General features: G+C 34.0%; 1 protein-coding gene across 3 annotated transcripts; it reads left to right on the plus strand.

Moving 5' to 3' along the window:
- The first annotated feature begins 8,933 nt into the window (after positions 1-8,933).
- Positions 8,934-106,534, plus strand: PCDH17 (protocadherin 17). Of its 3 annotated transcripts, XM_025364763.1 has the most exons (5): positions 8,934-13,944; positions 44,626-44,684; positions 44,819-44,991; positions 86,427-86,510; positions 101,835-106,534. In XM_025364763.1, exons 1-5 carry the CDS (start codon positions 11,380-11,382, stop codon positions 102,515-102,517), a joined length of 3,564 nt encoding a protein of 1,187 aa, XP_025220548.1. In that variant the 5' UTR covers positions 8,934-11,379; the 3' UTR covers positions 102,518-106,534. The 3 variants fall into 3 exon arrangements, with proteins under 3 accessions (XP_025220548.1, XP_025220549.1, XP_025220550.1); XM_025364764.1 differs by lacking the exon at positions 86,427-86,510 and having other exon boundaries at positions 101,835-105,745; XM_025364765.1 differs by lacking the exon at positions 86,427-86,510 and having other exon boundaries at positions 44,819-44,995; positions 101,835-101,978.
- Positions 106,535-144,179: the final 37,645 nt, after the last annotated feature.

Here is a 144,179-nt window from a genome sequence, read left to right on the forward strand (position 1 = left end):
ACCCCTTAATAGTAATTTTCTCATCATCCTTGAATTTCACATGTCAGGGGAATATGTCTATGTTTGTTCTTACGTTTTGTTGGTATTCAATGAGCTGGTCTAATTTATAAACCTCGGCCTTTTCAAACTTTTCTCCTCATATTTTTATGGTTATAGATTTTCCTCAGTTTCCCCATTTTATTTTGTTTTCTTCTTTTAAAATTTCTGTCATTTATTACTATATTCTGGTAATAGCCTGTACTTGTCACTATATTTATTTGTCTCTGATTTTATTTATTTCTTCATCCACCCCATTGCACTGAGTTATTGAAAAATATCTGAACTTTCTCTTGCATTTCTCTGTTTTCTGCAATATTCTCTCTGCTATTGACGGCACTTACTGTAGTTTTTCACTTTACAGTCATGATATTTTATTTTAAGATGGAGTCTAACTCTTGTTGCCCAGGCTGGAGTGCAATGGTATGATCTCAGCTCACTGCAACCTCCACCTCCCAGGTTCAAGTGATTCTCCTGCTTCAGCCTCCCAAGTAACTGGGATTACAGGCACCCACCACCACGTCCACCTAATTTTTGTATTTTTAGTAGAGACGGGATTTCGCCATGTTGGCCAGGCTGGTCTCGAACTCCTAATCTCAGGTGATCCACGACCTAGGCCTCCCAAAGTACTGGGATTACAGGTGAGCCACCGCGTCTCAGTCATGAAATTTAAATATTGTCACTTTTTCTTCATGATCACCTATTCAAGTTTCATGGATTCACTGTTTCCAAAAATCTTTTTGAGACCATGATGTAGAATTTTTACAAAGACTCTCTTCTGTTTCTGCATTAATTCCACTTTGTTAGAGAATGTATACTTTGATTCCTTAATGTGATCCTGAAACTCTAACTTATAGTACTATTTTTCATAATGACACACTTCCCTTGTTCATCTTCACAGAGAGATCCTTGAGGGTTAAGACAGGTTCCCTGAGAGACTGCAGATTTTTATCAAATCCAGACAAAAGTGAGGGCTGAAACTTCTGATTCACTTCCTATAACTACTGATAAAATTTGCAACCACTACTTTCCACAGCCTACTATTTGTGCTTCTTCTCTTCACAGACATGATATTTACATTCTTCCAGGGTCTCTTCCTCTTACTCCCAGAGAAGTGACTGTGGGGAGTTAAGACTTGAGAAATGCCCTTCAATGTAGTCCCATCTCACCTGTATCTATAAATCACTCTTAGTTATTCAAATATGTCACTGTTGTTCTTTCTATTGTCATGTACAATTTTGTTTGTATTCATTTATTTTCTAGTGATATTTTAAATGACAATTTAGCAAGATTTGAGGCAAAGGAGTAATACGTGACAACCGCACATGCCACTAACTCAATTTAAAATTAGGACAAGGTTTTAAACTGTGTTTAATCTTAGGTAGTTCTTAGGTGCTTAAATTTCTTGTAATCTGGAGTCCGTGGATCATAAGCAATTTCGTAGCTTGCTTCTTCATAAATAACTTTTTTAAAGTATATAATATTTGAAATATAATGTTTTTATATGCAAATATATTGGAAATATATTTGAAATTCAAATGCATTCAGCAGATTCTTGGAAGGGTGAATGACTTAAAAATCTAGTTACCACTTTTAGAATATTGTTAATTTATATTTGTTGAAAAGACTGAGCCATAAAATAAACTTTTAAATCTTCACCATTTTCATGCCCTTCTCTTACAGCTCTTGCCTGTTCACATCAGAAGTGCCCTTTACCTCTAACTAGATAGACTTATAACATCCATCTTTCACCAGTCAGAGTGAGGAAGATCTCTACATCTCAATGGATTTGTTGCTGCTAAGCCTAAATAGTAAAGTGAAAAGACCGCACCCTGGACAATCTTTTCATTCTCTCCTGGTTGTGAGATGCACTAGAACCACAATAGTTACAAGCTTCCAATTGTAAATGAAGTTTCTGGTCATAAGCTCAGGAAGCTGTTTTTATAAACAGATTTTTCAATTATTAAAATACGATCATATTGTGAAATGTATTACACAAATTCATCTCACTTTTCTTAAAATTTTAATATTAGCAGATTAAAGCTAATTCCTGAAAATTTTTGAAACTGAGCTACTTCAGTGTTTGTAAACACTGAGTATGCTAGTCAACTATATACAATTCCTACAAGTGTTCATGAAAATATTTGTGTAAATTGAATTTATAGATCACCATCAAATTTATTGAAAAGAGGTTTTGTAGCATTCTTGAATGGATCTTTGTAACAAAGGAGTTTAATTAGCAGTATTCTTTATTGATATACTTTCAGAATATTGTTAATTTATATTTGTGTAAATAGCTGAACAGTACAATACATTTTAAACTAATCTGCTTTTATGACTTTCTTCGAGTCTTATGCCCTGAGTATATGATTTGGAGGGGAAAATGGATCACCCTGACTCATATAATTATTATACCAATATGTTTCTGAATTTGATCTGTATTTTTCTGAGAAAAGATGGCCAATATTTAAATAAGTACTTGAGAATCTAAATTCCTTTTTTCTAATACTACATTTATGATTATCACATATCAAACATATATTGCAATAAACATTTTTGGTAAGAAATTAAGATGTCTCACTTATTTACTACCAAAGTTCTACTTAAATCTTTCAATGTTTAATTAAAATATTATATAAATCATTCTATTTCTGTTTTAGTATTGTCGATTTATAAATGATTATGGCCTTTTTCTGACATATTCTTCTTATCTTTTCTCTTATCACTGGGAAAAAAGTGACACTGACTCAGAAAGCTACAAATACTCTTTAAAAATCTGAGTATACAGATAGATTACATTTCAGTAGCTCCAAAAATCAATTCAGTCATGGTAATTTTCAAGAAGTTTCATTCCAGTGGTTCCTTTTATTTAATATCTAACATCATTTCAAAAACTTCACTCAAGTAAGAACAGAAATTATTTTATCAGATGTATATTTGTTTATGAATATTTTGGGGGAAAAAAAAACGAAACAAAGGTGCTTTACCTAAAACAAGAGTGTGCTGTTTTGAGGGTGACAGACAATAGCTGTTTAACAGCCCTTGGTTTTCTACTGAAATGCTCCGAATTTTAAAAGATAAGAGAAAGTAATATGCTTAGCTCGCTGAAAAGAGGAATTTACATAAGCAGAACGTAATTATCCAAGTAAGACCTTGTCGCTGAAACTTGGGAGGGTTAATGATTATGATGATAATTAAAATGCAGGGATTTGTAGAGCACTTATTTGCTTTCTGAAGAGCTCAGCGTACTTCTATATTTTTCTCATTGATCTCTGGGCAAGAGCTATACAATAGGCTGTTTAAATACCTCAGAATTATAGAAAGAAACATATGGCTTGTTATATCCATAAGTTATTGTAAGCTTTTGGTTTTTGCCTCACCTGAAAGGCAGGACCTCCTGTGACACAGCTTTTTGAAACATCATTTTAGGTCATTGTTGCTAAACTGACTCTGAGGAAAGAGTGCCACCTACTGAATCAAATTTCCCGGGTTCCCTCCAAGGGCTGGTCTCCAGCTTTAGAATTGTCCTAACATGCTTAACTATAAGAAATAACGGGATTGCTGCACCATGCATGAAATCATCTTTGTTTCCAGCTTTAACCACTTTATTTTAACAATCCACAGGTTACATCTATAAATTAACTATTTAATTCATAAGCTTTTCATTTGTTTTTTAAAAGTAGTATACAAAGATTAAACAAACCTAATTTTCCTAAGAAGTAAATTTCCCTAATGCCTGAATCTCTCTCTCTATTGTCAAAGTGACCACAAGGGGGAGCTAGCATGTAACTTCTTATGGGGCAGGAGCATTGACGTTGTGTAATGAATTGATTTTACTTCTGGCTGACAAATCAGGAAAGAATGGAAATATGCCACTTGAAACTCACGAAGCTCAAGACAGTTTTTCTCTGAATTACATCTTGCACAACGTAATCTAACTCCCCTTCTTAATATGTACTAGCTAATACATCAGATAGAGTGTAACATGTTTTTTGGTCAGACAATTCTTTTTTATCCAGGGTCAAGTCTATCTATACATACACAATTTATTTTGACCTTACTAAATGACGTTCAATTTTAAAACTTAAATATTTTTAAATATTAAAGTCTTAAAATATTTAAAGTCTTAAAATAATTTTAAATGTCTCAGTACTTCAGAATATATGCCCTGAAATATGTGTCATTATTCAAGAGTCATTGGTTACTAATTTATATTTACTTCTGACTTACAAACTTAAAATTATACATAAAGTACATAAATACAAGTTGTAAATTTAGGTCATTTATTGCAGAAATTACAAATTAATCTCATGCTATGTAACTTCCCTGTCTTTGTAGGGTTAATCCTACAAAGTGACTTTGAGTGTTCATTGGCAACACACTTCCTATACTAGCAAGGAGAACTCATATTAACAGGTACGTAAATCTCATCATATAATTACATATTATAACATAGACATAATGTTGAAGAAAATTAAAATACATTTCCTGATCTAAATATTTTTTCTAATAGCAACATTTCACAATTGTAATAAAAACAGAAAAAGTTCCATATTAAATTTAAAATGCTGTCTGTTTACAGAAATATTTTATACTTTTTCTTATTGTGTTGTTCTGTAGGCAAGATTGAGTTTTCACAAAATTTAACAATAAATAATAATTAAAATTTTTAAAAATTATAAACAAAGTATTAATTTTTTTCCAGAATTTTAAAAATTCTTGTTAAATTACATTGCTTTTATACAGTCCATGTTTATCATCAAGGAGAAAGATACGTTTTAGCAATTGTCCTGTTAGTAGTGTGGATTTCTCATTTGTTAAAAGGTAAACCTTTTATTAAAAAGTCAGAAAATGGGCCAGGCACGATGGCTTGCGCCTGTAATCCCAGCACTTTGGGAGGCCGAGGCAGGCGGATCACGTGAGGTCAGGAGTTCGAGATCAGTCTGACCAACATGGAGAAACTCCATCTCTACTAAAAATACAAAATTAGCCAGGCATGGTGGCGCGTGCCTGTAATCCCAGCCTACTGGGGAGGCTAAGGCAGAAGAATCTCTCCAACCTGGGAGGCAGAGGTTGCAGTGAGCTGAGATCTCCCCACTGTGCTCCAGCCTGGGTGACAGAGTGAGACTCCATCTCAAAAAACAAAACAAAACAAAACAAGTTATAAAATGGTTGATGGCTGTGTATTAGAGGTGAACGACATATATCTCTAAAAGAGAAGAGCAGCTAGGGGAACTAGCTATGAAGGAACTTCTATCATTAATTTGATAATTTAAATATGACATGGAAATATTTGATACATATTATATTTAAAACAGTTCAGCTATTAAATTTACTTTTGAAAATTTTCCATTAATGAAGAAAAATATATGAAACCAGGCAGTGAAATGATGGTAAAAATGATACAGAAAGAGAAAATAATTGTGGAGAGAATGGCTTTTTATTCATATAAAGAATGACTGCATTGAAAACATCAGCATCAAAAATGTCTCTTAAGAACTGTATTTTACTGAACTCAAGAACACAGCAAGTAGGACAAGTGGCTGAAGAATGTTAAAACTGATGCTATTATGACTGCATGCATAAATTCTCATAACTACAACTACAACTAATAAATATATATCTTAAGGAGTCTTTCTGAGGCAAAATTAAATAAGTTATATTACATAAAAGTCCATAAATTGTATTTTAACACTATTCTTTAATAATAGTGTTATTAATTCAATTATTGGAATACTATAGCAGTACTAATCATTTTTATCAGTCTATAAAAATGTTTTAATAGTTGTCTTTTTGAAGCTATTTCACCATAACAATCAATTTACCTTTAAAACTCACCTAGATTAGCATATTTTATTAATTAGACACGTTATATATATATATATATATATATATATATATATATATATGTCTTTCCAAATACTTTTCTCAATGAGTATGCACACATACATAGCTTGAATGACTCACAGATCTTTAGATGTTTAATGTGTGTGTATTAAAAGATATAATGTCTGTTTAAGGTTAAGACTATCATTTGTAATTATAAATAACAACTATCAATCAGTCTCTTCTTGAGAAATGTGAGAATGAAGGTATCTTTAGTTATTTACACACAATATACAGTCTTCTAGATTCCTCAGTTTGGGGTTCTATGTCTATAGCCTTCTATGGGGTTAAAAAAATATTTCTGAACGATTTAGCAGTGTTTATACTGTCTCTCTTTTTAAAATTAAGTTTAATACTTTAAACACAGTGAAGAATACATTCCTCAATAACTATATTGTAGACAAAAAAACTATTTGAGGGAAAAATACAAGTCTTAAGAGATGGTTAAAAATTAAGAGTGGTTATTGTGGTTAAAGGAAAGCCAAACCATTGGAAATGAGATATCAGTTAATTTCCCGCCCTTTGACCATAAACTAGGTATGGGACATAAGGAAAAAACTTAAATGCTTTGGGTATACGTCAGTATTCAGCAATAAAATTGAATTATACAGGTTAAATACAACATAAATATGTGATACATTTCTGTCAGATACCCTGTGGTATTCACCTAAAGCATGGTAGTTCTTTTTATATACACGAGGGGGCGATGTGACATAATTACTCTGGAGGGGTCATAAGCAAATTTATGAGGATGTATTTTCATATCACTGGGTCTCTTGGACACTGCATTTCTAACAACTCTCGGTTGCCTGCCAGTACATCTCATTAAGGCTAATTGATAAATCATAATACCCTTTCCTTGGAATTTTTCCCATTCTCTTGTTTTTGCTTTGTGGCAAACAAACCTCAAGGATATTTTATTACTTTCTTTGAATTAGTGTGTAATGCAAAAAAGACATAGATTTGCTGTATTTAAAAATTAATGATTAATAAATGAACGTGCAGTCACTATTCTTTATTTAAGTTAGCTGCTGTTTTTAAAGCCTTAAAGCCTCTGATTTTCAGTTTCCAAAATACGTGCCTTGGAACAGAGGTATTAACCCCAAAGAGACATAAAACGGGCATTTCCCAAGGCAGTATGGTTAAGTACTCACTCAGGAAAACAATCTAGATCCCTACAAAGCTCTAGTTCTACCATTCAACAGTAGTATATGCGTGACAAACTACCTGTTCAGAAAATACAAAGACACTTTAGGATTTAAAAGTCTGGCTGTAAATAGCTTCTCTTTGAAATTTTAAACTGTTAGAGTCTCTTAAGGGAGTGACGAATTTTGGATACAGATCAGACCGCAAATTTAGACTACAGGTTATCTCATTGAATACTCCAGGAAATAAATAGCTCCTATACCTGAATCTTTAAGTAATTATCCCAACAACAGTCTTCAGAACTTTCTTGTAATTGGTTTGGATTTGATTTCCTTTGAAGGCTGAATGATTCATGTTACATACTTGTATGTTAGTCATTCACAATTTATAAATGGCAACTTAACTTCAGTATTTATGAATTGCGATCAATACTCTAGCAATCAAAACACTCACCTTTTCTATTTCAATACTTCAATTTTCTTTTTTGTTCTTAACTCTTTCTCAGAACGGCTGGATCACGAGCAAACCAGGCTCCAGTTGCAGATGTTTATGATAATAGTTAGGGAAGAAACCGTCTGTGAGATTAGTAAATGAATAAATAGATGAATCAGAAGTCGGTATGTGTATGTGTGTTTGTGTATATTGTATGTGGTGGTGTTGTGGTGTATGTGTGTATATATGTGTGTGTTATGGCTTACAAAACAGGAATCTTAGATATCCTAATGATTGGCCTTCATGTTTTATACTTTTGTTTTCATGGAGCTTTGGCAAATGCGGTTATCAATGGCTATTTGATCTTAAGGAGAAACAATCAAATTGCAATGTGACACTTTAATAACAAGAATGGAGGTGAACAAAACACCACAACTAGTGTGTGTGTGTGTGTGTGTGTGTGTGTCGGGGGTAGGGGGGTGGGTATCCACTTTACCTTGAACCTCGGCTGAGATGGTTGGGAAGAATGACCAAAAAGGGTAGAACCATAAGTAGTATTCGGCCAGATTTGAGTTTACAAAGCTTGTATTGACAGTGAGCCTTTCTCCTTAAAGGAGAGGCTCTATTCCTCTTAAGAGACATAGGTTCTCTTTCAATGGGCGTCTGCTTTTCTTCTGAAACACTTTCATAATTAAGTGACTTTCCTTGCATGGGTGCCTGGGGACAGCTGATTTTTCTCAGAGGATGAAGGAAGTTACATATTGATTGCTGTTGCTCGCGGCATGTTCGTACCAGTGCGGGCAGAAACGGGCTCACGAGCGCCCTCGAATTCACACACACTCACAGAAATACACATCTCAGCCCGTGGAAACGCGCTCACACACACCCACTTACACGCCTCCGCACCTCATTCACATGGGTCCACGCGGAGTCAAGGCTGCGCTTCCCTTGGCATGGGCGTATGTGCGGCGAGGGCGTGTGTGCGTGCGTGTGTGAGAGTGTGTGTAGAGAAACCCACTAGGCAGACCGCAGCTACCGTATTCTACAAGCATGCTGCGATTCCCGATCACGTGTATGTAGAACCACAAAAAAACTAAATCGCTGTTAAACTTTTTTTTATAAATTCTCTTTTCCGAAGGAAGGTGGTGGAAGAGCTACTCCCGGTAGTTAAAGGTGCCGGAGACCTGCCGGCGAATCCTGGGGCGCGTCCGCCTCGGCGGAGCGCTGGGCTCAGCCAGCCGGACTGGTTCCCCATCTAACTGATCTAATCAATGACTCCTAAGAGCTGGGGCTCCTGGCCCCGCCCCCGCCATCCTCTTCTCCGCCTCCCATTGGACGCGGGCCGAGAAGGCAGGGCCTTGCTCCTCGCTCGGATTGGCTGGCAGGGAATCAGTATCAATGTTTAAGCGGCGGCGTGAGGTGAATAGAGTCAGTCAGCAAGAGACGCTGGGGAGAGAGCCGGAATCGCAAACCTGGCGGATGCGGCAGCAGCGGAGGGCGGCTGGGGAGACGCTACTCCAACTGTTGAATTGAATTTTCACCTTTCCTTTCATCCGCTGCTGTGCTTGCGGAGATGGATTTATTTGCTTTGAAATCCGCACATCTTTCTCAGACTGTGGGGTGATCCCGACACCAGACTGAAAGAGACCACCCGTGACAGAAAAGGAGGAATTAAAAAAAAAAAAAAAAAAAAAAAAAAAAACCCTCCACAACAGACTGCATAATTAACTAGACACACGGATGTTGGACTTTTGTGAATAGAGAAAATTGAGAGGAAAATCTTGAACTATGATGCGAGGCTAAGCTGGGAACAATTACTGGAAACCCGATTTTGTTTTTCCTTTTCCAAGACTGAAAAATTTCGGGGTGCCTCTCGCCTAACCAAGAGGAAAGGTTTTAAAAAAATAAACAAAATAAATAAACCAATACACCTAGCAAAGCAGACGCCTTGTTTTCCAGAACCTCGGACTCCGGCAGAAAGAGGTAGAGTAAAAGTGCTGCTAGATTCAGCTTCACCTTCCTCCCTCCATCCCTTTCTCTTGCATTTTCTTTTCCCCCAAAACATGAATCTGGTTTTTCTTTCTATAGACTGAGTCAGAAAAAGCGTTAGAAGAAGCTGCAACTAATGTCTGTGAAGGGAGGACCGTGAGTCGAGAGTGAATACGATTCGTTCCGCTGCTTCTGACTCATCCGGCAGATCGGAACACCTGCATTTCTGGATGTGTCATTCCCGTATGTCGAGGCGCCTCCAGAACCCGAAATAATGTATAGACAGACCTGTGTCTAACAACCCCTCAGAGGGACCTCCCCGGGGTAGGCGCCCCTGGCTGGACCGCCGCGGCCGCAGCTCTGCACCCCCTGCCCTCCCTGAGTCGCCCAGAAAGACTGAGAGCGAGACTGCAGAATGCATCACGCCAAACCTTGATGTGTTGCTTTCATCCAGCCCACTCCTCCTACTATAAGAGAAAATTGAAGGGGGAAAAAAACCCGTACTTTATTTGCTTCAAATATTCATCACTTTTATTCCTCGCCAAGGTTTTCTTTTCTAGATGAAGAGGACTGGGAGGCAGGGCTATTGGAAGGAGATGCTGAATAGAAAGAAAAGAGAGGCACTTGACAGCCCAGCCCTGTGAATGCAGAGACTGTTTCCCTTCTAGCGAGAGACAGGGAGAGTGTGTGTGCGAGGACTGGGAGGGAGGCTCCCCTTTCCTTTTTATTCGGCCTCCCCCTCCCCCTTTGAATCTGCACGTCCAACCATGAGTTGCCTGTTGATTTCCCTTCGCCTGGGAAGAAAAGCAAACTGGAATTAAACTGCTTGGAGAGAAGTCTTTGCTCGAGGGGAGAGGAGGGGATGGTAGCGGAGGCTACTGGCTTGGCGTAGAGAAATCAGAGAGTGTGTTCTACGAACAGAGGAGAAGATTTATCTCTCTATTTCCCCCCTCCCAATAGACACACACAGCAATTGCTGATCAGGCTGTGGCTTTCTTGATTTCGGGGGAGAGCCTTTTCCGAGGAAGAGAGGGAGGAGCCTGGTGGGGAGAGGAAACTACAAATCGGGACACTAGTTCTTTACGCTGCATTTCCTCCCCTCCCTTTGGCTGCTCGGAAAGGAGAGAGAGGAAAAAAAAAATACGCTTGGCTGGGAGATGCAGTCCGCCGCCGCCGCTGCCTTAGCCAGCAATGCAAGATTAGATCTCTAAATGCAGCAAAACACTGCCTGAAAACAGACCAGCCCGCGCAGCAAGCAGACATTCCACGGTGCGCTGGGGAAGCTTCAAAATATATCTGTGACTCTGTCTTCGTTGCTCTTCATCCCTATCAATTTCATCAAGGGAAGCGAGCAGCAAGTAAGAATTTCACTTTCGGATCTGCCTAGAGACACACCTCCCTGCTCCCACCCCCACTCAATGTGAAGAGTATTCCGGAGGCTCCGGGCGGGAGTAGATTTGCAGCACCCTAGCGGGAGCGAGGAAAACCTACTGATTCTTTAGCTCATTATCATCTCTCCCAGACGAGATTTCCTTCTTATCGCCTGCCTCATCGCTCAAGTTTGAGCCTCCCGAAGTCCAGGCGGGAGAGACGAAACCCCTGGCTCGCCCCCAGCCGCAGGAAGCCGCCGCCTTGCTCCAAGCCCCTGCAGCTCTGCTGCACCGCAGCTTCTCACCCAGTGCGGATGCTGTAGATCAACAGGTTCAGGGAACTTGAGCGGAATAAGGAGAGACCACCGGGTGCCGCAGCTCCGGTGCAGAGGGAAAAAAGGACCCATAGACTTGTGGCTCGCGTCGCGCGCGCACGCTGCGCCAGGGCCCCAGGCTGGCGCGCACTGCCTCGCTGGCCCCTCCAGTCCGGCTGCTCCTGCCCCCACCTTACAGGTCTGGGATGTACCTTTCCATCTGTTGCTGCTTTCTTCTATGGGCCCCTGCCCTCACTCTCAAGAACCTCAACTACTCCGTGCCGGAGGAGCAAGGGGCCGGCACGGTGATCGGGAACATCGGCAGGGATGCTCGACTGCAGTCTGGGCTTCCGCCGGCAGAGCGCGGCGGCGGAGGGCGCAGCAAGTCGGGTAGCTACCGGGTGCTGGAGAACTCGGCACCGCACCTGCTGGACGTGGACGCAGACAGCGGGCTCCTCTACACCAAGCAGCGCATCGACCGCGAGTCCCTGTGCCGCCACAATGCCAAGTGCCAGCTGTCCCTCGAGGTGTTCGCTAACGACAAGGAGATCTGCATGATCAAGGTAGAGATCCAGGACATCAACGACAACGCGCCCTCCTTCTCCTCGGACCAGATCGAAATGGACATCTCGGAGAACGCTGCTCCAGGCACCCGCTTCCCCCTCACCAGCGCACATGACCCTGACGCCGGCGAAAATGGGCTCCGCACCTACCTGCTTACGCGCGATGACCACGGCCTCTTTGGACTGGACGTTAAGTCCCGCGGCGACGGCACCAAGTTCCCAGAGCTGGTCATCCAGAAGGCTCTGGACCGAGAGCAACAGACTCACCATACGCTCGTGCTGACTGCTCTGGACGGTGGCGAGCCTCCACGTTCCGCCACCATACAGATTAACGTGAAGGTGATTGACTCCAACGACAACAGCCCGGTCTTCGAGGCGCCCTCCTACTTGGTGGAACTGCCCGAGAACGCTCCGCTGGGCACCGTAGTCATCGATCTGAACGCCACAGACGCGGATGAGGGTCCAAATGGCGAAGTGCTCTACTCTTTCAGCAGCTACGTGCCCGACCGCGTGCGGGAGCTCTTCTCCATCGACCCCAAGACCGGCCTAATCCGTGTGAAGGGCAACCTGGACTATGAGGAAAACGGGATGCTGGAGATTGACGTGCAGGCCCGAGACCTGGGGCCTAACCCTATCCCAGCCCACTGCAAAGTCACGGTCAAGCTCATCGACCGCAACGACAACGCGCCGTCCATCGGTTTCGTCTCCGTGCGCCAGGGGGCGCTGAGCGAGGCCGCCCCTCCCGGTACCGTCATCGCCCTGGTGCGGGTCACTGACCGGGACTCCGGCAAGAACGGGCAGCTGCAGTGTCGTGTCCTGGGCGGAGGAGGGACGGGCGGCGGCGGGGGCCTGGGCGGGCCCGGGGGTTCTGTCCCCTTCAAGCTCGAGGAGAACTACGACAACTTCTACACGGTGGTGACTGACCGCCCGCTGGACCGCGAGACACAAGACGAGTACAACGTGACCATCGTGGCGCGGGACGGGGGCTCTCCTCCCCTCAACTCCACCAAGTCGTTCGCGGTCAAGATTCTAGACGAGAACGACAACCCGCCTCGGTTCACCAAAGGACTCTACGTGCTTCAGGTGCATGAAAACAACATCCCGGGAGAGTACCTGGGCTCTGTGCTAGCCCAGGACCCCGATCTGGGCCAGAATGGCACCGTATCCTACTCTATCCTGCCCTCGCACATCGGCGACGTGTCTATCTACACCTATGTGTCTGTGAATCCCACAAACGGGGCCATCTACGCCCTGCGCTCCTTCAACTTCGAGCAGACCAAGGCTTTTGAGTTCAAGGTGCTTGCTAAGGACTCCGGGGCGCCCGCGCACTTGGAGAGCAACGCCACGGTGAGGGTGACAGTGCTAGACGTGAATGACAACGCGCCAGTGATCGTGCTCCCCACGCTGCAGAATGACACCGCGGAGCTGCAGGTGCCGCGCAACGCTGGCCTGGGCTATCTAGTGAGCACCGTGCGCGCCCTAGACAGCGACTTCGGTGAGAGCGGGCGCCTCACCTACGAGATCGTGGACGGCAACGACGACCACCTGTTTGAGATTGACCCGTCCAGCGGCGAGATCCGCACGCTGCACCCCTTCTGGGAGGACGTGACGCCTGTGGTGGAGCTGGTGGTGAAGGTGACCGATCACGGCAAGCCCACCCTGTCTGCAGTGGCCAAGCTCATCATCCGCTCGGTGAGCGGATCTCTTCCCGAGGGGGTGCCACGGGTGAATGGCGAGCAGCACCACTGGGACATGTCGCTGCCGCTCATCGTGACTCTGAGCACTATCTCCATCATCCTCCTAGCGGCCATGATCACCATCGCCGTCAAGTGCAAGCGCGAGAACAAGGAGATCCGCACTTACAACTGCCGCATCGCGGAGTACAGCCACCCGCAGCTGGGCGGGGGCAAGGGCAAGAAGAAGAAGATCAACAAAAACGATATCATGCTGGTGCAGAGTGAAGTGGAGGAGAGGAACGCCATGAACGTCATGAACGTGGTGAGCAGCCCCTCCCTGGCCACCTCCCCCATGTACTTCGACTACCAGACCCGCCTGCCCCTCAGCTCGCCCCGGTCGGAGGTGATGTATCTCAAACCGGCCTCCAACAACCTGACTGTCCCTCAGGGGCACGCGGGCTGCCACACCAGCTTCACCGGACAAGGGAATAATGCAAGCGAGACCCCTGCCACTCGGATGTCCATAATTCAGGTAGGAGACTTTTAGCATAACTGGGAGTTAACTTTTTTTGGGGGGGGGGGGAGCTGTCCTGAAACCTTTGGAACAGGGCAAGCCACTCTACCAGCAGCAGTGAGAGGGGAAAAAAAATTAAATGAAAACGGTTTACACTTTTGACACTGTGTATATATCACACTCTACACACATAACCCCTCCCATGTAAAGAGTCTAAACTCTGCAAAATGTAAATGTCTTACTCCTATTTCATTTTAAAATTTGTTTTTATAGGTTTAAAAATGTTAGCAATGTTCAATAATAATAGATTATTTTACTTATTTTTATTTGTTGGTTTATATTTCTTTTCATAAAAAAGAACTCCCAGAGCGGAAAAAAGTTTTAGTTAATTATCTTGAAAATATTTTAATGCTGTTTTTGTAAATGATGCCAAAAATGAAAGAAACTTATATCCAAATATTAAGAAGTTAACATCTGTAAGTACAGAATAACAACCAGTGAGAATTTCAGAGTTCATTCAATTTGAGCTAACTTTTCACCCCTTAAAAAGTCAGTTTTCTATTTTAAAGGTACTTTAAAGAATATGAATCTCACTTACTCTTCATCGTTCCATTATGCTAAAAACTACAGCATAATGCATTAATACAGCTTAAGCTTTTGAAATGTGAGTTATACTCTGAAGCACTTTGAAAAGTTTGAAAACATGCAGACTCTACATAATGACTAGTAACTATCTATGAAAAGTTTGTATTTGTTTTGTCCTGTGGTTTTCGTGATCTGTTTCTTGGAGTCACTGAGGAATGAAAGGAATATAGCAGAGGACCAGAGGCTCATTTTGTGCTACGGTAAAAAGGAGGCAAAGTTACACTGAAGGCACTTGATGTGCCAAAATAAATTCAGGGTGCATTTAGTTTGCATAGTGTGTATTTGATATATCTAAGTGATATTTAATATATATATATATATATATATATTAGATAGTATGATTCAAAGTTATTGATAATATCACAAAACTAAATGACTGACCCAGCCTGGACATAGATTCTAACAGCAGCAGGTGACTATACTATGTCTAGTCATTGTCTTGTTTCTTTCACCCACTATTGAGTTGTGTCACAGAAAAATTTAATTCTCGCTTATTGTAATTGTATATTGCAACAAATTACTCTGGATGAGCAGTATGTGGAACTCAAAATTGAGCTTAACTGAAAGTGACACCTCGAGAGGAAGATTAGTTTGGGGCAAGTGAAAATAATTTGTTCATAAGTTTATGCTTTGAAAAGCAAATAACTTTTGATGACACTTGACTCAATAATGTTTTTATTCTTAAAATGGAGCAGTAAAATTTCATAATCTTATTCTTTCTAACATAATAGGTATACCAAATACTAATACTTAGCAAAATATATTTTTCTGTAATCGTATAATGTCCTTGTAAAACAATCTCACACTTGACACTATTAAATATTAAAATATCAATTATAGTATTTAATCTTACTTCTAATAGTGTTTACTGTACATCAGTAATCATAATTTTTAAGGTCTATATAAAACTGAAAAAGAAAGTATCCACTTAAAAAATGTGGTTTCTATAAAAGTCTTTCTGTGACTGTGTAAAACTGGTATTTCTGACAGTCAATATGTATTTGGAAGGAGATGTTAAAACACGTATTTACAGATTTGCTACAGTCATTTTATAAATACACATATGTTAAACACCTTTCAATTACAATTTTACCATTGGCAATTACAAAGATGTCACAGAGGGTTAATGCTTAGTCTTCCATTTAAAGTACTGTGAGTTGAATTTTCATTTAGTTTCCAGTAAAAACGAAGGTGGTGCAGAATTTTCAACAAGCCTGATTCCTTGGTTAGACTAGTGAGAAACAATCTTGGATTGAAATATCCAGTGGTTCTGAGAGATAGTGATACCTGTAGTATATTGCACCATGCTGTTCTTGAAGTTGGTCATTGCTTAAGGAGGAATAAGATAATTATTCCTCTCATTGACAGTAAATCTCAAGTCAAAGCAAATACACATGTGCGCGCACACACACAGAATGCAAAGGGAAAACTTTTTTTTTTTACATTGCCTTTCCTCTAGATTCTTAATTCATGCCATAAAGAAACAAACTATGTTTTTGTTTTAAGTCCTTGAAATGTTTTCACAATAGCTCATTTTCCCATATTGCTTCTGCCCTAGGAATATCCTCAACATGCATTGTTTAAACGATTTTTTTTCTATTCAATCTTTGTAATCCTCTAAAGGATGCTTTGTAAGTTCTTAATATGTTAATTCTCTTTCAAATATATCAGGTTTATCTCAGTATTAATTATGGAGAGCAGAGTAAATTAACTGCAGGAACTGTCTTTTTTTTTTTTTTTTTTTTTTTTTAACTGGAGTGTCACAAACACACTGTGCTAAAGTGACATGCTTAAATTAAAGCATTTAGGTATCCCATAATCTTGTTTCAGGTGCTTTTATTAGTGTGTATATGTAATACAGCTTCCTAAGGAAACACACTATTAATCTCATGTGTATTTCTGAAGGTAGAATTTTAATCCACAGAGTGTACTTGGCCTAACTGCTGCTAGGTGTCTGGTTCATCTTTATTTTATAGCATTTGTGTTCTGTTTGGAAGTATAATGTATTCTATTGATGGAATAAAAATAATTTCATAATTGTGTTGAGATACACTGGTACAGTGTGGTGACATGAAATTTAGGAACTTTATGATTTATGAGGCTCACATTATAGCTAAAATTAAGATTTAAGTATCAAAGCATTTTGTGTGAGTCAAAGGCCCTAAAATGTTAAGGTTAATGCCTGTAGGTTCTCCTTGGGCATAGGAGTACTTTTACTGAGTATGGATGCTAAGCATTCATATAAGTTGATACAGAAACAGTGGTACTTGTGAGAAGAGATTTGATTTCAGGTGTTTTTCAAGTTCCTCAGAAAAATTAAAGTATAAAGTGTTTAAACAATAGATTAGCAACTAAACAACCACAATAGTGTGAATCATAATAAAACACAGTCATAATTAAATATTCAATTCTTTTTAAACGTATAAAACTGATTTTGAAGAATAGGAGCACAGGTTTTGTAGTACATAAAGCAAATAGACTGTTACATAAATTTATAAGGGGCCTTTTTATAGGAGCAATTTTCATGTGAATTATTTTATGTGTTAATATGAAATCTAAAGTCAAGTAAAGAGATTACTAGTTCTTAAGAATAACTGCTTATCGTGATTTATCAAGAATTAAGTGCTAAGTCTCAGGGTGACTTCTCAACAGGTGTTTTCAACGAAGGCCTTGTTGGAAAGAGAGGAGGAGTCTGGGGACTTGTCACTGATGGGCGACTTCCCAGTTTTGTTTGAACATCTGTGTTTTCACATTTTTTGTAGCACTACTACAAGTCATTTTAATATGCTCCCATAGAAGGAAATATATTGAGCCAGCAGAATAAGATCTACTAAAATAAATTTTGAAAGGGAATACATTCTTACTCAGTGTTTTACAAATCAATTTCAAACGATTCACATTTGGGTTGACTTTAAAGTCTTTATGCTAGGAAGATAAAATCCTCTTGATAGATGTACATGGCCTTTTCAATAACAGGGAATTAAGCATATGGTAAATACCTAGAGCCAATCCAAATATATAAAAATGATATTGAAGTATAGAGGACTAACATATCATAATGTAAACAATAAACTCAATATTGCAGAATCAAAAGGTGAAAGGAGAATCCATCTTTAATAGCAACATTATCCACTGTATGCCTTTATTCCCACTTCGCTCTAGTACAAGATCTTCACTACGGGGACTTATTCATATAAGTTCCCAAAATTATGATCTTCAAAATTTCATATTCTAGCCTATTAATGATTTCAGTAACAAATACAAAGTGTGTGAACAATTTATTTTGGCATTTATAATTTTGGAGCTATCTTACTATGATTTTTATTCTAAGACAGCTGTTCAATTAGCATATGCATTAGTTTCCATAAACTATATATACATCTCTACTTATAGGTATTCTGGTATCTTGAGTAGGAAAGAAGTGTCCCTTTCTTACTGTGTGCCTTCTGGATTGTTTAGTTCACTCATCCTTTTTCTTAAATATTTTGAAAAGGTAGAATGAGTAATTCCTACTTGAGAGTACACAATAGTTACATATTTTTTTCTGTTTTATTAGGCATTAAAAGTAGTGTAAATAAAGTAAATAAACTTAACTTAAAATATAATCAGATATTCAGTGTTTAGAGTTTTCTTTTGGGGGAAGAAGAGTTTAAAACCCCTAAAAATCCAAAAGTTGTTATCATCATTCTTATTATGTTACTTTTATTTTTATATGCATCTATGAAAATTTTAGCTCCAATTTTAATGTGGCATTTCTCTATTTTCCAATAAATGAAAACACACAGAAAGTATAAAGTTTAACAATATGAGCTAGAAACCAGAGAGTCTTGTTTTCAATATTAACTAATATAACTCTTTGTAAGGTATTAACTTCTTGATTCCATTAACTTTTGGTTTTCAATAAAATTTTCAAAATGCAAACTAGGTAATATTTTATCATTCCTGTATTGAGATTATAATCCTTCAGTCTTTTGAAAATGTTGGGAGTAAGATAATTTTTAATCTTACTTGAGTTGTATGAGTTCTATAATTTCAATAAATATTACCATATGTAAGTATATGCCAAAAAAATTGGAATCTTAATCTTGGCATCTTCATGTTATTTAAGGCTGTGTGTAATCATGGAAAGATCGGCATAGAAAAGTATGCCCTAAAATTGTTATCTCAACTATTTGAATATACTATTTTAGTCAAGTAAAAATTTACATTACCGCCTTTGACTATATTATTCAACATACAAAACACATACAAAATCACCCAATTTTCCAGAATGTTTTCTCCATAAAGTTGAAGCTATAAAGGTTCACATGCATTTATTGCAGTGAAATTTGACTAGGCTATATTTATAAAAATATACAAATAATTTTTTGGTTACATTAAGTATGTGTATAAATGTATATGTTCATATTTTCAATATAGTGTATGTAAGTGCTTGCTCAAGCCCAAATAGTAGTCCAATTTTATACATTTTAATTCAAAAGTATTTCTTCTCTAAGGAAGAGCTCAAGCTTTTATTTTTCTTTGAAAATATGTTGAAACTTTATTTTACTGTTTTAAAGTTTCAAACAATTTGAAGTTCCATAAAATAGAGCTAGTGACCCTAGAGGGGGCAACTTAAGAACACGTGGCCTTCAGCAGGCAACAGGTTGAAGCCTATGTAGACGAAGAGAAATAAAACTCTCACCCAAGTTCCTGATTCTTTTGAGAAGATGGCAGCAGAGCTGGAAGCATGTGAGAATGTATGCTGTGAGCCTGATGATGAAACAGCAACAGGAGAAAGAAGAAGCCACTATAACTGGGCCCATTCCAGTTAGGAAGTAAAACTTAACTCCCTAATGCGGAGAAGTCTTGCAATACACTCAATAGTGGGTAAATTCTTACAAATGCACCCGCTAATTACAGTATTAGTCATTGCACTAGAATGTATTCCCCTCAGTGATACTTCTGTTTAATAAATCCCATAGGGCATTATCTTAAGGTTGTATTTTAGTAAAGCCATTAGGGAAGGATTTTTTTGTGTGTGTATTAAATTCCTTCAATCAATGACTGTATATTAGTTAGAGAATAGCATAAAGTTCCTTTTGCCTATCATTTTGAAGATAATATGACTTCTGCCACCCACTTACAAAACACTTTTAAAGTTCGTCAGACCTACACTAACCTATTGTCAACCTACTTTAGTAAAGGAGGCTTTGACAAGATTTTCTTCAATGACACACAGCATTTTACAGTTAGTCATAAGCTTTCACCACTAACTTTGACAATGATATATTGCTATCTTTGGTCTTCTGAAATAAGTTATCTACAATAAAGAAGTCTTTAATGACATCAACATCCCTACTGTGATTAAGCAGAATCATGCTTCTGCTTCCTTGCTACTGCCGAAATACTAAGATCAATATATTTAAGGTAAAGAAAAAGAAAAAAAAAAAAAAAACACAAAAAAACCCATAACAAAATACAGACGGAAAATTGTGGCTCTGTAGGTGGCATCCTTTGCTTGTATGCACCAAGTTCTTCCGGGGATAGACTCTAAAATTGGCTTCAGACAGTCTTTGAGAGAAAAAAAAAATATGTGTGTATATATGTATATGTGTATATATATGAGACATATTTCTATTTGTCTGTTCTGGTCCTAGTGACATTCTGATTACCGGTATTTGTAGGCCTTGCCCTGGATCTATTCCAAGCAGTTTTATTGTAGTGAAATGGTTCTTACAGTTCATTGAGCATCCAGCATAACTGTGCTGAATATGATTGGCGCATTTGCATATATTTATTCAAAAAAAATAAGACAGTTAAACAGCATAATTATGGGAAAACGAATCATAACAATAAAAGACCATTTAAGTTAACAAGCTTTGTGATCAAAGGATAAATACAGGTTGGATAAATGACACTTTAGATGTAAGTAATCTACATAAATAGACTTTGGTCTGATTAGAGGAGTGGAATATATTAAAATAACTTAATGGTATTAGAAATTCATTTATTTCAGTTATCTTGAAATGTTTAACGATCTGTATTATCTTATTTTCTTTATGTTTCTATTTAATACAATAGTGATACACCACATTTAAGTGGTATGAAAAATGCCAAGGTAAAGATAAATATAATTTTGTAAACTTCTATTTGGTTCTAAAATATACACAGTCTGAATAATATTTAATACTTTTTAAACTTTTAATGTTTTTGATTGATTTTTAATTAGTGGAACACATTAAAGGGACTATTTAAAGGAGCATTTCTTGTTTACTCTATCAGCTAAAAGCAGCCTTTGTAGAGTTTGAAAGCTAGAGCATGAAAATCAATTTGAAATTTCAAAGCTATACATTCATAATTGTTTTGTAGATATATACTCTTTAAAAAAAATTGGTTACATATTTGTAAATTATATTGATACATAGACAATGACTTGATATTCTGAAAGATTCTGATGCTATTTTGATAGCATCTATGCTTTACAATTACAGATTTAACTTACAACTTCCCTAAACAAGTAATTTCTCTGCAACAACTTGGTGCTTTAAATATATTTTATTCATCTGTCTTTGACAATAACTTAAAAATATAATGTAAGCACTGAGTCATGAATTGTTATATTTCATTATCTAGGATTTCCACCTAAATACTTAATAGTTAGTGCTAAACAATGATTTGGTTTTTTGTGTGCCTAAAATTTTCATGGTCTCCAATTCAGAAGAAAAGCTCAAATTAAAATATATACATGAGATAATTAGGTCATATTCGAAATTCCAATAATTTGCTTTTATCAAATGAAAATGCAACAGGTATTTATTGTAGGTAGAAATGGTTATGGGGGTCAAAATAGCTTTCTTATTGTTATAATACAATTTCAGACTATCCATGTCTCATATAAATTCTTAAATTTGAATTTGCAGTACAAACATGTGCATCAGTTTTGAACATCTAAAAGTAGTTTTCACCCTTAATCTACAACATTCTTTAAAAAATCATAGTCCCCAATACAAATACCTTTGATAAAGGTAGTTCATTTTATTTTTCACACAACATATTTTAACAGCATATACTGAGATTATTTTAACTGAGTACTTGATATATTTTTGCTGTTTTTTCACAGCGACAGAGAAATTGCATATGCATTACTGAATTTATAAAGCAATTCACCTTTGATTATCATGAAAAGAATTAGCTACCCACATGTGACTGTGTGAAATTTTTACTGATGTCTTTATTTTATCAGTAGATGAAATGAAATTAAGACATTAGAATGTTTGAGAAATAATATGCTTAAAATTTTAGCAAAGTATAGTAAGAAAAAAGTTATAATTTTAGTATCTTGGAAAAGGGAATTAGTTTAAAAGAAAATATTTTTCAGTTTAAACTTGAATAAGTGCTTAATGATACATTTTATATAAATATTCATCATAAAAACTTCCTAAACAATGTTTAAAATAGCTGCTTCAATTTCCATAGTTCTGTCAGCAAAACAAAAATGAAACAGAGTATCATCTAAATATTGGTGAATTCTATTATAATAGTGTCTTCTTGAGTCCCAGAATTCATGCCTTCTATTTTGCTCTTACAGTTTTGCATCTATTTTAAAATACTATATCCCAAGTCCTTTTACTGAATTAAGAATGTGAATAAGAGCAGTTATAAGTCATACAAAAAAGATAAATCAATAGTCCCTTGTTATTATCACGTTCATTGTGGTAGAATTAAAGATTCCATACAAACTTACCTTCCCGTAGTTTCACGGCAAGACACTTGATTGTTTTAATTACTGTTTGAAACTTTGTGTGGCCCTGTGTTAACGATTTTTTTTTTTTTTTTTTTTTTTTGTGCTAAGCCAATGCCTTGCCTCATATTGTAACCTTGGTTGATTAAATCAGAAATTCCTGATTTAAAGAAGTAAGTTTATAGATATACTTTGACTGTTATTTGGCATGATATGCATAGAATGCATTTATCATTTTAGAAAACAATACAAATATTTTGGTGCTGTGTCATGAACCAAAGTATAGAGTAAGATGCAGGATTATTGAAAGCAGATATATCAGAAAAACAGTAACTATTTTAATATCAATGCATACCTTGAAAAAATATTCATAACCTTCCACTTTTTGGTGTTGGCAGATGCACGGATAGTAATTATTAGCTAAGTTTCCAGGTTCTGACCTTCTTAGAAAAGCTGCTATTTATCCCTAGATTGTAATAAGGATGGAAATAAGAGAACCATCCTATTAAACAAATCCCACTCACAGGACATTTTAAGGATCCTTGGCAGAAGTCTATTCTATGGTGTGGCTCTGATATCAGATGTGCCAATACCAACAAATGAAGCACTATGCCTGAGTGGAGAGAAACTAGAAAAGACAAAGAATACATTTATAGAGACTTTTTTTCTCCTTCTGATTTTGAGCAATAGACTTTCCACGATTTTTTATAATCAAGACAATTACATAGTAATTTGGGTTAGAATGCATGCCCAGTTCCCCATCTCAAAACCCAATTTGTTACCACCTGTGGCTATTTCTATTAAAAAAAAGAAACATAATTACTATGAGTCTCAGCAGTCTTAGAGTAAATTTTTGCAATTACAATACCTCCCTTGGGCAGATGTGTGAAAATGGCAGATTAATTCCTGCCAGGATCTTTCTGTTCCTTGTGCATTTTTAGGTTTGGTGTTGCCTGCTTATTAGAGTGCCTGTTTTGCCCTGGTTAAAGGTCATGTCAGTGTTTCCATAGTAAATCTCTAGAAATAAAGTTCCACAAATCAGCCATTAAATTTTGCCTTAGGTGAAAAGTTGACATGTAATGTCTCAGGAAAGGAGTAGATAATATTTTCTATCACTCTCCTCGGTTGCCTGGTTAAGTTTGAAGTAAAACGGAATAAGACCATTTGGCAACGTTGAGAAAGCAGGACTTAGCCTAGGAGGTAATAAGAAAAGTGTGATAAAATAATATCGAATCCAGTAGAAGCCATGGAAGTGATCCCAAAGCTACCTGATGCCTAGGGATTTTAAAGTGCAATAAAAAATATATTAATACTGGATGGATAACAGGAAATTTAACACCCAACTCATTTCCATTCATTTCTTCTTGTAGTTGTTGTGTGTACTCTTTTCTTAATAAAGATCTAACTGATCTACACACAAAACAATGAATGATATTAAGTCTGTAAAATGTTAAACCTCTGAATCAGGATTTTAACTCTCTATGAGTAAGATTAAGTTATTTTTTTCTCAAAGCAGTCTAGATAGTAGAATACTTGAAACCAGGAGCCACATCCATCTTGATTGTCACTGTAGTTGAGATAATATAGCAGTTTCTGATACGTAGTACACACTTTTAAAAATATGAATTTTTTGTGAAGAAAATGAGACTTCTACAGTTAAGTCATTTTCGACAATCACCCATCAGATATATGCTGTAATGTGGATTCAAATCTAGATGTGACTAGGGCTAAAGTCTAAGATATTAATACAAATATGCTAAAATATTGATCTGCTGGTAAATAATTTATTTGATTGTGGCATATTTTGATATTTTTTAAATTTATAGTTACCACTTTTGTAATTATTACTATAAAAATGTGTTTCTAATTTTATTAATAATATTACAACTTCATGGAGAAAGGTGATCAAGTTTCACAATTATGAGCATCAAACTCACAGTATTTGTTTATATTATATATCATATCATGATATATGATATATAATATATACACACAAACACACTTATATAAATGGTATATCAAGAGGAAATTGTGTTGTTTGTTGCATGTCTTTCTATCTTTTCTCCCACTTCTTGGTCTGATTTATATGGTATTAGAGTGATGCACTTCTGATATTAGGTCTATTTTTTAAGACTTTAAGGATTACCCAACCCCAGGAAGTTTTTAAGAAACTAATACGATCATTTAGTCTATATATTAATTAATTTTTAAGCTGGTTTTATTTGTGGAAATGCTCCATAAAGTATAAATATTTATTTTCTGTATGATAATTTAAGTAAAATGATATTATATCTAAACCATAAACAGTTATTTGGGGATTACATTTAATTTTATTTTTTGATATATAATTTTACTATTTAATCACTTGGGCACAGATCATCTACCATGTGATAATCAGAAAATAAAATTATAGTTGGAAATTGTTGATTGTATGTAATAAGCCAACTTACAATATTTTTCTCAAAATTTCAGAATCTGTCATATGTATGTGGTAATGAAATTTTTATGCAAATATTGAGTAAATGCAAGCTAAGCCTTCATATAAACAGTATGTTGTCCATTTCAGTATTGTTATTAAAAAGACATCCACAACGTTCAGAGCTGTTTAATCTATAATTATTAATTCAATGAATAAATCATGAAATAATTATAAAAGCTATTAATTGAAATGATTTACTGGTTTTTCATTTTTTTATTTCTGCAAATTTATGGGGTACATATGAAGTTGTATTATTTAGTACTTGTAAGCTATACTGAGAGTTAGTTACTGTTTGTCTGAATTTTACATTTTAAAATTCATATTAGACCATAAGGAGGTTTTATAGAATAAAGATTTTAGGCAGAATGAGTTTTCAAACATATTAAAAATTCAGTTATCCCCATTAGTCAGAGTAGGTGAAATAAAAAGTGAAGGAAAAATAGAAGGAAGCATAGAAATGTAATTTTAAAATGTTTAGAATTCATTTTCAACCTTCGTAGATGAGAGAATTTTTCCGAAAGATTAAACTCACAGTATTAAATATCATATAAGATTATCCCACAAATAAGAAGTTCTCAAAGCAGAATTTATATCCACATTTGTCTAAGCATTATATTAAGAGTTCAAGTCCACCTGTTAGTTCTCCCTGAAATATTTGGCATTTTTGAAAATAAGGCACATCAGCAACCAGTGCTACTCAATCCTGATGGAGGGGGATATCAAAATAAGTCTTGGTTACATGTTACTACAAGAAACCCTGTGTGTCAGGAACAGGTTTTCTTTTAGACACTATCAACCAGAAACTTCCCCTGTAATATTCCATAATCTGTTTGCATTTTACTGTTTCTGTGAATTTCTCTTAAACTATCATACGTTCATACAGGCTTTCTTTTAAAATATGCAACTTGGACATCTACTGGCAATGCAACTTCCAAATAATGTTGGTAAAAATCTGAACGTTTCATAAATACACCAGTTGGCAAGCAGTTTTTAGTCTTCATATCAAACCTTATAATCTAAAAACATATGTCATGTGTTTAAAAGACTTTGAAAAGTCACTTAAACATTTTAAAAGTATTGTCCAAAATACATGATTTTGAGTGAAAGAAAAGGAAATAAATTATTATTTATGTCTTATGCTGACCTATTCTAATTATATTATTTTTATCCTTGCCTCTGGTCTCTTTTCTGTGACATCTCAGAAGAAAATATGCTTATCACAGGGATACTTTAATACCTGTATATTTACATCTAGTGTACTTTTTAAAAATATTCAAATAAATATGTTGATAAGGCATGGTGGTATTTATCACCAGATTAATATTTAACCACATGTACATTTGGGCCTGGGCTCTGTATAGTTGACTTTACATAGTACATATATACAGGGGTGGATTGGGTTGAGTAATAGTATGTTTCTCATTTTAAAAATGCATTTAATAGACAAGAAACTTTTGTTTATTAGCTAAAATAAAAGGCTTCTTCAATTTCCTTTAATTTAGGCTTGAGTATATATTTTAAGATGTAAAATGTTGATTTTCTTTTATATAAAAGCAATAAAATAAACTTCTCTGCATGATTTCCTCTTGTGGTTCTTCAGGCAAGAGTGTGCTCTAATAAGATGTAGTTGAGATAAAACTCTCCATCTGCTACTCCTGGAGAATAGAATGTTAATTTTTTTAACCTCTTGGTAAACCTTCTTTCTATACTTACGACTATGCAAGTCAGCTTAAGCTAATGTATCAGTTCATCATATAAGGAAAGAAACTTTATAGTTAAATTTAGTCAACACATTTCTTAAATTTTTTTTTATTTGAAATTTTCCATTGAGTCTCCGTGAACTTAAACTTGACATTTATGTTAAATACCCATTATTTAACTAGAGAAATCACATCGCCAAGGAGACATCTGTTATTTAATGATATTATGGTTTGGATTTTTTTGGTTAAAAGTGTGGGATGGTGATAGAAAGGCTCTAGGGGTGACGGAAGGAAAGGAGCTGTGGTTCAATATCCCCAGGTAATACAAATAATTGGAAAGTGGAGATACCTTTTCAGTTGGTTAATTGTAATAAACCTATTATCTTGTTACAGCATTAAGGTAGAATCAACATGTTGGAAAACAGATAAAAGGTGCATGAAAGCATTTAAAATTCAATCATTAGGTTTCATTGCACCCATCTGCTCCCAGGAAATATAATTGGAAATTTTATTCATTGACCTTTAACTGCCGTTGTGGACAACAGCCTCAAAGTCTGTATTTTCAAGTTGGACATTTGAAGTTAATTAGATAAGAGTCATACTCAGTGCATTTTTAAAGCCCATTTATTTGTTGGAACAAAATTTGAAAAAATAAAGACAGGCTTAATGGGCAAGTGTATATTTGACAAAGAGTCAACACAGTTATTTAATCTTGGATCTGGTTAAAAGCAACCAATGTTCAACTTCATTAACATTTCTGTTAACTAGAGGGACTGTTCAAGTTTTTATTGTTATTTTATATGCAAATTCCTACCTCTCATTAATTATTTTCAGGATCCATATTACCTTAGAGTTATACTTACAACGTTCAATTACACTAAAATCACATACCATGATATAAGGAAAAAAAAATCAATGAAACTATTTAGTATTTCAGGTGGTTATCTCAAGTTTTAAAATGTTGGGCACCCCCAATTCATTTTGCCAATATAAGTATAATACCACATAATCTTTCTAGAATATTTTTATGTCTCTACTCAGAAGGATGATGTATGATAAAACTGTGTGTCTAATATAGGAAGTACATTATGTAAATTGATCAAGATTTCTTGCCAGCATTTGTGTATTGCTCTGCTTACTGAAGTTCATGTACCTTGGAAAAGAGTCATGATTAAACAGGTGTTTCTTCATCCTATGAGATCAAATTTCTGAAATATTTATATAGTGATGAGCCAGATGTACACAGCTTAACCTTGTAATCCCATTTCATAGCTTTCCCAAATACTTGGAAACTTGTTAAGTATGAAGCTGATTATTTTGGCAGCATATCTCCATTAATAAGATTCAGATATTACTTATTTACAAGCCAGTGCTGTTAATATAATCTAGTATATTAAATCAACAAGGCAAAGGAAAAAAGATAATCCATCCAAGGGCAAACTGACTTGGAAGCTTTTCCTAAAGCTTTTTAATTTGTTTTTTATTGACTCCATAATATCAGAAAACACATAGCACATGTGAATAATGTACATGTTTTGGATACCAGGCTACAGCCATCTTGGTGTGAAGTAGTTAGTACTCAGATTCCTTGTACTTCTGTCATAACCTTGATATAAGCCATATAAGACCATGCATCTCTGCTCTTTACAAATATCTCTTTCAGCATCATCTCAATGGCAAAGCTTACTGTCATTTGACATAAAATTATCTTAAATGCACTCATCTGTTTTTTAAATGAACAGAAGCAATACAGAATAATGTAATAATGTGTCATGATTTTCATTATGCTTATTTATTGGTTCTGCAATAATAGAAGGAGAGCATATTGTTATGCTTTCAGCTTGAGCTACTTATGCCCTGTGCTACTGGATGCACCATTTTATATTTGTGATATTTTGCCCTTCCAAGAAAACGGGTATCAAGATCCTTAAATCAAATTAGACTAGGGGAAGAGTTTCATACTTTGTCTTTTTTATATTAAGTATATAGCTTGTATAAATTACCTGACTCTACTTGAATAAACTTACACACCTTCAGAGAGAGGAATACTCTATTTTCGAAGCTGTATGTGACAACCTGATTTACGTGATTTGAAAAGAAGGAAGGGGAAAACAGCCTATCAGGAAAGAGAACAACTCTTTTGCTTTTTTTATCTGTTGGAGAAAATTACGTACTTTGTTGTTTATATTTCTACAAATGTTTCTAACACGCCAATAAGAAGGTGACATAACTTTTTCAGTTATGTTACAAAACAAAACAAAACAAAACAAAACATAGAATTAAATAACTTGTAAAAAAAAAAAAAGAGTTCTTTAAGCCCAGATGAGATGTAAACATTTGAGATTTCTGGACCCTTGATTGTGTGTGTGTGTGTGTGTGTGTGTGTGTGTGTGTGTGTGTGCAATGACAGATATTCCAGAGATGGAGCTGCTCCACTGAGACAATGTGCCTGTAGGCCTGTGTAGTTGAGATTCAGGCACTGCTGGTCTAGTGACTTTGGATTTCAACTAGTCTATCATTGAACTGGAATCTGTAGTGACCCTCCAGGGATGAATTGCTTACATTTGACTGCAGGGCCAGTTACTCCTCTCCTGTTTGATTTTTAGCAAGTCAGTAGTTTCCCTACAAAAAGATACTTTACTCCTGGGAAAAACAACAAATATTACAAACTCCTGATGTTCAGATATCCATGTTTTTATATTAAAATAATTTCAAATTGTTTTAAAAAAATGTTATGTGTCTTTGAGTTTAATTTTCACTCTTCTCAAAATTATGACTATATTTTTCCCAATTTTAAGAAAAATTCTTATTTATTGCAAACATTGTACTAAAATAAATATCTAAAACAGTGTCTAGTGTATTGTAAGAAGTCATTACATAATTGTGGACTGAAAATAGAGAAGTTGCATTTTAGAGTTAAATTGCCTATAATTTACTACTTAGAACTATTGTTAATTTTTTGTTGAGTAAATCTCCATGTCTTCCTTTCCGATTCTAAAATTCAAAAGACTCACGCCTGAACTGATTTAACATTACTTATAGTCTTTATTTATTCTACCTAGTGTGAATATCAACATTTTTCACTGCAGAAGTATCGGTATGTTTAATATTGAGGTGTTCCACTAGTCCCTACTGGAATGGATAATACATGACATATACATCAAAATACCATTCTAAAATATGAAAGAGGATGGGCCTACAAAATGAAAAAAAGGATTATGAACCTGTATCTCTTTCTACTTCTTCATGCCTGTGCACATGTACGCAAACAGACAACTATATATTTTATAAAAAGTTGTATATACTAAACACAGCATCGTAAACTACATTTTCCTTAAAATTATATAATATTTGAAGAAAAATTATATGCTATTTCATTTTTTCATGTCGATAATTTAGTTTCATATTATCTTAATAATGGAATTCTAGGCCAGTCAATGGATGTATTAAAATTCAGTTACTCTCTGATAGATAGGTTGTTTACTTGAGAATTTTTTTTTTCAAGACTGAGTCTCACTTTGTAACCCTGGCAGGAGTGCAGTGGCATGATCTCGGCTCATTGCAATCCTTTCACGTCAGCCTCCCAAGTAGCTATGACTACAGGCATGTGCCACCAGGCTTGCCTAACTTTTGTATTTTTTTTAGAACTGGGGTCCTTCCAGATTGCCCAGGCTGGTCTCAAACTCCAGGGCTCAAGTGAACCAACCGCCTCAGTCTCTCAAAGTTCTGGGATTACAGGTGTGAGCCACAATGCCTGGGATTCTATTTTCAAAATTCCTGACTTAAAAAAATATATATTAGCTATGCAGTCCAGGGGAAGTTGCTTAATCTTTTTAAATTTCATTTATTTTGTTTCTACTTTCTTATAATCATAATATTTACTATCTACAGGGCCATTGTAAGAATTAAAGATAAAATGTAATTATTTGTATAAAGAATATGATAAATACTAAATATATATTAACATATATTATTGTTGTTGTTAAAAGCAAATTACATAAAACATTCTGATGCAGTTAAATTTTAGGGTACTGACATGCAGACATGTTATCTACAAAAACAATATTTCACTTGGCCTAAATATAAGCAGTTGAATAAAAATAGAGTTTTATTCAAGAACACTTATGATTATAAAAAAATAATTTTCCTGAAATACTAATTAATTTTATTACAAATTTCATTTTGCCCCTTCTTAACCAGGCTTGGTCACTTTTGGTTAATTTTTGTTAGATGATTTTTAAAGTGACAAACTTTTAGTAGAGGATTTTCCAAAATCTGTTTCTAGATATTTTAAACTTCTTAAAATAACAAAGTAAACTCTAAAGTAGAAAAATGTTAAGTCTTCTGTATAAATTGTGATTTATTTTTTATGGAGGGAGGCCTCGTAGGAAGGAAAGCTCATACCAGGGAGAAAATGAAGAGAAGTTTCTGCAAAAGAACTGTTGTAGGATAGTGAATATTAGAAATTTGGATGCGTACAATTGCTTCTGATTCCATTTATACTTATTTTCTTACAAGAAAATTGAAATACAGAGATTTCATTCATGTATTTACAGCCAGCTAGGAATACAGAACTAATGTCATCTGATTCAAAGTTTAGGGTTCTTGCTCTTACACCACTTGGGATCTCATGACTGGCATGCATTTATCATATTGAGGTATCTACAGAGTTTGAGAAACTTATGTAGTTTAAGTAACTGCTGCTATAAAGTACTGCAACTTGGTTCCTAGATTGCAGGTCACTTTGGGGGAGAATTCTTTAAGGCTTCTGCACATTAAACATTAAAAATTATGCTGTGACCTATGTATAACACATTGCCACAGGGTCTTTCAAATAGGAACCTGGCGGTAGTTTCAAGAGGTTCTCTAGCTTTGTCCTGTGTAGTAAAAGTATTCACAAATTTTGGATACTATAGAGCAGCCCAGGATTCTTATAGATTTAATCTCAGATTTAATGTTAAATGTATTTAATTTTATTAAATTTATTTAGTTAAATCAATTCTCAGATTTAATCATAGAACTGATTCTGATTATTATTTTATTCTAGTCAAAATACTCCAGTAGATCTCATTGCTTTTATTTGTGTTTAATCTCATTCAGACCTGAATAGTTAGGAAGAAAGCCATTCCAGGGGGTATGACCTCGTATTAGAAACTGTGAGGAGTGTAAATTAGAATGAGAATAATAAGTCTGTAAAATAGATGTGACAATGATAAATAGAATAGAATAGAAAGCACAATACACACAAAAGCTAGATGAATCATATAGTACTTGAAAGAGTACAAAATCTGAGTCAAAAGAAACTTGTTCATATTACTGACTCATACTGAAACCTCTACTAGCCTTTCATAAATGCCACAGGACTTAGTTTCCCCATCCACAAAAGAGAAATAATTATAATGGACCTATAGAGATGAGGTTAAAAGGAAAGAGATTTGAAGGTGTTGTAATATAGTGGTGAGATCATCCTATAAAATAGGTGAGGAAGTATGCGATACAAAGGAATAAGTTCTGGGTATAAGGGTGAGTTATTTGAAGTAACCAAGAGCTGAAGAGCGATGTTGCTGGAAAGAACCAGTATTTACTCTTATCCTAAGTACACTCTAGAGGAATTTACAATGTGCTTCAGGAAGCTTCATGGGTTGAAGTGCATTTTGTTTTCAGGTGTTCCCGTGGTGGTACTGTTTCCGCAGTTTTAAGTAGTTTGGAATTGAATATAAACATGCTGCAAATAACCTAACACTGAAATCCACTTAAAAGAAATGTGGACAGTTTTTCAATCAGTTGCTTTCCATATGTACATCCTGTAAGGGAGGTCTGCGTCCTATAGAGAAAGAAAACGATTTGTGTTTTTTCTAAACTATGACCTAATTAAGCATTGTGCATGCATAAAAATTCATCTTTAATATTTTATCTACAGGAATGTGCAGAGTAAAAATTTTAATTATATGGTTAAGAACCTATACCTAGATTTTCTAAGTAAGGAGTCAACAACTTTTTCTGTTAAGGGCCAGATAGTAAATATTTTAAAGTTTGTGGTTCATGAAAGTCTCTGTCACAAATACTTTACTCTGCCATTGAAGAAGAAAGGCAGCCATAGAAAACATGCAAATGAATGGGACATGGCTGAGTTCCAATAAAACTTTATTTTCAAAAACAGATGATGGGCCATGAGACAACCATTGTTGTAAAGCACGACTGTTATCAATATTTCTTAAGTTTTTTTTTTCATTTATGTGTGTGTGCCTGTAAAAATTGCACCATGTGGATTATAAAAGGATTCTAACAAAACCAAAAGGATTGTTACTTTAAAACTAGATATAGAAGAATGCAGACATATTGTCTCATGAACTGATTGTCATTAAGTAAGATTGCTTGTTTCACTAGAGGAGAAAATTATTGAAATTAAAATCTTTAAGCAAAGAACAAATTGGAGATTCTTGAATTCGATATTATGTGACAGTCTGATAAAGAGTACAGAGATTTCACTTCATTTTGTGCTAATGGTTAATTAAAAGTATGTTGACACTAGTAAAGACACTTTATTTTAATTTGAGGTATAAATGCCTACCTAAAGTAGACTATTTCCATTGTGTCGTACATTTTAAATGTGGTATATATTCTTAAATTTCAGAGAGAAAATGATAAATATCGTAGAAATCTAATACTGATTAATTTGATTAATAATTATTTTTCTCTTCAAATTTGGGAATATCTTTTCCTATGTAATGATCATGTCAGAGGTTGTCTTTCATTATGTTTTTGGATGCCATTGGTAAATTATCTTTGAAGCCTATGTAGAAGGTTGGTGATTTCAAAATTTACCCAAACTATTTATTAATTATTATAAAATATATTGGTTGATTAGCTACTGGACTGACTTGTTTATAGTTACAAAAAAGTAAATTTTTTTAATGCCTATCAAGAGTTAAAAGAAAAACATTAGGCATTGTGTCAGTCCTTTTCATCTTGAACTTCTTTTGTTTTATTTTGTGTTTTCTTTTAGGAGTTAAAATGCACCTACAAAGGTGATAGTTTGAAAGAATGATGCAAAGCAATCAGAAAGCTAAATTTGTTGATATTTTTTATTTCATTTGTCAAAGGTAACATTATCTAAATAATAATTGATTTATCTTCTAATTGATGATTTAATATTTTGAGGTGTGAGAAAGGTGAATTTTGTTTACCAAAATTATTGTATTCATAAAGTTTCCTATTTTAGTGTATTGTGAAAAATTAAATTGATGGAAATATGTAACAGACTTGTAGTCTGTTATATGTTTGGATCAACTTTTAAATTAGTTTTTTTTTTTTTTTTGGTCTGGGAATTTTACATAATGATTGAATAAGTGTAACATATTAAATTTATTTTGCATTTTAAAAGGTAGGTATTTATAGGTGCCTAGTTTGACAATTTATATAAATATAATGATGGTAAGTAGTCATATGATTAAACCTACTGCATGCATTAGAGTATTTGATAATAAATGGCCATGATTGCCTTTTAATGTTATTGATCTAAGAAAAATATAGTTATCAGAGTTATATATAAAGTTCAGCACATTAAAACAATAACATGAGAAATGTAGAAGCACAGATTCTTTCAAAGAACCATCTTGGTATTAAGGGTAATAGCAGTTCTAGTTTTATTTATTATGTAACAGTAATAGTAAAAAAATATTTTCAAGGAAAGTTACATTAATTTCTCATTAATTTATTTCCAAAAATATTGGAATGGTTCATTATTTTTCTCCATTATCTCAGAGAGGCAGTACAGCAACCGACTGGCGCTGGCAGGCTCTGGCAAGTGTCGTTGTTCTATAATAAATTGGGTATATGATGGACAAATCTATGAAAGTCACTTAGCTGCAGTTTCTTTGTTTGAAAAAAGAATGCAAACAATGCCACCACTTTATCTCCTAAGGCAATTGAGAAGAATGAATAATAAACATCACTACAGTAATACTGTTTTCTAGATCCTAATACAAGACACTATACTCCAAATCTCCCAGTGCAGAATTTAACTAGTGACATTATAAACATGCATTTAGACTCAGTGCATTATCGTTTCCAAGCATGCCCGTAGTAGTTAAATAGATTAGACTAAAAACCAGCTTGATCATAAAAATTTAATTTGTAAAAATTTATTTTTGCTTGTTAGCAGGTTTCTTAAATTTAATTACATCTAACTTTAAGAAAATTTATCTACCAAAAGACTCAGAATTCTTAGCGATAATAAGTAGTATCACCAATTTATCTTCCTTTCTTTATTCTCTTCCTTTGTCTTTATATGCCGAGAATATTAGAAGAAGCTATTTCAGAAATGTAATGAATTTTCACTGGCCACATATAACTTTTGAATTCTTAGTCCTGGAGACCCAATTGCAGAGAACCCAGTTTTAGATATTTCTTTCAGTGGGAAAAATCTTCAGTATTCTTAATAGAGATGGAAAAAGAGCACGGGAGGAAGAAAGCAGAAGAATGTCTCCAGAGATAAGTCTGGCTGAGAGATAGCAAAAAACAGAAAAGAAAAGAACTTCAAATTTACTCCTACACTGCCACTGGAATAAAAAGGGAAGACAAAGTTTTGAATAGGGCTGAGATGAAGAGCCTGACAACACTGAAGAGAATGGGTGATTTGAGGATGTTGGAGTTAGCAGTCTTTAAGTATGTTTTAATTTCTGCCCTCATGGCACATCCAGCATTTAGTGGCATCTCAATTGGCCCTGGGATTCACAATGCAGCAAATATATAAAGGGAATGTATGGCAGTGTCTATTTTATGTGCTTTCACAGATAACAAATAGGGCTCATCTTACCTTTTGATAATCTCAGTTTTCTTTGTTCTTGTCAAAGATAACTTTTTTCAAGATTCATAAATTACATAATTAAATGCTGGCACATCAGTTATTATTAAAGTTATCAATGTCATTTCAAAGAGTTAGCATTTGCGAGAGATCTTAATATATACACAGATTACTTTAAGAAAAAATATCTAAGTCATCCTCATTGAGCAGCAGACTTAAAATTCTTGCTTACAGGATGTGGCTGTTCCTGTCCTCTCATTTTTAATTTAAAGGAATGCTGGTTTTTGCTCAATATTGTAAGAATACCCTATGTTTTTATTATGCCTTTAGTAGCAAAACACAAATGTCAACCACACTATACTTGTATAAAATGTATTATTTTGAAAACCACTGATAAATACAGTTATTGCCATACTTCATGCACTTTAAAAATTCCACAGCCATAGGTGCTGTCAGATAACTTTATAAGTGGTGGCTTAAAATGCTGTTGCCTACTTCAGCAATGTAGAAAGAACCACACCATATATTCTGTGGAAGGCAAAGCTATCAGAAGCAATGTCGGTATGAAAAGGCTTACAGTGAATTATTCACCTCTTAACACTCCCTTGTGTTCAGTCTACTGCAAACAGAATGCTTGTTATCAGTGTGAAAAGCAGTGGCTTTGAATTAAGGCAAAAACTTGTTTTGTTTGGTTTTCAATGCAATGGTATCAAGGTAGACAAACAAACTCTGTCCCTAATTCAAAGAGATTTTTCAAAATTTTATGTCTCTGTACTCCTGGATTAGGAAAACACTGAAAATATAAATTTTTCTGAATTTATAATTATACAATTGAACGCTATATCTAGAACCATTTATTTTTAGACAAAATGTTGTTCTGTTCACTACACATCCAACCCCAAATTAGATGTTAAGAGATGAGTTGCTCTCTTAATGACTTCAAAAAGTCAAAGACCTACTTACATTTATTCTAGATTAATACATCTAGAATTAAAAATGTCTTCATGTTTATATTTCATACAGTGGAAGATCACTTTGTTTTTTTTTGTCTTTATAGTATATTTAAAATGTATAAAAATAATGTTACACAAACATATAAAACTTATACAGATAATGCAAAACAATAAGTATTATCTATTTAGATTATTGAGGCAAATGTTTCTATAACTTGCTGAACAAATGCTACATCTTTTCTTCCTTAGTCTTTATCTGCTGTCAGTCCCATCCAGTGTATTTTTACGTTAAAATACTACAGCTTTTATTTTTAGACGTTTCTTATGAATCTTTTTTATATCTTCTATTTCTCTCCTTCAGGATCAAAATTAACATGAGGCAAGGGAGGTAGTTAAGGCACAAGATTTAAGGAGACACTCTCCATGTCCTGCTTTTACATTCCTGAACATATTTTTAATATTTCTGATAGATTTTTAAGGTCCTATTAGTTAATCCCATCATCTCTCATCCCTGGGTCTGTTTTTATTGATTTTTCTCCCAGGTCTAGGTTATATTTTCCCGGTTTATTGCATGCCCTGTAATTCCTGATTGAATATCAGATATCGTGAATTTTACATTGTTGATGCTGGATTTGGTACTGCCTATGTTCTGAGCTAAATGTACATCTGTGAAATGAATGCATCCACTGGGCTGAGTAGTAGACTCTGACTTAAAGGTCTCCAGTTTGGTGAAGAAATAGAGAAACCCAAGAGGACTTCAAGAATGCTAGCAAGGGTTTTTTGTTTGTTTGTTTTGTTTTGTTTTGAGATGGATTCTTGCTCTGTCACCCAGGCTGGAGTGCAATGGTGCAATCTCTGCTCACCTCACCCTCCGCCTCCTGGGTGCAAGTGATTCTCCTGCCTCAGCTTCCACCTCTACTGAAAGTACAAAAGAATGCTAGCACTTTATAATCCATTGCCTCCTATGTCCCCGCACCAATCATTCTGGAAGTGTCAGAGTTCTATGGTGTGTCAGAATTGTTCCCTTCATAGGAAATTTCCTGAATATCTCATGACTCTATCTATAATGGGTGTGTGTATACACACACACACACACACACACACACCCATGTATAATTATTAGAGTATGTAAATTAATCTCAGATTGAATTCTAGCAGCATTTGCTTAAATGGTATATTTGATGGTGAAAAACTGATCGTAGAATAGTTCCCTGCTGCTCACATTATTCTTCTCTTCCTTTTGCAGGGATACATTTGAAGACTAGTATTCTGATATTTTTCTTAGAAATTCACTAGAAATTAGACTCAAAATGATGAGGTCTTTATTTTTCTCATCCCACAGGTGTCTAACTTTATAGAAATCCAAGTGTTGTATTAAAATTTACCATATACTCATCCAGTTACCATTATTTCATATCATTACAGTGCTGCACAATTTAAAAATTAAAAACTTATAATGAGAATTGTATTATAAACTTGAAATTTGCATACATTGTCTCATATAAACTTAAAATCCCATATTTTGGATACTCTTATATTATCTTAATTTTGCTGCCAAAATTGTAAATTATTTTGACAATATTTTGCATATATTTTGCTACATTTCAGAGGCTAATCATTTTGTATTACATGTCTTTTGAGTTTTTACAAAGTATGGTATTAACTTACTTCTAAAGGTAGAAACAGTTTTATGAGCCATTTTGAAAATTAAAAGAATTTACCAGTTTTGAAGACAGAGCCCAGTCCTCCATGATCTAGCCATGTTTCTTTTCTGTGTTCAAAAGAGAAGCTACTACTTTGCAACAAGTTCAGTTTGAAGTTTTTATATAAAGTATTTTATGGCTGGGTAAATCAGAGATGCACATAAGAAAAAAAATTCTTTGGAGGAAATAAAATTTGAAGGCTGGGTTCAGTGGCTTATGCCTGTAATCTTAGCACTTTGGAAGGCCGAGTCGGGTGGATCTTTTGAGCTGATGAGTTCGAGTTCGAGACCAGGGCAACTTGGCAAAACCCTGTCTCTACTGAAAAAAAAAAAAAAAAAAAAGCTGGCATGTTGGCGCACCCCTGTAGTTCCAGTGACTTGCGTGGCTGAGGCAGGAAGATCGTTTGAACCTGGGAGGTCCAGGCTGCAGTGAGCCACGATCACGCCACTGCACTCCAGCCTGATGACAAAGTGAGACTCTGTCTCAAAAAATAAAATTGAATAAAATTTGAGCTATGGATCTGTTGCTTGGATTTGCTGGTGTGATTAAGTAGATATTTATATCCAAATTCATTTGTATTCTGTCCAAATAAATATTAAATTTTTACATAGGTTTTACAAATTGACTCGGTATCATTTTAAAAGACAAGTTCAGAAACTCTCTTTGTTGAGAATATTCAAAAAAATAACTTGTATTATAATTATTTTCTCAGACAGAAGAATCCTCAGCATATATGTGATGCAGAAAGCACATTAGGTATATTTTGGTATTACCATTTGCTTTTAAAATTAGTTACAGTACTGTGAACTTTTTTTGAGGTGTATAGTTCTATGAATGTTCATACATGTGTAGTTTCATGAAACAAGCAAGATACTGAACAGTTCAATCACTTTAAAAGCTTCCTTATGCTCTCTCTCTCTCTATCATACCTTCCCTCACCTTTAACCCCTAGCAACCACGGATTTGTTCTGTGGCATAATAGCTTTGCTTTTTTTTTAATGACTAGTCTTATAAATTGAATGATACAGTAGGCAATTTTTAAAGATTGACTTTTTTTCACTCAACATAAAGGTTTTGAGATTCATTTGGGTTGTTCCAACAGTAGTCCATTTTTTCATTGCTAAATGGTATTTTAACATACATATGTATGAATATGTATGATGGTCTGTCTGTTCACCTTTTGAAAGATACCTAGGCTGATTCCAGTTTGGGGCAAACATACAGAATTTTGTGTGAACATAGTTTTCATTTTTTTAGGGTATGTCCCTAGAAGTAGGATTGCTGGGTCGTATGATAGATTTATGTTTGACATAAGAAATGGCCAGGTTGTTTTCCAGGGTAGCTGTACCACTTTGCATTTTCATCTAAATGTATGAGAATTCCAGTTGTTCCACATCTTCATCAGCATTAGTATTGTTAAGTTTTAAAATTTCATGTAATATAATAAATATATAATGTCATTTTATTATAATTGTGATTTTTTCATTTTCCTAATTGCAGGTTATAGTAAATATCTCTTCATGTGCTTTTGTGCCATCAATATATTCCATATGATTAGTGTTAAGCCTTTCAAGTGTTTTCTTTTTCTTAGTTTAGTTTTGACTGTTCTTTATACAGTCTGCATACAACATTACAGATGTTCTCTCAAGGGTTGTAGCTTATTTTTAAATTCTCTTAACATTGTCTTTGCAAAACCAACATTTCTAATTTCATAAAGTCCAACTTTTTCTTCTGTGGGTCATGCTTTGATATTGTCTAACAACTGTACAGTGCCCTGTCACAAAGATTTTCTGCTAAGTTTTCTACTAAATATTTTTAGTTTTACTACTTGCATTTAGGTCTATGTTCCGTGTCTGAAGGAGAGAAAGAGAGAGAAAGAAAAAAAGAAAGAGAGAGAGAGAGAGAGAGTGTGTGTGTGTGTGTGTGTCTAATGTGTAAGGTATAGATCAAGGTTTATTTCTACTGAAATATATATTGAATTGTCTTTTCAACTTTGTCAAAAAGCAACTCTTCATATTTGTGTGGGTCTGCTTCTGGACAGTTTTCTGTTCCATTGTTGTGTGTATTCATTCGTTTGGCAATGCTGCAGTCTTCATAAGTGTGGCTTCGATAGTAAGTGTTTTTGTTGTTGTTGTTTTGGAGGTAGAGTCTCACTCTGTTGCTCAATCTGGAGTGCAGTGGTGAGATCTCAGCTCTTGCAATCTCCGCCTCCTGGATCCAAGCGATTCTCATGCCTCCGCCACCAAAGTAGCTGGGATTACAGGCATGCGCCTTGAAACCCAGCTAATTTTTGTATTTTTCTTTAGTAGACAAAGGGTTTTTCACCATGTTGACCCGGCTGGTCTCGAACTCCTGGCCTCAAGTGATCCACCCACCTTGACCTCCCAAAGTACTAGGATTACAGGCATGAGCCACCATGCTGGGCCCAACAGTAAGTCTTGAAAGGGAGTAGTGTAATTTCCTCAGAAATTGATTTATCTTTTAAAAAATTGTTTTGGGTATTATAGTTCATCTCCTGTCATATATTAATTGAAGAATCATCTTGTTTAAGTACACAGAAAATTTTGCTGAGAATTGCATGAAATTATGTTACATGCATACATTATTTGGGGATCCAAATTGCCTTCCAATCCATAAACATATATCTCTCCATTTATTTAGGTCCTTTAAATTTATTTCATTTTTTAATAATGTTCAGCATACAGATCCTATACATTTTTAAAAAAATTTGTTAAATAATTAATTGATAGGAGCTATTGTAAGTGTATTGCTTTTACTCCTCTCAGATGAACTTAAGGACATGCCATATCAAAATAACCTACTTCCATAAATAGAGAGCTTTCCTAGTTTCAGCCAGTATGACTCAGTTTCACTACATACTGTCTTTTGACCTTTTTCAGACAAGATTTTTTTAAAATTACAATAATTTCTTTCAGAATTTGGATCAGATAGCAAGTTGTAGAAGATTGCATATGCTTAGGAATAGTTTGTTACTGAATACTGCTGATAAAAATGTTGATTTTTAATATCATTTATAAATGTACCACAGTTCGCTGATTGCTAGTAAAGAAAAAAGACAAATAATCAAAGAATTCATATTCTGCAAACTTTATCCAACTTAAGTGTTTGCTTGCTTGCTCACTTGTTTATTTTCTTGTTTAATTTCTGCACAAAGGAAAGTAAAGAATATCTAAATTTTTATTAACTTTAACATACACAAAAAAAGAAAATAAAAAAATAAGAGGGTACATTCAGTATGTTAGTTCACATCGGTTTTGTTATGAGCAAATAATCACTTTTTTTTAAGAAGATAACTTTTGTCTCATTTATTATTGATTTTTGTAGATTTTTAAATAGATTAACATAAAGTTTTAAAAATATCTACTTGAAAACATTTATGTAACTACCCACCAATTGTAGGTACATGTGATACTTTTAATGATAAACAAATTATCATGTTTATATGTTTATCATATAAAAGTCACTGTGTTCAAGTTGAGTTTGAAGAGAAAAAAATAGTGATTAGCTTGCATGAAAGATAAGGTTTTCAAGCATTGTAGATATTCATGTAATTACTTTACTGAGCCCTAAATGTACAAATGTCTGACCTCAAATTCTACCCCCTTCCAAGACTTAAAATTTATGAATTATAAATGGAAAAGGTAAAACTCAATTTTTAGAGCATAGTGTTGTAAAATGTCTGAATGCTTTTATACGTCTAATTAAATGATGCCATCATACACATGGTTTTTTCTATATTTTTCATTTTTATATGTAAATACTGTTATTTGATATTCAGATTATTTTAAATGAATTTTCAAACACCTTTGGAGTCTAGATAATGAAAATGTAGTGAATTAGTTATATGTTTGTTAAAGGCCAAATGGCTATTACATTATGATAATAATACACACACACAATCTCTCATGTTCCTATCTACTTTAATCGTTGAGTTCAGACATTATTAGTAAACTTCTGATACTTTACTAGTGATTGAATTGCAAACTTTTAAAACTGTACTTTGTGAAATTCTATAATTAGAAACCAACTTCTTTTTTCTACATTTCTTTTCACTCCTCTCACCCTGCTTCCTCCTCCATGTATCTTTTCGTTTCTCTCTCCCACTTTCTTTCTCTGTACTTTTCTCTTGCTGTTCCTCAGATTTCTGTTTGTTTATTTTTGTTTTTGAGATAGGTTGCCCAGGCTGGAGTGCAGTGATACTGTTACAGCTCACTGTAGCCTCGACATCCTGGGCTCAAGTGATTCTCCATCTCAGCCTCCTGAGCAGCTGGGACTACATGTGGGCACCACCACACCTGGCTAATTTTCTTATTATTTTTATCGAGATGGGGTCTCAATACGTTGACAGGGCTGGTCTCGAACTCCTGAACTCAAGTGATCCTCCTGCCTCAACCTCCCAAAGTACTGTGATTACTGGTGTGAGACACCCCACCTGGCCTTTCTTTGACTTTCCATTTTCTTTTGTTCTCCCCCAAACACCCTTCTTTTCTCCCTTCCTCTTGTTTTTTTATCTTCATCAGACCAATATTTGGCAGCAGTACCATTGCCCAGAGTTCATCAAATTCTCATGCATGAATACATGTGTGTGTACATGTAATTTTAATAGTTCTTCATTCAATTGAAATATGATTTCATTTCTTAGCTTAAGTTTCTTATTTAATTAGAAACTTTTAGAACTTTAATAATATGCAAACATTTCTAGATACTGTTCCTATCAGGACAGTATCTAGAGAAAAGAAAGTTTCCCCAGACTATTTCCTTGTGTCTAAACGAATAGGTATCCACATGCTATGAGGTTCCACTTAATTAAAACCATTAAAATCACAAGACTACTTATAATAGTGCTTATAACTAGAGTTTCTGATTTCACATTATGTTTTATTGTCTCTTTAATAACCTGGATTTTGTTGTCTTGAAGTGTTCTAAAACACTAATATTTAGTTTTCAACTGACAGTAATAGTGGATTAGATACATGTGTTTGATCAATTCAAAGGACGAACTAGTTTTTATTAAGTTAAAAATGTGAAGTGACTAATATAGTTTAAAAATTTTTCAAAATATTTTTGCAAACATTTTTGCCACTGGTGTTGACTACTGCTAGTAACTTTGCTAGAAAAACAAGTTATCCTTAAAAACTGATATTTTGTCATTATGGAAACAAGAAGTAAGGTGCTTCACTGAATCTAGAAATTAATACAATACATTAACGGAAAGTGTCTGCTACCAACTGCTAGTAAAAGATGGTTAGGAGTGAGCAATGAATCCACCCTTTTCACTTCATCTTTGCATGTACTTCGAGATGCCAGTGAGTGAAGTCTTCCAATACTTCACTTCATCTTTGCATGTACTTTGATAAAGGTCATTTGGGCAAACCAAACAAGGTTATATATTAAGAAATTTGGGAGGTGGGGGTTCTGTCCCCAAACTTGACAATGAAACTCACATAATACTTTAAACTATCATTCTTTAATGATATCAATACCTTATACTACTTACCAATACTTTAAACTATCATTCTTAACATGTCTTTTTCTTTTTTCAGTAATTGCTCACAAAGCCAAATACTTTATATTATTATATGTGAAGAATAAAAAAAAAAAAAAGAGTATCTTATTTTAAATTAGCCTTATTCATAAGGAAAGCACATATTGTACTACATTAAGTCTTACCTTGGGCCCTCTGCTTCATTATTTGTATGATCCCCATGTCACTGATACTTGTATGCTGGATGATCTTGTAGGAACCCATAGCTGCTTCAGAGTATAATATGAGGTGATGCAGAAAACAGGAGAAGCTTTGTCACTAAGTCAGCTGCAAGAAGAAGTAATGTGTATGAATGTACAGTATAGGGAAATCTATGAAAGATCCAGTCTCTTTCTCCCAAAAGACTCTGTTCCATGATACAAGGAGAATTCAGTTCTTTTTGGCAGACCTCCATGTCAGTTTGGAAGCAGTAAAAACAACCGCAAAAGCAAGCCTGCTTTCTCAATGTCTTTACGTTTTAAGTAACAATTTTTTCTCTCTTATTTTTGTTTTGTTTTGTTTTTGATAACTAGGAAGTAAAATAGAAATCCATTTTCACTGGATTGTTTGCATATAATTTCCATAGTTGGGTTGTAGCTGAGAATGAATTATAGCTATGAGTTCAACCATATGTGATATGCTTGTATCCATTACTGGCAAAATTTGAAGGAAAGTCCCTGCATCTCTTAATTGAGGAGTGAATGACTTTAAATGATATTACATCAAGAAAGGCATAGAATCCCAGCAGATGATGTAATTATGTTTAAAAATGAGTATTATTAAATAATTCACACTTTTAATATGGAGAAATTAGGTCATTTTCCCACTCCTCCCACAAATATTCTATCTTAATATCTAAGTAATGAAACAACACAGACAGTGTTATCCATCCTGGTACTGAAAGAGAATGCCAGTTATGACAGGCTCATTGTTTACTTTACCAGGTAATTTGTGGACCGGAATCATTTAATTGTTCTGAGTACATAATTACATGTCAGCAATTTCCAATTTAATTAAAATGTACAAATCTGAAGATTAAGGGAATTTTTGAATTATTAATCATTTTTCCACTAGGAAATCTTGTTGCTCTGCAGGAGATTTGTCCAGTGTACAACTATACGTATTTTTTTCCTTCTCTTTCACAGACAGACAATTTTCCCGCAGAGCCCAATTACATGGGCAGCAGGCAGCAGTTTGTTCAAAGGTAAGGCCTATTAAATAACTTTTCTCAGCTTCCCCATTTGCATTCGTGTCAAAATTGCTTTGCAAGAGACTACACTTCAGATTCAAACTAGTAGAGACAACACTTTCTCTTCTTTTTCTTTATATGTATTTCAGTAGCTCCACGTTTAAGGACCCAGAAAGAGCCAGCCTGAGAGACAGTGGGCACGGGGACAGTGATCAGGCTGACAGTGACCAAGACACTAACAAAGGCTCCTGCTGTGACATGTCTGTTAGGGAGGCACTCAAGATGAAAACTACTTCAACTAAAAGCCAACCACTTGAACAAGGTGAGTGAAGTCTTCCAATGCTTACAAAGTGTAAAGCCTAAGCAGTCATTATAAACCTGTTAGATCTAGAGTTGCAGTTTATCACAGTGGAATAGACCATTGATAATATAGCAAAGAAACAGCAAAACTTGAGGTTGCCCCAGACAAAAAGTAACCATTGAATAACATAGTCAAAAATGAAAAAGGAGGGCCCTGGGTATCATTCATTAATCCTAAAATAAGAACTTGACCAAAGTCATTTGATTGTTCTTATTTCATAGACATTTCCTACCCTTTCCTATTTGGAGTTATACTAACAGGGAAAATATGGCGTTTATTAGCTAGATATGTATATTTATGAATTTACAGTATAAAAATTAGTAAATTCCACACTTTTTAGGTAAAATGAAATCACTGGAATTTTATAGCTCTTAGCAGTGTTTGTTGATTTATTTTTTGTTTGGATTTTAGCTTCAAAATAGTTTTTCAAGAGTCGTAGGTAAACTAGAGTTTTGCCTTTCTTTTAATTTACATCTAAGGCTTCATGGATATGAAATGGATAATAAAACAATGTGTCTTAATAAATGCATATATTTTTGTAAAATTTTATCTCTAATTTATTGGTCTCATATCACTTTTTATTAATTTTAATGCTTTTGTTGTTTTAAATACAATAAAATGTTTGCTAATGATTCATCCAAAGTAAATTAAGCTACTCTTATGTGTAAGACTAAAAACTGTGAATAGGTTTTTTATGTCCTATTGTGAAAATGAGAAGAACTGTAGTATAAATTAGATTTTACAATTACAAGTGCACTAGACTAGTTGATATAGTAATAGTCTTCATAATATTAGTAGAATTTAAATATATTTACACATATTATTTCAGTTGCTTTGAATGAGAAACTACCTTTAAAATATGTGAACCTAACCTCTAAGTCATTTATTGATTAATTATTTATAGAAAGTAAATTTTTGCCTGTAGGGCAGCCTGTTCTATCATATATACCTCAACAGATACCGTGTTAAGTTTTCTAGTCATATTAAAATGTTTAATGCAAATATTAATATACCATATATATAAGTATATACATATATGTTTATATATACATATATATTTAAAACAAAATATATATTCAGTTTAAATATATATTAATATTTTTGGACTAAATATAATTATGATGAATTTATTTTAAGGTTGACCTCAGAAAAAGGTGTTTTCAAAATAATAGTTTCTAGACTGATTACTTTTTTCATGATCTTTTACCATAGCAACTTTCTGTGTTAATAGTGCAATATTGTTTTAAAAATATTTTTAACAAAAGCAATGCGAATCCTTATTTATTATTCCCATTTTCTGAAAATTTGTATGTTTACTCGACGTGACTTAAATGGTCATGATGGGTTATAGCTCTGTGATTTTATAAAATATATGAATCTTTGAGATACATTTTCAATAATGGGTTGTTGAAACTTGATATGTAAATACACAGCATGAAATAGACCCATCTATGTGCATGACACATAAAATGATTGATAGATAATTGATTGGCTACTACTTATGAAAATGCCTAAAGTAAGTAAACAGTTTATTGTATCTTTATGAGAAACTCTGTTAACTTTTTAAAAAATGAGCAAACCAACAAAAAAAGCAACAACAAAAAACTGCTGTTCACATTAACTGTTTAATTCCTTGCCAACCACTAACTTAGAAATGTATTTGATGGGAGTGAATTTTGTGTATATTCTCTCATAGAGAAAGGAAGCAGTCTTGTTTATTATGTATGAAAACGCAATTTATACTAAAAAGCTCTTTTTTCAATTTTGATATTGAAAATTGAAGTCTAGGGAAGGTGGCTATTATTATTAAAAGAATGCCAAAAATGGCATAAATTTTAATTAATATTGCACAGGAAATAATTGCTAGTCTAAGAGTAAGAATGCCTATTAGAAATATCTCTTGTAAAGTAAGAAGCTTCCATACATTCCTATTAGTAAATACAGGAAAATTATTATGAATCTAGAAGATACACTTAAATAATCTATTTGAATTATGTGTAAAAGACTGGCTTTGACTTTAAAGCATGATATTTAAAGTTAGTTAAAATAATATTTCACAAATAATATTTGATCCATTGATTTGATTTATTCATTCATTTAATAAATATCTATTAAGTGCTTTGAATATGAAAGGAAACTTTAGATTATTCAGAAATGTCAAAACTGAATTTTACTTAGAGTCTGCCTTTAAGTAATCATATGTAACTAATTACAGATGGGCGATCACTCTCTCTCTTTCTCCCCTTCTCCCTCTTCATATTCCCCTCCTTTGCTTTCTCTCCTCTCATCTTTCTGTGTCCTCTATCCTCCTATATTTCTCTACTTCTTATCTGTATATCTCTTTATCTATCTTCATTGTCTATGTCAACTATTTTATCCGTCAGTCTGTCTGTCTTTCAAGTATCTATGCTTGTATCTGTTCATCTAGATTTAGAGGAGGGGACTGCAATCTATTGAGTTCTTACCACTTACCATAAAGAGTGCAAATAATTTCAACATTAGGTTGTTTAACCTACAAACTCTAAAAAGTTTTTATTTTTATCTTACATATAAAAATAAGCTAACTTGAAGTTTATTAACTGGAACAGCAGGTTGGAATTTAATCCTAGGTTTGCATATGGCTCTAACTTTTCTATTTTCTACACAACCTTGTCTCCAAATGGGAGAGTTTGCTCAAATAACCATTTTGACTCATTGCTATAAGAAGATATTGAATAAACATCAAACAGTAAGTAAAAACTTGAGTTAATGTGTGCAAACCAAGGGGGAGAAGATCAAAATCTCTCATATGCATTGATTGAACTACTGTATTTTGCTCAGTACCTGAAACATATTACCCACCCAATTTAATTTTCATGGCATTTATAGATAGGAAAATACTGTTACTCTCACATTCAGTAGATATGAAGTAACTGTTTTTTAATGTTCTATAGTTATAAGTAGTGAAGGCAGTATAGAAATTTAAAAAAATATATTCAAAGCCTGCTCTTTCAAACAATGTTTTATACTATTCATGTAATGAGTAGTTTACTCAGAAATAATGTTAAAATGTTAAAGAAGCAAGCAGCTATTGTCTTGATCAATATATTTAGTTATTCTATTTGAACAACATCATGAGAGACAATTCCACAAGTAAGTCAAGCACACATATAAATAACTTTATTTATAGATGACAGATGATGGCAGCCATATGCAAATCATTATGTCATGTAGATTTCAAATATTAAACCCTAATTTTAATAGTTTCAAAATTATCCAAAAAGCAAAAGTAAATTTTCTCTTACGAGAAAAAACTAGAGCCAAATGAAAGGAGACGTGTTTATCAGTCATTTTCTCTTACTAAAAATGTGTAGCAGTGCATTACACAGATTTCAATTAAAATTCAGTAGTATATTATGTTTTATATTTTTGTGTGAGATTATTTTCCAACTAAAATGATCTCATTTTAGAAAAATAATGTTTTATATTTAAATTGAAATATTTCTTTAATTTAGAAATGAAAATCAATTTCAAAAATAATCTTTACATTTTCAATACTTTCTTTGTTAATAATGGTTTTCCTTTGGAAATGACTTAGGCCTTTTGAGATTTTCTTTTATTAGCTCAAATATTACTTTGTTTCTCATCTTTTGTGCAGTGAAATTTTTTCTATTTGTTCCATTCCTGATATTTGTGTATTTTTGTTACCATTAGTTTAATTACAAATGCATACCAAAGGTAATGTATTGCCCACTCTTTTGGCAAGATAATTTAAAAGAATTCAGCAGCTAATTGAAGGTGTGATATACTGTACTAGAGCTGAAGACAGCTTTAAGGATGTAATGTTAATAAACCCTTTAGTAGAAAGAGGTTATTTTTTCTTTTAGTGTGATGGAAAAAAATTCAAAGAATGTACCTAATTTCCATTTTATTGCATCTTTGTGCCCTAGTTTTCTATTAGTTAATTAGATTTTCTCCATGCCCCCCCTTCGTCCTTTATAAAATACAGTAGGTAGGTAGATTAAAAAATTCCAAATGTTTTGGAAGTTGTATAGTACCATAATAGCATATTACTTAATAAAAAAGGTAAATATGTATTTTTACCTAATAAATTATTGTTTATTTTAAAAATGGGAAAAGAAAACCATGGACTATTGAGAAAAATATATTTGATATTTTTTAACTGATTTTATATTTTGGAAGAAGATAAACTGATTTATACCAAAACCTAATGAAAATAAATATAGTATTAGTTCTGTAAAGAAGAGCCACATATAGTTTTATAAATAATACAACTCTTTTAAGAATTTATGAAGCTAATGTTTTCTTAAGCCTCGGAATATTATTCACATTTTAGCTTCTTTAAGTAAGTACTATTCCTATGAATTTCTATCCATTAGAAGCCCTGTAAATTATTTTGATTGTTAGCAATAACATTTTCTTCATGAAAAGATTTAATAAGCATTTTCTAAAATTTAGTAGTCTCCATTGATTTCAAATAATAAATGTAAAGTCCTTATAAATGCTTACCAGCAATTTCTCTGAGCTCCTTAATGATGGCTAAGTGATAGTTCCCAATTTTCCAAGGATGATCAGCCTTCTGCTATCTTTATAGTTGACTGAAACCAACTCCTTGAAGCCTGAAGCTAGTGGAATAGAATTGTGCATGATAATTCTGTTGACAATCTGTGTGCCAACCAATTCTAAAATCACCCTTTTGGGTGACCGGCTGTTGGTCCCTTCCCCTGTGACTGGATTCAAGGACTTCTCTGCTTCCCAGGAATTGCCATTCGAATTCTTTCTCATTTTTTTCATTTTATTTAATTGCCTTGTAATTTCTAGTTTTCTATTTAATCCTATGGCTTCCTTCTCCTGCCTCTACTGTTAGAAAATCTGTCTTCTCAAATTACATTGAGTTAAAAAATTGCATAATGAAATTCCCGATTCAAATCCAATTTTTAAAATCCATGAAAAGTTGACGGTAATAGGAATATCAAATATCTTTGGTTTGCTTTAGTGAATTCCAGTTTTAAGACTAAATTTCTTTCTTAAGGATGACTTTTTTTTCTTCCTAGAGAACATTCTAGAAAATCACAGAAAGTAAAGCTAATAAATATTTTTTTGTTTCTTTAAGTTAGTACTTGTATTTTGCTTGGGGCCACCTTAATCAAAATAGGCTTAGGCTAGTTTAAATGAGAGCAGTGTTTGTTATGTAATTTCACAGTTGCCTAGAGGTGGAGGTGGGGGAGGCTCTGAGTTTCACTCCCTCAACTCTCCCTTTCTAATTCACCATATAACAACTGAAATTTCATCATATTTCGAATTATGTTTGGAAATGAAACCGATTAAAAAACTTTCCACAACCTGTATTTTACCATGAAGGAACTATTTAAGAAAGCTATAGCAAGGAAATAGAAGTCGAGGCTCATGTCCACCTGGGGATGAATGTGTAGAAACACACATTCAGATTGTGTGAAGTTAGTGAGCTAGAGGTATAAGGTGTTGAACATAAACCACTTACTTTACAATCTTCCTTATAACTGACACTAAATAAAAAAGTAGTAGAACTGTTTCTTTCTGTGTTCTAGTCTGTGGAATGGTTACTGCAGTTCTGACTCTTCCAATTAATGAGTCGAGGCCTTTCCCAGACTTTCCCATAACAGACAACAGCCAAACTTTTCCCAGGCCAAAGAGAGGGTCGAGACGCTTATTCTTGTGGCCCAACAGCAAGATGCAGACGAACTGGGAAAGAAGAGAGTTTATTTCGTAACCGGGTACAGGGAAAAGGCTGAGAAAATATCACCAGACTAAGTCAAAATCACAAAGTTTTCCAGAGCTTATAAACCTTCAAAGCTTATGCCTATGTGTAAGTGTGCATTTGTTCAAAGACATAAGCGATTAACTTCTTCTAATCTATAACTAAGGTCAGAGTCCTAAAGACCTTCCTCTGGAGTCTCAGTAAATTTACTTAATCTAGATGGGTCCGGGTGCCAGGGGTGATTACCCTCATCTTGTCTCCTGCTAAATCATGGAGGTTTGGGAAGTTCCTTTAGACATCCGAATAAAATTTGTTTGTGGAGGTCTGATAAGTTTCTTCAGACCCCCAATAAAACCTGTTTAATCAAACTTGTCCTGTTAAGAATTCCTTTGTTATCTTGTTATGTTCTAAGGCCCAGGAAAGGCCTACTCAAGACTCTTGATGGACTTTTGTTACATTCCAGCCTTTGTTTAGGGGCACTGGCTCTTTCAGTTTTTAATATTTAACCTAACCATTCAATCCGTGCTGAGACCATTGTCACAGAGACCTGCTGTTCACCTGTTAGTGAGACCTGGCTTGCCACAAAACCACTTCCGCTTAACCAAGAACATGAAGGTGATGACTGTGTCCCTCCTTGTAGTGGCCACCTGCCGGTCTCTGAAAACAATTTTTAAAAGAAATGCTGCTGTAAGCTTATTAATAGTAAATTTGTCTTAGGAAGGAAATAGAAAATTACTATCACATATGGGGGACAGGAAGAAACTATTGAATGTTTAATACCAGGAAAAAAAATACTTAGAAATGTTTAAGGACACTGTTGCTTTGTAATTCACATAGGTGGCATGTAAGAAACTGCACTATTTGCCAGGACTTCCAATTATTTTCAATCCCTGTAAGGTTTTACTAGAATGCATTCATCTAATAACATCTCAGTGTCAACTTTTGCACCCTCCTGTGCTGTCTTTCAAGACTTTGAAAATTCATCTCTGTTTATGTTTTCTGGATAAAGTGTTTTTCCCAAATTGTATGCAGCTTCAGTTTACTTTTGCTTACCAAAGTTTGCAATTGCCCCATGGTTTACCTAACTTTAAAAGTTTCAATATATTTTTCACATGTGCAAACATCTGCTTCTAGAATCCAGCAGCTGGTATCATGAAAATAGAGAGATTTTATGATCCTCATATTTGTTGCTCATTGTAAAGACTCCTAACAAGTGTTGTATGATTTACCATGAGTGATATTATCAAAATCACTCATGTGATTTTGATAATATCTTGCTTTTGCTAAAATTAGGGAATAAAATTAGGGAATGCTGGGACCGTGTTTCCAAAAGTCCTAAAAGCCCTCTCCTGCCTTATAATTATTGTATTTTTCAAGTAAATATCTCAACATATCAGAGGATTTTCCTTTTTAGATTTTATTATAATGACAATATTTTGTTTTATTTTTTTATTTCATTCTATTTCTTTCTAGAAACAGGATCTCGTTCTGTTGCCCATGCTGGAGTGCAATATTGCAATCACAGCTCATTGCAGCCTTGATCTCCTGGCCTCAAGTGATCCTCCTACCTCAGCCTTCAAAGTCGCTAGGACTACAGACACACACCACCACACCTGGCTAATTTTTCAAATTTATTTGTAGGTACGGGGTCTTGTTTCATTGGCCAGGCTGCTCTTGAACTCCTGGCTTCAACTAATCTTTCTGCCTCAGCCTCCCAAAGTGCTGGGATTACAAGCTAGAGCCACTGTGCCTACCTGTTTTATTTTTTATTAAGACAAATCATGTACTATTATTAAGTACACTTTTATGAAACTAGGAGTGTGCCCATACACTATTAAAATTCAGACAAGTTATCAGCATCAGTTAATTAAGAACTTAAGGAAATAATTTTGTTGCTTTAATAGGTCCAAAACATTCCCCAGAAATTTTCTCTTACTTCACTTTGAGAGCATGTTCCAATATTAGAAGTTCTCTGTTCTTTTAAAAACCATATTACAAAACATTATGGTGAGAAGAAAACTTGAAGTATAATGCCTCCATTTTATAAGTAAGAAAACAGTTTCCATTGAGTCTTCATGTTAGTGGCAAAGGCAATACTAGTTCCGCGTTTGTAGTTTTCCACTTTAGGACTCTTTCCATCCTACCAAGCCATTTCCATAACACACAATAGAGACTTCAAAGTCTCCAAATAGGCACATCAAACCTGTAGCAGCACCATTTATTTCCTTACCTGGAGGAAATCTGAAGATGTAAGTGGTCATTTTTGAGAGCTTCATTCTTGATCCTTTAACATATATTGAATGAAAGCTCAGATGTACCCACTGACACTACTGCATTATCACCAAACACTAGGATGTATATATTTTGTCAGTCTGTGAACAATATCTCCATTTCTCTTACCTGTTGCTCAATGATTCTTTCCTTAGTGTTGTAAGGAATCATGGAAACCGGAAAGCTTTTAACTCATTCATTTATTCATTCACTGTTTTAAAATAAACAGCTATACCATGGAATACAAAGATGAGCTGAGGCACAGACTGGGTTTTCAGGGAGCGCACACTGTCATAAGAGAATCTGAAGAGAATCTGACATATAAACTATGAGGTCAGTGCAGTGAGACATATGTCCACAAAATTCATGTAGAATGAAAACCCAGCCCAGATTTAAGGAATCAAAGAGATTTTGTGGAGTAAGAAACATTTGAGCAGACCCTTCTGCACACTTGGCAGAGTAGTCAGACGAGGGAGGATGACAGGAAACACTCAGAAGCACAGATGAAGTGAACCAGTGTATGGCAAGTTGCTGTGAGGTGCAGATGAGTAGCGATGTGTGAGACTAGGAATGGCAGATACTAGACTAGGGAGGTGGCTGGAAGCCCAGTGATGCAAAGCCTGATAGAGAGCCATTAGGGGTGCTCAGGAGGTAACATTGCAAACTTGTATTTTAAAGAGATGATGTTTCTGGAAATATGTCAAGAGAGAGGAATAAATTAGGAAGCTTGGGAGGTAGTCCAAGGCAAGAGAAAATGAAGTCCAGAGTAGTGAAGAGGTAGGAGGAATGAACAAAGTAAATGATTAAAAACTTGTTTTGATATATACCCCTACTTTTATAATGATAACGGATTGCTTAGCATTCTATTTGAAATTAGCTTTTGGGATAAGAAATTCTAAAGGAAAAAAATGACTTAATGTCTCACTAAATGGAATACTAATTGAATTATTTATTGCCTTAATTAAGTTTTTAACGTTATGTATGTGTTAATTATCTCTTAATGTCCAATGATTATATGTTTATTAAAATTGACTCCGTAATGTGGAACATTTGAAATTTTTTTCCAGGGATGCTAGGAAAAACAAAAAATAACAACAAAAAAAAACAACCAGATCTTTGAGAAAACCTTCAGAAAACAATCAGGTAGTATAAAACTTGATGTGTTGTTGTATTTTAGAATTGTGACTTAAGTAGCTTCCTAAACAATAGTCCAGTTTAGTAAGGTGGTGAAGACAGGGTGAGGTCACTGCAGGAACAACATTTGGGCTTTATAAAGAAGAGTTTAGATTTAGACATGTTAATTAGAAATGTCTGAGGCACCCATATGGAAGTATCAGGAAAGGCAGCTGGCAATCACAGTTTGGCAATCAGAGAGGTCAGGAGATATAAACTTGCAAGTTATTGGCATAGAACCATACTTAAATCCAAGTAAATTAATGAGAAAGAATATTGGGAGAAAAGATAATAGGGTAAAGATAATAGGGTTCATAACGTAATCCCACAGAACACAACACTAAGAAGCTAGGAAGAAGAAGAGGTCAGTAATAGTTCAGCCTGCCAAGAAAAATACTCAGTATGTTCTGTGGAAATCCAAAATCTAGAGACCCCCAGATGAGATATTTCACTGAAACTTACAGTTTTTAGATTTCATTTCCGGCCAAGTATAATTGAGAGCCAAATTACGTCAATATATTAGCTGAATAATGCTGTGTCTGTTTAGAATAAAATATGCTGAGCTGGTTGTATTTTATGATTCACAAACTAGTTCAGAGAGCAGTCCCAAATATGTGATTATATGTGACTAGCATAAATATATAACTTTTCAAACTCACTATTTTGAAAGAAGAAGCATTTACTTGAAAAAATATGTTTTGAATTTTTAACTAACTTGTTGTCTCGTGCCCACTATGCATATAGGACTGTCTTAGTTGTCATGTTGAATGTTTGTTCAACAAATGTATATTGCACTTCTGGCATGTGACAGATACTGTTTCAAGTGTTAAAGATTGAGTAGTAAGTGAAACAAACATTCCTGCTCACATAGAGCTTACATTCCAGTGAAGATTCCTAGCAAATTCCCTAGGCTCTCTTGGGATTTATGAAAACTATTTCAAAGAATTTACAATCTAGTAATGAAAATGAAATATATATTGAAAATATAGTAAAATGTAGAAAATAATGTATTGTTGTTTAGGTATAAATGAAAAACTCTGGGGCTTTTAAAGAGGAGGGATAGAATACTAATACTTAGTGAAGATTTCATGTAAGAGTTAAAATTTGAGCTAGGACTTAGGAGATGAACAGAATTTTACTTTGAGAGATAAGGAGAAACTTACACAGCATAAACAAGCATGATATATAGAAGATATATATACAATGTTTTAATGAATTGTTTGATGTGTTCAGAGGAGAATGGACAGAGACAGAAGAGTTATCAGCAAGAAGAGGAAAGCCATAGTCAGTAAGGAAGGAAAGGGGTAGGAAGCTACATAGTCACAGTGGCCGAAGCTAGGCAAAAACACACAATGTCGATTCATTAGAGAAATCTAACACAATGAAGTTCACAAAACAACTATACAATCTGACAACTGACAGGTCACTCCTGATTTCCGTGAGAGGAGTTAAGATGTTAAAGATAAGAGATTTCAAAAGGATATATCCTGGCACAGAAACTCAAATACTGCATGATCTCACTCACGTGGAATCCAAAAAAAGCTGATCTCACAGGAGTAGAGAGTCAAATGATGGTTACCAGAGGCCGAAGTGGTTGAGAGGCTGGGCTAGAGGATTAGAGAGATGTAAGTCAAAGGATATGTAATTACCGTTAGAAGAAATAAGTTCAAGAGATCTTTTGTACAGCATGGTGACTATGGTTAAAGATGATACATTGTTTTCTTGAAGAATGCAGAGACTGTGGATGTTAAGTGTTCTCCCTACATACATAATAACTATGTGAAGTAATACATTTTTTAATTAGCCAGATTTAATTATTTCACAATGTGTGAATATATATATACATACACACACACACACATATATATATACACACACACATACACACACACTCCTCAAAACATCATATTGTATATGATACATAGGTTTTTTTTGAAGAGGGATATGCCAAGGAATTATGGTCAGAGATTGGAGACGGAAAGTTTCCTCCTGTTTCAAAGAAAACATAGCAAGTAATGGAGAGGGAGCTGGGGTAGCTAAGGAAGATAGTGCTATGAATGAAAAAAGGTTTTACTATTCAATAAAATTGAGTGTCAATATACTAAAGCAGCTGATCCAATTAGGAGGAAATATTGAAGGATTGGACTAGAAAAAGGATATTAACTGAAGCATGATGGGGAGGCTAGCTTTAAAGTAAAGATAAACTCTTCTCCTGTAAAGAAAGGAATGAAGAAATAAATTTGAAAACATAAACATAGATGTGGAAGAAAAGGGTAAACAGTTACTGGTAGTTTATAATAGGTGGCTCTAATGTTTTCTATAAAGTGCAGGGCAAAGTCCATGAATCTCTTATTTCACATAAACACTTATACAAATGACACTCAGATACGTAAAAATTCAGAGAAGCTAAGAAAATTACCAAGATATTCTACCACAAGGTGCACATGTGTCAAAAACACATGTGGCCATTATTTCATATTTATAATTGCTAAAAAAAAAAAAAAAAAAGATTTAGGGGCATGGAATATATCAAACCAAATATTTTAACATGTTAAAATTAATTTTTTCTTTACTTTTCAGTCTCATAGTTCTCATGGATTTTTGAAAATTGATGTTATGATATTTAGGCCTATAATCATTGAAACTCTGTGCTTTCCAGAGTTAAGAATTTTTCTGATCTTAGAAAGGTGCTATAGTGCATATACATACATTATGTATCATTTCCACTGGATTCTGTGGCAGTATCCATAATCAAACACATTAACACTGTGTAGTGAGAAATCTGAATAGTCTCACTAAATGGAGTAAATTCCTAATATAAGTAACCTATGCCAGTTCAAGTCAGTTTTATTCACCAAAAAAGTAACAAAGTTACTTCGAGATGTGGATTTTTTTATTTTAAAATTATGAATAATGAATATGCAGTCTTATATTTAAGTTGCATGTTACAGCTTTTCCTTTTTAAAATTCTTGACAAGTTATATTGATGATGATTTAAGCAGTTGTATAATGAAAAAAATTTATCTACTACCAAGATACATTATTTAATCCAATATTCTATGAAATTGTAATAGAATTGTGCAGTTAGAAATCTTTGGACTGGATACAAAAAAAAAAAAAAAGAGTATAAGTGATGATGGACTATTTCGTCTAGCCAAAGTAAATATAGCCAAAGTAAATATAATAAATATTTACTTTGGGAAGCTAAAAAGTAATCTAGGCACATGGTAATGTATAATCACAGCATAGGATCATTTTGAATAGCACTTTTAGGATTTGCAGACCAATAATAAATACACCTTTACCTCTGACACTGGGTTTATTTTTAAAACAAAATATATATTTCATGGAAATTGATTTGTCTGCCCTAGATTTTATTTTCTTTGAGGATTTGAGAATTCATATAGAAAGATGAAATTGTTTTTTGTTCAGAGTCATTTTCTTTCTAATTTGAATTACTGTGTTCATTACATAATATTCTTTATACAGATATCTGACCTTTTACCTTTACAAGCTAACAGTATTTGTAGTATTTAATGGGAGATGGCAAGAAAAGCTGAGAAAATTTTAATGCATACAGAATAACTTCATGATGTATGCAATCATTACTCCACTCTGTTAGAAAAAAATAGACAATAGATTACATCTTAAGTAAATATAAATCTGAGAATATTTCCTTTACTCATGGGGTTATGTTTTGATGTTTGTTCAGAGCTGGATCTCATTATCATTAATTAATATATGGATAAGGTAATTCGGTAAATATTACTTCAACACTCATGTATATGACACTGTTTGCCTTTGAAGTGCTTTGTCTTTGAGGATATCAACTCTCTATTATTGATCTGTAATTCCATTAGGTAAATGTTATATCTACTTTTATATATATATATGTATGTGTGTATGTATATATAATTAATTTTGTTAGAGAAGCAAATAAGGAATGACTTCACAAATTACACGAGCTTGTAATAGGGTCTTGAAAGTGGACTCTCTGTCAGATGAAAATATAAAAATTACAAAAATCAACAGTAATTTAAAAAGTGAATTGATTGTTTAAAGATGGGATACTAACATCATCAAAGAACTGGAGATGTAGCAAGCCATAGCATAATTTAGAAGTGGTAAATAAATCAAAATATTTTTATTGGAGTGTAGGGTTTTAATGGAGATAAATTGGACCAAAAGAATGTGTTGGGGTCAGATTATGAAGGACTTTGAATGCCATACTAACGAGTTTAAATCTTATTTTACAGACAGCAAAAAAAACTTTATTTTCAGTGTGGTTACCTAGTCAGGTTGTTGCCTTAGAATGACTATGTAATGATACACCTGAGGAGGGTTGGAAATGCAAATAACTTGATGGCCATCATTCATCAAGTTTCCAAAGGACAGTGGCATGTTTAAAACTCTCTAAACTTTCTATATTATAATATCATGTCATTTAATTGCTGTGCCCAAGACTTTTATTGAAATTATTCTGAACAATAAGCATAACTCAGAAGAAATATTGTGCAATATTGATTTCTATTTGTTGATAATAATCAAAGTTGATTTTTCCCACTCATTTTTACAGCAGAGCTGACACTCCTATGTTAAATATAATTCCTACTGAAATTCTTAAAAAAGGATAAATATATGACAAACCATATGAAGTTATTCAATCAGATAACAAAGATCAGTTAGTAATAATTGGTAATTTAAAGAAAAATATTAATAAACATCTACTATGTGTCAAGCATTGCAGCAAGTGCTTTTAAACACATCTCTCAAGTTGATAATATTGCTGTTACCACCTTTAAGAGATGAAAACCTGAGTATCAGAGAACTGAGGTAACTTGCCCATTTTGATGCCTTTAGCAGTGCAGCAGTTGTCTGTCTTATGCTATGTCTGTACTCTTTCCACTATCATCCGTTTTACTTATTTACAGTCTTAGATAATGATGTCCAAAGGAGAGTTTGCAGAACAGTTATATCAATATTTCTTTTTTTTTTTTTGAGACGGAGTCTCGCTCTGTCACCCAGGCTGGAGTGCAGCCTCCCGGGTTTACGCCATTCTCCGGCCTCAGCCTCCCGAGTAGCTGGGACTACAGGCGCCCGCCACCTCGCCCGGCTAGTTTTTTGTATTTCTTAATAGAGACGGGGTTTCACCGTGTTAGCCAGGATGGTCTCGATCTCCTGACCTCGTGATCCGCCCGTCTCGGCCTCCCAAAGTGCTGGGATTACAGGCTTGAGCCACCGCGCCCGGCCATCAATATTTCTAAGTTGGAATTAAGATATGTTACTTTTAAAAGGTGAGTTGAACCTGATTCTTTATAACTAAGTTCAAAGATTTATGGAGAGTACTTCAGCACCACCTTTAGTCAACTGATTAATTGTGATTATTTATTAGTATTATTCTTTTGATTTACCTTGCTTAGCATTTACTCCTGAGACTCATATCTGGTTTTCTTTTTTTTTTTTTTTTTTTTGGTTTTGTGTTGGTGCTTATATAGATGACTTGCCTTTACCCAGAACAATCTCTAGTTTATTGCTACAGATTCTGCAGTTAACCTTGGTCAGTCTTACTGAAAATAGATAGAAGACACAAAAAGCTCTGTGTTAACACATTAATACCATTTAAAAATAATTTAATTTCTATATACCCCTAAAACCACCCTTATATATGAAGCTTAGCTTATTAATATGTAACCAATGGTGAAAGCAAGGTGTAATAAGACAATTCTAAATGTAGGGTCTATCTCCCAATTCAGTGCCTCTCAGTGCCAAATGGTACTTCTGCTAATTTTGAACAATAAATAAGATCACTTTTTATTTTTTAAATGCTGTATTTATTAAGTGCTAGCGTGGGTGTTATGTTTAGAACGATCTCAGACTCTTCCAGGATATCTGTATTATACACACAAATTTAATTCCCCTTCAATGAGACTCTACAATGTGCAGAACACTGTAGTCCATCTGTATTCATAAGACATTTCACAGTTCTCTAGGTACCTAATCAAAGTTTTTGCACAGTTAAAATAGAGCAGCAACAACAACAACAAAACCCACATACTTGGTTAAATTCCATTTTGTTTTCTCCATCCCAAACCTGGCAGGATTTTATCTTCACTTTTATCCCAAGCCCTCCCCAGCCATCTTCCTTCTTATAATCCTACCATTTACCTAGTCACTCCAGTTAGGAACAAAGGAATTACTATATCCTTTCTCTTCCTCATGCTAACATCTGTCATTAAGTCATATTGTTACCATCCCCCAGTTCTACTTGAAATTTCTTCAGTTCACTCACCCCCGGCGTATCTCCCTACCCAGGCTACCCTCTTTTCTTGAAATACCCTCTCAGTTTGTCATATGTTTTCTTTGTTGTCCTGCTACTTACTCACCAACAATTAGCAAGAAAGTGATCTACTTGCGATATAAATTAGGTCATTTCACTCTTCCGATTACAATGCACAACACTTCCAAAACAATGTAAACTTTTAACCTTGGCCAAAAAATCCTCTCTGTCACGCCTGCTAGCTCACTCTACAACCAGCCATTGAGGCATTTTCTTCTTTTCTTTCTTAGGAAAGAAGCATCTAGTGCTGAGACTGTTTTGTTGTTGTTGTTGTTGTTGTTGTTGTTGTAGTTGTAGTTGTTGCACCAACTTGTCTCCACCAGTAGTCTGCAGGTTTTGTGTGGGAAGAAAATATTTCTGTTAACCTCCAATGTATTCCCAGTGATTAGTTTAAAAGAAAAATAGATTGATCAAGGATTAAGACCACGGGTTAAGCAGAAGAATTTAGAGAACCTGAAGTCGACAGTGGGTAAATGTTAAAGGATCTTGATCTGGTAAATGACATGATATCAAACTATTAATAATTTTTAAGCCTTAGGGCAGTTCTGTTGAAGTCAGAAGCAGATACAACATTTAATGACTATTCAAAGAACAGAATTATGTACACTTGTCTAACTTATCTCAGGGAACATACAAAAATTTCAACAGTTTCATGAGACAGGCATATTTATTTTCATTTCGAATAGAGGAAGTAACCATTCTAAGGTTACTAGAACTTTTGCGTGACTTAGCCAAAATTTTAGCTTAGGATGTCTAATTCTAATCTCATAAGTATTTTTTATTATTTCACAGTGGCCATAGCCCATGTGAGAAATAATGAAGTTCTAACCAGCCTAGGTGGTAGTTAAGAGGGAGTCAGGGGGATGATTGTAATTGGAGAATAAAGGCCTTAACGTCTTGATAGGGAGTTGGAAATCCTTGATAGAATGATCATGTTTTTCAGTATTAAGAACTTCCATCAGATTTTAACAATACAGTTGGGCTGTTAAGTAGTATTGGCTGGCAAAAACAATGTGCAGAGGAAACAAATGATTAAATAGAAAGGGTGGAAAGAGAATCGGGACATTGCAAAGAATGAGCGCAATCCATTTTGAGATGTATGACTCTTTTACTTGAAATAAGAGACTGCAGATGCTCAGAACATAATGTAGTCTTGAGAGAAAGATAGAAAAACTTAGGTTAGCTTTTGATTGTCTATAACTGATAGTGTACTATAAAGTATATACAAAAATTTTGGTAAGCTGACATCTTCAGGAAAATAGTGAATCAAATCGACACCGTGAAGCACAAGAGACAAATCAGCAAAATAACAACCTATCCTGTGAGTAAATATAATAAGGACCTCAGGTGAGGCTGGTAAAGATTCCTCAAGATGCAGAAACCGCCTTTTCTGTTACCGTACCCAGAAGACACATTTCTAATTAAATAATTCGATTTGAATACCCAGATAGTAGTGGGCATTTATTTGTGAAATGCTGATTCAGTTAGCCATATATATATGCATTGATTTAAAAACCATCAATTTAGGTAAGTTCATCTAAATTTATTGAGATGTGTAGAAAGTAATGATAGAAATGAAAGATTTGCTAAAAGCAATAAGAAGACATCACCAAGAAAAGGAATAGCAGCAAAGTACTCACATATTAAATAGTTTCTAAAGAGAGGGGTAATGTGCCTCTGAGGCATGAGGTGAGATCCCCTTAAATTTAAACTTATAGGAGAACCCATATTTAAAATAATAAAAGTTAAGGGAACGAATCTTCAGAGGCCAGAGTTTTCCAGGTTTCTTTCTTTCGTTTTTACTGAGGAAAACAACACTATGTTTCTGCTCACACTTTCCTTCTGTAATGTACTGAGATTTTTAAAAACTAGGCTACATAGAATCCCAGATGTTAGAAATAAATCTCCTCCTAGATTTGTTCTTATAAGATGCAATTGTGACTTTCTATATTTCATTACTAAATATATGTTCTGTTTTATAACCACACATTCACATATATATAAACATACATTATTTTATTTAAACACATATATTTATATTTAAAGTTTAAGGGCATAAGCTTTTTAAAATTTTAGGAATTACACGTAGCCTACATCTACCAGAATATTATTAACTTCTCAAATGTACTGTAATTGTGCCTGGAAATTATACCAGGTTGCTAGGAACTTGTCCTTAAAATTCCAAAACGCATAAACCATAGTTAATAATGCATTTTCACATAGATTTGTTAGCACACAAGTGTTCAAAACCCATTATTTATCAACCTAATTATTTCTGTGCTCATATGACAATATTTCATTACCATCATTTTTTAAATGTTGAATGTTGAAAAGAATGAAAGAAACAGCTTTTTAAAGCCACGGGGCAAGTTATTGGTTTTACATTATGAGTATTATGCTTTTATGAATAGAGGATAAGTATTTTACTTAATTGGTTTTAGAACTATGGTGTTATGAATATAAATATGTACATTCATTTCACAACATTTGTTACTTAGGTATCACCAGTTCATTTGAATATGCTTGATACATGTGTTAGTGCTATCAATGTTTAAGTGATATGCTATCATTTTCTTCTAACATAACCAAATTTTTCTGATATCAGTTCAAAAATGCCAAACTACTCAAATTCACTTAATAATACAGTATAATAATTAATTCTGCCTTGGGGGAATCTATCTGCATTATGAATCACTTTAAAAAGAAGTCAGATTTTTTATTTGCTTTGGTTCAACATCATACTGAAATTGAAGTTAAGTCAATAGTGTGTTGCCATATAAATTCTTATTAAAATCTTCAAAGATAAATAGATGTGATAGATAGTAATTAGTATGTTATCTATAATTTTCTTCTAATTTACTTGAGGGAGACTAAAACTAGCTTGGTCCCTTAGTACTATAAGTAAATTCTTATAATTGTCTTTATGCTCTTAATATGTAATACCTATTAAAAATATTGGACAAGGTAAAATCTATATAGCAATAATAATACTGACATATGAAGCATTACTGATTCTTCAAAATGGTATACATTCTTTTCTTTTTTTAATGTTTCTTTTTTTATATACTTTAAGTTCTAGGGTACATGTGCACAATGTGTGGGTTTGTCACATATGTGGTGTACATTCTTTTCTATCTTCTCAAATATAGTTTGCATTAAGTGAGTCAACAGCTATTTGTGCCACTATATAAGGAACGAAGATGTGAAATTATGTACAAACAAGCCTAAAGCCTAATTCCTGATCTCTTAAATCTTACTTTCCCTCAGTGAATGTATGTGTTTTTCAAAGCTTTTGGAAAAATATGTAGTTTGATATTGTGCTAGTTATGAATACCAGTCTAAAATAGTTTTAAATCTACTATATGAATATCAAGTAATGGATGGAAGTTGAGTATAAAAGTTTGTTGGAATGAAAATTTATCTTACTTGTGGGTGTGTCATTTGTGTAATGAAATTTTAATCAATTTTATATAGAATAAAAAGTTGTGGAGTCAGATGGTGGATGGGATCCTAGAACACAAAAAGGACATATGGTAATAACTAAGGAAATCACAATAAAGGATGGACTTTAGGCCAGGAATAGTGGCTCGCGCCTGTAAACCCAGCCCTTTGGGAGGCCAAGGCAGGAGCATCTCCTAAAGGCAAGAGTTCAAGACCAACCTGGGCAACTAAGTGAGATCCCCGTCTCTATGGAAAAATTTTCTAAACTAGCTAGGCATAGTGGCATGCACCTGTAGTCCCAACAACTCAGGAGGTTGATGCAGGAGGATCGCTTGAGCCCACGATTTGAAGTTGCAGTGAGTCACGATGTTGCCACTGCACTCTGGCCTGAGCAACACATGGAGATCTCATCTCTGAAAAACAAAAAAAACAAAAAGTGTTGAATTTAGCTAGTAATAATGTTAGTAATAATTAATTAATATTTGTTCATCAATTGTGACAAATGTACCATACCGATATAAGATGTCAGTAATAGAGCCAACTAGTCGTGCAGTAGTTGGAACTTTCTGTGGTAACTAATTTTTTCTATAAATCTAAAACAATTCAAAAATTTTAAATTTATCTTAAAAGTTACTAACGTTAGCAGAAAAGGACTGAGACCAAATTGTGCAGAACCTTGGATGTCAACCTGAGAATTTGAACATTTTTAATGATCAGTAGGAAACCATCAAAAATATAAGGGAGAAGCATAATATAATTAATGCAATCATTTAGGAAAGCTTTTTCAATGACTCCACAGACAAATTGTAAGAGAGAAAAGATGATGTCAAAGGGGTCAGTCTGGGTCTATTTCCCATATAAAATGATATGGACCAGAATTTATGTGGTGGTCTGTATGAGTGGAAATATGAAGATTTGAGATAGTTTGCAAATAAGTAACAGCATTTGGCAATTGGATGGATATGACATCTGTAGGAGAAACAAAGTCTAGGTAATTTAGAGAAGAGATATAATATAAAAAACTAGATTTGGAAATATGAAAATAATGTAAACTTCAGACTTTAAAACTACCATTGCTAATGGTGTTAAACTAGATAGTGGAAAATAACATATATTTGAATTCTCAAGGCAAAGTGAAAGTTTATTTCCTTGAAATATGGCCTATGATTAAAAACTTTGAAAACTTCTTGAACACTCAAGAAGGGATACTTAAAATTTTTCAGCCTAGAATGCACTGTGGTCTGTTTCACAAATCTTTTTGTTATGACTATTGTGTTTTATTTGAAATTCCAGCATTTTTTCTTAAGAACATAGTGAACCCCATCCTTTAAATGCATAACTAAGTGTTAGAAGCAAAATAGAAAGTTTCCCAACTGCCAGACCATCACTAAATGAGTAATCTCTAATATGTATTCAGAATAGTTAAATAATGGTTATAATAGAAGTCTAAAAATGGCACATCGTGCAATTCCAAATTCAGTTGATAAAATGCAATTTTAGGTAGTTTATTTTATTCTCATTTACATTTCTACTTTTCATTATTAAAACAACTTTATGTTCTGTATTTCAAAGTGGAAAGTAAATTACTTCTGAAACATTTAAAGAAGGTTAAATGATTGGAATTAAGGAATTTGAAAGTGACCAAGAAAACATCAGCAATTACTTGAGAAAGAGAGTGAGGAGAAAGGGAAATAAAACTTATTCCCAGGTGTGTGAAACAAGCTGTTTTCTTTCAATAGAGGTTCTTAGAATGTTTTTGTTGGTATTTTGATGTGTGCAAATTAGAAGTAGCTAGCTATTAGATTAAACACAATCTCAATCTCAATTAGATTTACATTTGCATTATATAGATTTGAATGGCCCTTGAGGTTCATTCTGTAATAATGAAACTAACTCACTTTTTTAAAAATCTAAAATTACATTATCAAAGAGTAGCTATGAAGGAGTTCACTTGAAAAAAATTTAAAAAGAAGGTTTGCATTCATTATTAACCTGTACAGTGCCTTTCATTTGTATTTAGCAATTTAAAATATTATGATTAAAATATATAAAATAACTAAATATTAAACACTCAATTTGACCATGAATACCTGAAAAGAATAATGAAAGTTTTGTCCACACAAAAGGATGAATATCACAAATTTTTCTATAATGATGTGTCCTCTTGTTCCCCTCTGTCACTACTGTCCAAGGCTGAAGTTGTGGAGGGAGCTCCCCCAGTGGAGCTAAGTCCTCACACATAACAGATTGTCCTCCACCTTCATCAGGTGCAAACATATGTCTTAAAATAAGATCTCTAATTATTTTCTTCAGAAGTGACACTAAAAGCGAAATTATTGTTTTAAAAGATATGAATAGTTTTAAAGGTTCTTGATGAAAACAATAACTGCATAGGAAGTTAAAGTAAAATTAATAGGCTATAGATTCTTCAGAGTCTTTACATAACCAGGCCAGTTTCCAAAAAGAAAATACTCTTAAGAAGGAAATATACTTAGATTTTTATATATCATATTTAGGTTTTAAAAATCATGTATGAAAAATAATTATTTTAATATTTAGACTAGCATCCTATCCATATTAATGCTGGATTTTTACTGTATTGTTGGCATTATTTGGGCACAAGTGTTTTTACAAATTAGTAAAAACATATGCTTTTCATATCCTTTTATTGGAACACATCTCTAAAAGTGGCAACACAAAAATAAGCAGTATCAGGTAAACTAATAGAATCTAGAATAACTTTTAAGAATTACTATAATATCATCTTACTGTAGTAAAGAGTGTAGGAGATTATATTCAAAGGTTCTTCATCTAATTAGAATGTAAGCAGACCATTTAATGACATGTAAGGGAGTTCAAGTTTTAGATAAAACAGTTTAGAAAACCTAAAATTATTGCCATAATACTCAAGAGTCATATACCTTTTTTAAAAACAAATTATGCGACTGAAACTAAATAGGAAAGGTGAAAACAAGTAAAATCATGAATTTCTTCAGGTGAAATATATATGTAATGTATATTTATAATGAAAGAGTATGACATCTCAATAAAACTGAAAATTTTTGTGAGTAGAAAAATTTGATACAATGCATAATCCATAAATATAAGTCCTTTTTAGTATCATTTAGTATAAGTCCCATTTAGTATCATGAAATCTTTATCTTGTGCCAGGTATAGTTTTTATGATAATCTAAGCACAGCATGTTCACTAATTGCATTACTCTAACTAGCTGTATTGTATGCCCTTCATTTGACAGTATAACTGTATAACCTTTGAAAATGGTATCCCTTGTGGTTTTTAAATGCAGTATCAACATTTTGGCAGAATCATTTTACAGACATTTAAATTACATGCATTTGAGTTAAAAATTACAGCCTCAGAATAGTGTCTGCAATATGTATATTTTTTCTTTAACTCTTGCTCATTGGAAGTATAATAAATTAATAATTCTTTGGTAACTACCAATTCATTAGTCAAAAGTGTTTACCAAAATTAAATATGAAGTAATTATGAAGAAATATTTAATTATTTCAGCTAAAATTCTGTTATTAAGTGAAAGAAGTAGAAAAAATGAAGCAAACTTTTTGTTCATTTAAAATGAACTTAATTCACTCAATACATGACCATTTTTATAGTTTATAGCACATAGTGAAAATATTTAGTAGGATGATCATATAATTTATTATTCAAAATGGCTAATTTTTGAGGATGAAAGGGACACTTTTAAGTCTTTCACTGGGACAAAGAGTTCGGGACAAATAGTTCAGGACAAATCTGAACTTATGACCAACCTAATAATAGATAATTTTTTTTAATGATGAAATAAAAGGTAATCATGGAGAAAACCAAAAACATAAGAACCATGGAGAGATAAAAAGTGGGGAGTAAACCAAGTATTACTCTATTTGTCTCTTTTGAGATTATTTTTTAATGTTAAAGCTTTTAACATTTACATTTTAATTTTTAAAAAGAATGTAAGCTATTTTTGGTACTCATAGATGTAGTAAGTGTACACATCAATTAAAAGCTTAAAAGCTTTACAAATAGCTTTACACATCTCCCTTGTGTATTTAGAAGTAGAAATGGGTAAGTTGAAAGGGAATCCATGAGAAAGAAAATTATTTAAATTTTAATTCATGGAGACAGTGGCCTATCTAGGATAATTTTAGTTGCTGCCAGTATGAATGTATAGTTTCCTTACATATTTTGCCTTTGCCTAATTAATAAACACATTATTGTTATGATGACTAATATAGGTACTTTATTTTTGAATTGAAGGCAAACCTATTGAATGCATATCAGACTGTCTTTCTGTTTTGAAATTATACTAGAGCTTATTAAATTTTAATACAAGTAAACCAATTTAAGGTGACTTATGGTTTAATAAATGCCAGTGAGAACAGGAAGTTAAAATGCTTATAAAATCAGGAAGATAATTTCAACTTGATAATGTTTCATGGTGCAGGCTGATAACATTTTCTCTTACTATTTCTTTTCATCCTCTATTTTCTGGTAACCAGACACTGATATTTAGCATTTCATGCCTTGAGTAACAGTTCTATGCTTATTATTAAATTGTCTGCAATTTTATGGATAAATAAATGAGAGAGTCTCAATTTCTTACCCATGCCCAGGAAGCATACTGACAATTTTTATTTCCATACATCCATTGAATGTTACATTAACTAACTGCTCTCTTGGTTTATCAACAGTTAATTATATCTGTAGTAATTTGAAGTTTTACTTTTTAAACATTGTAATATGTTTGAAGTTAACTAGGCTGGCATTTAGGGATTGTATTCACAATGAAATAAGACTTTTAGAACTTTCATACTAAAATGAGTTAAGATGTGCCATAAACTAATTCAGCTACTTTTATAGTAATTCAAATGTTTTATTCAATGTATAAGAGCTACATCTGGGAATGTTAAAATGCTATATGTATTTCATATCCTTTTATTGGAACACATCTCTAAAAGTGGCAACATGAAAAGAAGATGGAAAGAACACAAATTAACTTGTATTTTAATATTCACTTGTTTTAGATTGAGTATTATTTTTCTTTCATTCTTACTCTTTTCTTTTTTAGTCACCCTTTCAAGCCTTCCCTTTCAAAGGGGAGAAAAAGAGCTTGGTTAGTTTTCCCAGCTCAGCTTATAAACATAAATCTCATTTTAAATACTACTATTTCAATTAAAAAACAAGTTATACATTTTATTATACATTATATGTCTTTAACAGTAAGGTGAAGCACATCATAAAACCTTTGGATTTTTATTTATTTGAACTTGTTTTAGAATCAAGTTATTGTATGCCCATTTCTCTCACAAATACATAGATATAAGAAGTATAAAGATTTTTTGTTTTTCAATCGAAGAAATAGAGACAGTGGAATTTCTCAGCTTTTCCATAGTCAAAAAGAAATCCGTGACTCAGCCTGGATAGGAGGTTATAGTTTCTGTACTTATCTCCAGGGATGTGCCTGTTGTCAAGATTTCCACTTTCATTTATTTCCATGGTTTTCAAATACCAAGAAAGTTAGTGCTCATTGAAATAATAAAGGTGAACATCTGAATGCAGACCAACATTTTTTTTTTTTTTTCATTTCAGTATGATAACTAATTGTGAACTGAAATAGTATTCGGGAATCCCAGCACTTTGGGAGGCCGAGGCGGGTGGATCACGAGGTCAGGAGATCGAGACCATCCTGGCTAACACGGTGAAACCCTGTCTCTACTAAAAATACAAAAATATTAGCCGGGCGTGGTGGCGGGCGCCTGTAGTCCCAGCTACTCCGGAGGCTGAGGCGGGAGAATGGCGTGAACCCGGGAGGCGGAGCTTGCAGTGAGCCGAGATCGCGCCACTGCACTCCAGCCTGGGCGACAGAGTGAAGACTCCGCCTCAAAAAAAAAAAAAAAAAAAAAAAAAAAAAAAAAAAAAAAAAAAAAAATTAAAGAAATTTGGTATATCTGTTCATTTACATTCATACATATATCAAGGAGTTAGGATACAAAATGTCTTCTCTAAAGAATGCTTAGATCTTGAGATTCTGATTCGTTTAAATATTTTACATTCCTCTTTCATACTTTATTTCTTAAGGTTTAACTTAGAGAAATTACAGATAGGTTAGAGTGGATGTGAGTCCTATATATATTATTTGGAAATGATGAATAAAGTCAAATTTTATAAATCGAATTTCTTAAGTTTCTTAAATTTGATTTCACTTAAAATCATTTGGATCTTATTATTTCTAATATGATGGCTGGAGAGACACAATAATTTAAAAATGATTGCATGATTTTATAACTTTCAGCTACACAGATATCATTTATAAAAGATTAAATTATTAAAAAACATTTCAGTCTAAATAATTATTTTTCTAATTATATAGGTCTTTTATGTTATTTTTCTCACATTTTATAATCTCTTCTTTTCTTTAGAAAAAAAAAGTTTTACAAATTCTTGATTTTCTTTTTAAAATTTTCAAACTATTACATTTTAGATTTCATCTTTCTATATAAGTTATGTCTTCAGAGACCAGTTAAAGTCAAAGGAGGTTGCAGGAATACTTCCAACTTACACATTGTAGGTACATAGATCCAGCATTCAATCAAGTGTTTTTTTATTTTCTTTTTTGAGGTAAATGACTTAAGAATGGTATACAAGGCAAGTCTAGGAAGCACATCTTGCATATTTCATAGCCAAGTGTTTTATTTCCATCTAGATCAAGTTAGATGTAAAATGAAATCAATCCTACCTTGATTTGGCAAAAGTTGAGTATTTACTCAGTTGTCAAGATGTGAAAGCTAGAAGTTGGTAAATCAGTCCAAATGTAAGGGTTTATGCTGTTTTCTCAGCTAAAGATGTTTGTTGTTAAAAATGCCCAATGGGCATGAGTTCTGTTTGCAACAGTTTTGGAATACAATATAATTGCTACATTATAATAGCTACTTTCTTATTTGTAAAATTATGTCAGCAATACCTTGTGTACTTACCATAAAGAGCAATTGTTAGAATCCAATGAGCAATGAATATGAAAAGATTTTGATGAGAATGAAGGACTTTCTTTTGTTTTGTCCCTTTCTAGCCCTGTGCATTCATATATATATATATATATATATATATATATATATATATATGTATATATATTCCTCCTATTAAAAAAATGCATGTCCAGAAAGTGTTAGGGAACATTCTTTACTTCAGAACTTACAAGGAAATTTGAACCTTCAAAAGATATCCTAATCAAATTCAATTATTGAATAAACACATTTAACACTAGGGTAAGTTTCTAAAAGAAACTATAAAGTGGTAAATATTATGTGTTTTCATTTTTTTTAAATACTTTCCTGAAGTGAAGTACTTTTTCTTGAGGTCAACATTTTATTATTAAAAAATTTTTAATCTTTTTAAAAATTTATCTGAAAACCAAAAAAACAGTTACAGTATATGATAGTATAATTGTTCCATTTTAATAGTCTATTTTTTCTCCAGTCCTTAGAGAGATCTTATGTAGGCCATTGCCAGATGTATCATTCTAGAGTATATTAATCAAGGATCCGAATCAGGATGGCAACTCCTGTGTGTCCAAAGAGCTGGGTCAGGATGTTTCTGTAATTCCCTGATGAGGAATAGAACGATATTGGCCTTTTGTGCTATATAGATTTTAGTGTTTTGTATTTTATTAACCACTTGATTGCTGCCCAGGATACTTACTAAGTAGGACACATTTTTATAAGTGCAAGTCTCAATTATCCAGTTGAATGGAATTTTTAGAAAAGTCTCCTACTGACTGAAAAAACTGAAATCAATTATGTTTTTCTTTTCTAAATAAATTAAAATCAAATGTACAGAGAAAAAGGGAAGATTGAGGTACCATCTATTTATTGTAGTGCATCTGTCACAAAACAAAAGCTTCAAGTATATTAATAATTTACATTTTAAAAAAATTAACTGTCAAAAAGGAAGGAGATGATCATATTTAGTTTGTAAATTTTTGATTTTCATTGAACAATTTTAGCATAAACCCTTGGTTTTAGGATGCTGCCAAATTGAGGTTTTCATATGAAGGCACACAAGGTAAATTTGAGGTTCCAGATAAAATGAGAGAAATAAAGAAAGAAAGAAAAGGAAGGCAGGGAAGAAGAAAGGAAAGACAGAATGGTGGGGGGCATGGAGGAAAGGATGGAAAAGATTAGTTTCTAAAGGTAAATTTTGTCTTCAGGGGAAAGAAATGTATTCACTCTAACTATTTTATGAAAATCAACCAATTTTTAACACATAGTCTGGCAGTTATAATTACCACCTCAAAACAACACTTTATGAAGAAACATCAATTTAGGGATGGAAAATTGTGACCAAATTTAAGTGTTGTGGACCAATGTGACAGATTACAAAATTGCCACTACCATGTCTCTACTTAATATTCAGCCCTTTACTTATATCATTTCTGTCCTCAAAGATTAAAACCATTCTAATTTATATCTTATTTCCATATTACTAAAAAACAAATCATGGCTCAATAAGCATTCTTGTAACTTAAAGTCTCTGCTTTACCCAGGATATATTGTTGTTTCATATAAAAGTAGACAATTAAGCAGAAAATCTGGAACCTGGTTTAGTTTTGTCAGTTGCTGATACAGATCAAGTCCCTTTAACTCTTTGGTTTCAGGACCCTCATTTGAAATCCCAAACTGTTAGCAGTGGTCTCTCTTTCAAGATGAAGTTCAAGTGTATTGATACATGTGAATACAATGTGTGAACCCTATAACTCTATACATATGATAACATAACGGTTGTTCTTAGTAAAGAATAGGACTACATGATTGATCTTTATATTTAATTTGTAATTACTACCTTGATTTTCCAAACTAGTTACTTTTGACTTTCAACAGACACATTGAAGAAAATACTGGCTAACTAAGATACTGAGTATCTTGATTAGAATACAAAGGAAAAACTGCAGATAACATAAAATTATTTAAATCTTTATTTTTAGACAACCAAATTCTTATTTTACAAATGTTCAAAAAAAGTTGACTGTTAATTTCATGTAAATTAATTATGTTTTATTCCCAATATTTTTAGAAAGCCATCTTAAATGTGTAGAGAAATGTAATAAAATAGAATATTGATGGAAATGTTAATGTTACTTAAAATACATAATTTTAATAAAGGAAAATACAGATATATACTTTTTGCAAAAAAATATGGAAAATAATTGGACTGTTTTTAAATGCCTTAGGATTAACTTTTTGAAGCCTATCTTATATGGTATCCATTAAAATGTACCATATTTTAAAATATATTTCAAAGAATTAATAATAAAATTGAAATTTATTTTGTCATTTACACGGGATAAAGGAAGTTAGGGGTACTGTTTTTTAAGCAAAATGCCAGGTTTTACACATTTTGAGTATTAACAAAGGAAATTAGAACAGATCTATAACTTGAGATTCACAATGAGGGAAAAGCCTTTTTTTCTTTCTAAATGGCAGTGAAATTGCTAAAGTTTTTGTCTGTTTTAGTAGAAGAAAGGAGTCAAATATAAAGGTTGGCAGTGCTTTCATCTACTTAAATTCCTCCCACATCCACAGTTGAATGACAGTCTCAACAAACTGATAATTGCCCATTTGGTTTGTTTTAAATAATTCTTAATTTTTTTTGTATTTTAAAGTAGGCTTGAAGAAATCATTAGGAAATACTTGCATCAAGTGGGATCATTTGCTTTTATTAAGGTGGGGAGTCCATCCTTTATGGAGGCAATCTTCTATCCATTGGGGCACCTGCTTCAGATTTCAAATGCCCCTCTCTTCATTAAGCTGCATGAGCTTGTTTTCATTAAGTGAAAACCCCATGAATTCAGGCTGTTTTTTATTCTTTCTGATCTCTCATGGCTAGACAGAGTAGTTCTTATTTATTCATAAAGTAAATGGTTTTATGCAGATTAGCCATGTTGCAGAACAGTGATTTAGCAAATTTTTGCATGTGTTCTGTGCTAGAAATCTAAGACGGTTTTCTTTTTTCCTCAAGAGATACTGGATTTTTAAGTCATCCTTTTAGATTTGTGTTAATAGGTTTAACATCAAATGTATACAACTCACATAGAAAATAAAAAATCGTTGATCTTGCCAAATAAGCAAAATAGGCTAAATGACGTTAAGAAGCCAACTATTTATTATATCCAGCATGAATTGCTATGTTACCATTGTCATCTGATATTTAGGCTTGTAATAATATGTTACCATCAAAAGTTAAACTGTGAGCCTCCTGTTAACAATTCATACTGGCTGGATAAGAATAACTGTCATTATATGCGCTTTCTGTAGAGTCAAAAGTTAAATAATCGAAAACGGTATTTAGAAGAAAAAAGACTATAGATTTCAAATAATGAAATAAAACACCGACTGTGTATCTTTAACATACTCATCCTAGAGCTCAAAACAAAAGTGATTTTTTTTTTCTAGGGTACAAATGAAAGTTGGAAAAGGAGTCAGTAACAAAACACAGAACCAAAAATCCTAGTTCGGGGGTACTTCACATTGAATAAATTTAAATTGTATTTATTACGTGAAATTAAATAGGTCATAATTCTACTTTGGGTTTCTACAAGTCTTTCAAATATATTAAAATATTTTTTAGTAGTCCTGATATTCTTCAGTTGTTTCTGCAGATAACCACATCACAGCAGTGGGGCATCTGAATTCAATGATAGTGAAAATTCATGGCCTTGAAAAAGCAGCACCATATACATTTGATGCAACATTGTACAAAAACATTTCTTCAAGTAACATTTTTCCTGGACCTAATGTATTTTGTGGTGCCTAGAATTAGAACATGTTCTGAATTGATTGAATTGATTCATTTCTATATATAAGTATGAAGATAATATATACAGAAATATATATAGAAAGACATACACATATATATACACACACACATAGAGAGTTTATCTTGTTTAGTTATTTTTTAAAAATAACTTAAGATTCCTTATTCATATGCTGAAGTACCATTCCTAGAATATATTTATGGAAACAAACTTTCCCTGTTGACCTTATAGGAAAATTGAGGCTAGAAAGTTTATCACATAAATATTCTGTTTGAGATAAAATTAGTGCTTAAATATTGGTTTTCAGGGGCTGAGAAAAATCATGCTGCTTTCTCGATCCTTCCTGGAAAACAGAGACTTATTTTACAGTATGGGCACTATTCCTGCTCATGTTACTGAAAGACACCAAATAGCATATCATGCTTTTCACAATTTCAATTGCTAATTTTGAGCACGATATAGTGAAATAAGTTTACCTATTCCACAGAAATCATTGAATAATGTGATCCACTCAAAAAATATTCCAACATATTGTCTCTCACTCTGAAGCTGATTCATTCAGGTTACAGAGATATAATGATCCGAAATGATGCCTAATAAAATGGCCTTCAACACTGTTAATGCCGGCCTTTCAGAGTGAAAGAACTCAAATGAGCAGTGACCTTCACATTATGTAGCATATCTTTATGAGAAATTGAAAAATGGAAAGTGATATATAGCACCTTGTAGAAAATCAGAATAAAATACTAGCTATTTTATGTCAAAAATTGAAAGGATAAAGGGGGGGAGAAACAAACAAAAAACAAAACGGTAGCTAGAAAACCAGCTTGACATATTTTTTCACCCACTCTGATTCAATTATATGTAAACAGAGCTCCATTTTGACAAGTGTTTAGCTCAAGGCACAGATTTGAAGTATTAGAGATAATGGCAGATTTATTAGATTAACTTTTGCCAGGATCTTTTAGTGTCCTAGATAATTACCAGCCATGGTACATCTCAATGGTTTCAGCTTGTAGTATTTTAATGTGTATGCGTTCCCTTGTAGGCATTGACGTTTTGTCAAAAGAGATACTAGAAAGTTCATACTCAGTTCTGTTTCATTGATTTGTGTTTTTAAAGTGTGTATGTGTGTATGTGTGTGAAATAACACATATCTTTGTTTTTATATACCCAAATTGAAAAAAGGTGAAATTTTCTTTTAATTTCCTGAATTCCTAAGAAATTATTCTCCCAGCTATCTTTATAATTTTAATTATTGATCTGTCATTCTTTGATTACTCAAGTGAGCGGCACCAGAATTCTTTCATCACATTTGCACATTACATTTCTCTCTCCTGTTTTGTATGATTAATTTGCACAGTCTCTTTGCAAACTTGCAATTCGCATCCTCATGCCTTTGTATCCTCCTTTTGTTTTACCTTTCTTTCTTTTTGTAATACTTTTTTTTTTTTACAAGTCATGTTTGTATTGCTTCTTTTATAACTCTAAATTTGGTTTAAAGTTTTTTGATTAGCTTAATATTTTATATGGATATTCTTACCATTTCTCTATTTCTGTTCTTTGTGGTAACTATTGTTCCTCTCAAAAATGATAAAGATTTTCTACCACATTTTTCCACGTACATTGAAGGAATCTTCTTTTCAGTCAATAAATATACAACTGTTTAAATATTTTAAAATATTAAAAATTTATATTCTTCTCCAGGAAAAAATGTTAAAATTATTCAACACAATGAAATTTTTATTTGGTTTACTTTTTTAAATGACCTTTTCAGAACAAAATAAAGGATACTAAACTTAATCTTTCTTTATCTTATGAGCAGGGATATCTTATGTCACGGTTCACTCAGAAAAATCTCTATTTATGCATATTCTTCTGGCAAAATTATTAATGGCAGCTCCTATCACTTTCAAAATGGCCGTGGTTTTGTCAATACATTCTGTGGTCAACTTGTTATGAGTAACTACCACAGAGAAACACAAAAAGAAAAATATAGAGATACATGAAGTGTGGAAAGAGACTAGAGTTGGCATCAGTTGAATAATTCTTGTTTTGTCCCTAACTATCCTGGACCTCAATATTCTTACCTGAAAAATAAACATTTTTTTATGATACTTAACATTCCTCACCTCCCTAAAATATAAACTATCACACATAATTACATCTCTCTCTCTCTCTCTCTCTCTCTCTATTTTTTATTTTTATTTTTTTTTTTGAGGTGAAGTCTTGCTCTATCTCCAGGTTGGATTGCAGTGGCGTGATCTTGACTCACTGCACTCTGCCTCCCGTCTTCAAGCAATTCTCCTGCCTCAGCCTTCTGACTAGCTGGGACTACAAGCACATGCCACCATGTCCAGCTAATTTTTGTGTTTTTAGTAGAGATGGGGTTTCACCACATTGGCCAGGATGGTCTCGATCTCTTGACCAACTACACAAAGATTATATATGCTAATGTACAGTAGCAGCAAGGGAAGCTTAGATGGATATATTTGTTTTGAGGGATTGAAGAAGCCTAATTGTGGGAGTAAATATGTTCTTTCTTTTGTTTGAAATTATGTTGATATTGTCCAAAGGCATTTGTCTTCGGAAAAATATAAAGTAAATATATTAATGTGACTGTCATTCTATAGGTGAACAGTCAGTCATGCACATTAAAATTTGAACTAGACTACACTAGAAAAATTCAGAACAAACACTTCTGAAATAGGATTATTTTCACAGTGTTCAATTAAGAGGTAAATAAGATGTGTTTTAAGCCAGGCCTGGTGGTTTGTGCTTGTAATCCCAACTACTTGGGAGGTTGAGGCAGGAGGAAAAATGAGCCCAGGAATTCGAGAACTGCCTGGGCAACACAGCAAAACCTCATCTCAGTAATAATAATAATATAATAATAATAGTAACAATAATGTCCTTCTTTTGAGTCACGATTTTTTGACTATCAATAAACAATGTGTAAATAATAACTAGATGTTTAGACTAAAAATAAACCTTCCTTATTATTTTCTTACAGAATTAAGACTCATAAAAAAGAATTTTTTTAAATGAAGTATAGTTTACCCAAAAAGTCAAAGACAGACAAAAGCTAGCATTATCTTTCACAGTTTATCAAACTACATTGTCACAGGGTTACTTTATATTGCCCCACTGTTTGTCTGTCTGTCTGTTTTTTAACATAACCTGTAGAAGCGAAGCAAAAAGTGATGGGAACATAATTTGTATGGTAGATATGAGATACTGTTCTAAAATTTGCTCTGCTTCTAACTTGTGTGGGGCCCTGGTCAAATCCCTTTACCTTTTTGATACTTCCCAGAACTTTCTACTAAAGGATCTCTAAAGGCAGAAAAAAATAAATACATACTTCTGGGCCTTCCAACTACGGCTAGAAGTATTTGATTCTCATATTTTAAATTTAAGACACCCGTGATTTTCTTTATGTCTTATAATTTCAATATTTTTAAATTAAGAAGTAATGTTTAAAATTATTTTTCATCTAGTAATTTTATTCTTCAGAAAAATGTGCCATGTTTGTTTTCGGTTTTATGTATCCTGAACATAGTCTCCTATAAGAGAAGTACGGTGACAGATGACCAGTGGCTCTAAAATTCTGATTCTATTCATTACAAAAATGACATCGAAGTAAAGAATAATATATTTATAACATTTTTGCTTCAATTGTAAATGAATTCCACCCTCAAAAGTTTTCTGTATTTGTTTTGTTTATTACATATTTAAATTTTGAATAACTTTTATTTTAAGTGTAGTAAAGTTTTAAGTGTATTAAAAACAGCAACAACAATAACTGTATGGGTTTTGTTTTGTTTTGTTTTGTGATGGAGTCTTGCTCTATTGCCCAGGCTGGAGTGCAGTGGCATGATCTCGGCTCACTGCAACCTCTGTCTCCCAGGTTCAAGCGATTCTCCTGCCTCAGTCTCCCGAGTAGCTGGGATTACAGGGACGTGCCACTACGCCCAGCTAATTTTTGTATTTGTAGTAGAGATGGGGTTTCACCATGTTGGCCAGGCTGGTCTCAAGCAAGCTCCTGACATCTGGTGATCCACCGCCTCGGCCTCCGTAAGTGCTGAGAATACAGGCGTGAGTCACCATGCCCGGCCTGTTTTTCTTTTTGATGCTGAAACGTAGCTTCAAAATAAATGGCTTTCACTTGCAAAAGGCTCCATGTCTAAACAGACATGTGCCTGAATTATATTGTACATTTATTCATTTGCCCACCCAGCCCTACTTGGCATTATAACCTAATGGCAGCATTCACTGGGTGCTTTGCATACGTGTATTCACTTAGCCCCCACAGAAACCCTGTGAGGATAGCCCCATTTTTACAGAGGAGGGAATGAAAGAATATAGAACATAAGAGAATTGATCTAGAACACCTATAGTAAAACTTTAAATCCGGCTGTGCAGGGTTGCCAAATTCAACGCCTTCCCTTCCCCAATGTTCTAACTGCCAGACATCATTTGTATTTGCAGTAATACACATATTCAAGTTGAAATTCTCAACTCCTCAAACAAAGCAGGCAGCTATAGTCAAAGGATAGTAGAAATACTCTCCCTTTGCCTCCACTGTGCTCTCCAAGCACTGAAAGAGCTCAGCAGTATCACATACAGCTGCATGTGGCCAGACAGCCAGTCTCTGACTATAAATGACCCACATAGACCCATAGGAGAACACTGTCCTGCTCTTATTGTCTTTGTCACATTCTGAACTGCTACTAACAATGAGCTCAAAAAGTGGTTAGAAAAAATAGCTATTAGAAGGAGGCACAGTTAGAGATGCTGGCAGGCTCCACCTGACTCTGACCTTTCTGCCTATCTCTCTGCAAAAGTATGTGTTTGTAACTGTGTTGTGTGTGTGGTGTGTTTGCATGTGCATATATGCATCTATGTGTTCTGTCTTATATCACCAGTTTCCTTTTATTAAAATTACACAAGTGATGGAATTAACTGGCTTCTGTAAATGTTTCCCACTTTTGAATGACACATTCTCTTTTGCCAAGATAAGAATTTAAAAGTCCAAAAAAGGCATCTTCTTTTTCTCTAAAATTTGAGGTTATGGGTTTTTTAAGCCACATGACTTTGAATATAATTTAATCGGCTTGCTTTTAGGCCTAACGTACAACAGATATGAACTGCTTGGCATTCACATTTTTTTTTTTTTTGAGACAGGAAAAACTTATAGATAATTTGGGGTACATAAGGAACTTCTAGGGGTAGTAAATAAGTAAAGGTGACATTTCCCAATTAGGTTAACAAAGAAAGTCTGATAAATTTAGGGATGCAAGAAAGTGTATAGTGGAGGAAAGATAAGGAGGAGTGAGAAAAGGAGATCGGAGTAAAACAAACTCTTCTTTCATGCCTCTTCATAAAATCATGTCTATGGCCCAAAAGAAGGAAACTAGCTCTTTTTCTCCTGCGATTTCTATTATGTTTTATTGTTCTGTTCAAAGACTTCAGATTAATTGCTAGAACTTCAAATTAATTAGCCTGAGTTAGCATTCTCTTTTTTAGAACAATTGCACAACATGTTGAATACAGCTAATAATTGAGTACTGTACATTTCAATATCACCAACTGAATAAACTTCTAATGTTCTGAGCTAGTATTCTTAGCATTGTATGTAGCAATGTAGTTCAGCCACCCTATGAGTTTAGCATATTTTTGTAAACTAAACTAAGAATCTAATTAATTATGACCTTTTTAATGTAGTAAAATTTTTATTTGAATTCCAAAATTCAAAATAAAGAATAAACTTCCAGAAAATAATTTATTTTGAGTTGTGGAATACACATAGACTCAGTATTTTTGATTGCATGGTCTACCAGTGATGTTTGTTTTCTGTCATAATAAGAATGTTGACTTATCCTTTTATTTTTACTGCTGTTGCTACTATTGTTGAGCTAGAGAAAGTCACAGAAAAAATTTAAGATAAGATTTATTCTTGATTTGATTGAATATTTTTATACTCTTAGATACCTGTTCTCTGATTTCAAGACTAAAATGAATGAGAATTCAGCTATATAGGTTTGTAGTCTCTGAAATTTAATCACAACCCAGCTGTACCTGTCAGTGTGCCATTTTGTTTTGACATCAAACTGAAATGGTTTAAATGATTTCTCTCTTCTTTGTAGCCATTGTCAAGTATAATGATGATTACATGGCTTATTATGTCTTCATGACTTTTTGGTAAGCATTACAGATAACAAAATCTGCTCTCTAAAGCAGTCTAGTAGGCAGCAGAAATTTTGTAGAAAACCAAAAGTCTATTGAGCATTTTTCCCTTTGATTATAATTCTGATAACATAAACCATTTTTTAAATATAATTTTGCATTATATTTCTGAGTCAGCATAATGATTGATAGATAAATATTAGGAATAATTTTAATTTAATAGCTATTCCCTATTGTAAAGCCCGGCTTGCTGACTCAAATCTCTAAAAAAACTACTGAAACCTAAGACGTGGGCACTGTAATTGGAAGCCATTATTTGAAACAAAGTGACAAGGGGTAATTTGCTATGCTACAATAAAACATGCATTGATTTTTCATTTAAAGAAATTGAAATAACATGGTGGAAACATTCTACTTTGAACAGTATCACAAAACAATAAGAGATATTTTATTGCATTTGTGTGTAAGATACTCTTGTCAGTTTTCACACACCATTAGGTTTAATCACTTTGAGGTATATTATATAACTTGGATAGATTGATTTGTAAGATCTGCACTTGCTAAGGACATGTGAATACTATATATACATATACATTATATAATGTGTATATGTGTATGTATATATCTATATTATGTGTGTATGTGCATATGTATTTGTAATGTAGAATTTCTTTAGCATCCCACAACGAATCAGTTGTAAAGTTTGACTCAATGTCTTTTTAAAGCTACTTGACATTTACTCTTTTCCTCCTCCACAACAGTTATTTCGTGAAGTAGAATCCCTTAGGGAGAAAATATGATTTAATATTAATATAGATATAAAACCAAAAGAAACAAAATACATGCATTTGTACAAAATTGAGAAATGCCTTTGCTAATAACCCATATAACTATTGCTAATATATAGTGTATTTTAGTGAAATTTAGCATAATATTTCTTAAGGAAAATATATTTCTGCCTTTTTTATCTAAATGAAAAATATAATCAATGCCTTTTAATAAATGTATAAATATGAAATATTTTTAATGTTTAAGTTTTCATTTTCTAGAAAAGTAGGACAATTATTTATATATTGTCTGAAACAATGCAGAGTATCATCTACTGGCATCATCCAGTCATACTATTCACATTAAGTATCTGACTAAAAACATGCATGTATATGGAGCTATATTTACAAATACAAAGACATGTATTCTCCTTATAGAAGACGATCTCATTTGATCATTAATCCAAATATCCATATGCATATGTGCACATTTTGTGCACATGTATTGTCACACATTTCATTTAATAACTCACTAGTATATATGGAAAATTTAAGCCAATTTATCCCTGGAGATGACGCCAAACATCTGATATACTATACATATAAATCAAACACAGTACGCAAACTGAAAAGAGAAGTTTCAGCAGTTTTAAAAAATAAACAAAAATAGGTTATGTGTGGTGGCTCATGCTGTAATCCCAGGACTTTGGGAGGCTGAGGCAGGTGGATCACCTGAGGTCGGGAGTTCAAGACCATCCTGACCAATATGGAGCAAATCCCATCTCTATGAAAAATACAAAATTAGCTGGGTGTGGTGGCACATGCCTGTAATCCCAGCTTCTCAGGAGGCTGAGGCACAAGAATCACTTGAACCCGGGAGACAGAGGTTGCGGTGAGCCGAGATTGAGCCATTGCACTCCAGCCTGGGCAACAGGAGCAAAATTCCATCTTAAAAAATAAAAAAATAAAAAAATACTCTCACCTTTCACTAGGTGTCAGAGAAAAAGCATCAGATCACTTCTACACGTTGAAATCCAGGAAATGTAAATATTAAAACATGAAACTGAAAATAAAAGCAAAACTAGTAATTAATTTGTAGGCATTTTAAGAAAACTTTTTTCAAAGTATTTGGTGTGAATTGGAACAATTACATATGTGTTTCTTGGATGCTGTCAATTGAGTCTTACAGTGAGCAGCATCAATTTTACTGGCATATATACTTATGTCTTTTGCCAAATTGTTTATTTGTGAACCATAATATGGAAGACAAAAATTTAATTTTGTCATTTCAATCTTGTTTTATCTTTCCACAATCTCCTTTTTCATTTTCTCCATTGCCATTATCAGCAGCAATATTTTTACTGCTATGTAGGTGTTTTATATTTTGAAATTTATTTTCCAACAGGCTGAATTAATTTCCTAGGGCTGCTACAACAAAGTACCACTAACTGGGTGACTTAAAACAAGAGAAATTTATTCTCTCATGGCTCCGGAAACTAGACGTACAAAATCAAAGTCTAGCAGGGCCATGCTCTCCATGATGGTTTGTTCTTCATTTCATCCCATCCCTGTCCTTTTCAGTCCATGTTGGCAATGTTTCTGTTAGTATAAAATTCTCAAAAACTTTGTTCATCTTCTGTGTTGACAAGATCAACAATAGACAACATAGTTCTCTATAGATCCTTGCTTAGTAACTCCTTCTCTAATCCTAACCACTGTTGAAATGGTGGCTTGGATCCATAAGTCACTTGCTTAATCTCTTTAGCAAATGGTTGTTGAGCCATACCCTTGACTCTGTTTCCAAAGCATGTTATCTGATTGACAGCTGAGAATTTTTCAAATCAAGTGCTGCTTCCCTTTTCCTTAAGAGTTCATTCCTCAATTATTCTCTTTTCCTTTAATTAATTTTCTCAATTTTCTTTTTCTCAATTATGCGATTTTCTCAATTACAAAAGTAACTGCAGCTTTTGCCATTAAATAAATTGCCAAAAATGCAAGTACTTTTGCACCTAGCTAATATAAGCATCAAGAAGAGTAACCACATTACACACATCATACTTAGCTTGGAGATCTGGGCTAAGTATCCAAGTTCATCACTTACAAGTTCTACCTTCTACTTAGTAGTAGATCACAATTTGGCAAAGTTTTCTACCACTTTATAACAAGGATTGTCTTACTTTCAGTGTCCAAAAATATTTCAATTTGAGATCATTTCCATTTATGACTATATATACGTATATATATACGTACATAGTCATAAAAAAGCTTTCTCTGTAGCTTTGTTTGTGATATATGACCATTTGTGTGTGTGTGTGTGTGTGTGTGTGTGTGTATAGTCATAATAAAAGCTTTCTCTGTAGCTTTTCCTTTGCTTTTTTCTGAGCCCCCAGCAAAATCAACTTTAATGTCATTATTTCCTTCAACAGTACATTCGAAACAATGTAGGCTTTTTCTATCAAGTACCCTCAAAGCTCTTTTAGCTTCTACCCATGGCACAATTCTAAAGCCATTTCTACATTTTTAGATATTTTTTATAGCAGCACCTCACTTCACAGTACCAAAATTAGTAATGGTTTTCTAGGGCTGTTATAACAAAGTACTACAAACTGTGTGGCTAAAAATAACAGAAATGTATTATCTCATAGTTCTGGTGGCTAGAAGTCCAAAATCAAGGTGTCAGTAGGACCATGCTCTGTCTTATGGTTCTAGGAGAGGACCCTTCCTTGACTCTGGTAATTGCCAGCCATCTTAGACACACACTTCAATCTCTGTGTCTATGGTCCCATGATGTTCTCCCTATGTGACTGTCTCTGTGTCTCTGTTTTCCTTCTTACAAGGACACAAGTCTTTGGATTAAGACCAACTCTAATCCAGTATGACCTCACCTTAAGTAATTACATCTGCAGAGACCCTATTTCCAAATAAGGTCATATTCTGATGTTCTGGGTTTACATACATTTTGGGGTGGGGGTCAGTATCCAATCAAGTACACAGCCTATAGCTGTCTTTTCTTCAAATTGGATGAGATCAATTTTTCTGATTAAAGGAGTTGTGTACTTTATGTGACTGCTTATATTATTTTAAAAATATGTGACATATTTTGAATATATCTAAATACATTAGATATTGACGATGGAGTTTGGATTATTATCAAGTAAATGTAAAGTGCATTTCTACATAGTAAAATGATTAATGGATATTAAAAAGTCTTATTGTTGGTAGGATTGAAAATCTAAGAGGGTCATGTTATATGTTGAAAAGACAAATGAGTTTGGTAACAAAGTAAGAATATATGAAGGTCATAGACTTTGAGCTTTTTTTATATGTATTTGGCAAGAACTAGTGCTTTTTCAGAATTTCAAGATGAACATAATAACAAGGTAATTTACAGATTATTCTTTTTCCCTAAACAAACATTCAGTATATTCTGTATTCTCTTTACTCTGTTAAATATTACAATAGTCATCATTTAAATGTGTGTGAGGCAGACGTATTTTCAGGTGTTTCCATCTGTTGTGAGAGTATACTTTAAAAATAGGACAGAAACTTACACAAATTAAACACAAAGCCAGGGGAAAAAGAAAAGAATGAAAGAAACATCCCCAGGGCAACAGTGAGAAAAAAACCATTTGAGCTACTTATTATTAATTGCTCAAGCTGTTTTACCTTGGAATCCTACATAATTATATTCCAGGGGAGGGGCAAACAACAGATGTTGAATAAAGGTTGAATCTCAGAAAATGAGACTATTTTAAAAATAAAGTTACTCTTGCTCACCAACAGGCTTTTTTTAAAATTATTTTTTGGCAGGACTTTTAGGCAGCAATTGATTTCTCATATTCACCATGCATTTGTGCATTTCAATAACATTAATGCAAAACAAAATGTTCTTTTTTTGTTTGTTTTAGTCTAAGAAGTAGATCAAATATACATGTACATAATATATTTAAGTTAGAGGCTCATAAAAAGCAAAACAAAAACAAAAGCAGGAGTATATCACAGCATTTTCTTAATGTTGTATTACATACATGTTTCACGTCAGGTAAAAAAAAAAAAGATGTTACAGAAATATATATATATATATCTCTATTATATATATATATATATATTTCTCATTGCTAAAAGTCAGTACATTCTTAAATTAGGTGACTGAGTAAAGGGCTAAATTACAAATAGTCTCTTGTTTCAAGTTCTAGACAGCATATATTGTATAGTTAACGTTAAGATTCAGTACACATTTTTATTAAAACCTTGGTAACTAGGGATATTATAGAATAGTTTGTGACTTTAATTTTTGGGGCCTACTTGTTCACATCTTCTATCCACTATTGCAGAAAATTATTTGATTTAAGGTAAATGAACGCATCATCATCATGAGTGTATTTCTTCCATGGACCTAGGAATACATCTGATTTACTTTGCACTGTTTTCATCTCATCTAAACTTAAATACCCCCAGAAAAGTAATTTTCTTCCAATAAGACTAAGTCTTGTGTAGCTGGGGAAATACCAATGACCGTATCTTTTAGATATTCATCATTCTAAGGAATTTTAATATAAAAGTTAAAATCAATAGAGAAGGATTCGTAATTCATTTGGCCCTTTTTCCTACTTGTTTTTTTCTATTTGTTAACTAAAAATATTTTATTTTTCAAGCATTCCCGACTTTGCTTTCCTTTGCTATCCTCACCCTACACACCATCACAAGTAGACTTCAGTCTGTTGATCTGCTTCCTCCAGGTGAGCAATTTCTTCATCTGCTAGCTTTCTTCTCTGTGATCCAAATTTTACTTGTTAGATGATAGCACTCATAAAACTATACATTTGCAAGGCAGAACGTGTGGACCTTATTTCTTTAAAGGAAAATAGCATAGTAAGTGAGTAATTTTCTTTATTGTTTCTTCATTAATGCTCTTAGTATTTCAGGAAAAGCTGTATAGTGTTAACGGTTGAAACAAGAATCTAGTCTTACACCAGGTTTTTCATATTTGTTATTCTTAAGTGAGTTTAAGTGGGCCAAATCGTAATTATTTCATATTTTGAAAATTCTACCGCTTATATTAATTTCACTTAGGATATAGGGTAGAATAAACTGATGGAATAGAAAGTGGGCTATACGGGAAAGAAAGACTTGATTATTTTCTTTTGGTGTGAGTTGTTGGTGTAGATGCAATCTGCTTCACTGTTACCACCTGAAGAACTGTTTCACCTGAGAAACTGAGTCCCCAAATTCCTCTTTACTTTTGGACTCAATTACACATCATATTAGCTAAGTGTTACTTTGTGAAAATACGATAAAGACTTCTTTATACAATACTTTTAAAACCCTTTACATAGCAGCCCCATATAGTTTCCTAAAGGCAAGGCAGAACCAAAATTATATAAATTATAATGGCCAATGAAGCTAATGAATATTTAAATCCCTGGAACTCCATAAATTATGCAATATATTTCAATCTCTAAGTATGCACTAGATGTGATTCAGATAATCTTGGAAAACACATTAACATTTGAAACAACTGGAAAAATTAAGTAACAAACAGAAAAAAGTATTCCTATCTCAGGTGAAATTTTAGCTCAACATATTATATTATTCTATGTCTGGATATCATCCAAGTCTCTGAGTCGTTTGAAGGCTTTTGAGAGATTTGATTGGTTTCTGCATAGTTTAATCACTACATAAGAAAAACACTTGCTACTGGAGAAAATGATTATATCAGGTTGTTGCTGTGTTTGAAAAACATACATGTATATTATAGCAATCTAAGAATCGCAATTTTCCTTGCTTTATTCATGCCAGAGAAAGAGACAAGGTTGCTTTATTTCTTGTATGGAAATGAATGGAAATTGGAGGAAAATTAGAACAGCTTTAAACAGACAAGGTTGTAGTTGGGAAAGTTATAACTGTCCTTGATTTGGGGGTAATAAGGTGAGAAATTTGAAACACACACATATATAAGGCCTATATAAAGTCTTCCTTGTTACCCTTGAATAACTGATTTCACATTGATTAAATTTTAATTAATTGGGAAATGAGTTATATTTTTTCATTCAGCAAAAATTAAATTCAAAGGTATCATTTATAGCAATACATCATTTTGGATTTTAGAATGTAAATTCATATACATTATTTCATGTGTTCTTAATATATTTCTATCTTGATCTCACATCCATTCCCGGCTCAAGTGTATGTGAATGCTCAGTGGTACATACATGCACAGGCACATGCACACCTGTGAAGAACCATGGCCATTTACCAACAAGAAACACAGAGCTAGTGTTGTGATTGAGCACCAGGAAAACTGGAAGCTGTTGTTAGGTAAATTAAGCCTGATTTTATGTCCACTAAGTGGTTCTCAGAGATTGTTGCCTTTAGGCAAGGCCCCTTCTATTCATTTCCATCTGGCATATGAATGTAATTATTTAGTCATGTGTATGAAGGATGCATGCATAACTATATGTACCTTTGCTTTTTAGCTGTATTCCTTGGGTGATAATTATGTGACAAATTTGAAGTTATCTTTTTAAACTTACATTTTCTCAGTTAAAGTATCAAGATAATCAGCATAGCAAAGCTTGCAAATATTTTCCATGAATATATATACTATAAAACTCTTCAATTTAGAATACAATTGTTGAGGCTACTGAATGTAGTTTTGCATATTTTTATTATCATAAAATTACTATAATATAATAATTTTGTCTCTGTTATAAAATAATCATACTAATATTTTTATTTTTGTTTAAATTATCTCCCAAATAGTTCATATAGATATAATCTTTGTGTTTTATAGGTAATAAATACATCAATGAGTTATGTATCTTGGGATGTATAGTTTTTAATAAATTCTTAATCTAACAATACATTATTTATATTTGGGATTTTATGCAGATATATTTACTTTTAGTAATAAAACAACTATATTCAATAAGAAAGAAAGCCTAAGTTTCTTTTTACTAAGGACTGCTAACCTAGTAATTTTTCCATTTTATAATATACCAGGTAGGTTTCCTTTGTGATCATAAATACTTTTTTCATTTAAACAATGAGCATTAAAATAAATATATTACTGGAAATTTGTCGAATCAAATAGTTTAATTGTAGTTCACTTACAGGTAGACCTTGGATTTTAATGCTGGGTAACTTTATCTCAAGTCAAAAACTCATCTGAACCTGAAAAATGTACGCATTCAAGGTTAGAGTGAAACTTACTTAAATTCAAGTGTTTTTCTCCTTTGTGTAGAGACTTTGTGATCCCAATTATGTGTCGAATAGAAGTGTCCACATTCTCCAATTGACTTATGAATTATATTTCTAAAGGAATTTTAGGGTCCAGTTAGAAGACTACTGCTACTTTCCTAAACATTATAAAGAAATTTGCTGTGAAAGCAAATGTAAAAATCTGACTTGCTAGAATTTAAGTTTATTTATTGTTTAATATTAGAATTGCCTAAAAATTTTATTTTGGCCAGATTGTGGAGGTCTTAGAACACCAAACTGAATAATTAATCATACATTCATTTTTTATAATGAATATGAAAATTGTTAAATAACTCCTTGAAAATACCTTCGGCAGCAACAAAAAATCACTTACTTCTAAGATTGAATGAAAAGATTATTAATAAGAAAAACTCAAAAATAGCATGTTTGAATTAAGAAAGACTGTCTTAATTAGTTCTTCTGTTATATCAACATGAATTCCTTTTTAGATTAGATTCAGATTGCAAGTCTGAAAATAAAATAATTGCTTATATATTTGTATTTGTTTTCAAATCACAGAAAATACTCTCCAAGATGAGAAAGTATTTAAAACATCACTGTTAGTCACTTTTTTGTCTCCATACTGTATGTTTCATGGTACCATTTTCTTTAAAAACACATTTTTATCTTTACTATGATTCAGAAATAGCCCTCTCCAGTAGCTTTTTTGCCCCTCAGTTTGATTACATAGCAGGATAATCTAAAGAGCCACGTCTCCTCTCTTTTAATATGTAATTTCTTGACCTCTTTTTACCAATTTCTCCATTGCTTCAGTGTGTTTTAATGATTACAAAACATTAAAGCTGTTACTAGAAAAATGGCTTGTCATTGCCAGTAAAACCTATTTCAAGAAACATTTCTGTATATTTACTTTAGAACATGGATATTGAGTGCATTGATTTTACTTAAAGTTTTATTCTTGGGATGAACCAATTGTAGAGGATAAAACACATCAGCTTCCAATAAATTTATAGCACAGTTACAGGTAATAAGAACAGAATGGTTTTAGAGAAGTAATTCCAAGAACAGCCTTTATTCAAAATGTCAGTTGTCAATCCTTTCCTACTCTTTAGAGATACTTTTGATTATTTAAAATAATAGTAGCCATAAGATTCACGGTTTCAGCAGCTTAGTGGTAGGGGTACTTGTTTGAGTAAGATCAAGGCCAAATTGTTTAGGTCCAAATGCCTATATTTTATTCTAAAGTTACCTTTGGAAACTATCATTTTAATTGTCCTCTCAGAAAGAATCCACTTCATAGGAGACATTTGTATGTATTTATTAAGGTATGTATTTATTATTATTTTTCTGTGTGTGTGCATGCATGCACATATACACGTATGCATGAATGCATTGAGGGCATTTAGCTTTAGTTTTTACATTTTTGTTATTTAAGTACTTTTTGCAGAATCATTTATGGAGTAGTATAGTTTCATATATATTTCTCACTCATTTGAATCTTTAAAAAAACCTTTTGTATTACTTCTTTCTTCAAAAGTATAATATTTTTGAAAATATTTGAGCAAGACATCCATCTGTTCATCTAAACACGTTCGTCTAAACATGTTCATCTAATTTGAGTTAACAAAGGAAACTTCAGATCTATCCCAAATAGAAATCTTTGAGTTTAATAAATAGCTTCTGGAAACTAGAAAGTCATTAAAAATATTAAAATTTTAAAAACATTCTTTAAAAATCTATCTTCTGGGACTCCCATATCCTATTGGCAGAGGTTGATTGCTAAATAATAAGCCAGAGAAGATGAACTGCATCTGAATTAACTGTTTCCTGAGAGTGCTAAAACTGACACCTGATTCTGTTTGCTTGTTTCTAGCAAATGAAAACAAGAGCTGCTAGAAACAAGATGAACAACAGGATTTAAACTGATAAATAGATATACATCCCAACAGCAATCAGATAGCAGGCAGAGAAAAACACTAATAAGACTCTCTTGCTTGCTTCTTACAATGAGTTTGGCTTAATAAGCATGTTTTCATTGACCTTCCTTACAGGATTACCACTTTGCTAGGAGGATGACTTGAATCTTAGATGTATTCATCCATGTCATCAAAAACGGTGTCATTATCAGAGACGGGGTTAGCTTACGGAGGCAATAAAAGCATAAGGAAAACATCCTTTCTAAAGATGAAGAATAGTAGAATACTTAAACAGTCTTGGGTCTGAAATTCACAGTATTATTTAAGTTGCTAGAATTTTAAATTTGTCCTTGTAAACCAAACAGCTTTTGCTAACTACTGCATGCCGGAGCATAGGTTTCTCACTGCATATAAATCAGGTTCTTTTGGAAATTGCATTAACTCTTTCAAGACTCTAAAATTACAAAGACTTATTAATTAATTCATATGTTGATGATAGCTGTTGGCTAAAGTGTAAGCTACAGAGACAGCTCACTTAAAAGAGAAAACTGCCTCATTTGACACGGCAATGCAGTAGAGGAAAAAAAAAAAGAAACGTAGCAGAGAAGAGAGAAACCTATAGGTGCTGAGGTGTAGTTTTCATGATACTCACTGTTTTCCATAATTTAAAATTATAAAGAGGTGATTATTTAAATACAGGCTTTGATTTCAATAACAGTGTCACTGGTTTAAAAAATTTCCTAAGGGGAAATTATTCTGACCTCCAAGTTCGAGTAGAATATATGTCAGGCAGGATTTATTTATCTCATAATTTAATATGGTATCCTTAATAATAGATAGAGAACTTTATATTTTGTATATAAACATTGTTTTTAACAGACATCCGATCTTACTGTAAATAATGTGTATCTCACAGCGATAGACAGTGTAATGTACAACTTCATTTGGTCCTGGAATCACTCTGAAAATTGACAATATAGGCTCACAAATGAATGGTAATGAAATGAGTAATATATAAAGTATATAGTTGTTCTGATTATAGGCTACCCATAGTATTTGATAACTTTTAATTTAATGATGCTTTCCATTAATTAAAGCATTTTGTTCAAATTTAGAAGTGTACATTGAGTGTGTCATATATTCAAGGAATGGAATGCTGAAGACTATACTGTAGTATCTTGATTTCAGGGAACTTTAGGGTCTCCAGGTAAACAGATAAAAAATAATAAGGAATGCAGAGTAATGCTGTAATATATAATTCAGTGGGAAAATTGTTACATTATCTTCAAATAAAATATAAATGCTTATTTAGAAAAAAATGGAATTTTTTAAATTTCTTGTTCTTTATATAGTGTATCAAAAACCTTTTCAATGGAATGGTGTATCAAATTTGAAAAGTGTTCTGAGATTCAACATCCATCCATCTTATGCGTTGTTGTTCCCTTGGCTTTGTTGATACAGTTTTTACCTCTCTTTTGAATATCTAAAGAATCTCGGCCGGGCGCGGTGGCTCAAGCTTGTAATCCCAGCACTTTGGGAGGCCGAGACGGGCGGATCACAAGGTCAGGAGATCGAGACCATCCTGGCTAACCCGGTGAAACCCCGTCTCTACTAAAAAATACAAAAAACTAGCCGGGCGAAGTGGCGGGCGCCTGTAGTCCCAGCTACTCGGGAGGCTGAGGCAGGAGAATGGCGTGAACCCGGGAGGCGGAGCTTGCAGTGAGCTGAGATCCGGCCACTGCACTCCAGCCTGGGTGACAGAGCAAGACCCCGTCTCAAAAAAAAAAAAAAAAAAAAAAAGAATCTCCTTTGTTCCAGACTCTCCGTTTTCTAATATTCTAAAATAATCCTTGAATATTTCAAATATTTTATCATATGAAATGATATGTTTGGTTAATGATAATAGAAAATTAGAGGAAGAGGGAAAAAAGATAAAGTAGATATAGGAAAAAGAAATATTTTTCTAATGAAGAATTTTAAAATGCAAAACTTATGCTGGTAACGTAAAATACCAGTTTAAATGTACATTAAGCCTTTCTTTAGTTGAGAAGAAGCAAAATGAGATGAAAGCTGAAAGCTGAGTTTGAGGGCTGGAATGCCTATTCCAACGAATCATTCAGGTCTTGTTATGTCTGTTGGAGATACTCTGGCTTAAGCCAAAAACTCCAGATATCTGTTTTTAGAAATAAAGCTGATTTGGATTCTATTTACCCTACAGCTCATCCCAATTCTGTAGTTTCATAAATGGTGTCTGATCTTTCCAATCAACCACCCAAATAATTCAAAAATCTTTGAGACATATGATACACTGCTGCATGCAGTTTGGTCTTTTACTTAGAACTTTCCCATTCTTTTTTCAGATCCTAGCAAATTTTCTCTTCATTGTTATGTCAAGTGTTGCCATTGCAGCTTCAGTCCTTTGACCTATAAAGCTGGTCTCTTACTGCCCTGTGAAGTGCACATTCCCATGTGAGGTGTGTTTCTTTTCTTAATCCTTCTTTACCTGGACCGCCCTCTCTCTGCTCTCCACTCTCTGTTGAAACCCTGATCAGCCTTTGAATCACAGATCAAGCACCACCTCTTGCATAAAGCCTTTCACAATATTACAACCTACGCTTTTCTCTGTATTTCTGCTGCTTGACATTCATATGACATAGTTCAAAATGTAATTGATCATGAATATTTCCAATGTAGCTGATTTCACATCTACTTTTTCGTTTCCAATCAAAGTTTACACTCATCAGTGAAGACAGATAGTCTTACAAACTTCAGAATTTTAAAAGTAGATAGACGTAGGTTTATGTACCACAGGCCTGTCTCCAACAAAACACTCGTTCTACAACATTCTATCCAAGATACCCCTCCTTGAAAACTTTCAATTCCTCGGCAAAGTGCGGGAGGTGTGTAATGCATTTTTACCTTGTAAATTATTGCGTGTAACTTCTTTAAAGTAATTGCTGAACTACACATATCTAATGCGCCCACAAAATGTGAGCTGTCTTTACACTGGTGGGACATTTGAATTGTATTGTTTTTCCTTGAAAGTCTCTGTCAGCGCACTTTTCTCAAAGTGAATATAAACCTTTTTCTAGTGGTATAGTATTGAGCTTCAGCCAGTTCTCTTCAGGGTACCTGTTAGGAAAAAGATGGTTCCATTTAGCTGTGCCTTTGCTTCCAAGCATCTGCTGCTGCCCCAGGTAATGGCTGTGCCTACAGAAGGGAATTCAGGGAAGGGGCAGGTTAAATTTTCAATGTTAATCTCAGAGTGGCATGCCATGGGACACAAATTATATTTGTGCCATAAATTCCCAACGCATGTCTTAGATTCTCATTGTTTTGCAGTCCTAGCACTTCTGTATAAAATACTGTTTTGTATTTATTCCTTATCATATTTCATTTCAATTTGTCTTAAGTTCTGTTCACCTTAGAGCACTGTCTATGTGTGGTCAATATATACGCCAGAAAATTCTACTCTGGTAAACATTTTACTATGTCCAAAGGGTCACAAACACTTAAAACCATCCCTGAAGGTGTGCAGGTGCATTGAAGAGTAAGTGCAAATGCTCCAAACTGCTCCAAATACCCAGCTGTGATTGGATTCACTTGCTTATGATATGGGACAGTGATTTCTGGTGTCTGAATGCAGCCGTGGCAATACATTCAAAAGCATTGTGTGATGCAGGTGCACGCTAGAGGATTGGTACTTCAAAGCTGCCGCGGTTTGACTATTTGATAGTATTATAACAACTTCCTCTTCGAAATGTGCTCTCTGCTATCAAAAGCAGATAGAATGGCACTTCACAATGTAAATTCTGGAAGCCAGATTAGCGGTGCATACTCCTCAAAATGTATACATTTTTTTCTCATAGTATTTTTATTATTTGAGCTATATTTTAAATTTATAATTCTTTATGGGACTGATTTCTTTAAAAATAATTTCAGTTCCTGGGGTCCTATGTCTAAGTTTTCCTCGTTATATCACTGCCAACATGTGAACATGCAGCCTCATGAAATAAGCGTATCATAACAAGATATATTTTCCTCATTACACTAAAAAATAAAAGCATCAAAAGACATTCCATATCTATTTATCTGTATATGAGTTACTTGATTAAGAAACAACATGTATCCCTGTGTACAAGGGAGACACATGGGAAATACAATGCTATAGAAGAATAGCTTAGCTAAGCAAGCAATGGATTCTCCGATTAACATTTTTTCTTACCCAGCCCTGTTCTTCTCTGCATAAAGGATAAAACAAGCTTATTAAAAATGGTATTAAAATAAAACTTGGAAGTAGGAAAAAAATTCCGGGAAATTTGTAATATTAGAATACCCATTTAAAAATCTGGCACAGGAAAAAATGATTTTGATACAACTTACTCATCCAGAACCGTCTCTAGAAATAATATTGAAAGCAAAAATTTTACTCCTTATAGTCAGATAGTGAGAACAGAATATTTATTTTTAACAATATACAGGTAAATGGGACATCGAAGTCATAAGTGGAAATAATAATGTGTATGAATATAGATTGTTAAGGTACCATTTATATGGAATGATTCACTCTATCATTATAACAAGTGTAAAGGTTTTATAGGATGGGAAAAGAAAGCAAGTGAATAGTAATCAACATAGACAGAAAAAGAAAGAACTGTTTATGTTAGAAAAGTGTCAGTTCACCGGATGTTGTAAATTATGTCAACTCACTGAAAGAAAAATCCATTTTATTAGAGGTATGTTGGACGATTTTCCAATGAGATTTCTATTTTATCATTGATGTTTTCTGTATGTTAGAATATATTGGGATAAACTGCAATTTGTTGTGATAATAGGAAAGTGTATGCACATGCATGTGTGGGTAATTGTGTGTATGTGCTGAAGAAAGAAAAAGACCATAAAATCAAGCTATTGTTATACCATTAAAGCCTCTTAACAGAAAACCATTACTGCGCATGAACTGCCAGCCAAAGGTCTTGGCTTGGCTTGGTTTGCAGATAATAAAGAATTTGTGATGGGTACTTAGCTTAGATTCTACAGAATTAATCTACAGAACACTAGTGCAAACCATAAATAGAGACGAGAGCTTGCTTTCTGATTTTCCAGACAACTAATTAGATATTATGAAAGCTTACATTGGGGAAAGAAGGTAAATTAGAAACAAAAAAAGAATAATGGGAACAAATAAAACTGGACTTCCATTTATAGAGTTGTCTACTTGGAAACAACTCTAATATTAAGATGCTGTTAGAAACGATACCAACTACCACAGTAATAGAAGAGTATGACTTCTATTTAAATCTGTTCACAAAATAGAAATAAGACCATTTGGTTGACAGTCGTAAAGCACAGATAACTTTCTGAAATGTCTTTTTCCCCTGGTCACAACAATTTAGACTGTCTTTATTGATGCCATGATTTATAGATTTTGGTTTTTAAGCGTCTGTGACACAGACATTTATCTCATCATTATAGAAAAGAAAATCAGAGGCAAATACTGGATGCACATAGGAAACTCCTGTGCTGGAAACTATATGCATGTTTTCAGATGTACAAATATGTGAGTTCCCAAGGTACCAAGTAAGCGTGAAACTCAGGGGAGGAAATCCTTTTATGCTCTCTAAAATTTCCCTAAGTGGTCACAAATTACTTTTGTAGTGCTTTGAAGACAGGGAAAACAAGTTTAAAATTCTGACTTGTGACAAATTTCTGCCTGAGAGCAAGACAGAATAGAATAAAGAGGTGGATTCTCTCCAAAGTAAGACTCTTTTGGTTGGTTCCTAGGCATATTTCCTGTGTTTGGACACTACAGAATCAGAACCCACAAGTGTTTTTCCCTGAACTTTCCACAATAACTATGTTCAACTGAGGCCCATTTATCTTTGTTAATCTTGGTTGATTTTAATAACATTTTGGTTTCAACTTTCCATCTTATACATGGTAATTTTTGGCATCATTGAAATGGTTATGCACTCCTGTGATTTAGCGACATTATACAATTAAAACACATTGTAAAATTAAATTATATAACATTTGTGGGAGACTATTAAAACCCAACAATTGACCAGGCGCGGTGGCTCACGCCTGTAATCCCAGGACTTTGGGAGGCCGAGGTGGGCGGATCACAAGGTCAGGAAAGCGAGACCATCCTGGCTAACACAGTGAAACCCCGTGTCTACTAAAAATACAAAAAAATTTACCCGGGCCTGGTGGCATGCGCCTGTAGTCTCAGCTACTCGGGAAGCTGAGGCAGGAGGATGCTGTGAACCCGGGAGGCGGAGGTTGCAGTGAGCCGAGATCGCACCACTGCACTCCAGTCTGGGCTGCAGTGCGACTCTGTCTCAAAACAAAACAAAACAAAACAAAACAAAACAAAATTTAAAAGCAGATAATTTGATGTTTTTATCTAAGTATTTTTTCCTCACATAGATATAATTTAGAATAATTTCACAATGGCTTAATTCCTCTGAAGGTATATTTTGTCACAAAATGATTGCTTGCTTGATATCCTTAAGATTACGCTGTTGAACTGCTTAGTGTAGGTTAAAAAAGAGAAAGATAGAGAGCTTTCAAATATTATCAGCCAATATGAATATGCAGATTTCAGGTATCTTTATGTCCAAATCCATTGTAATTACATGAAATTCAAAATCAGAGACAGTTAAAGTGTTGATCTAATCATAGATTTTGCACCCAGGCTTGTGGCAAACGGGAAGATTAAAATGTTGCTTATTAATGCTTTTAGTCTGAAAGATGCATATGTATATGTGTACATTTACATATATAAACTTTGTTAATATATAAGCAAATATATAAAATATTATTTTATTTACAATAATAAAATATTGTCTTATTTTTGTATCTCTTATATTATGAATTTAGAAATTCCTGGGATTCACCTGTATTTCTCTTATGGCAATTGCTAGCAATGTTCATAAATGCATAGGTTATGGATTTAAGATTTTCTATTTTATTAATGAATTTTTAGACTGTCTTGGAAAAAGCTAAGTTTTATCACAAACATAAAAATAAAGGTTTGTATACAATATGAATATGTGTGCGCGTGTGTGTATGGTTTACGGTGCAGGTAAACTGCAAGTACTATAGTCTTTTGAGTTACTTCATCTGTTTTGCAGAAATGTCATATAAATTAAGAGGCACAATTGAACTAATTAAGGCTACTGCATTTAGATACTTCCCTTTGAGGCCTGCATAATAGTCAGATGCAGCAACAGAAGTATAGAAAGTGATTCTTAATACTAAAAAAGGGTTTAAAGTTATTGAATGTCACATGATATTTCAGGGAATCATGCTTTTAAAAGATTAGACACTATAAACTAATAGTTTATAACTGCAAACACTATAGTTTACAGTGACTAATATAGGCAGAACTGCCCACAGTTCCATCTTGTGTACTTTAGAATTGTTTTCTTTCTGCAATATAAACATGCTTATCTGTGAGTATCTCTCATCTGCATACTATTTAGATTTTGTTATGTTTCTTGGCAAGGAATGCATTCTGTGAAGGGGTGATCATGTTATATTGAGGAGAGTAGGAAAATAAAACTAAATAATCTCTTGGTAATCCCAGATTGAACCTGAAGAAAAAAGTGAATATTGGGTCAACTATTTTTGATTTGATTTCTTCTGTTCAGGGTTTCTGGACTTGTTTTCTGGTGTATATATTGAATATATGAAATGGTGGCTATCTAAATAATTTGCTTTTGTTTTCATTTCCATAGCTTATAATTCAACATATCTATTCCAGAATCCATTCCCCTTAAAGTACAGAGAGCAGTTTGACCATCTACCTTAGAACTGTAGGGCTTAAGTAAATACTCCTCAATGTTATTTTTTATTATACACACTTAACTTATTGAGGGCATTTAAAAAGGTAGAAGGTACACATGGCAGAAATACTGCTAATACAACTTTTCTTGTCTTAAACAAACCCTGTCTTTGTGGCAGCTTTCCCTCCTTCTCCCTCCACACTCCACTCTACCTTCATCTCCCCGCAGCCCTTGAGTCCCTCTCATTCTCCTTTCCCTCCTTCCCTTCACTTTGTTTTGCTTCTTCCCTTTCTACTTTCTTCCTTTTTTCCATTTGTCTTTTTTTTTTTGTCCAACCAGTCATTCATTGTATATTATCTGTCTCTTCTTTCTGTATTTACCTATTCATCTATTTATGTTTCTTCAAAAATGATTTCCCTCTCTCACAAATTCTAACTTGACCCTTAACAGTTAGAGTTCACTTCGTGCTCATAGTTTCTGCTATTTGTACAAAGGTGTCCATTCAATTTTCTTCACTGCCTGTGAACTGCTGCCATCAAAATTATAGTTTAATCACAAGGTGAACAGCTTGTAATGTATCATGATCAATACTCAAAATGTACTCCCCACGATGTGATATAAAGGAGTTAAGTAAAATGCTGCAGATTTTCAGCAGTGACAAGCAAACAATAATTTTATGTTGTTGGTTTCAAATTCAAGGTCTATTTACACTTTTGTACGTCTGCATTATTCTCTTTTTCTCTCTTTTAAATTCATATTGAATTCATTCAGTGTTAGCTATCCAAATAGCTACAATGAAAGGCTGGTCAATATGAAATATGAAGCTACATTAGCATATTTTGAAGACAGTGTATGAGTTATAAATGAATTTTAAAAAAATAAATGATACAAAGTATTACTGAGTGAGATAGATTGTAAAGTTTTCTAATTTTCCTTCTTTTTGAAAGATAAAATTTGCAGAAAGTTATCTATTTATTGAAATGATATTATGTTATTTTTTCTAACATTTACTGACAGATATAAATAAGGTAATATTTGTGATTCCCATTTAGAGTAGGTAAAGGAAACATAGACTCATACTTGATATTGAACCTTTCTTTTTGCTTTTCTACGTATTTATTTACTTATTTATTTTGAGACAGGGTTTAACCCTGTCACTCAGGCTGGAGTGAAATGGCATGATTACAGCTTACTGCAGCCTTGACTTCCTGAGCTCAAGCCATCTTCCTGCCTCAGCCTCCCGAGTAGCTGGGATGGGAAGCACGCACCACCTCGCCTGGCTAATTTATTTATTTATTTTTATTTTTGTAGAAGGGCATCTTGCTATGTTGCCCAGGCTAGTCTCAAACTCCTGGGCTCAAGTAATCCTCCTGCCTCAGACTCCCAAAGTGCTGGGATTATAGGCATAAGCCACCATGCTGGGCCAATACTGAATTTCTGATACCCCCTTTTAAAAAATTTCAGCTTTAATTTAAATACATAAATGGAGGCTTCTGAATAAAATTAATGCCTAGTTTCTGCTGCTCTTCATGTCTGTCTAACAGTCTTTCAATTTGTAGATAGTATTTGGGTCTGTAGATGCCCTGTGAGACTACTTTTCAGCATTCTTTCCTGTATAATAAATTTAACAGTGAATATTTAATTTACTCATAAGAAAACATTTCTTTTAAAAAATGACAAAATTAAAATAGAAGAAAGATACCTAATTTTTTTTTTTTATGTTTTGCAGGTGTGAATAAATAGTATAGTATCTTTGTTCTGTCAAGACACCATTTGATTTCTTCCTACAAAATTTCAATCTCTTAAGAAACTATTTTATCTTAAAACCTTTCGAAATAAAACAGATTGTGGGCCTTTTAATGTAAATAATTATTTACATGTTTTAAGTATAATTTTAGGTTTCATATATAGCTTTGAGAAGTGATATACAAATGTATCAATGCTGTTACATTTGCTGCTATTTTAAATACATCTTTCATGTGGAAGTCTTTTCTTGCACAGGACACTCTAAATTCATGGGGATCAACCAGCATCAATTAAATGGCAAATCCCAAGGGCACCTAAAACTGTAGGCACTTCTATTTCCATTACGTAAAAGTAAACTGTAAATATCCTCTCCTAAAAGTAAAAGTCTCTGATTTAAAAACAGTCATTAACTACAATAGGCACAACCATTTATAGAAGAAAGGGACAACTGGGAAGATGTAGCTCAAAGTTATGGTTTAAAATATTGGGGTCAATGGAAGTATGCAGCTGTTCTATAATTAAGGATTCTTTTTTTTTCCATATTCCATGTTCAGCATCTGTGAAGTAGAGATCATTAAAAGAATGCTTTATTTAGATTCTCTATTGGCAAAGGAAAAAAGTAAAAATTCCCACAGAAAGCATTATTATTTAAAATGGAAAATCATGATTTGTCATTCATTTTGAACTACATCTGTTGTGTAAATGCATTTTCACCTACTTACACCCAAAAACAAAAAGCTGAACAGAAAACTGATTACATGATCCGTAAGCCTATCTAATAAAATAGGAATGTGCACTTTTTGACAAGTTTATTCATAAAACATTCTGATAAAAAATTCCATTTGCCATTCTGAGTAGGAAAAGTAAGCATTTAAAGGAAACCTTTTATTTCATGACTGTCATCCAAATAGCAATTACAAGCAAAATAGTGATAAAACATTTTTTAAAGAGCAGCTTAGAATTTGTTATGGAAGTTTGCAATCCAGTTTTTGCCCTGTTATTTGATTTGAAAAAAATAATGCTGATAATCTTTTTTGAAGTTCACTGTTTCTAGGATGAGTTATAGAGAACAAAGACTAACTGATATCCCCAGGAGTTTAGTTTACAGTGATGCTCTGTTCTACTGAGAATGATTCTCCAATGGCCACGTCTTACTTCTTCCCAGGCTATGGGAATTCGTTAATATCTAGAGAATAGACTTAAATTAAACCATTGTCTCAACCAGCAGGTTTATGCAACCATCCTGAAATGTTTTAATTATTGTTTTCTTTTCCTTTTTAATTAAGAGACCAGAGGTCAAGCAAACCCATTGAGAGCTGATCACAGCCTCTGTAGAAATTTAAAGAAAACCCTAATGATTGGATTTGCTGTTTTCTCTTTTGTTTTGCAGAACCAGAAGAGTGTGTTAATTGCACAGATGAATGCCGAGTGCTTGGTCATTCTGACAGGTGCTGGATGCCACAGTTCCCTGCAGCCAATCAGGCTGAAAATGCAGATTACCGCACAAATCTCTTTGTACCTACAGTTGAAGCTAATGTTGAGACTGAGACTTACGAAACTGTGAATCCCACTGGGAAAAAGACTTTTTGTACATTTGGAAAAGACAAGCGAGAGCACACTATTCTCATTGCCAACGTTAAACCTTATTTAAAAGCCAAACGTGCCCTGAGCCCTCTCCTCCAAGAGGTCCCCTCAGCATCAAGCAGCCCAACCAAGGCATGCATCGAGCCTTGCACCTCAACAAAAGGCTCCCTGGATAGCTCTGAAGCAAAACCAGGAGCCCTGGCTGAAGCAAGCAGTCAGTACTTGCCCACTGACAGTCAGTATCTGTCGCCTAGTAAGCAACCAAGAGACCCTCCCTTCATGGCTTCTGATCAGATGGCAAGGGTCTTTGCGGATGTGCATTCCAGAGCCAGCCGGGATTCCAGTGAGATGGGTGCTGTTCTTGAGCAGCTTGACCACCCCAACAGGGATCTGGGCAGAGAGTCCGTGGATGCAGAGGAAGTTGTGAGAGAAATTGATAAGCTTTTGCAAGACTGCCGGGGAAACGACCCTGTGGCTGTGAGAAAGTGAAAAAAAAAAAAAAAAATGGCATTGGCATTTTCTTGTCTCTTCTGTTGATTTAAAGATGATTCCTCCTGGTGATAACCCATTTTACAGGGATGAAGAAAGACCAATGCTGCTTTAAGGCTTTTAGTGAACATCTGAAGTGCCCACAAGTATGTTCTTTCCACTGCTGTTTCTTTTTCAGAGATAACAATGGTTTCGTTTTGACCAAACTTATATTAGGACAGAATTATTGATGCTTAAAGAGAAAAGAAAAAAGGGAAGAAAAAGGAGAGAAGAAAAAGGAGGATAAGAAGAATTACCTTTTGACAATCTGTTAGGAAGGTATGCAGTGTGAGAATTGAAGTATTTCTGATCACTCTCAGACTGTCCTCCGTGATTTATGCTGACTTAACTGTTTACCTATAAACCCCATACAAAGCAGGGTCATAATTTGTGATCTGTGGTGGATTTCTAGCAGTCATCACAGGCTTCTACTGAAAGTCCTGAAAAGACCTTGCAGTAGTCCAAGCTACACCAAACATTAACACGTATTTGTGGTAAACATTTCTGTATAAAGTTACCTGACACACATATAAACACAAGGAACATTCCATATCATTAGTCAAAAACAAAAATAAAAACAACAAAAAAAAAAACCTTTGGTCATTTGTAAGACATCTCATGTCGTATAAAAGTTAAATGTAAAAAGATATAGTCCATTTTGTCCTGCACACACGTAGACTAATTCACGTCATTAAAGGAGAAGAAAATTTAAAGATTTAAAATGCCTATTTAGCATTTTAGTGTCCAACAAAGATTTAAACAATGATGAGTATGTTTTAAATTTGACATAGAAAAGTTCTAAAAATTGGTTACCATTGAGTGGTAAGATTCAGAGAAAATTAACTTGATTAATATGTTTTATTCATTTGTGGACACTAAAATAGCTCAGGAAAGTGAAAATGTCTTAGACATACACAAGTCACATGACCATTTAAATGTGCAAATGTAAGAAGATTCAATGTGTTTACATCAAATGACATATTTTTTATTGATTTATTGCAGATTCAGTGCATATGAGCCAAATTGTTGAGTGTATAAGAGCTATATTGTGTATTTTATTAAATTAATATATAGTTGTGTTGCAAAAATATTTGGGCTTATATTGTAAATGGCAAGTGTTGCCTCGGTAGCTGTCGAACTCTATGAGTTTTGTTTTTCCTGCTTCCTTTTCCCCATGGAGTGTGGGAAGCAGTGCCTCAGAGCAAAGTCTCTTGTTTAATGTATAGTCTACCAAGTACTACAGTACATAATCTGTTCAAAATGTGTTTGAGTGAGCTGATGGAGCTAACTGAAAGGTCAAAAAATACATCCATCAGTCATGGTTATGTGCAAGTCCTTGTAGAAGATTTTATTAAAGTCATGCTAAATCACAAGAATTAACATTTGTACCAATATCTGAAACTTCTTCATGTTTTTTCAATAACATACAGCTTCTGCCTATGTAGATATTATACCATCAGTTGGTTCTCAAAGTATTTTAAGTGGTTCAGATGTGTGTTCCCATTAAATTTCAAAAACATGAAAAATGCTTTAATGCATGTATGTACCAGCAGTGGTTACTTGCATTGTGTAGTGTTTTTCAAGAGGTCTGTGTCTTAACAAAATGTTTTCTTTTATCTCAGTGCTCTTCTGCCTCTTTTTTGTTGGTGTCCTTTGAGAACAATACACCTTCTATTCCTTCATTTGGTTACACCTTTTCTTGTGACATTTAGCGAGTTTCAAACTTAATTCCATATGAGGCTAAGAAACCTCAAATTTCAGGAATTGGGAAAAATAAAATTAGCACTTGCAGAAGTAGCAGCAGATGGGAAAATGCCTTGATTGACATTTTCTTTCAGCATTTAAAATTTTTGGCATTTTACAGCTTCATGACAAACAGTTTTGTGCCCATACCTTAGAAAATGTGGTGCTGAGTTAAATAAAGGCTGTTTGAGCACTGGAGCAGAAAAATGCATTATTTGCAAACTGGTGGAGAATTTTGTGCCTTCTCTTCTGGCCACCAAGCCAGTGTAGAAACAGCATAAATGTCATAAAAATTATTATATTTAAAACAAAAACAAAAGCAAAAACAAACATTGAATTAAATTAAGTTTTGTAATTTTAAACTTTAAAAACTTCTACTGAAAATACTTCCATCAAATGCCATCAATATTTTAGACTGTACCTCGTTTGCAAAACTGCTTTGAGAGGGAAGAGTGGACAACTCCCATCAGCCTTATTCTCTTGAGAACTATATTTTGGTTCCTAGTAACAGCCTTTCCAAAGCTCTACTCTTGGTGTTTATTACTCATAAATGTTTAAATTAGAAAAGAAGGGATCTTGTACATGTGAAACCTGATTGACTCTCTATATTTTGGACAATTTATGTATCTGAAATGTGTTGTCTCTGTTAGATGACGTTATTTTTGCCAGGAGACTACAGGTTGATTTAGCTTGATAGCTGAAATTTGATGGAAAACTGATTTCCATTTAGTCTTACCAAGTGTTGCCTCTCTCTTACTAGACAGATAACCACTTAGTAAAATCTAAAGCAGTATGTAAATGAAATCAGCAAAGAGAGTAGGGTTTATTTTTTAAACATTCTTAATGCTAAGTAACCAGTTGTTCAATTTATTATATGTGTCTGAGGACATTAAAACACCATAAGATTTTAAGAATTGGTTGTGCCAATGTGTGAGGGATTTACCTTTAGGCTCTCTGTCACCAGTGATTTACTAGTGTTAGCTGTTTAACACATTATCTGTATTTAGTAGTGATTATTTATTTACAAGTTGGTGGTAATACAGCAGTCAGGACTCTAAGCTTTTATAGTTGAATTGAAGAAATCTCGCTTTCATTCATTTAGCTGGCAACTGCCTTTATCGCAGACCTCTGGTGCTTGGCTTTCAAGGAAGCCTATGAGATGCCAAAATCACACCTTTAGGGAACAACTTGCTCTAATAGGTGATGCATGAGCAAACAGTGAGATTTGAAGGGGTTTTAGCATAATTTAGAATGTGAAAAAAATATCAGTTCACATCTTTCAAGTACTAACCCCTCAAAAATATCCCACACATACAAAATATGTGATGTGATACTACTTTAGTTCTTTTAGGTCTTTAAGTAACTGAAGTTAAGCACAGAAAAAAAAAATCACTTCATGGAAATTTCAGTAAGAAACCCAAACTTCTAAAAATTGCTTACAGATGAATTAAAAAAGAAAATCAGCAACAAAATAACTTTTTCATCAGTTAAAAGTAGTGAGAATCTGTGTTAGTTATACCTATACCAAAGTAAACATTAAAGAGACATATCATGCAATTTCAAAGAATTCTTTCATGCTATTTCTTAACCTGACACTTCTAACTTTATTGCAGGCAATAGACAAAGATTTGCTCACTACTCCATAGGTTAATTGAATTCCTGGTTGAGAAACTAACTTGTTTTGTTTTCCAAAATTAGCTGAAATCTTGTAAAACATGACTTCTCTTTAAAGGATCTAGACATTGCTCGATTTAAAATATGGCACCATAAAAAAAGCCATGTAGTAATAGAGCATATGCTATTTTAGAACCAGGTTAAAAGCTGTTTGTTATCTAATAGAGTAGAAGTTACTGAGTTCAACAAATACACAGGTCTGGCATAATATATGCCCAGTCATAATTGTCTGATTATATTCTTTTGACAACAGACAGCATTTATCAGAGCATTAATTCAAATGAGAGTTTTGGCTATCAAGATGTGTTGATTCGAAATATAATTGAATGAGACCTGATTAAAGTCTGACTTTCCTGGCCCCAGTGTTTTGCAGGTTGGCTATTTCCATTATCAACCCATCACTCCATAAGGTTCTTAGCTGCACCAAGTGATTGGTGAACAAGGACAACAACAAAAGCAGCATACATTGTATGGATTTATCTCAACGCTATTGTTTAATGGCTGTGTTTAATGTGACCTATCTGGAAAATGAGGACTCTGAATAAAAACCTGTTACTAATAGTGGTGTTGCCTTCCCTTGAATTCATTAACACAGAAGGGATGTGTTACACACTGCATATCACAGGGACCCTGATCGTGATTATTTTAGAAAAGCAAACTGTGGCATCACAACTCATTTTGCTAGTTATCTGCTTGACAGTAAAATAAGACTTAAAAAAAATACTTGATAATATCACTAGTTTCTCAATAGAAGTGGATTCGCAATCTTTCACATAGCTTAGATAAATTGACTAGTTAAATAATTACCAAGGGTTCATATTTGTGATATTTGAACACAATGAACTAATGATATTTGAACTAATGATATTTGTGGTTTTTAATATTTGCAATTAGTATAAAGATAATTTGGCATAACATCCCAGAGGATTTCAGAAAAGTAAGTTTATAAGTCCTGTCATAATCTTACATGACTGATGAAAGGAAATAGAACACTCCTCCCTCATCTGCAGGGGAAACGATCTGAGACCCCTAGTAAATGCCTGAAACTCCATATAGTACAGAATCCAATATATACAATATGTATAAATAGTATTTTAAAGTAAACACATATTTATCTTGACATTTTACAATAATAAATCTCCTTTTCTCCCCATTTAATAAGCATCTATTGCATTCATACTATGTGTTTGCTTTGGGCTATGATGCCTCAGGAGTAAACACTAAAAAGGAATGGTGTCAGGGTTACTATCTTGTTGGAGAAGTAATTAGGTACATTCTAATACGCATTACTCTTTATAAATTAGATTTGGTTGTTTGCATTTCTTCTCAGTTAATCCACACATCCCATATATCTGCCATTTCACTAACTGAGTGACATCTTCTAAATTTCAAACCAGTGTAATATTCTTTTTGTTCGGACTTTATTTTTTTTTTTAATTTTACTTTTCTTCCAGCAGCATAACACATATCATGAAGAGTGCATTGCTTTTTCATATCTAAGAAGATCTTTATGGGTTATATTTATTGTTATAGATTAAATAACTTGCATATTTATTCTTTTGTTCATTTATTTGCTTGCTTTTTCTTTTTTTATTGAAGACCATTTACGGACAAGGTACTATACAAGGATCCTAGGGTACAAAGAAGTGCTAAGCCAATTACATTTTGCTCTTAGAATATGTATAGTTTTTGCTTGGTGATATTTACTAACATAGAAATTGACCTTATGCTACCTTGACATTACTACTTAATACAAGTAATTTCATTACATAATAAAAATAACTTTACTTTTAAGAATAGCAAAAACCATATGCTTACCATGTCGTTCCTTCACTGCTCTCAAGTAGACCAAGCTGTTAAATGAGTTACCTGAACAATCTGACCAGGGTGGTACTGGTCAACCTTTTTTCTTTATTTATTGAAGATCACTGAGTCTTCAATAAAAGTACTTCAGGGACTCAGTACTCCCTGAGAACTGAGTCATTCAAATGAAGCTCCCTGTCTGGCTATGCTGCAATTAGGAGGAACTGTGGAAGGGACATATATCACAGGCTTACTCCATATCAATGAAATGTTAAAGTCCTCCATATAATATTTACCTAAGTAGGTATAGTCACTAGATACAATTATTTGGCAACAACATCATTCTTTGTAGAATATGAAGAAAATTAATTTGTAAAGATTAGTATAGCATCAATAAGGCACATACAAATAGATCAGCCAGCTAAAAGACCATCTTAAAGCTCTTTATTACCTGCTTTTGGAGGTGGATGCATTCGGCTCACCAATAGCATGTATCATTTTCTGTTCATTTTAGACACTAATGATATTTTAAGAAATCTATTCTACATTAGGGATCAAATTCTCAGTATTCCTAAAGGAGGGTGCAGCTTCTTTTAATGTTCCTCATTTTAAATATTTCAGAAAGAGTTATCAAAAAATAACTTAGGTTTTGGTCAAACTATGGCAATAAGTATTTTACTGCAAGGAATAAGTAAAGGAGGGAAGATACTGGTGAGCTTTTACAAACTATGTATTACACAGGTCAACTTACCGTTCATTAGCTCTAATTAGTTGCTCTACTTTTTCTCTTACAAAATGAAGCATCTCACTTTGAGAGGAATGATATGTTATTTGTTCCAGTCTCCTTTTCTTATACACATTAAGTTATTTGTAATAATCAAACTAAATTTTGATTATGATTCATATTTTAAAATAAAGCTTTCTGAAGTTATGTAATTCAAATTACTTTGTAACATATTCCAAAGATTGCAAGGAAAAATAACCAAATTTTAAACCTTTTTTAAATTAACTTCAAATAGATTATTACTATATTTTGTTCAAAAAATTGGCATTCAGCACTGCATATATGAAGACTATGCTTGCTTTCCTAAGGATAATTCAGAATCTAAGTTAATACTAATAAACTCTGCTTATAGAGCATATTTCAATTCACAGAACACTTTCACAAATTGATAAGATGTTACAGAAGTAAGAATTCTAAAGCTCAAAGAGGTCAATGGACTTATCCAAGGGCAACTAGTTGGGAAGCCTTGTACTCAGACTTGAACTATAAGTTCAATTCCTCCTGTTATCATAGACTTTGTGAATTCTGCAATCCTGCCATATTTAAAATCTTACCCCTCTAGTATCTTCAATGTAACATTTGAAATCGTTTTCAAAATTATTCCACTAATACGATTGTCTTTTAAAATTCACTGTTACATCATATACTTTAGATCATCTTTATGTTAACGGTTCTTAATGGTCAGGATTGTTTCTCCAGGATTGCCTTCAATTTTTCATTGCCATTTTAAAGATATTTCACAACATGGGTGGTATGGGCTCTAAAAAATATCATGGCACATTAGAAATTTTAAGTGAGCTTGGTATATTTTCACCTGGAAGCAATTATGTAGACTGTATTGAATTCCTTTATATCATAAAGTTTTGCATATATAAATTAACAGTATTATCAATTGGCTTCTTAGAAATGGTTACATAAGTTCTAGTAATATTAAAAGTATATTTAAATATTACATCCATACATATGGGTTAACATACACATATAAAGGCATGAAAGCCTAATAATTTCAGAAGCCAGTATCATAAAACAAAGGGGAAGGAGAAGTTAAGTAACAGCAATATGGCTAATAAATAAATAAATAATACATTTTAAAATGTCTGACTTGCTTCATTTATATTAAATAAATGCAATTGTACTGCCTTCTTCAAAGATTAGATGAAAAGGTAATACTGCAATTGCTAGTAGCCACTTTCAGGGTGGTTAATCAAGTGAGGCTGGCCTGACTCTGAATTTAACTTACTAAAAAAAAATTGTTCAATATCTCTCCTTATAACTTACAGAGATCCATCTTGTTCTCAAAAGATGCAGTAATACATTTCTAATGTTCTTTAAGCACTACTTATTTTATATTTTAGAAATTAAATTAAAATAGATGGGATGGGATATTCACTCATTTCCTTGATCTGCTAAATACCAGTACACTACCTCTTTAACAGTCTTAAGTAATATTTTGATAGTATTTTCCCTTACCACTGCAGCTTAAATGTTGTCTTTAATGTAATAATCTGCTTTGAGATAATATTTTTGAACTTTTATTTTATCCTTTCCCTTTAAGAATCAAATTTATGTCCTTATCTTTTTGTCCATAGTATTACTAAACATTCTTCAATAGTTGTCTACTATCTCCCATGTGATTATTATATTATTTTCACTTTTATTTCATAATTTTCTCTCAATGACAACTAAATATTATGTTGTCTTTCTCCTCTACTTATTTCTCTATTAAAATAACCCCCATATGTCCACATGTTGTAAATCAATGATGGAAGTAAGAATGACCTACTCAATAATTACATTAGGTGGAAAATGTCCAAACTACTTAAGTAAACCTGAAGGAAAACTAACAGTAGTATTTAGGTATAACCCACATGGAGTGTTGAAACGGGAAGTATACAAAATGATAAACAGGTTAGAATGACAAGTCTCAGATAAAATCTTTATGCAAGAGTTCTTAGCTATCTCATTGAAAGGTTGAATAAGTGATAGAAAGTTAATTATCTTACTATATTATCACCAATTCCTGTGTATTAAGAAATCCTCATTTTAAGATCTCACCATGTGAAGTGTTTGACTTTGATTCGAGGGTAAGAGAAGATAACCTCTGAGATTATGTGCTCATGATTTCTTAACCTGAATTTCTTCCTAAAAGATTTCTAAAATTCAAATCTTACCTGTACTTCATTTATTTAATTTTGCACAACTACCAAAATTAATCTCTGTTTATAATCTAGAGGAGGAAAGGAAATAAATGAATGGGTCAAATATGACTTCTCTGGTGCCTTTCCTTCCAGAGAATGTACATCCCAATTCAATTCAACGGAATTTTATGGAGCATGTATTGTATATTTTGACACCATGGGGCATACAAATATTAAGTAGATACAGTTTTTGTCTCACTGGAATTTATAATACACTGAGAAATGAAGATATTTACAAAATATAGACTGTAGTTGGTACTATGAGAAAAGTACAAGTCACAGTGAGCAAAAATTTTTTCAAAAAAGCAAAAGCAAGTACTTTCAATGAAGGAAATGAGAGGTCAAAAAGGGAATCAGTAACAGCTTCTTGGAGACAGCAGCATTTGAATTGAGCATTTAAGGTAGGACAGTATTTTGGCAGCAGAGATTTACAGGAAATGCATTCTGGAAGAAGAGAGAGGCAGCCTGTATAAAGACATTTAAATAAAGTCAGGATGTATTCTGATTAGAAAGTTAAACAGAGTTAGAAAGGTAAGCTCCAATAAGGTGGGGATTGTTCCAAATGTGTCACTTAGGAGATGTCACCGTGATGTCTATCCTAAGGAAGATCCTTAGCCAAGAGACTTAAGGACACCTGAATTAGAGTCACTAGATTGGAGAGCTCTGCAGAAGACTTGCCAAGCTGAATGTGAATTCAGGAAAATAACAGTAGGACAGCTTGCTGCTGCCTGGTGATCCATTCTTTATAAGATGCTGCCTAATAGCACCTTGTTCTTGGGCCAGGTCCAACTATCTAGAGGCAATGCCAACTTTGCTGAATCTTGCAATTCTCAGCTTCAAGCCGTCATCAGAGTATTTATGTGTATGTTTCCAACTTCCCAGAAATAATTCTTTGTTTGAAATCTGAAATCATCTTTGAAGCTTTGGCAGACAAAGAGACAGAAGAGAGAGGTGAAGATCAAGGGCAGGAATGATAGGAAAGATGTCCATGCCTTGAAAAGTGACTTTTAAATATTCCCAGGTCCTCCAAGCAGCTCCTGAAATCTGCTGTGTGAATTCTGTTAGGCAGAATAATTTTATTCATAAGAATTGTTTATGTGTGTCCACTGTCCCAGGAACTCCCAAAGTTGATAGAACTGTCCTGTCTTATTCCTTCTATAATATTCTATGTTTACTGGAGCTTGTACTAACTGGTATCTTGGCACCAAAATAGAGAATAAGTAGTTCCCAACTAGGGACAATTTCCTCCCCACAGATATTTGGCAGTGCCTAGAGACAATGTTGATTGTTAAGACACGGGGATAGAGAAGTTGTTGATGCTTGCAACTGGTGGGTAGAGCCAGGGGTGCTACTAAGCACCCTACAATGCACAGGACAGCCACCCACAACAAAGTTTTATCCAGTCAAAAATGTCGATAATGCCCAGCTTGAGGATTCGTGCCATAGAGAGAAAGGACATAGATAAGAAAAGAGGAGTGAACAACACTGGGCTTTGGATATTGAATATTAAATAGATTAACATGTTTTTCTGTTTTGTGTGTTTTTTTTCCCTAGAGTTTAGAGAGAATTTCTGGAGATTCTTTCCTTAGCATTCAGTACTACTTCCCAACTTCGTGGGGATATGTTCTTCTCTGTAGATTGGCAGGGCCAGTGTCTTCCTGCAACTGAGAGATTAGCTCAGGCCCTAGTCAGTACAAAAGCATACATGTTGGTAGAATCGCCATGGAATGTAAGGGAAAGGCGTTACTTAAGATGACTGTTTACTCCTTTTTTTTTTTTTTTTTTTCTTTTGATACGGGATCTCACTTTGTTGCCTAAGCTGGAATGCAGTGGCATGATCTCGGCTCACTGCAACCTCTGCCTCCAGGTTCAAGCAATTCTCGTGCCTCAACCTGCCAAGTGGCTGAGAATACGGGCGTGCACAACCATGCCCAACTAATTTTTGTACTTTTAGTAGAGACGGGGTTTCACCATGTTGGCCACGCTGGTCTCAAACTCCCGACCTCAAGCAATTCGCTCGCCTCCACCTTCCAAAGTGTTGGGATTACAGGCGTGAGCCATGGCGCCTGGCCTTCTCTACTCCACTTGAAAGAATTTAAAATGGATTCCTTAAGGAAGGCAGGTAAAACAAAATTCTCAGCTATGAAAGGAGAGAAAATAATCTGTCTCTGGGACTCTCAAAGGTCTAGCCTTCTGTTGCGTTTTAGACATATTGGCGTGACCAACTTATTCTCCATCTGAAGTCACTGACTTAGCGTGTATGTGAAATCTGTCTCTACCATGACTTTGGGAGTCTGTAGAGGCCAAATACTAAAAAGATAATGATGTTAGAGTGGTAGCACATCAAGAAATGGCAATCTTCAAGCAGAAGCTAGCTAGCCATATGTATCCCTCAATGCTGTAGAAGGAGTAGAGATCTTTATTGATCTCTTAAGTATCTTCCAAGCATAAACACTGATTTTAATTCTTTTAAAGTAACACAGGGAATGTCAAAAAAAAAAAAAAAAAAAAGTCAGGTTGACTTTCTAAATGAGGTGAGGGGAAGGTGAGTGCAAACGTTTCTTAAAAGTTTTTTTTTGTCTTGACACATACTCTGTTTTACCCATCTGTAAGGCAGGGTAGGCGGCTCCAATGCACATTTTATGAATTTGAACTTGAGATGACTCTAGTTTTAAAATAATAATGGTAATGTGTTAAAAGGGTGACAAGAACTCCAGTGCAAAGTTGAAAGTCTGCACACTGACAGGCTAATTAATATAAATAGTAATTACCATAGCCAATCCACATTAGAGACTAGATTTTATTTGGCTAAGTATGAACTAAGTGTGTTAAAAATAAAGTTATTATACATTGTAGTGAATACTAGTATTACCGACAGACCAGGAACCCTGAAAATCAGATACTTTCACAAAGGGAGGCAGAAGAAAAGACTACAGCCTCAGCTTTGGGAGTGATCCTTCCATTGGGACTCAGTAACCTCCCCAGCACATTTACAAACGTGTGTATCTCCCTATTTTAAAAAGCAATATAATTGTGATCTACCACTACTGTTCAAGCTAATTTACTTCCTAACGGTTTATTTGCATAGTGAAATTTGCATTTTATTTTACAGTAAATGTTATTATTGCTCCACCTGCCCTCTCTTAGATGGAACACCAAAACTAACAGTGAAAATAGAAACAATTTAAGAAGAGAACAAATATTGGAAACATCTCACTTAGGCATCCTCGCTTGACAATACAGAATTTGGCAGCCAAGATAGGGCATGCCAAACCTTGATACTTTCTACCTTTCGTGTATGAGTGTGCCAGCTTTCCATTTCAGTCATCTCGCTTCCTGTTTCTCTGTCTTTCCGCCTCTCTCTCTCTCTCTGAGTGTGAGTGCGTGTGTGTGTGCGTGCACGTCCAAGTGCTTGTGTCTACCGTTGCAGTTCAATAAAGGTAATTTCCACAAGTGACGCTAAGCCATACTAAGTTCATTGTGAGGGTGCATTCATACTGAGAAATGTTAAAGACAAGTAAGAAGTTACATGCAGGCATAGAATGACTTACCAACCTTTAACATCACTCCTGCCTGCCTGACATTTATTGGCCTCAGGCAGACAGGAGTCCAAACTGCAGATCACAGCCTAATATAAAAAGCATTGCTGGCTGGGCCCGGTGCTTCATGCCGGTAATCCCAGCACTTGTAATCCCAGCACATGCCTGTAATGCCCACCTGGGAGGCTCAGGTGGGTAGATCATCAGGTCAGGAGTTTGAGACCAGTCTGGCCAATATGGTGAAATCCCATCTCTACTGAAAACACAAAAATTAGCCAGGCATGGTGGCGGGTGCTTGTAGTCCCAGCTATTTGGGAGGCTGAGGCAGAAGAATCGCTTGAATGTGGGAGGCAGAGGTTGCAGTGAGCTGAGTCGCACTACTGCACTTCAGTCTGGGTGACAGAGCGAGACTGTCTCAAAAACAAAAAACAAAACAACAACAACAACAAAACATTGCTTTCTAACTTCCTAATGTTATCAATAACACAAAATCTGGGGATATATTTTCCCTTTTTGTTGAAGCACATGTATCATTAATATAAATAAACCTATATATAAAAACCCATATATACACATATATATATGGTTTTTTTCCTGGTTCAAAATTCAAATTCTAGGGTGACAGTTGTCATTTTAAAGGTGACTCACTATAGTCATTTAGAGGGTTCTGTAAGAGATAGTTAGGACTTTATTGCCCAGGGAGCATTGGCAGGTAACAATTCTCAACAGCTTTTAATCATTTCAACAAACTTACACACGTGTGTCAATTAGCTTATTTGGGAAAGTTAACACAAAGAACGATAGAGTGCTGGAATCAAAAGAAAAAATATTCCATAAAATTTTTACATACAGAAAAGAAAATGTAGGTAAAAACATATTTGAAAGTTTATTTATTTAATCCTTCAGCAAAAACTCTGAATTTTCAATAATAAATTTCGTGTTTATGTTATTATTGATGATAATTCTTAGATGCTTCATAAATAAAAGTATTAGGGGTAAAACTTTTAAAATGTAATGAATTAAATAAAAAATTGAAGGCACATAATTAAGCAAAGTCATTTTTCTCTTTGAAAACTTTAATCATTGTACAATTAAAGGCTTCCAAATGAATGTAATGGGAAGTATTTTCAGTTACAAAGTCACAGAAAGGAAGTACAGAATGGTGAAGTCATGGACTGTAGCTTAACTACCTCAATTAGAATCATAACTCTCACCCACCACACTCAACTATGTGCATCAGTTACAGGCAAAACACAACCTTTGGGCCAAATCCATCCCCTCGTCTCTTTGTGTAAATTAACCGGAAGCCAGCTATGCCCACTTATTTACTTATTGTCTTTGGCAGTTTTCCAGCTGAAGAGTTCGCTCGTTGGGACAAAACTGCAAAACTGTATGTCCCCAAAAGCTAAAAAGATAACTATTTGGCCCTTTAAGGAGGAAATTTGTTGACTCTTAAATTATGTAACTGCTATGTGCTTTAATTTCTTAATATGCAAAATGTGAATGATAACAGTAACTCCTAAGGTAATTGTAAGGAATAAATGAAGTAATACATGAAAAGCTTGGAACTATTTGGACACATAATAATCTTTCAAGAAATGTTATCCATTATTGCACATGGAATATTCTTAGTAATACCAATCTTCCCACATCCAACCACAGTACATAACTTCAAAATCTTGTTGAAGGTCTTTGTCAGACAAATCGTTCTAAAACAAAACACAACAAAACAATAACTATAACAAAACAGTTCAAATATTGACTGAGTTTATTGTAGTTTCCCGGCCATTACGAGCCACTATATTCCTTGCACATTAATAGCCAATAAATCATGTAAGCATTTACCATTATTATTTCACCAGAATCCTGAAGGCTTTTACCTTGTTTGCCACTAGCTCGTAGGAGTATGTAGTCCATGGTCAAATGCTTCTCAGTAAAGTTAAACAAGTGGCAGCTGGCACCATACAGCTCTGTTATAATGAAAACATGAGGTGGCTGCCATTACACAGTCCTGCACTAATGAGAACAGTAGGAGGCTAGCATTACAATGGTCTAATGAAAACAGGAAATGGCTGGCATTAAAGTGGTATAATAAAAACAGGAGGTGGCTAGCATTACCCTGGTAGAAAAAATAAATTAAGAGATGTCAGGCCTACCCAATCTCATCTCCATTATATATGACCACGGTACTCACAATTTGGACCAGTTCCACTCAAAGTCAACCCAGTGTTGGATGAAAACATGATTTTTTTTTCACACTTTGCTTCAAAAGTTTCTTCTGTTTCAATGTGTGTTTTCCTTCTGCAAATGCAAGCACGTTATAAAATAACGATATAATTTACACTGAATTCTTTCCCTCCCCCTTTACTCCAAAAAAAGCAACATTATTTCCGACTCAGAAGAAGATTGGCTGGAATAAAAGCCAACAATTCAAAAGGAGTTTCTAATTTTGTCCTTGCCTTTTCCTCACCATTCTCTTTTAAGTATCCAATGGTGACTAAATACTCAGACTTGCATAAAACACACTGAAAAGGAACACAGAAAGAAAAAAAAATGTTGTAGAGAAAAAAAAAATAAGCATAAAATCAATCATTTAACTCATTCAACGAATGGACTTTTTTCTCTGAACAAAAGGTCACGTTTATTCATCCATTGGTTGATTTTTAAAAAATATGTTAGTGTAGCTAGAAGACTCTTGTGCATAGCTCTTAGACAATAGATTTGCAAGAATCCTGTGCTCTGTTGTAACTCACAGAGCCAGCTGTATCTGAATCACTCTGGTTTTTTTTGTTGCTGTCTTTTTTGGGGGGATGGGGGACTAAAAACTGAGCAAGTTGGCACAGTTCAAGGTCAGTACGTTAAGAAAGCACATCAATCCGCAGTCATTCGGTGGCTCCAATTTCCATTTTAAATTTATATATCAGCTGCTTTGTTTTTTAATTTAAAAATGCATGCATATGTACATATTCGCCAACGACTTCCAAACAAGAACAATGCCAAAAGTATTAAATACTTCTACGGAAAGGATCCTGTTTCTGTAGGCTCAGATACTGCTGAAAACTTTAGGATCCTGATGCCGAAAGCAGAAGCAAACATTCTGATAAGATACTCAGGTGAGAAAACAGCAGTGTGATTCAAATAAGGTAAAAATAAAACTTTTTAGTCCAGTTGTATACACTGATAACATTTTAATTTTCTCTGCTCCATAATTTTTATTGGTTTTCTCAAATATTTCTGAATATATCCAATTTCATGAACACATTTCTAATATACTAAAGAAGCAAGAAGGTGACAAGGAAAAATAATTTTCTTATATTGTCCCCACTTACCTTCTACATTTAGGTAAGGTTAATTCTTCCTTTGCTGAATATGCCTTTATTAGAAATCATCAAAATTGATACAAAAATTTAGAAAGATAATGGACAACAAAAAGTCAATTAACATTTCTTATTGTTTTCAAAGAGATGGAAGTTATAATATTAAAAAAGTGCTTTTGTCCCCTGTTTAAAGGCAGAATAAAATTAATGATGCCCTGAACACTAATACATATGCTGCATAAAATCTGTTGCTGGGCTTGCATGGGACTCACAGACATGGCTTAATCGAGACACAAAGTGATGCATGCCATGCATTCAAAATTAGCATCTGGCTCGGGGCCACTAAATTTGGCATCCCAAGAACTGATTCTATGCTCTGCCAAGTTTCTGCAGGGACTAGACTCACTGAATTCTGAATCACAGCCTCTAATTTCCTCTTCAACAGAATCTCTTTGAATTGTGAGAGCAGAGAAACTTGCAAGTGGACATAAAAATTGAATGTGAAATATAGAACTCTTCAAAGAACATTCTAGATAAAAGTTGGATACAGAACGTGAAATATTTCCTGTTAATCAATTGTAATATGGACTGCTTACTAGCCAGCTTGCCCCATTCAATTTGTTTTCCTTACGTAAAGAGGGGACACGATAGGCTGCCTGTTCTGCCAAACTCCAAATAAATACTTGAAAGCTCACAAATTTCGCATATCATAAATTTACTTGACAGGTTTCATCACACTGTAAGCAATATTTTTTATTTGACACATTTGTGGAAGAAATGGTGTTTTGCCCTATTTCCAAACTAATCAATTTTGTCATGGTTGGCATCTTTATTACATTATTAAATACATCAGTCAATACCACCTGATGCAATTGAGTCCTGTTATGTAACAAAGTTGCTAAAACTATAGATTTTTTTTTCCCAAAGTCAAATCAACAGGTAGAAAAGAAAATTAGTTTTAATGGAATTTTTTAAAAAAGTATCACCATTGAAACTATTTCTGATTTAAAATAATAAATTGACTTTTTTCAGGTTATGCTCAAAATCACTGATAATTGTGTTTCGCTGAAAGTGCTGCATCAAGCATTTGATTATACATGATTTCAGCTTTTGCAACCCATGAAACCAAGCACCTGGAAATTACAAAGGGATCACAAATGAATGAGGTGGTAAAATGTAAGAAGGACTTGAAAAAGTCTTGCTTAGAATTCAAAAGAGGGGAAGAGAAGAAAGGCTTAGAAAACATCATTTAATAGGGGGAAGAGAAATCACTCTTTATTTTAAATTATTTTTTAAAAACTCTACAGAAAAGGGTTAGTAAGTTTTATTGCAGGTGAATAAAACTGTTTTAAACACAAAAGATGCTAAGAGAGGGAAAATTCAGGGGGAAAAAAGTACAAGTGGTTAGTTTCCTTCTCTACTGAAACTCATTAAAATAGCTTTAAATGCCAATATACAATAAGAACACAGAATTAAGTCAAATTTTCATAGACAGTGTCAGCATTATTTTAAAAATTTAGTATCCTATCTGGAAAAAGCAACTTAATTTCTGATTTACCCTCAAATCAGAAAACCTAACAACCATTCAATCGTGTTTTTCAAAGAAAAACAAAATATTTAATCTTATCTAGAAAAACAAAATTTCCATGATAAAATTATTGTATTTTTAGCATATCTGAACTCAGAATTCCACAAGAACTGTTGGTAATATTTCACATTGGAGCAACTTATATGTGACTCACCTCATTAAAAGTGAAAACTTAAAGACTTTGTGTGTCAATGTTTTTACGATAAAGCTCTCTCTCTCTAGGTAGAAAGATAGATACACATACAGATCTATCTATCTATTTCCTACTGGTTCTAGTTCTCTGGAAAACCCTGACTATTATTATTACTAATATTATTACACGGGCATACCATAATATTTTCAGTACTTGAAGCTAATTTGTTTAATGGTAGTTTTGGTTTTAGGACTGTTGAGGACAATGTTGGGAAATGCAGCCTCAATTAATTTTTTGACCCAAAGCACATATAAGTTGATTATCCCAAACATCTTTTCAAAAGAATTGACACAGAAAGTAACCACCCAGCTGTTTTAAAGAATAAGTAGAAGTTTGTGTAGTGAAAGGAGGGATGAAGAAATCCCTGCAAATAATTCTAGGAAATTGAAGCAGTACATGTAAAATCTGGATGTCTGAAAGATCATGACTTATTTAGAAAATTATATGAATAGGAAGCTTTCTACTAGAATGATCAATTGCTGTCAAGCACATTGAATGATTTCCTGGCAAGTATGTTATAGAGGAGGATTTCTCAACATCTCTTTGAAACACTCGGCTTCCTTAAAAAAATACATCTAAAACTCTTATTAATAACATATTACTTATATTAGTTAATTATGTGCGACAAATGCAAAACAATGTGACTTAATACATTGATAGCTGATAACCGAACAAAATAAAAACATTTGCAAATTGTATATAAACAGGAATACAAAACCAACAAAACTCAGATTAGCCTGGAATGCAGCACTTTGGGGGCACAAGGCAGAAGTGTCACTTGAGCCCAGGAGTTTGAGACCAGCCTGGGCAACATAGTGGGACCTTATCTCTACAAAATAAAAACAAGAAAATTAGCTGGGCATTATGGCACATACCTGTAGTCGTAGCTACTCAGGAGGCTGAGCTGGGAGGATCACTCAAGCCCAGCTCACTTGAGATTTCAGTGAGCTATGATCTTGCTACTGCACTCCAGTCTGGGTGACAGAGTGAGACTCTGACTCTAAAAATAAATTTTAAAAAAAGAATACTTAAATTAACCACAATTAATTTAAGATAATGAATAATTGTGTTTCACTGAAACTGAATTGCCACTTGAAATGTTAATATGAATATAGCACAGTGCTCTGTTGAGGGACTGACTGCAGGTGGTTTTGAGTTTGGCACTGTGCATCTTACAATGACGTAAATCTCCTACCACTCATCTGGTTTTGACCCACTGTAAAACACTCATTAGTACACATACCCTGGTGTCTTTAGAATGAATGCATCATTTACATATTAATTATGTCTTTATTCTTTTCTCTTTAGCCTACAAACATGGTGTTAGGTTCAAGCTTAATACCTAATTTTTTAAAAAATCTTTTTAAAAATGAAAACCTATACTTTAAAAGTTCTGGGAGAAAATGTTCCAATACTCAAGGATATATCTGCATATCCCAGAGAACATATGGACCCCAATTGAAAGAAATTATTATAGAAAATATTTGTATTATGTTAATTTGTTATCCTGAAGTATTGGAACACAAATTCTTTCTCTTCTCCTTATCGTGGAAATAACCTATGGTTATACCACCCTGAACGTGACCAATCTCATCTTATTATGGAAATAATTATCTTGTTCCTCATCTTGTTCCTCAGAAATTTTTCTACAGAATATAACAACGAAATATACCTAGTGTAAATGATGAGTTAATGGGTGCAGCACACCAACATGGCACACGTATACATATGTAACAAACCTGCACATTGTACACATGTACCCTAGAACTTAAAGAATAATAAAAAAAAAGAATGAAATTGTGAGATGCCATAGAATGTGCCATAGAAACATAATGAAATCATGATACAGCTTTAGTGATTGTATTTGAGTTCATGAATGAAAGTTGAATTCCTGCCATTATCCACAATTTGGTTGGAAAAAGCAAATCAGTGTCATCCAGGGAACTTCCATACAGTGAGAATAAGTTTAGGTGGAGTGATAATCTTCCATATATTTCCAAATGAAGTAAGGCCAGGGAGATAAGGCACTCCTTAACCAATCTTTAATTTCCTCCAGTTTGGCAAGGTTCCTAACAAGGAATCAAGAAGTGGCATTGAAGTATCTAATTCTTACCTTGATAAGTCCTTAAAATGCAATTTACTGTTACTTTCAATTACTATATATTCCACAAGTGTTGACTATATTTGGCTTACGGCAGTCTCATAGTCAAATAATGATGAATGAATATAATGGTCTGTTCTGTTTTAACAGAAATCTAGTGTTAAAGCAAAATAAGATATTTAGACTAATCTCTATGACTCCCACTTGAAGTTTTAATAAAGTGCCAAAACAATGTGTTAAAACTAGAGTGAAACAGTTATTTCAGAGAGACAAATTTTTTTTCCAGGAAAATAAGTGATTTCCTTCCTAAGAAAGTGATAATTTGGCATGTTTTCCAAATGTGTTATTTATATTAATTATCTCAGTTCTAGAAGGTCCTACTTCATATTACTAAACAACTTAGTAGGTAGCAATGAATTCAAATGTCCTGAAGTATGGCAAGCATTCCCCAATTACACTTTAATTGAACGTAACTTTTCTGAAGTTTTGTCATATGGGTCATGTGTATCTCATAATATATATGTGTGTGTATATATTGGCTGTTTAAGATTTACATGGTGGCCAAAAGCAAAACAACAAAACAAAGAAAAAAACTTACTGAAAAACATTGGCAGGGAAGACGATACATATGGATGTGGGTGGCAGTGTTTGAACAACAGATCTTGTCGTCCCTAAGGGAACATTTCAGGAAAAAAATATATATATGTACACATTTAAAAGTATATGTATATATATACTTTATATATATTTTATATATAAAATATATATATACACACACATATATAAGTATATGTGTATATATATACACACACACACCAAACTAGTTCATTGTGTCACATTGAGTGAGATTATTTCTATCAAAATTACAACGTTTGCCATGGTTAGCTTGGTGTCCTTGGATCTTATTATCTTATTTGTGAGACAGGATTTAAGATACTGCCTTACTCTCACATTGTCCTACACATTTTAAATGTTGTTTCACTTATATAGAATTAGTTTTAAAATATTGAATTAGCATTATTTATGTACACTGAATAACATGGATATCTATCTTTATTTACTGCAGCAGCCCATCACGTGGCTTGGAAGCAATCGAGCAGAATATTTTAGATTCATTGTATAACAAGTCCTAAAATGCTCATTCCTCTTTTTTTACTCTCATTGAAAACTTGCTTTCCTTCTAATATAAGAGATATAATTAGAGATCATTTAATAAGAACACAGACTTTGAAATCAGAGGGATGTAAGTGCAAATCTGCCTCAAAGTTTTGCAAACTGAGACATTTATTGAAATTATCTGGATCATGAGTTTTATATGTATGATTATGCCTACTTCATTAGGTTATCGTGAAGGTAAAAGTGAAACTTTATGATTTGATGTGCAAACAAAATAATATCTGGATCATATTAATTTCTTTTTAAATGGTGGTGCTGATTATCAACAAATCCCTTTATTATTCAAGTTACCTCAACACAGAAAACATTCATGGAGCTTTAAGGATATATGCTAGATACTGTATAAAATAAAAATATAATTAATCTTAGGTGTATAATAAGTGAATATAGGTGTATTTAGGAAGGTGGGAAGAGACGCATATTTTGTTGCAGTTATTTTAACATACTTCAATCCCTTTGATTTCAAAAATACTTTAGATTATATCTTATCATCACTCTCTCTTTTTTTAATGGATGAAAATATTGAAGCCTAGACAATTTAAGAAACTTGTTTAAGGTCACAGAAGATTTTAACCAAAGTTCAGTTTCGAGATATGTGTTTTCTCAACAATGCCCTATCTGTCAGGCAACCTATGGGCACTTTTTTCAAGTATTCATACACCATTCGCTTCTCATGCCTTCCACTAAACTAACCCAATCCAAGACACCATTGTTTCTAGCCTGGTTTACTTTGTAATTTTCTAGCACAGCTTTCTGCTTCTAGCTTTTTTCCTTGAAGTATCTGTTCTCAACTCTGAAGGATAATTTTATTTGTCACCTTGACTAGGCTAAGGGATGCCAAGATAGCTGGTTAAACATTATTTCTGTGTGTGACTGTGAGGATGTTTTCAGAGGGGATTAGCATTTGAATCAGCAGACTGAATAAAGATCCCTCTTTCCAAAGTGGGTGGACAGTCATCCAATCCATTGAAGGCCTGAATAAAACAAAAAGGTAAAGAGAGGGCAAATTTATCCTTGGTTGAGCTGGGACATCCACCTTTTTCTGTCCTTGGACACTGGTGCTCCTGGTTCTATAGCCTTCAGTCTCAGAACAGGATTTACTCTATCAGCATCCTCTTGTTCTCAGGACTTCAGAGCTGAACTAAATGGCATCACCAGCTTTCGTTGTTCTCCATCTTGCGTTTGGCAAATCATGGTACTCCTTGACCTACATATTCTGCCTCCCAGTGGGCAGAAGCTCAGGTTGTGTACTTTTCTTACAAGGAGAAATAGACAAGCTTGCAATTATATATTAATTCATGAGATGTAGACAGTCATCTAGCTGGACAGTAAGAGATTTGAAAGGAACATGATTGGGAAATTGGTGACAAATTTGGGGAAGAATGTGGCAAGATCTTTCTGAAAGGGCACAAAATATTAAGATAATTGTGTTCCATGTGAATGCTCACCAAAAGGTGACCTCAACAGGGGAAGATTTTAATTATCAAGTGAATGGAATAATCTGTTTTATGGACACCTTTCTCCCAAGTCACTCCTGTCATTGGCCAGTAGGCTCATAAACAAAGCGTCCGTGATGGCACTGATGGAGGTTACGCATGGGCTAAGCTATGTGGGTTTCCATTCACCAAGCCGACCTGGGTATGGCCACTGCTGAGTGCTCAATCTGCCAGGAGCAGAGACCAAAACTGAACCCCAGATATGGCACCATTCCCCAGGGTGATCTGCCAATGACCTGTTGGCAGGTTGATTACATTGTAATGCTCCCACTGAGGGTAGAGTAACATTTTGTCTTTACTGGAATAGACATTTACTCTGGATATGGATTTGCTTTTCCTGAACATAATTTTTTTCTACCAATACTACTTTCCAAAAACTTACAGAGTGCCTCATTACCATCATAGCATTCCATACATATGGTGCTCTGACCACAGAACTCACTTCACAGCAAAAGAAGTACGGCAATTGGCCCGTATTCATGGAGATGACTTATTTCACCATCTTCTCCACCATTTTGAAGCAGTTGGTTTAATAGAATGGCTATTAAATGGCTATTTTGAAGTCCCAGTTACAGTACCAGCTAGGTGGCAATACCTTGCAGGGATTGGGCAAGACTCTTCCAAAAGGCTGTGTATGCTCTGAATCAGTGTCTAATATGTGGTGCCATTTTTCTGATAGGATTCATAGATCCAGGTTGAAGGGGTGGAAATAGGAGTGGCATCACTCATTATTGCCCCCAGTGACCCACTAGCAAAATGTTTCTTTCTTTTCCTACAACAGAAACAGAAAGGCCTATAAGTCTTAGTTCTAAACAGAGAAATACTCCCACCAGGAGACACAACAATGATTCCACTGAACTAAAGACTGCCACCTGGCCACTTTGGGTTCCTCATGCCTCTGAGTCAACAGATAAAGAAAGGAGTTACAGTGCAAAGAAAGAAGTTACAATGCAAAGAAAGGAGTTACGGTGTTAGCTTGAGTGATTCATCTGGGGTACTAAAGGGAAATTGGACTACTACTGGAAATTGGACTACTAATTGGAAATTGGACCACAAAAGACTTAAAGAAGACTATAGCTAAAATACAGAAGATCTTTTAGGGCCTCTATTAATATTACCATGTTCTGTCATTAAGATCAATGGAAAACTACAACAACCCAAGCCTTGCAGAATGACAAGTGGCTCAGACCCTTTAGAAATGAAGGATTGGGTTACATTGTCAGGGAAAGAACTATGACCAGCTGGGGTGTTTGTGAAGGCAGAGAATTTAGAATGAGTAGTAATAGATAGTAGTCATAAATGCCAGCTATGACCACATGACCAGTTACAGAACTGAGGACTGTAATTGTCATGAATATTTCTTTCTTATTTGATTATGAACACATTCATATGTATATATGCATATATTAGCAACTATATTTGTTCTCTTTCCTCTCTTCTTCCCTTTTCATGGAACATAAGATATATTAGCTCTCTATCAGTGTTTTAAGTACTCTTAATTTTAAATCTTAATATTCAGGCTATAGGCTGTTAGAAGAGTAAATGTCACTCAAGGACTTCACTTTTCTGGGGAAGGGATTATTGTTTTTCAGTTGTATGCAAGATAGTCGTATCATGTTTTGTGAAATTATGACTTCACTATTGTCTTAATTAGGCTATAGTTTAAAGAGATGTGGATATTAAGTTAACAAGGGGTTGGCCTTTTAATTTTATGTGTCAACTTGCCTGGGCTAGGAGATACCCACACAGTAGATTAAACATTATTTATGGCTGTGTCAGGATGGTGTTTTCAGAAGAGTTTCGCATTTTCATGAGTAGATTGAGTAAAGAAGATTGCCCTTATCAATGTAAGCAGACATCCTTTCATCCATTGAGGGCCCAAATAGAAAAAAAAAAAAGTGGAGGAAGAACAAATTAACTCTCCCTTTGAACCAGGACATCCATCTTCTCCTGCCCTCCCACATCAGTCTTTGGTTCTCATGCCTTTGGACCAGGACAAGAACTTAAACCATCTGTTTCCCTTGATCTCAGGCCTGGGGACTTGGACTGAATTACCCTACTGGCTCTCCTTGTTCTTCAGCTTGCAGACAGCAGACTGTGGGATTTCTAGGCCTCCACAATCAAGTGATCAAATGAGTCAATTTCCATAATAAATCAGTCTGTCTATCTATCTATCTATCTATCTATCTATCTACCTACCTACCTACCTACCTACTTACCTATCTATCTTGGGTCATCGGTTCTGTTTCTCGGGAGAACCCAGTCCTATACATCAACCCAATTTCCAGAGTCATACTTTGTAATCATAACCTGCAATTAATTCCTCATGTTACTCAGAGAAAAAGCCAAAGTCTTTATACAGGCTTACAAGATGGGTCTTATGTTTACTGCTATCATTTAACATACTGCTGTCCTGTTCTCTCACTCTATTTTCAAGTCCACTGGACTCTCTTCTGGACATGAACTTGGCCAGTTCCTTCATTTATTTCAAGTTTTGACTTAATTCTTACATTTTTACTGAGGCCCACCCCGCCACTCTAAAACAGCCATCCTGATCACTCTAAATCCTGCTCACCCTACTCCATTCCCTGACATTCCACATCCTGTGTACAATGGTCTATTTTCTTTCATAACACTTATCATTTTCTAAAATAGTAAATCATTTACTTATTTATATTTATCACCCAATCTCACCACTAGAATCAAAGCGTTTTAAATGCAGGGGATCTATGTTTTTGTTTTGTTTATTTGTTTTCTTCATTTTTGTTTCTCAAGCACCTACAACAGTCTTCCTGGAATATAGTGGGTCCTCAATAAATACCTGCTAAATAAACTTGAACCTGAAAACAACTTAATAGATATTCAATAACTAGGAAGGTTGTGAACAAGACTTCAGCAAATTAACAGTGTAGGAGAAGAAGCTGATTATGGAGGTGACATAGAATCTATAGAGTTTGAGGTTATTTTTATTTTAGATGGTATAAAGTCATCAGTATGGATGAAATAAATAAAAATATATCATTAGAAAAAGTTGGCTGGCCACAGTAGCTCACACCTATAATTCCAGCACTTTGGGAGGCCAAGGTCAGTGGATTCCTTGGGCCCAGGAGTCTGAGACCAGCCTGGTCAACATGGCAAAACACTGTCTCTATGAAAAGTGTAAAAAGTAACCAGGAGTGGTGGCACATGCCTATAGTTCCAGCTATTCGGGAGACTGAAGTAGGAGGATCACTTGTGCCTGGGGAGGTAGAGACTGCAGGGAGCTGTGATCATGCCATTGCACTCCAGCCTGGGTAGTAGAGTGAGACTCTGTCTCACACGAAGAAGAAAGCAAAGCACCAAGTGAATTCTGATTAGAAGTTTGTCATGTTTGTCTCCATAGTCATTAAAACTCAGTACTGGATAATAGGATGCATAATAGACAGGCAAGACTAACAAACATTCACTACTTGAGAATTGTGAGACTAGGAGGATTTACACCATTCTGAACTCTGACCCAAGGTAAGCTAAAAAGTAAAAATAAACAACAAATATTGTTTTTCTTAACCTTTTGTAAGTAAAAAAATATTCTTAAAGACATTTATGTTGTATTTTTTTATAGATAGTCTCAGTGTTTGCTTGCCAGGTATTAACATATTATTTAGGCAGAAATTCACAGGAGTTACTGTGCTCTAGTTTTCTTCTTTGCAGGCTCCAACTTTGGTGGTTGCCACTTCAATTTTTCAACCTCTGTCCAATTGTGTATACTACTTTATCCATTTGTTCAGCCACTGTTAATAATGTACCTACTCAATGCCAAATGGTGTTAACAATCCTGAGGATAAAATTGTGAACAACATGTAAAGGCCCTCCCCTCATGGAGCTTACATTTTATGTTCAGATAATAGTTACATGAATAGTTATTTTGAGATGGTGATATATGCCATGGAGATAGTAAAATAGGTAATATAATGGAGATTTACTTGAAGGATGGAGTTACCTTATTAGACCATTGGTGAAGGAAATTTTCTCAGGGAATGTAATATTCCAGCTATAATTAGAAAAAAAAAAAAAAGAGAAAAAATAAACAGAAAGATTATCCAGGACGAGTACATTTCTTTCAAAGTGAGAACAAAATTGGCAACATCACACACACATACTCTCTCTCTCACACACACTCACACACTTAGTAGCCTGGAGTTAGTGTGCAAGGAGGCAACTAATAAAAAAAAAAATTGGCTGAAGAAGCAAGAAGTAACAAGGGGCCAATTATGCAAATTCATGCAAGATATAATAAATGACCAGGATGTTGTTTTGAAATGCAAAGCAAATGCACTAAAAGATTTTAAGTAAAACGGAGGCTTAATTTTTTTTACAATTATAAAAAAAATTATTCTGGCTGCTATTAGATAAATGATTTGAATGGCATTGAGAGTATAAAGAGTGACATTACTTAATAGGTTATATGTTAGTAATCCTGGCTCAGATTAGGGAATGTTGGTGCAGACTGAAAGATTTGGGCAAATTTAAAATCCATATGAGCATAAAACCAATTGATGGATTGAATGAAGTGGAGAGAAAAGCAAGAAGCAAAGAGGAGGAAAAGATTCAAAGATAAATTTCAGGTGTTTAATAAGAAACTGGGTAGATTGTGGTGTTATTTGCCACAGTGAGGACAAAAAGGAGAGAAAATGGATTTGGTCGAGAGTTGTAAGAGTTTTTGTCATGTTATATTTGAACCTCACATTGAGTCATCAAGTTTAGCCCAGTAGAGGCAGTTTTAGCTGACCAATTTCTATTAAAGAAGCAGAGAATGTTATTGTATCATTGCCTCCACCAAGCAGCAGATTTAAATGGCACCAAAACTTCAAACATCTCATTGCTTTCTAAATTGTACAAAACTTCAAACTTCCCAATGTTATTTACAATTTTTTGAAGCATTAAAAAAAATCAAATTTAAATAAATACCTATACTTGTCCTCCAAAGAAGGTTACAATAAAAAGATATTCCAAATAAAATACTAAAATCAGCTCAATAAAAATTAATGCTAAAGTCATTTTTTATTCCAGAAATGCAAGGATGGTTCAATATTAGGAAATCCATTGAGGTAATTACTATAATAATAGGCACACAAGAAAAACCATATTATCTATTTGGACGCTGAAAATGCATTCATATGTAATGTATGTAATGTACATTCCTCATTTTCAGAATTTTCATAGAAATCGAAACAATGAATATTCCTTAATATCATTAAGCATTGAACTATTTAACCTTTCCTATTAAAGCCAAGAACAAAATAGAATTTCAGTATTTCCATTCTTATTTAAAATTATGTTGGAAGTATGATCAGATGCAATTGGGAAAATAATTGGCCATATAAAAATTGAAAGGGAAAATGTAAACTATTTGTATTTAAAGCAGTCATAATACCTTACATTGAAAAGCTAAAAGAAACAAATAAAAAAAGCATTGAAACCAAAAACAAAATGAATATATACAATAAAAAATTTAGTAAGTTCGCAAGATACAAAATAAACACACTAAATTTTATATATATACACACATACACACACACACACAAGAAGGAAGTGTAACGGAAAACTTATCTATAATAGAAAAAAAGAAAGTGCAAAAGAAAGACAAACCCTTAGAAATAAACCTAACAAGTAATGTGAGCAAACTCTATGAGGAAAAAATTAAAATACTTCTGAAAGATATAAAAGTATACTTGAGAAAATAGAAAAGACATATTATGTTATTTATTTGGATAGGTCCACTTAATAAATATGTAAGTTCTACCCAAGTTAATAACTAAATTTTGTTCAATTCTAGGACTTTTTTTTTTTTAACACTTAAGTGGTTGACTCTATAATTCATACAGGAAAAATATATTTCTTAGCTCTATTTATTAAAATAATATACAAGCAGTGATACTCTGGATGCACCAAAACCTAGATCCTGCCTTCAAACAACACTCCTAACTAAAGAAACAAGTCTTCTTGAAAAAATAATTATTTTTGGTATAGGCTGAGGAAAACAAAAGATGAGGTAGTAACATTTTATTGTGCTCAAAAGACCCCCAAACAAATGCGATTGTGTCAAAAGGACGTAGGCCCACTTGACTTGGCTCCCATCACCCAAATTTAGGGCAAAAAGGATAATGTCTTATTCTTTTTTTTTTTTTTTTTTTGAGACGGAGTCTGGCTCTGTCGCCCAAACTGGAGTGCAGTGGCCGGATCTCAGCTCACTGCAAGCTCCGCCTCCCAGGTTTACACCATTCTCCTGCCTCAGCCTCCCGAGTACCTGGGACTACAGGCGCCCGCCACCTCGCCCGGCTAGTTTTTTTTTTTGTATTTTTTTAGTAGAGACGAGGTTTCACCGTGTTCGCCAGGCTGGTCTCGACCTCCTGACCTCGTGATCCGCCCGTCTCGGCCTCCCAAAGTGCTGAGATTACAGGCTTGAGCCACCACGCCCGGCCAGGATAATGTCTTTCTATAGTTAGTGTAACATGCTGAACAAGCAAAATCCCTGAGAGCATAGTGATACCCAAGAAAGTAAAGAAATAAAGAGCAAGTAAAAAGATAGTCACCACTGAAGGTAACTATTATATCAACTTTAAAAATTAGTAACCTAATTAAAATAACTAAGCACTTATCTTGCTCATGCCATTGTCCCAGCTACTCAGGAGGCTGACATGGGAAGATTGCTTGAGGCCAGGAATTCAAGGCTGTAGTGAGCTATGATCTCGCCACCTCACTCTAGCGTGGGCGTCAGAGTGAGACCTCCTCTCTAGCATCGCTGATAGGGAGAAAATGTTACAGCATATGCCTCCTGAATACAATACAAAGGAACCAGAATTATGTGTGTGTGTGTGTGTATACAAACTATATATATACACACACATACATATATATACACACACACATATATGGGTGTGTATATATGTATAGTTTAGTTTGTACACACACACACACACACACACACACACACAGAGTCTCGCTCTGTCACCCAGGCTGGGATGCAGTGGTGCATCGTCATCACCAGATGATGATCTCGGCTCACTGCAACTTCTGCTTCCCAGGTTTAAGCGATTCTCCTGCCTCAGCCTCCCAAGTAGCTGGGATCACAGGCGGCCGACACTATGCCCGGCTAATATTTTGTATTTTTAGTAGAGTCAGAGTGTCACTATGTTGGTCCTCCTGATGTCACGTTATCCACCCACCTCGGCCTCCCAAATTGCTGTAATTACAGGCGTGATCCACTGCGCCCAGCCATGATACGTTCTTAATATAAGTTTTACTAGATTTCAAATCAAAATCTCAGAACTAATATTCATTTTATAGAAAATGCCAGAAATAGAGAAATTGTTTCAGTGAAGCCATAAGGAAACAATGGTTAAATCTAGCATATAGAATATTTAAAGATAACTGGCCCATTATCTTTAAATTTCAATATCCTTCTTTGAAAAAAAAAATGTAATGAGGCTGTTCTGCCAAAGAGAGGAAAAAGAGACAAAATAACCAAATGCATTGCAATTCTTTTTTGGATTTGATGTGTGTTTAGGGTAAAATGTTAAGATGTCTGCAACTTATTTTAAGTGGTCCAGAATAAATAAATAAATAGGTAGATATTAAGAAAATGTGATAAAATGTGAATAACTGAATCTAGGGATATGGGTATTTAATACACTATTATTTGAAATTTTATCTGTTTCAAAAAATTGTAAATTAAAAGTGGGAGGAAAAAGAGCAGAGCGTAAGAAAGCTGGAGATGATGTGTGAATATTTTCTCCCGTTCTGTAGATTGTCTCTTTACTCTGGTGATTGTTTTCTTTGCTGTGCAGAAGCTTTTTAGTTTGACGTACTGCCAATTGTCTATTTTTTCTTTTGCTGCCTTTGCTTTTGGGTCATATCTAGAAAATCATTGTTCAGACTAATGTCATGGAGCTTTTTCTCTATGTTTTCTTCTAATAATTTCTTCGTTTCAGGTCTTTAATCCAGTTTGAGTTGATTTTTGTATATGGTGAAAGGTAAGAGACTAATATCATTCTCCTGCATGCAGATATCCAGTTGTACCAACAATATTTATTACAGGGATTGTCCTTTGCCTTTTGTGTGTTCTTGGTACCTTTGTCAAAAATAAGTTGGCTGTAAATGTGTGGGTTTATTTCTTGGATCTCTATTCTGTTTCATTGTTCTGTGTGTCTGTTTTTCTGACAGTATGATGCTGCACATGATAAATATGTACCATTTTAAATGTCAATTTAAAAAATAAACAAATATATTTGAACATAAAAAAAGATAAAGCTAAGAAATAAGTGTGATCAAATAATATAAGCAAGCCATGACTTGGAGTTACTAACTTAGTGCTTGAATTTTTATGTATGAAAGCTCGTATAACATCTATTTCATGAAAAAAAAAAAAAAAAAATCTCCTTTCTAGAACTCAGCAACCTTGGGACATTTTATACTACAAAGACAAAAAAGGCTGTAATTTTTGCTTTATAAATGCATTTCAGAGAAAAAGTGAGTTGAGCAAGAAAGTAATTTGGTAAATAAAAACAGTTTATTATTTAACAAAATACCCATATTACTCACTTTCCCTAAAAATAAATCTTTGACGGTATTCGGAGAAATATAAAGGAGGTTATATTTATGCCACTAAAATGGTGATTTAAAATTGAACATTAGGTGTTAATGCTTTCCAGAGTATTGAGAATAATTGGTATTTTTGAAAAAAAGAAAAACTTTCATAGCTTTTAAAGTTTATAAAATGGTTTTTACGTACATATCTGTTAGTATAGAAGGAGCAAGCATAATTTATATACTTAAAACCTAGTAATCTTATAATATGAAATGTTTGTCTTCAGAAACCATCCAACTATTTATACATCTCTGCCCTAGAATTCTATTTCTCTAGTATTATTATGTAAAAGAGAAAATGCTAAGCAAAGGCTTACTGTGTTCTAGGCACTATTATAAGTGTTTTATCATAATTTTGCTATTTATGCCTCACAATATTTCTATGCAATTATGTAGTATTGTTACTTTAATTATATAGATAAGGAAACTGAAGTTTAGAGGTTCACTAACTTGGTCAAGGATATACAAATAGCAAGGATGGAGCCACTGTTCAAATCTACTCGGTAAAACTGGTGGTCATGCTCTTAACCACTCTATATTTACTACTTCTATGGGAAAAAAGACAATGTGAGATTTGTTTCATGATAACTATTTTAGAGTTACAGGCAAATAAAAATAGAAATAGCATAATATGGAAATGTTTGGAGTTGGAACCGATCTCTATCAGATTCCTTGCTTGAAGGTACAAAAATGGAGAATAGGGATAAAGCTGGAGAATTATATATAAGTACTGAAGGACAGCACAGTGGGGAACTGCTGAACTCAAAGTGGAAAGCTGCAAGCAATGTCCAGTGCCATTTTGCAAATGATCTCGTGTCATGTACATTAAAAAGTCTGTCATGGTCACTCCACATTGAAAGGTAAATTTGTCTGTCCTGGGAGACCTGAGGACCTTGAAGGCAGTCTTTAAGCTAATTTGAAGAGTCACTAGTCACCTTGGTTAAAGCAGCATCAGGAGTAAAAAGGGTGAACAGTTCACAGGAAACTCCCACAAATATTTATTTTTCATAACCTGATTATTTTAAATATGAGATTAAGATTTAGAGTTGTGTTACTTTAAGATTAGCCATAAAGAAATGTCAGAAATACTCTTCATTTTATCCTTCCTTCTTTCATTGAGATAAATGTAATATGTGTAAGATTCACCAAGGGTCAATTAACATTCTCTGTCTTTTCCTATTATGACTTTAAAATAGTACAGGGATGCATTATCTAAGACAACTGAATGTAGAAAGCTAATCTGAATAGTTCAGGCTTATCAGGCTGCCTTCCTTCAATAAAAGAATGTGTGTCTGCTATTTATAATTTTGCAATGATCACTTCATCTCCACTTTGTGTGTGTAGACACAGTCAGCATTAACTTTTATGAAGTGTGAAATCAAGCAAACTGGAACTAATTTAAGTATTAGTCAACACTGTACTCAAGTTGAATAAAACAAGATTAATAGGGCTCAGGTAATAATTGAGAGAGTCATCTGATTCCAGATAATCTCATCTCTGAAATAATTAATGTATTCTATAACATAAGCTATGAAGCCAATGTGTCTATCTACCTGTTTATCTATCATCTGTCATGCTACAGATATACATGTGTAGATGTGTAAATATATTATCTAAGAATCTTCCCACATTATAAACTTTTAACACTATAGAGAGGCAGTATAGCCTAATACTGAATATGGCTCTTGAACCAGACAGAATTTTGTTCAAATCTTACCTGTATGACGTTTGGAAATTCATTGTCTGCAAAATAACCATAGTAGTACCTATTTCAGAGCTAAATAATTACTATAAAGTACTTAACACAATACCCAGACCAGATTGTGAGCTCAATAAATGGTGCCATATTAAAGAAGTAAAGCAATGACTCAGTAAAATAAAGCATATAATCCTGCATCTACAAAAAATACCTTCAGTTATTCTACCTATCATATCTCATTTCCTCATTTCCTTGTCAGGCTCTAGTTAGGCTAATTTGGGGGTTCTCAACAGGGGTTGAACTTACCTCTCAGAGACATTTAGCAATGTAATTTTGGTTTGTCATGACTTAAGGAATGGGATTTCTTACTGGCATCTAGTGAGAGGAGGCGGAAGATGTTGCTAAATATCTTCTAATGCACAGGACAATGGTATACAATGAATGAATATCCAGTCCAAAATGTCAGTTCTACAGGATTTGAGGAACCCTGTGCTAATCCTATCATATCTGGAATTTATGATGATCATATTGTAGTGTCAATCCATAACTAGCCTACTGAGTGACAGGCTGAGTACTGAGGATACAGTGTATAGTACAAGGCACAACCTTTACCTTCATGTTGATTACAGCCTATTCTCTCTGCTGTTCTTTTTTCTGTTCCTCTCCCTCCTCAAATTATGTTTCTATACATGTTATAGCTGTCTTTTCAGAATTTCCAGCCAGCCCTTTGTGGCCTCTCCAATTTTCACTAATCTTCTCTTTTCCAAAGATCCACAGTACTGTTGCCTCTCTCATGTACTTCAGAACGTACTTTTTATCCCATGCTGATGGTTCACTAGTTGTTTCATGTACACTAATTTTATCTTCACAGCTAAAGTTTAATTGGGAATCATAACTATATTCCAAGATGCTTATTTCATGATTAATTTATATAGCAAGTATAAATTCTCTATTTATGCACTTAGATGTGTAAAAACATAACTTTATTTTTTTTCTCTAACTGAAGAAAATTAATATAATGAGCCATTTTATCTGATAATGAAAAACTTAATGTCATCAGTTCAGGATAAACTCAGTTGCTTGAGGGTTTCTTCTGCTCTACCAGGATAAATTTGATTAATGTTGGCTTTATGTTTTCTCAACTTCTCCCTAGCAAGCCGTCCTAGGCTCTAGAATATTTATGTGGCCTGTGGGGCAGATGTCTGAACACCTCATGCTTTCCTTGCCTTAGCTGAAAGGATATTTACATCTGCTAGTTCAGGTCACATTCACGGGCAAAAAGAAAGGACTCTCCTGTACCCTATCAAAGGACAGATTACATGAGGCTGCCTTATACTTGCCTCTACTCTACTTTTTTGTGCTATGGTTGTCTCTCATACATGGATGATTGGGCACCTGATCTCTTCTCAGGGGCGTTTACCTGCGCCTATATACATTATTTTTCTTTCCACTTTAATGCTGTCACTATTTGAAATGATCTTCATATGATCTCTGTATGTCTTATGTGTGTGTGGTGTCGGGGGTGGGGGAAGTGAAGCAGGTAGATAAAAGGGGGTTGACAGCAAATACTTGTTCTGCCTGATTATTTGCAAATCTTTTCCTACAGCTGAAATATCACTTTTGAAATCAGTCTTTTTTCTATACCTGAAACACCACTTTTAAAATCTAAAATCTTAAAATGTATATATTTACTTTGAGGTTTGCTTTGATAGCCTTCCTCTAAGCAATAGAGCCCAGAGTAATCAGAAATACAGGAAAAATCATATCTTCAAATACTCCACAACAGCCCTTTGTAGTGCCTGGAGCACTGTAGAACAGCTTTATTAGAGCTACTCCCACCTCCATCCTTCTGCCTCGATTATTCACCCAATTATTTTCTATGTTTTACCTTTGGAGTTTTCTGTATGCATGTAATTTTCAGTTTGTCTTCCTTTCTGTAGACATTCTCTTCTTTCAAAACTTGCCATAATGCACGGTCTTTTATGCAGAAAATTACACATAAATTATTCCATATCTAATGAAAGCAATGGATAATTTTGCATCTAAAGCAAAAGACTTAGTTTCTTTGTTTTCTCAAATTATATATTTCTAAAATCAGAGCTCTTAATCTAACTGTACAGTAGCAGTTAGCACACTGTGGGAATACAATAATCAATTGCATTTATGGTTATATATGCAATATATACAAGTATTTGTATTTCTAATATAATCTGTTCTGTGGAACAAGAAAACACTTGAATTAATTTAATACACAAATTTAATACAGCTTGGGTGATATTGTCGTTTCTGTGTAAATATCCAGTACAAAAATAAAGCTGAATATGTAAGAAGATGCACGATAACAACAGTTCGGTTATTTGAATATGTACTTTATGGGCATTCCATATTCTGCACTCTCACTACACCCATATAATGGTGTCATAAATATTTCAGTACTAATCTGAATCTGTTCATCCCTTTGTACAAGCAATTTCATTTTCCTTTGCTTCCTAAGATAGCACCAATTGCCCATTTTTGCACCTCCAAACAAAAGCAATCCAATCTCCCACAATTTTTCACCTGATGCTAGTAATAAGCAGCCAGAACAATGGAATTTTCCTGTTAATGTCATCATTTGCATAGCTATTAGTATTCCAGTGCATCATTGTATCAGAGAATGGGAGAAAAGTAACATTGTATTTTATTCAATCAAAAAACAATCAGTGTCAAAAGCCTGATGTCCAAAACCTAACCTTTTAATTATAGTTTCCTTCCATATGAGTTTGTACTGTGAGGTACAAAGGATAATCCCTTAATAAAAACAAGGAGAACTTACACTACTCAGGAGAAATCCACAACAAAACTACGGTTGAATACCCGAATAGAAATTATGTGTGTGTTTCTCCAGGGAAGCTTTGGTCCTGCACATTCCTGAAATCGAATATTTCTACGAGTGTTGACTGAGGATGTGATTGTTTTACTGTTAGATTACGCCAATGCTGCCATTGCAATCTGTTATCACTTTACCAGCAAGGCAATTTCACACAATTAATTTCTTTCTTTAAAGGAAGCAATAAAGGATAGGCAACTGGAATCCTCACAACTGATAACTAGTATTCTTTAGTAACTAGTGTGCACACCTGGAAACACGAATAACACTTTGCGTACACTTAAACACAAAAGTACACTCGATTGTAAAATGACAACTGGATTTTCACAGATCCATTTTGAACTTGCTGCCAAACAAAACAAAACAAACAAACAAACAAAAAACAGTATTGTTAAAAGCAGAAAGCACAGACTGACTCCCAGTGCCCAGATATGAAATGCCTCTACGGGTACTTCTGTTCATTTTGGGTATTAAATATTGCAGTTGTAATACAAAAATACACACACAAAAGGAGCAGAATAACAGAAAGTAACACAGTATGAAGACAAAATCTCATGACTAATTCCAAAAGCTTGGAAAACATTGATTTCATAATTATTTTCCATTTTTTAAAGTTAAAAGGCCATGTAGAGTGCTGTAAAGTATAACATAAGCTCTCTTTTTCCTTATGTGGACGTACTTTGCTTTCTGGACATCCTTTCACTGTCAATACTTACATCTGTTGTTTAAAAAGCTATTCGTGGTGCAATTGCTTTTTAAATGCAAACCCATATGTGTGATCTCTAGAGGAACTGGTAAATTTCACCAAATGGGCATTCCTAAATTGCATGCCATCTGTAGCTAGTGAAGAGAGGACTGAACCTGTTCAGCTGTGATTTTGCACCAATGTTTCCATCATTTTGATTGGCTCTAGGGAAATCATCCACTTTTGGCATGAACTTTCTACCCCCAACAGGTTATTATGGTTTGCTTCAGTTGCATTGGCTCAACAAATATTATATATTGTTGGCAAATGTTAGAAACCATTTGGCTTTTTAAATTGGTTTCTATACCACCTTCTACCATGATGGCTTAAATCCTTTTTTAAGCTTTCCAACTAGTGTGGAGATGGTAAAAGTAATTCTATTGACTAAATAGAGTCATATAAGTTGTTGAAATAAAAATAAATGATACCCCAGATTGCACATTGTAACAGTTGAATTACTTTTGTAAAAATTATCACATTAAAAAGTGAAGCTAAAAGATCATGTTGTAAAATAATATAAGGCACAGGGTAAACCTTAGGTATACCATTTTACCATGCTCTAAGGCAGAATTAAAAAAAAAAAGAGGAGTACTCATTTTTTTTTTTTTTTCAGTTTACAAATGCAATTTCCCACACTTAATTTATTTTCTAGCCAAAGGCTGTTCTAGCTCATATAGAAACTTTGGATAAACTTCCAAATCATCAATGTATAGTAAAACACTCAACACACATACAAGTTATTCCTTTGACTACTCTTTTAAACCTACAAAATAATTTAAAGTTGAAGTAACATTGCTTTCAAATAGGATTGAACCCAGTAGTCTAACTTCTCTCTTGCCTTTAGTCAAGCCTAATATTTTTGTAAAATTGTTGAAACACGAGCAAAGGCAAAACATTAACAAGACAAATATTATAACTATGTATCACAACCGTGAACAGGATGTGACAATAATTTCCCACTACTTTCTGTAGTCATTTCCAATGAATTCTTTTTGGCTCATCTTAAGTCAGAACAGATGACTGGTGGATGTAGATAGGGGAGAAAGAAATCTTGCTGCAGAAGATGCAGGAGGTGAGAAGTTTAACATGGAACAGAGTGAGAAATATCAACACCAGGAATGTGTAAATAAACTAATTGGGACTTAGCTTATAATCGACATAGCAGGGTATCAGCGAAGAGGGAGTAGAGAAGAACAGAAATAAAAATGTGTGTATAAAAATTCAAGAAATAGAAACTGGTATAAAGGGCCATGACAAATGCAGGCATGAGACTCAACACTAATTAAAAGTTCACCATTTCTTTTTAAGTCTTCCAGAAGTTCTAAATTCCTCCTTTTGATACTTTTAATTTTTAAAGAATATCCATCCAGGGTCAGTTCAGAGAACTGGCTCACCAAAACTGCAGTAGAATTATAGAACATGAGGAAAAAACAGAATTAAAATTTTAAAAACCTGCTACCTCCCTGCCAAAAATCCTGGCACTAAGTGAAGTGGCAGAAATGTTTAGCAAAATAAACCCAAATCTTTACCTCTTTACTCTCATCTCTACCTACCTAGAATGGCATTACTATATGATATAATACTCCAGTCACTTCTTGTGTGACTGAATTCATGGTGTCAGTTGCATAGAAGTATTTTAATAAAATTTTGGCTGAAAACTGGCAGAAATAACAGGTATTGCCAGAGAGCAGGTGTGTGCCAGATAGTAAAGATTTTATCCATAAATTATTTTCCTTAAGTCTAACTAATGAGTCAATGGCAGGGTCAATTTTCAGTCAGGAAATCCTGGATTTGTAATATAATCAAAACCCTTGGAATGTGTATTGAGAATTTAAGATCTTTTGGCAATGACTAGAAAAACTAGTAATTTTGATTTCACTCTTGTGTTACTAATTTAGCTAATAGAAAATGCAAAACTTAATATTGTCCATACATTGAACAGAAAACCTCATGTAAGAAAAAGCCTACTTTTCCTTTGTTTACAAAGGCTCTTGAATTATCTCTTACAATTCCTAAGGAGACATTTGTCAGCCATTTTTTCTTATACACACACCCACACATAAGGAGAATATTATAGTATCCTTTCTGATTTAAACACTGCTGAGGCAACATAGAAGCTAGATATCCATGGCTAAATGGAAAATAGAATAGGGAAATATACAGAGTATGGCTGTAATTGAGTAGAGAAAAGAATCTCCGTGCAGAAATACAGGAAAGAGAGAGAAGCGGGACTTAGGCCTTGGACCTAGCCCAGGACCATAGCCAAAAGGGAAAATTTTAAAAAAAATAAAAAAGAGGAGATTGATGCTCTTTTGAAATACAATGTTCACATTCTTTAACACAAGAACATTGCCAAGTATTTGGTATGGGTCTATTTTATAATCTCTGCTAAATTACAAACAATTGTCCTAAATGTCCTTATGTGTATAAATAATCAGTAAATGATAAAATTGCTAGCTGTATTAGAGGAAATGAAGTCACTAATTTAGTTACTTTCTTGCTAAAAACGTTCATGGGCACAGCTATAATCTCTTAGAAATGTATTTGGCATTATTTGGGAACATTCATGGAAGATTCATATTTGATACTGTGTCATCGAAATATTGTGATATAAGGCATGGGACCCCAACCCTCGGGGCCACAGACAGGTACTGGTCCATGGCCTGTTAGGAACTGTGCCACACAGCAGGATTTGATTGGCGGTTGAGCTGCATCTCTAGTTACAGCCACTCCTCATTGCTCGCATTACCACCTGAGCTTTGACTCCTGTGAAATCAGTGGTTGCATTAAATTTCTCACTGGAGAGCAAATCCTATTGTGAACTGCACATATGGGGGATCTCGATTGGATGCTCCTTATAAGAATCTGATGCCTGATGATCTGTCACTGTCTCCCATCACCCCCAGATGGGACCGTCTAGTTGCAGGAAATATAATAATAGTTGAAATAAAGTGCATGATAAATGTAATGTGCTTGTATCATCCTGAAGCCATACCCCCACCCCACCAACTCCCTGGTCCATGGAAAAAATGTCCCCACAAAACCAGCTCCTGGTGCCAAAATGCTTGGGGACCACTGATCTAAGGAAAAGAATATTAATTCTCCTACTTATTTTGCTGTACCTAGCTTCCATTATCTTTTTGGTTTAACTCTATGGTCATTTTCATCGTGAGAAAGTCCTAATTGCAAGATAAAAAGGAGTGGTGTACATGTTGTCCTAGACATAAAATATGCAAATACTAATTTCTACTGGCGGTGTGTGTGCACATGAACTTGCGTGTGTGTTTGTGGGTGTGCGAGAGTGAATATATTTGTGATATACAGGCTTAAAATACACTTTGCTGACTACTGGCTTTCTTAAGCAGAATTGTTGGAAATTGTCTATAACAAATAAAACTTAAGTCATTTTCTAACCTCAGTGGGAAGATCACATTTAGAAATTTATTTTCAGTTATAGACACAAAACATTAAAAATAATATCAAACATTGGAAAGCACTAAGCGAAAGTGTTAGAATGTTAAAGAAATTTAGGAGATTATTTTTCAGAGAGATGTCTGAAGAAAGTGGGTTTAGAAAGATGAGGAAAGACTAAATGGCATTAAACTCTTAAATATTTGAACACTTTAGACCAAAAACTTTGTTTAATGTTGCCCCATAGGATAAAAGTAAAAAAAAAAAAAAAGAAGACCATATATAAACACCTGTTTTAGTTAATTATATGGTAGACAGTTCTGATACTTAGAACTGTCCAAAGATAGGATGAAAGTTGAAAGCAAACAGAGACATTTCACAAAGAAATGTTTTCATTCAGTTTATTTAAATATAGAATGAATATATGTAATAAAATCAAATGTAAGACCTCTTCTAAGGCTTAGAGATTATAACACTATCATGAAACTGCAGAAACCAGCACCATTTCGGGGGTATCTTTTCTTGATATTTTAAGTCCTACACAAATATATTTTATCATAAAACAACTAACAAATTAGTAAATGTGACAGGGCTATCTAATAAAACTGTCTCGTCTATATACTACATTTCATGTATTATAAGTCTTCATACAGATATATTTACAAAGTAGTACTTGAATTATAAAATTGAGAAAGCAATCTTATAAAAGTCACAGTAAGAATTTCATGAAAAATGAAGATTTTTTAGGATTTTACTAAATATAGTATAATTTCTTTTTCTTGTAAAATGGAATGACTTCAATATTAAATTTTCTCTAAGCAGTGTAATTTTTATCTGGGTCATTCTTCATGTGTGAAGAAGAAACTTGGGACTGATTTTCTAAAAAACACCCATCCCCCCATGAGTTACCATTATGATACACATTATGATTTTCACAGAATTTGTTCCATTATTTTTACTTATTATACTCATAGAAATATTTATCTTTGATATCCAGGATTCAGGATTCTTATATTCAGCTGCAGGCTCTAGTAATTGACATTTCAAGACTATTAAATAACACTAGCACTTAAAATATATGGAATTTTATTTCACAATTAAAAATGTACTAAATAAAAAATGGAAAATTTACAAATACTTATCTATATATCTATATCTATGTGTCCATAGATCTAGATGTAGATCTATAGATATGTGTGTGTATATATATGTGTGTGTATATATATACATGTGTGTGTGTGTGTGTGTGTGTATATATATATGTAAACAAACAATAGTCTTTTGCAGTAGGCTCACACTGGCTTGCGCCAGCTGATAAGAGCTGATTTTGTACATTTTTTCCTAAGTGAATGCTCAGTGACATGATATTGGTAGTCTGAAATCAGTTAATCTGGGAGAATTTATAGCATGGAAATTGACAAGTGCTGCAAATCAGGATTTTTTTTTCCTCTGAAGAGACAGTTTTTAACTATTTACTGAATACAATACTGGTAAAACCTAATCATATAATATACATACATGTTGATATAATATACATATACATATAAATTATATATATACAATAATATACATATACAATATACATATACAATAATATACATATACATTGAAGTTTAAATCCCAAGCAGTAATATTGTCATATTTTGTAATAGTTGTCTACTTATTATGAACAACATATAATCCACTTGTAAATTGAGGTTTTATGTTAAATTGTTTAAAGAAAGGTGTTTAATAATTCTTTGGATTATACATTAAATTATATCCGTAATGCTTATAAATTAGATTCAGTGCTATTAGAGAGAATAAATTAGAAATAAATGATCTAACCCAGATAAAGATTAAGTTGAGTAGAAAATAAAGGACAAAGCTAAGTCAGTTCTGGTAATACTAAGGAGAGAAATAGTATTTCCCAGTGAAGAGAATAAATATTTGAAGAGAAAATAATGCCATATATTTAATTTAAAGAATGATCATCATATATTTTAAAGAAATCTAACATCTCAGCTATATGTAGTAGAGAATCAAAGCTGTGTTCACCAAAGCAAATACAAAGTGCCTATTCAAGTTTTGAGGATTTATGTGCCATGCAGATGTCTTTTTGCATTTCTCCACCTTAAAAAAGGATTCATAGGAGAAAGAAGCTAGGTGGAAAAACCAACAGAATAGTAAAAATACCCTCAACAAAAAGAAGGAGTGATTCTAGGTACTGCAAGGCGTGTCTAAAACTAAAATTTGTCTTCGAGTCCACGGACATCAACAAAGTCTGAAAAAGTAGTTTTTACTAGAATTCTAAAATGGTAGAAAGGAAGGCACTGTAGCTTTAATGATCTTCTAACCTAGAGAAGCATTAAAAGAAAAGTGTTTGCCCTGCTTCAACTTGATAGCTAAACAAATCTGAAGCCAGGAGAATGTGTTCATGTAAATCATAGAAAGCATCCAGTGAAGAGGTAAGAGGTAAATGTACTTTCCTATGAGCATATTTGAAACCTCTGTTGAGTCCCAGAAATCACGTACAGGATTTAACAAGAAAGTTAGCATCCTGCAGTAATAAGTGAAGAAGAAGAGTCACGAAACAAGGGTTATAATGTCACAGCAGCACATATTACTAGCTCAATGAAAATTATCTAAAAATATTTATTGATTTTTTTCATCATAGTTATAT

The sequence above is a fragment of the Theropithecus gelada genome, chromosome 17, assembly GCF_003255815.1.
Source record: "Theropithecus gelada isolate Dixy chromosome 17, Tgel_1.0, whole genome shotgun sequence".
In the NCBI taxonomy this organism is placed as follows: Eukaryota; Metazoa; Chordata; class Mammalia; order Primates; family Cercopithecidae; genus Theropithecus; species Theropithecus gelada.

Coding starts and splice junctions, on each gene's coding strand:
- PCDH17 (XM_025364763.1), top strand. CDS start 11,380: ATGTACCTTTCCATCTGTTGCTGCTTTCTTCTATGGGCCCCTGCCCTC. Junction 44,685..44,818: donor AGGCAGCAGTTTGTTCAAAG/GTAAGGCCTATT, acceptor TATGTATTTCAG/TAGCTCCACGTTTAAGGACC. Junction 86,511..101,834: donor TGTTGATCTGCTTCCTCCAG/GTGAGCAATTTC, acceptor TTTGTTTTGCAG/AACCAGAAGAGTGTGTTAAT.